The sequence below is a fragment of the Coffea eugenioides genome, chromosome 6 (genome assembly GCF_003713205.1).
Source record: "Coffea eugenioides isolate CCC68of chromosome 6, Ceug_1.0, whole genome shotgun sequence".
In the NCBI taxonomy this organism is placed as follows: domain Eukaryota; kingdom Viridiplantae; phylum Streptophyta; class Magnoliopsida; order Gentianales; family Rubiaceae; genus Coffea; species Coffea eugenioides.
The window spans coordinates 47,951,694-48,095,872 of record NC_040040.1 but is presented as its reverse complement, the minus strand read 5'-3'; the positions used below and the strand labels follow the sequence as shown (position 1 = coordinate 48,095,872).

General features: G+C 35.6%; 8 protein-coding genes and 2 long non-coding RNA genes across 13 annotated transcripts in view; all 10 read right to left on the bottom strand.

The window, feature by feature from the left end:
* Nucleotides 1-5,618: 5,618 nt before the first annotated feature.
* Nucleotides 5,619-8,752, bottom strand: LOC113774290 (protein NLP7-like). The gene is made up of 5 exons (XM_027318842.1): nucleotides 8,737-8,752; nucleotides 8,430-8,689; nucleotides 7,445-7,508; nucleotides 6,179-7,336; nucleotides 5,619-6,081 (listed from the first exon to the last, which is right to left on the bottom strand). Exons 1-5 carry the CDS (start codon nucleotides 8,750-8,752, stop codon nucleotides 5,636-5,638), a joined length of 1,944 nt encoding a protein of 647 aa, XP_027174643.1. The 3' UTR covers nucleotides 5,619-5,635.
* A 1,887-nt stretch (nucleotides 8,753-10,639) lies between these two features.
* On the bottom strand, nucleotides 10,640-11,471 carry LOC113776241. Its single transcript, XR_003468988.1, has 3 exons — nucleotides 11,439-11,471; nucleotides 11,232-11,338; nucleotides 10,640-11,149 (listed from the first exon to the last, which is right to left on the bottom strand). It is a non-coding gene; the product is annotated as an uncharacterized LOC113776241 (long non-coding RNA).
* A 2,184-nt stretch (nucleotides 11,472-13,655) lies between these two features.
* Nucleotides 13,656-14,509, bottom strand: LOC113776240 (protein EARLY-RESPONSIVE TO DEHYDRATION 7, chloroplastic-like). Its single transcript, XM_027321359.1, has one exon. It carries the CDS (start codon nucleotides 14,432-14,434, stop codon nucleotides 13,760-13,762), a length of 675 nt encoding a protein of 224 aa, XP_027177160.1. The 5' UTR covers nucleotides 14,435-14,509; the 3' UTR covers nucleotides 13,656-13,759.
* Nucleotides 14,510-26,237: 11,728 nt separating this feature from the next.
* LOC113776239 (protein NLP7-like) lies at nucleotides 26,238-30,374 on the bottom strand. Its single transcript, XM_027321358.1, has 5 exons — nucleotides 30,059-30,374; nucleotides 28,994-29,496; nucleotides 28,107-28,170; nucleotides 26,980-28,002; nucleotides 26,238-26,826 (listed from the first exon to the last, which is right to left on the bottom strand). The coding sequence occupies exons 1-5, from the start codon at nucleotides 30,228-30,230 to the stop codon at nucleotides 26,381-26,383; spliced, it is 2,208 nt and encodes a 735-aa protein (XP_027177159.1). The 5' UTR covers nucleotides 30,231-30,374; the 3' UTR covers nucleotides 26,238-26,380.
* Nucleotides 30,375-46,075: 15,701 nt separating this feature from the next.
* On the bottom strand, nucleotides 46,076-46,616 carry LOC113774289 (uncharacterized protein At4g04775-like). Its single transcript, XM_027318841.1, has 2 exons — nucleotides 46,455-46,616; nucleotides 46,076-46,405 (listed from the first exon to the last, which is right to left on the bottom strand). The coding sequence occupies exons 1-2, from the start codon at nucleotides 46,614-46,616 to the stop codon at nucleotides 46,076-46,078; spliced, it is 492 nt and encodes a 163-aa protein (XP_027174642.1).
* An 18,247-nt stretch (nucleotides 46,617-64,863) lies between these two features.
* LOC113774288 (protein NLP3-like) lies at nucleotides 64,864-70,579 on the bottom strand. The gene is made up of 5 exons (XM_027318840.1): nucleotides 70,397-70,579; nucleotides 69,440-69,927; nucleotides 66,725-66,788; nucleotides 65,597-66,631; nucleotides 64,864-65,499 (listed from the first exon to the last, which is right to left on the bottom strand). Exons 1-5 carry the CDS (start codon nucleotides 70,572-70,574, stop codon nucleotides 65,054-65,056), a joined length of 2,211 nt encoding a protein of 736 aa, XP_027174641.1. The 5' UTR covers nucleotides 70,575-70,579; the 3' UTR covers nucleotides 64,864-65,053.
* Nucleotides 70,580-83,204: 12,625 nt separating this feature from the next.
* Nucleotides 83,205-89,445, bottom strand: LOC113774287 (protein NLP6-like). The gene is made up of 8 exons (XM_027318839.1): nucleotides 89,397-89,445; nucleotides 89,120-89,295; nucleotides 88,126-88,189; nucleotides 87,313-88,017; nucleotides 86,282-86,778; nucleotides 85,232-85,295; nucleotides 83,930-85,123; nucleotides 83,205-83,827 (listed from the first exon to the last, which is right to left on the bottom strand). Exons 1-8 carry the CDS (start codon nucleotides 89,443-89,445, stop codon nucleotides 83,409-83,411), a joined length of 3,168 nt encoding a protein of 1,055 aa, XP_027174640.1. The 3' UTR covers nucleotides 83,205-83,408.
* A 1,798-nt stretch (nucleotides 89,446-91,243) lies between these two features.
* On the bottom strand, nucleotides 91,244-91,901 carry LOC113776242. Its single transcript, XR_003468989.1, has 2 exons — nucleotides 91,813-91,901; nucleotides 91,244-91,730 (listed from the first exon to the last, which is right to left on the bottom strand). It is a non-coding gene; the product is annotated as an uncharacterized LOC113776242 (long non-coding RNA).
* Nucleotides 91,902-123,198: 31,297 nt separating this feature from the next.
* Nucleotides 123,199-127,020, bottom strand: LOC113774285 (protein NLP6-like). Its single transcript, XM_027318838.1, has 5 exons — nucleotides 126,849-127,020; nucleotides 126,009-126,502; nucleotides 125,285-125,345; nucleotides 123,771-125,180; nucleotides 123,199-123,617 (listed from the first exon to the last, which is right to left on the bottom strand). The coding sequence occupies exons 1-5, from the start codon at nucleotides 127,018-127,020 to the stop codon at nucleotides 123,199-123,201; spliced, it is 2,556 nt and encodes an 851-aa protein (XP_027174639.1).
* A 14,605-nt stretch (nucleotides 127,021-141,625) lies between these two features.
* Nucleotides 141,626-144,179, bottom strand: part of LOC113776238 (protein NLP7-like) — a 4,308-nt gene continuing 1,754 nt past the window's right edge. The window contains exons 3-5 of one of the 4 annotated variants that reach the window (XM_027321356.1): nucleotides 143,708-143,768; nucleotides 142,466-143,602; nucleotides 141,626-142,312 (exon numbers count right to left, since the gene is read on the bottom strand). In XM_027321356.1, coding sequence (XP_027177157.1) covers nucleotides 141,891-142,312; nucleotides 142,466-143,602; nucleotides 143,708-143,768 — 1,620 coding nt within the window. In that variant the 3' untranslated portion in view covers nucleotides 141,626-141,890. Of the gene's footprint in view, nucleotides 142,313-142,465; nucleotides 143,769-144,179 lie in introns of all 4 variants that reach the window. The other 3 variants (XM_027321357.1, XM_027321354.1, XM_027321355.1) reach the window with 3 other exon arrangements.

Here is a 144,179-nt window from a genome sequence, read left to right as displayed (position 1 = left end):
TTTTGTTAACCGAGGCAAAGTTTTGTGTTCAAACTTTTTTTTTTTTTTTTAAAGGCGTGTGTCAAACTTAAAAGTGGGTAAAAGCCTGTAGAAGACTGAAAGAGATGATGGAGTAATAAAAATAAACAAGGAATAAAGAAATAAATATTGAAAACTGATAGTAATTAAAAAAAAAAAGAGAGAGAGCTCTTCCAGGCTGTTATCTTGACCAAAAAAGAGAAAAGGCGAGATAAATAAAACTTTTTCATAATGCAAGTGGGCTCCTGTATTTCCATCAATCCCCATCACTCACCCAAGGATAATTAATTGGGAACCTAATTGGCGAATTTTGCTTTTCGCATTTGGCATGACGATGATTTGACTGGAAACAATTCTTAACATGCGGGTCAATTGAACTAAATGTTGTAATTTTGATACTTATAATATGTTCCTACTATTATTCAATATTAAAATGTGATTAGAAAGCCACAAAGGAATCACTAAAAATGGCCCTGCATTGTAAATCACAGTATTAATAATATTTGCCTTCTTCACAAGATTTTACTTTTATATGTGGAGTCCGTACTTTTACTCGGCCAAAAGCAACCAAAAGCATGCGTCATTATTTCTCCATCTATTTGTAAATAAACAGGGACTCAGTAAGACTAATTTGACTAGATTATAACCTCTTTTTTTTTTTTTTTTGGAGAATTGCTATAATAATGCTTTGCATATATAAGTAAACAGTATTAATTCTATAAAAATGTTTGGTTCTTAAAAGAGACAGACTCATATTTCTATCTTAAAAGATCATACAAAATTTTTGAGGGATTGAAATAACAGAATAATTGAAAATAAGAGTTCAGGGGAGGAATGGATTAGGTGATATGGAAGAGAGTATAAGTAAGAGATCTCAAATTTGAGAGCCTCACTTGCACTTAAAAAAAGAAGAAGAAAAAAAGAATTCAAGTTTTTGAGGAACTGAAATAATAACAGAAAGACTGCAAATGAGAATTGAAATGGATGAGGGTTTTGTAACCGTCATTAGTTGTTCATGATATACATAGGATAGGGGTAAGTGTGATTAGACTTTTAATGCAATTGTCCAGTTGCTGTATTTTTTGCATAATATGGGTCCTCTTATATTATTTTATTGTTCTGACAAAATTTATTCTTATACACTAATTCAATATATAAATGCAATCACATCTTTAAATGTACACTAAGTTGTGAATGAAATATAACAACTGTACCTAATTGTATCTAACTCAACCATACCTGTCCGATTCTGTATAGATCAAACCATGTTATTTTGGTCCAGCATGGGTTAATAAGGTAAAATCCTCAAGCAAAAAACAAAAGGTCTAAATTACATCAATTCGATCCATTTGTGCCATTAACTTTTTTTTTTTTTTTTTTTGTCTATTGTCACCATCTACATCTACTTCTACTCCTAGTCCTAATCGAACATATACTAGGGACATGACCCAATAGAGTCATGGGGAATCGACGGGAATTGAACCATCATCGAATCATACGGGTGCATTAAGCAGTCATATGGATTTTAGAGAAACCACATTAAGTAACAACTTTTTGATGGAAGGTAAGATTTGAATTCTTAACGTTCTACCTCATAAAATTTGGTAGCCAACTTCTCTAGAGGAGGTTGGTTCATTTGTGCCATTAACCGTTTCTAGCGATTTGTGAGTTGAGACTTGAGACGGGTGTGATTCCCCTGGCCTGCCAGGTGAGATACAGGCATGAGGACTAATTTGGCATATATCCATATCATGACCTGGAACAAAATGCGTCCTTCTAAATTTGAGGACTAAATTAATAACTTGAAGAACAAAATTTTTTTGGCAGTTTCAGCTATGTGTTTCTCTTCCTTGTTTTTATCTTTGTTTTCATTTTTTTTCTAAACAATGAAGTATACAAGGTGGGATAACAAACACTCAAGGAACAATTTTACCAATTTTCTTGTATACCTTTTGTCCGGTAAAAAATCTAACGAAAAATTACCAGAAGAGATCGATTTTTTATATTGTTTGTTTTCCTGTAATGCATTTTCTCTAGTATTTTCCTTTATTATTTAGTTATTCTGTCTCATTTAATGGTTGTTTTAGAACTGTTTTTTCAATGGCAAAAGAAAGTATCGCTCTATTTTGAAACCCTACGTATTCCAACAATTCAAAAATAGTACGCTGTGAATTGTATAATTTCCTTTCTGAAAAGCTCCAATTCTAAGCACTTCAATTCTTGTATGATGACAAAAAAGCTTGTTTAAGCCAATTATGAATCTTTAACATTTGGAGTTTACATCCTTTGACAAAAATGCTAGCGAAAATTTTAAATTTTCTGCCACAAAGAGTATCAGCACATCGTACACAAATGTAGTTAGCATAGCTCCTAGAAAATGTACACACACAAGGATGTACTGATAAAGGCGGTGACAATGGCCATGCCAACATATGTAATGGCATGCTTCAGGCTCCCAAAGGGATTATGTAGAGATATTACTAGGAAAATTGCAAAGTTTTGGTGGGGTAAAGGAGAAAGAGAGGCAAGTATTCATTGGGCAAGCTGGAAGAAACTCTCAGAAGTAAAGGGAAGAGGAGGTATTGGATTCAGGGACCTAGAAGCCTTTAACACTGCCTTGCTTGCAAAACAAATTTGGAGATTTCTAACTGCTCCAAATTTGTTAGTAAGCAAGGTGATGAAGGCGAAATACATGAAGGATCCCAATTGGATGAACAAAAGTCCTCCTGGCTCCGCTTCATGGAGCTGGAAAAGTATACATAGTGCAAAAAAATTGTTGTTTGATGGATTATGGAAAAGGATAGGTGATGGAAGAACAGTAAGTATCTGGAATGATAAATGGTTAATAGGGTCCGAAGATGGTAAGGTGGAAACTGCAAAACCTGAGGGGTGCAACCTCACTTGGGTGAGTGAGTTGATTGAAGATGGGAGATGGAAAACAGAAATTTTGCAGACATGGTTTGGAAACAAAGAGGCTGAGCTCATTCCCACCAGCATAGGAAGGAGAAAGGACAAACTGATCTGGAAATTTTCAAAGACTAGAGCATATACGGTGAAAACAGGATATGCAATGGCAAGGCAGGAGGAAAATCAGATCAGTAGAAATCGAACACACAATGCTGAGACAAGTTGGGAAGTTAGAAAACGCACGGTGTGGAAGAATCTGTGGCATCAAAAGGTAAAGGCCAAGCTGAAACATTTCATGTGGAAATGCTTGCATAATTGTTTACCAACAAATGAAGTAATTTTCAAAAGGATTGGACGAGGAGAGGGGAGATGTAGCTGTTGTGGTGAAGGCATGGAAACCATAGAACATTTACTCTTTTTTTGTGTGAATGCGATGGATGTTTGGAAATTGGCACCGGTAAGGTGGGATGGATTAGTGGATAAACAACACAATCTGTGGTTATGGTGGGAGGAAGCCACTAAATCTACTTCAAAGGACTGTGGACCTGAGCGAGTGAGCCTCACCATCAACCTGTTTTGGCAAATCTAGAAAGCTCGCAACAGAAGAGTTTTTGACAATGAATTCCAGAACCCACCGAATATTGTCTCAAAGGCACAAGTGGAATGGTTGGAATATGAGCAAGCAAGGGTGGAAGAAATAGAGCAGAGTGCTACGGACAACATCAGGGAGCATCAAACAAGAAGACAAGCAGCAAGGGACGATGACGTTTGCCTGTTCACGGATGCTGCGATATCAGCAAGGATGATAAGGACGGGACAAGGAATTGTTGCAAGAAAGTGGAACGGAATGCTCATGAAAGCAAAGGCAATAGTCAATCAATATAAGGGGGAACCAATGAAAGAAGAAGCTTTGGCAATTAGAAATGCAATGCTGATGGCTAAGCAGGTAGGATGGACTAAAATTAAAATCCATTCCGCTAGCAAATCAGTTTTAGACCAGATACCTAGAGGCAATGAGTATGTTGTTAACATTGCAACTATTCTGGAAGATGTGCAGGATTTGACAACACATTTTGAAAGGTGTAGTTTTGTGTTTATACCTAGAACAGAGAATGAAATCAGCCATGCTCTAGCTAAATTTGTTGTACAGCTAGTGGATGATATTGAATGGGAACAAGACTTCCCAGTTTGGCTGATGGATTTAGTGAGGAAGCAAATGAGGGTAGTAGCCCCTTTTTGTAATTAATTCTTGTACTATCAAGGGTTTATCATATATATATATATAACAGTTAACGTTTGTGGAAAAAAAAAAAACAAGGATGTATCGTCCTTTTCATTCTTGTAATTGAGCACGTATGTGAAGAAGTGACTAGTGATTGCTAACCAATGATCAATGAATGGGGAAAAAAATCTCCGAATTGAAGGCATCTAAATCTGGATCCATACACAACAACCAGTCATAAGTCATAACCACGAGTTTTGGGGCTTTGGGACCCAAAACAACTAATTTCTTGATTAAATTCCATTTTTTTTAAAAAAAATTTCCCTTGAGACAAGAATGTGCAGCAGATGCTTTAATTTATTACACATTTTTTCCTTTCTTTGCTCCATGCACAATTTTTGGTCTTCCATTAGCAACTGCTGAATATAGAAGAGGACAATAACGTGCATAGACTTCTAGACTAGTAATTCTGCATCTGCTTTGTACCCATCATTGTCAACGGCATATAAGCTGTGGAGATAACTTGCTAGACTGGTGAAAAGAATGAAAATGAATATAATAGATGACCATTAATTAATAGATAACTTGTTTGTAGTCTGCTAGTATTCTGTTATTCTTGTTCCCCCTTTCTGCCAACTACAGGTTATTGTCTCATATAACCTTACCTTGATAGTAGCCATTTAATAAGATAATTAGTACTTACAATAACATTTGTCTTCAGCTTTGCCAAAATCTTCATATTTGGAGGCAATCTTAACTAGCGGAATTGGGCTCCTTTTAGATAAACTAAAAAGAAAAAAAGGGTTCTGAATACTTAAATGTAAAAGTTCACAATTTGAGCGTATGTTTTTTTGGATGCGCCAACCTCCTTCTTCCTTTTTTTTTTTTTTTTTTTTTGGGGGTTGTTGGTGCATAAAGAACTACAATCCGATGACAAGAATTTTGTTTCCTTAATCGTTTGCTAATGGCTTTCCCATTTTTTGTCACATTTCCCCCCCCCCCCCCACATATTAGACACCCAACTACCAACAACCCACTTAAGCTCCTTGCTGGACCCCCACCTTTGACCATAAAGCCCAAAACTTGCCAGTTGCTACTGAGCCTTAAGGCCGATAATAAAATTGGAAGTGGAAATCTTAAACTTGAAGGCTCAAAATCTTAAGCTAGCGAAAGTTTTATTTGTTTGATAATCAACTTGATTTAGCCACCGAATTGAAATATCCCAATTTGACAACGTTGTTATCATTCTAAAATAAAATAAAATAAAATATTGTATTTAAGAAATTGAGCTAACGTTGCAAATCATATTAACTTGGCTATATATCCAAAGTTCAGCATACTCTTTAATATGGCCATGTAGTGCAGCAATATTTAATATGGATACAAAAAAAGTATACTACTGATATCAATAGTGCAGTGCTCCCTTCCGATCTCCTAACTCTCCATTCCTCTCCTATTTGGACTGTTCAGTATATAATTCTTAAAAATCTATTCATCTCTCCTATTTGGACTGTCTTCAACAATATACATTTTGATTGTAGTCCTACCTAATGAGCTTAATGTGCTCATAGACGTTCTCAGATCTTCATCACAGGTTATCCGTATCCGATCATCATCTTCATCCTGATACTCAATTTTAAAACTTCCCACAGGTAGATTCAGTCGCTGTGCTACCTTCCCCTCCAAATCGATTTTACGGGCAGAAAATGGAAGCCTGAACTTTATCATGAACCCTTGATATTCTGCCTTCACCCACATGCCATTATCATCTTCTAGCCTTGCTGGACCTGATTGGTGGGGTTCATGAGCATCTTCAGTAGAAGGTTGAACAATTTTCTGTTCAGCAAATGCTTGATTAACCTTCCTTGCTTTACGAGGGGGCCATCTGTGAATACCGTATTCCCTACATATACGCTTCAATGTAGATCGACTAACTGCAGATTTCAGAAAGGAAAACTTCAGTTAAGGAAAAAGCCTTTACAACATTTGAATTCAATTCTGATCTAGAGAAGTGCTACAGTTAAGAATTACCTCCAATATGTTTTGCAGCATCTACAAGTTTCCTCTTGGAATTTTGTTCAAGAACCTCACGAGTAATTCCAAGTTCGATTTTTAAAGTACTACTAGGCTTTTGCACTTTTAAATTAGTCACTTCATTGTTCCTCTGTTCTATACTAGCATCATCTCTTTCAGGATCTTCCACAATTGGTTCATAATCCGCTATGCTGACCACGTTTTGCACGAGCTCCTGTCCAGTTGAAGATCTAACAATTCCATGTTGCCGTTCATAAACACCATTCATAGAATTGTGCGCAACATCAAATCCTGCAAGATTTAATTCTTGATATGATATGTTGACAAAGCCCTGCTCGTGCTCTGGTCTAGGTGGAGATCCAACAATCCCACTCTGCTGTGCATGGACACCATTTATATAAGCATTTGCAGTATCAACTTGCTGAGATGAGAAATCAACTTGCATCATTCCTTCTCCTCCTTGTGCTTTTGCAAGCCTAGGTGTAGATCCAACACTTCCATTCTGCTGTTCATGGATACCATTCATAGAACCATTTGCAGCATCAACTTGTTGAGATGAGAGATCGAGATGCATCATTCCGTCTCCTCCTTGTACTTCTTCAAGCCTAGGTTGAGATTCGATACCAGTAGTACTGCAGATTTCAAAAGAATCAAATTCATCCTCTGGAGAGACCTTTATAACCTCAACAGTCAATTTCTGCCCCAATTCTTGTCCTGAAGCAATCTTAAAAGAACTTTGGAGGTGTTCTTTCAATGTCCCCATTATCCTGTTCAACAATGTCCTAGGATCCCCATAGTCTGCTTCATCTTCAACTTCTCCATACATAGGTAAAAAGAACTCCAATACGTAAATGCACTTGTTCGGGCAAGAGCTCTGCAAACAAACTGCAAAACAGGCAGAGTGCTCACAGGGTCGTGCCTGGACTACCAAGGGGTAGTCTGTTATGCTTAATTGGCTTATATCCCCACAAAAGCATGCACTTTTGGATGAGAATGCTCTCCCAACTACCCCTTGTCCCTTCCGAATAAAATCTACACCTTCACGAGAACTGAGTATTTCTCTAGAAGTAGTCCAACTTTCAGCATAGCCCAGTCCACTTATTTGCCTCACCTTGCTCAATGCTTGGTCAATTATAGCAATTTCTCCATCTTGACCTGTAGATGAATGGCTTAAAAGTATTAGCATGGAAGGAATAGCCTAAAGCTTCAGCCAAGATTATGTAGTATAAAAGGAGGAAAAAAAAATACTTAAGAGGTACTCACATGAATTTACTTCTGCAGGGAGGCTTACACAAGTAGTCGTCAGATTCACCTCCCGTGGTAGATTCTGCAAACACATTATATATGCACCGTAAATAAATTAAATTGTTATTTACAAGTTTCAAAGTGTTTGTTTCGGCTTTTAAAAGCTGTTTGACAACAATGGATTTGCACCCACAAAAAAAACGAAAAAAAAATCCCAATAAGACAAGCTCTTTGTATGTTTACTCTACTAATTATGGTATAGAAGTTCTGAAAAGCCAAAACCTCCTTGAAACACCATAGACTTTTTAGAAACAACTTTTTTGTCACTTAAAAAATAACTTAAAAAGAGAAGATTAATATTAGGGTGACCGTCACCATAATTATCCCCAACCTAACAATTGGATGCCACGAGTTATCCCCAAATTTGTAAAGGACATGGAGACATACAAAATTCATGCCAAGCATCCCTCCTATTCAAGTTAGATTTAGCACGAAATTCTTATCAAGTGCCATGCTACCACAAATCTTGCACTATATAACACACAAGGAGACAATAATGGTTGGTTATGCTATAAATTAACATAGTTCAAATAATAAATTAATTAGTTATTTTTTATCAGTCATCACAGTAAGCATGCTCTGAAGTGACCGTAAAGCCGAGACATGTAGTTTGTAACTCTCATCAAATTTCTGGTCGGTGGGGGAGTAATTATCCGAAAGAGAAACACAAATGAAATGATGTCAACTAGAATCAGATTGGCTCCTTTTTTTTTTTTTTTTGATAACAGATGCTAATTATTTACGGCCTGGGCTTCGTCCTCTAAGTTCCTCTTTTTTATATAAGGGAGGGAGTCTGCACCTATTTCATATATATCATCTAATTTATTGATAAAAATTATACTAATAATTATTTAACTCATAAATGATAAACAACACCACCCCCAGGTCCTTGTCAGCAATAGGAAAGAAGTAACTAAGCAACTTCACAAGAGAAAAGTCCAACCTGAAGCTTCTCCAGAACCCGATATCGAGGTAATCCGATAAAATCAGATGGTGATACAATTTCGAGTACACCAATGGGGAGGTGTCGAGTAGGATGATGATAGATTGGCAACGCCCAGTATTCCTCGACACGGTTGACCGCATAATCACGTTGAGGATACTCTCTAATACTGTAATCTGCCACATCCTCTGCATATTCAGGCAACCCACTGCGGAACACCCGACCAGGGGGACCAATCTTATCATCATCATCATCTTCATCTACGGGTAATAGATGATAACAGTGCTTCCTATATTCACATAGTTGCTCGACGATTGAACCATTGAAGTAGTAATGGAGAGCAAAAGGCTGGTCACGAGTTGTCAAATACGTTTTGTCCCCATTCCTCACTAAACCCCAAAACTGAACTAGACACGGCCACCACCCCATTGTTTTCGTAACAAGTTGTAGAAGACGTATGATCTGGTCCTTAATCACGGCACCGTCAGCAGCTGCAAATAGGAAAATCAGTAATAAAAAATATTAAAGGGTGCTTGCTACTATATATTAGTACTATTGTATCATTTATTTATTTATTTATTAATTGCAGAGTACTCTACTGATGGACCAAACAAGTCAAAGAAAGGAAGTTATGTGTGTATGTACTCATGATGATCCATCATAAACTATGAGCAAATTGCAGTTTACAAAAATTCCAAATTATACTTTTACAGAGCCGTCCAACCTCAATCTACACATCTGATGACGTATAATTTTCCCAAAGATTAATTTAAGAGCTTTAAGCGCCGCCGCCCTCCAATTGGATGGCCCAAGCCTTTGTATCTTTCTAACATCCATATAATTAGTTACCTCAATAGTCCAACAAATTTATTAATCTCTCATAGGATAATTAGTCCAACAAAATATCCACATACATATTATATAAGAGAGATTATATATGAAAGAACTCCATACATACTTACTGGCTGAGAGATGATGAGGCTTCCCGCAGCGTCCTTCGTCATTGCCGCATGTGCTCCAGAAAACCCACTGGTGATAATAATCGTTAATTGAATGGGAGTATGATAGTTCACGAGGCCCCAAACCTTCCGCAGAAAAAGGAGGGGAGGGAGAAGTTTGAGCTTCCATTATTGCCAGTTGTAGTTTTGTACAGGAGAAAACTGCTATATCTTCTGGATCGATCCCGTTCCCCGATTCTCAGTTTCTTACTACTACATCTATTTTATTTATCTTCTGTTTAGGAAACTAATACTATATATATATATGTATATATATACACGCACACACACACTCGAAGACTCCAAAGTTCAAAGTCAATGGTCGACGTGAGAAAAGGGCCTAACGAGGAAGCAAACAACAGCGACCAAGGAAGGGTTCAATAGGTTCGAAAAGCTCAAATTGTTCAACAGTTCGTGAAGAAGATTAATCTCTTGCACTTTCACCTAATCAGGACCCCGCATCAGATGCTATACAGATCGCGGAACGAAGTTGACGCTCATCAGGGCCCATACGTCACTAGCAAGTTGTGGCATTTTCTTATAATAACCAGGATGGGATAAAGGACGGAGACGCCCAGTTTAGTAAAATAATTTGTACTAATTCAAAATGGATCATTAATGAAATTTGTTTGTTTTGTTTGTTTGGATTGTGTTTTATTTCTCCAATTTTATCTGCTTACATCATCATTACAATTTCCAATACACCTTTTTATCTTCCCAATTACCTTTTTATCTCACACACATCACATCACAAAAAATGCTACAGTAAAAATATTCCAAATAAAACACAATCCAAACATGTAAATATGAACCAAAATAAAATATTGAACCAAAATTAGAGCAAACTTTCATCTAAATATGTAATCATCTAAAAAAAATAGTAAGTGTTATTCTCATTAAAGAACCAGGTTGCAATCCACACTTGCAATTTAGAGGACTTCATCCAGGTTGCAATCTACAATTGCAATTTCAAGGTTAGGTTGCATTATGATTTAATTAAGAGATCCATTAGTTTCCTAATGATGTTGCTACTTAAAACTTATAAGCATCATCAGGGGTTCAATTTTGCTATCTTTTCATGCTCTCAGATCATTTTCAACATTAGAAAACAAAAAAAGAAAAGAAAAGAAAAGAAGAGTGAAGGAGGAGACTTAGCAAGTCTGTAAGCAGGAAAATGCAAAATAGTAAGAGCCAAAGTGAGCAAGAAAAAAAAACATGAAATTGACTTTATATTATTGGTAGAAGCAAGATACTTCATCCCATGTGACCTTAAACAAAGGTATAACAACAGTATAATCAAGGTTTCAATTCACATCAGCCTACAATAAGTTTCCTCACTTAATCAACCTACAAATTGCATACAACAAATCTTAAATCTGCATAACATCTACCATACTCATGGCTAACTAAGTACAATGGCTGATATCAAGGCACGTACATAAATAAGATAATATCACATTTGTGAAACACTATAGCTGGGGACTTGCTGAAAAGAAGTAATAATAATCGGGAATTTGCCGAGAATCGACTTATTGAAACGTTTGACAGCAATCCATGAGCCGTCATCTTCAAGCTGCCAATTGTAGACAACATTGGGAGCTTTCTCTCCATGTTCTGATAAAAAGTTTTCAACTGAGAATCCTGAAGTCGCCACCTTCAACTCATCTAAACTGCATTCTTTAAATGCTGGCAGGTTCATCCTCTCATTTTCTCCACATTTCTCTGCAACCCCAGAAGGAAAAACATCAAAAAAAGGGGAACAAAGATTACATTTTTATACATTTAACAGAGTTTTAAGAATTACCAACATCAGAGGAATAAGGGACGTTGGCAGTTTCATGAGGTTGGAAGGCCACCAGCAAAATCCTAATTTAGAGCAGCGAGCTCCCATTGGGATGAAGACGAACAATACTGAAAAACAAAACCGGCAATCAGGTCAAGAAAACAGACAGAGAGAAAAATCACAAATGAATAGAACAAATCATAGGGAAAAAAATAACATGTAACCAACCAAGTCAATTCAATCGCCATTGCAGGAAAAAACTTGTAAAAAAAAAAAGCGTGGAAAGAGGTTACATACGATCAAAACATAGGGACAAAACACGAGAAGCAAAGCACAAGGGTCAGAGTTAAGCAAAAAAGTGGGAAAGTATTGGACTAACTCCAGATTGGGTTGGGTCTGGAGTACCCTTAGCAAATATCTGCACCAGAATACACAGAGTCTGACTGGAGCAACAGCAGTCTACAAGAAGCTGGATAACCCAGGCACAATCACTTGGAGTCCAGCGGCAAATGGGAATTTCATCACATCATCAGCCTATGATTTGCATGGGAATTAGCAAAACAACAAGGAGAAAGACATGGCCTGGGAAAGAATATGGAACCTTTAAAGGCCCTAGTAGATGGAAGTTGCTGCTGTTGAGAGTGAGGCATGGACGATTGCTCACTAATGCTGAAAAACATTACAGACATCTGCATCCTTCCAGAAAATGTGAAGTATGTGGAAGAAGAAATGAAACAGCACTGCATGCATTGAGAGACTGTGATTGGATCAACAAAATTCGGAGAGGACTTGTCTCAAGGGAAAGATGGAGAGACTTCAAATCAAAGTCCCTGATTCAATGGGTGGATTGGAACGCTAAGCAGAGTGACATAGGAAGGATCAAGAACGAACTCTGGCCCGTGCCCTCCCAAGAGGTATTGCACTGGGCATGGACAGCGAGGAATGAGAAGGTTCATCAGAGGCTGGACAGAGAGCTCAAAGCCCGTCCGGAGCAGCTAATTCAGCAAGCAGTAGAGGCTCAGGAGCTTAACAATACTCGCACGGAGAACAGGAGCCAGCCGAAATACATCAGCTGGGACAAACCACAGGAGGGCTGGATTAAGATGAATGTAGATGGAGCTGCAAAAACATAATCTAGGGAGGGCCATACTCTTGGGACTTAGAATCGCCTACAGAGCAAGCAGGGTACAAGAAAGTCATACTGGAGACAGATTCTCAGTAGCTATGTCGTTACTGGAATCAGCACTAGAGGAGAGCCAATATTGGAATATGATAAAAAAGATGATTAAAAATATAATAAAATGGATTGAGAAATATGTTTATTATGCAAGTAAAATATTATTTGAAATTTTCTTTACTTGTCGGCAAGCAATTTGTAGGCTTTGAGTAGGGCTGTCAACGGGCCGGGTCCGGGCCGGAATTCATTATTCCGGACCCGGACCCGAATTACTATCCCGGATCCGGACCCGACCCGTTTACCCGACGGTCTTTTATTCTATGTTCCGGATCCGGATCCGGCGGGTCCCGGATCCGGATCCGGGTTTACCCGAACAAATTTACCAAATTTTATAATTTCTAATAAAAATGAGAAAAAAATATATTTATAAACTAATTTCTAACTAATGCAAAGAAAAAACCAAATAAGAAAAGAAATCAAATTAATTTTATTAAAATACATCACCCTAATCAAATTATATTGATAAATATATATTTTTTAAATTATTAATTCATTTATATCCGGATCCGGGTCTAATACGGGTCGGAATACTATATTCCATATCCGACCCGTTTTTTTGTTTGACAAAACGGATCCGGATCCGGATCCAGAAAACGGAATTAAATCCCTACCCATACCCGCAATAATTTCACGGATCCGGTCCGGATCCGGGTCTAGACCCGACCCTTTGACAGGCCTAGCTTTGAGAAAAGGGGCCGACAGGAAGAATAATCGAAATATCATTGAAGCAAGCAAAAGCTAGAACCTAAATGGTACAAGTACAAAGCCTTCACATCGCTCTAATGGTTGAAGCTGTCCCCGGACATTATTTCCAAAATAAAAATTAAAAAAAAAAACCCCGCAATAGAACTTAACAAAACCGCAGATTTAGGCCCACTAAAGTCTAGAAAAAGGATTTTTCAAAAATTTTGAATTGCCACCCAATATTGGATTTAGTTATACCGAGTCACCTAAAAGTAATTTTTGATCTCTAAAACACAAATTAAAATCCTTTAACTAGATAATTCCATGTCTTTCAAAATCAGAGAAATAAGTTCGAAAGCTACATTTGTAAGGAGAAACGGTCAAAGTTTTATTCTCAAGCACCCCCTACACCTAACAAAACCGATTGCAAAAAATGAGTTAATCTATTGCTAAACACATAATATTTACTTAATTAACACAAAATACCCAAACAAATAAAAAAAAGAGGAAAAAACCTGGGGAGCCCTTAAACTATTGTCGTTGTCAACTTTTGGCCCCTCATCTAAAATTTGTTTCCGATTGATCCTTAAATAATTAAAAATGCATACTTTGAGGACTTCCGATGACTTTAAGCACAAATTTGACCGGAATTAAAGGGCATTTTTGTCTCTTCAGCCGCCCCTTTCTCCGCCACCTTCTCCGCTCTAAATGCACTGTACTTCTCCAATACCCCATCCAACTCCCTCAATAATCCTTCCTGCCCTTTTGCAGCGATATTCAGCCCATAATTCAAAACATTCTCTTCACTCCACACACCGTCAGTACTTTCGGGTGGGACTCGTAAAGTGAAAAAATAATGGGATTCGTCAAGCTTGACTGCAGCTTCATCTTTAGCCAAGGGCCACTGAATTTTGTCGTCGATCCTAGCGAGCACCGCCACGACGTTATCACCCTGCCGGAGCATAACGATTGAGAGTTGTCCATTTGCCAGCTCAACGCTCTGCTCTTTATCAATCAAATGCAGTATAGCACCTGGGATTTTGATAATTACTTCCTCGGATGACTCAAAAGCTATGTTCCTCTGACTGCCCGGACCCTGCTGAATCTCAACTTGAACATCGTGGTTGTCGTCGTCCGGAAAGAGATTTTGGGCTAGATCTTTCAAATCAATAGAAGGGTAGAGAGATGATGAGGAGGAAGACGAAGTGGGTCTTCTTTGATCTGCGTTCGGTAAGAGTTGTGAAGTAGATTCTGGATTTGATTCGATCATTTCTGGGTAGAGAGACTTGCTTGATTTAGACATGGTTGATTTCTTGAATTTCCGGAGGAATATTTTGCTCCGAATTCAATTTTGGGTATGTATGAGCTAGATGGAATATTATTGCTTTGAGATTTTGCCAAAGGGATAATTTTAGCTGGGGCTGTTACTGTATTTAAATGAGGAATTAACGAGTACAATAAGAAATGAAAAGGAGTGGAAAGGGCGAGGTGCGGGGAGTCTGTGTCGGCCTATTCTCTCTTCAGGGTGAAGTCTTGCGAGAATATGAGTTGACATGAACAGACAAAAATGCCCTTTAATTCCGGTCAGATTTGTGCTTAAAGTCATCGGAAGTCCTCAAAGTATGCATTTTTAATTATTTAAGGATCAATCGGAAACAAATTTTAGATGAGGGGCCAAAAGTTGACAACGACAATAGTTTAAGGGCTCCCCAGATTTTTTCCTCTAAAAAAAATTACATAACACATAAAGAGTGAAATAAAATGAAATGATTAATTTCAAAGCTTCAGCTGTAAAAGCCACGAAACAACGCACGCTCTGCCCACTCGATCATATGCAACAAAATAAAAAGTAATTAAGAAAAAATATAAAAGAAAAAAGAAAAAGAAAATTACAAGATTCAATTGCTCCTGTGTCCCATATGGGTTACATCACTTCTAAAAAGAGGAAATAAATTAATTACAATGTGAATTGACAAATAGATAGACTAATGAAGCAAAAGTTGACAAATCTAGTCTTAGGACTTAATTAAAACTACCCAAAACAAGTTCGGTGGTAAATCTGAAAGATTGTAAATTTTGGGGTGAAATCACAAATGTGTCATCTTTCTCCATTGAAACAATGGAGAAACCTGCGTAACCTGCGTTCTTGTTTCTTCAATGGAACTTTCACCGGCAACTAGAAATCATCATTTCCGGCGCGCATTGGACTTGCCAGATCTTCGCCCCAAAATTTACAATCTTTGAAGAAAATCAAAACAAAAATCTCTAGGTCTTTGATGGCTTTCCGGCGAAGTCACGGGCTCCGATCAGCGTTGGACTGATCGGAGCTCCGCCCCACGCGCACAGATACAAGAGATTTGTCTCTTTACTTCAAGTTCTCGTTTAGGCATTTCTTCAAACAGTAGATGGGCATACGAAAATTCTAAAGATCTCATACAATTCCAACAAGAGAAAGACCCAAAACTTGTAATCAAAATATGATTTCAGTCCAAGAAAGCCAAAGAGTATACTCAGCCATGAAAATTGCAAAATAAGTGCAGATAAAAAAAAGTCAAATTGAGATTAAAGTTGGAAAGGAAGTAAGAGCTCACAGTGCATTTTAAATGACGACTTGATAACCGTGGTGGTATGGACAAACTCCGACGACCCAGCAGTGGCAGCGGCTCCTCCTCTGTTTCCCGTCGGTTCTTTTATTTTTATTTTTATTTTTCACCGACAGTAATAGGATAATGGCAGATGGATTGAAAAAGGGGATTCTTTTGTGAAAGATGGAGCTGATGATTAGGGATTGAGGAAATCTAGCTCATGGCGGATGAATTGGGATTAATGGTGACTGATGAATGCAAGAAATAGTGGTCCAAGTCCTCAGTTTCTAATATCTATCAAGTTTTCAAAATTGGGATCGTATTTAAGATCTTGTTTTTGTGTCTGCAGACGAGATCGTAGGATGGATAGATCCGATAAAAAAAAAACGTAAAAAATACTCATACCAATAATTTTAAATTTGCAATTCACATATAGAGCAATAAATATTGTAACTCATATGTAATCAATATAATAGATAATGTAACTTATGCGTTGTGTGACTTATGCTACCTAAAGTATTTGGGGAGTCTAAAATAAAATAAAAATTTTGAGACTATATGTAACATATTGTAATGCATGTGATCAAACTAAAAGTCTTATTCTTTCTTATTTTTAAATCCATACGTAATTAATGGACAAGATAGTTGGAAAAGTTGATTTTATATGTACATAGACCCTTTAAGTATTTATTAATAAGATAATTAAACACAATATATTTAGTTAATTATAACATTTATTGATGATTACATCATTTTTTATATGTATAAGAAGATAAATAAATATTACATACATAATGAAATGCTTCAAATATATTTTCTTCGACTAAAAAATTAGTATACAATAAACAAATAATTGAAGAAGATTATGAGATAGAAATTTATGACAAAATCATGTATTTTGGGTTCAAAATTTAGCCTACTACTTACTTACCCTGATATAACAAAAATACTTAATTTACCAGAATAAAAACCCCAAATAAGTGTCCTAAGCGATAACTTACAAAAGATCATCTTCTTAATGGATCAATTTTAAATGTTCACCATTTTTTGTGGGTAAGGAATTAGCATGAGACACTTACATGTGCTTATAGCCTTTCAAATCTAAGGCCACAGATGGTATTCAATTCCGAGTTTTCTATAGAAAGTTATGATCAAAAAAAGTTTATAGTAATATCTTGAAATAGTAAGATCGTATTACAATCCTATGACCCAGAATGCGATCCTACCGATTTTGTTTGTTTAAGGTAAAATTCTGATCCTAATAACAATTCTACATCCGGATTGTGATTTTAACAACTATGATGAGTAATTGACCTAGTAAATTTTAATTTTAATTTAGAAATTAGATAAGTAATCTTGGATATAACATGGAGACTTTCAAATCGATGTCGAATTTGTAGATAAGTAATCATAAGTATAATTAACGTGGTACTCCAAGAAACTAGAATTGAGATTGTAGATAAAATAATCATAAACATAAATCATATAATACAAATGTTTCAAAGATTGAACGCTTCAATTATTGAAATAACTAGATGGTTGTCAATTTAAATCCTAACTCTGCAACTAGTTGTATTAGACATGACAGCCTATAAATCACAAATTTGACCAGTAATATAGTGTCAAAATTTGAGACTTTTTAATATATTAATATTATCTAATTATAAGGATAACCAAATTATCGTAAAAGTCAAAGTTTACTCTTAAAAGTAAGTGCTAAATTAAAGGTTTTGTTGTGATATGGATTATCTAATGATAACAAATCCATTGAAACAAGCAAGCAAAGATATCTAGATAAATGTCAATTACAATCTCGTGTTCAAATTAACATACTAGCATTTATAACATTTACAATTCCGTGTTCAAATGCACATCCAATGTGTGTGCAATCAAAAAATATATAATATCTATGATAATATATTTTAAATAAAATTTTTATTATCGAAACAAACTTTAATCTTTTAATAATTTTCATAAAATAATTTTATATTAGTAGTTACAATATTTAGTGGTGGATACGTTGAAAACATATAATTAAATAGTTAAAAGTAAAAATAGTCATAAGTAATTATAGATAGTTAAAGTAAAAGTAGTTTTTATAAGGGCAAAAAATAAATTTCATAAAATGTTAACCCCAAATCCCTTCTTCAAACTTTATATATAGTATAGTCTGTATAGATAACCATACACCTACATTCACTGAGTATTCTATTATAATAAAATGTACCTACATTTACACAGTTTTCACATTTACTATCCCTTCTTCTTTTTTTCCATTTGTTTAAAGTAATTTGCCATTCAATTTTTTAATTCTGCTTATTTGTTCAAAAGCGATTTTTCTTTATTTCATTTACCCTTTTTTTAATTCTTTTTAATATAATTTAACCAACGTTTTCCTTTTTCTTTAAGAAAAATGATAGGGTGTGATTTTATCATTTATTTTATTATTAATTTCCTCTATTACCTAACCCAATGTGAATTAATTATTAGATTCTACTCATTTTTCGTAATTTGCATTTATTTCAGGGAGTAGAATAAAAATATCACAATTAAGGCCAATTTGACAGTCATCGTGAAAGAGTTCAAATAGCAGACAATTAAGGGCATTCTTGGAACAAGGAGATGCAAGACCTTTTTGGTAATTTTGACCGAAGACAGCAACTAGAAAAAGGAAAAAGAAAGCAAACCTCGGGGAGTCTTCTTCCTCTCGTGCGGCGAGCAGTAGGCTACTTAGATAGGAATTGCGCAGAAGAGGAGGAGGACTACTTTTGTTTCTTTTTTCGGCCAGTAGCGGAGGAACTTTTCTTCTTGTTTTTTTCTTGTTTTCTTAGTCACGCATGATAGGAACTGGAGAGCTTTGACTTTTTCCTTCTGTTTGTTTCCTTTTGGTAGTTTTCGTCTGCAGCAGGTGACGAATTGAACCATATTTTCCCTGTAGCTTTCCGTTAGAATTTTTCTTAGGACAATGGCCGCAGTTATTTCTTCAATTGCGTGTGGGTTTTGTTCATCAACCATGAACTAGTTTTTTCACTCTAGTCAAGGAATAACGGATGCTTTGGTTCGTCTAAAAATTGTGAGATCGATTTAATTTAATTTTTTCTTTTTATTTATTGGTATTCGCATATTCCCTGGTTACAGTGCTTATGATTGTTTAGTTAATTGATTGTCTTGGATCCGGATAATTAGTTAATTTGATAATTTATTGTCAATTGGGTGAGATCGATTTAATTTTATCTTTTCTTTTTATTTATTGGTATTCGCATATTCCCTGGTTACAGTGCTTATGATTGTTTAGTTAATTGATTGTCTTGGATCCGAATAATTAGTTAATTTGATAATCTATTGTCAATTGGGACGTTAAATCCGTAATTGTTTAATTGTCTCAAAATAGTGATAACTGGCATGATTGGATTTGTGTCAGGGGAATACGCAGGCTAACCTAAAATAACCCTGGTAGTATGTTATTTGGTTAGAATATGGCTCCTCTAATACGTAAGGCAATTGGGGAATTAAATCTTACGGACGTACCTAAGATTATTTCTCAATTAGAGCAGTGATTAACGGGCGTACCTTAATCACCGACACAGTAAGGAGGGGTTGACTGTCATCGCTTGTTTGGCAGTTATAACCTATTTATTAGTAAATAATTAGAATTGGCTTTGCATCGATGATCAATTAAGTGAACCATTGCTGAAGTTATTTCTTGGCTAGATCCTTAATTATCACTCATTTGATTTTAGTAATTTGTTATTTAATTTTTAGTAGTTTCTTAGATTTTATTTGAATTTATTTGATTGTCACTTTCTGCACAAAAACACCCCCTTGTCACTGTGAACTTGAAAAGAAATAATTACTCCCAATCCCTGTGGATTCGACCCTACTCACCGCTATCTACATAAATTATTTTTAGTTTGAACAGATTTTTATTATTGCACAAGCTGATAACCTGTCAAAAAAACACTATTCTTATAATTTGTAAATGTGATGGCTATCCCAACTATCAATAACTATGCAAAAGAAAAAAAAATAGTTTGTGCATATACACAATTTTCGCATTTGATACATGAAGTTTTGCAATTGAATAATTACATTAATGAATTATTCTACTACATAAATAATCACAAATAACCAAGAGATAATCCAAAATGCATAGGTGAAATTCACAATGTGGAAGCATATAATGTTATAACCTTTTAACCTTTGTATGATTTCTAAACAAAGTAATTGACTTTTGAGATACCATGTGTGCATATCGAAATTAATATCGTATATTTAATAGTAACTTGTATAGAGCTTGTAATTAGAATGTAAAAGGTAACTAAGACTGTTAATTATCCACAATATATATAAAAATATGAAAAAATGTTCAAAACATTATTCACATTTTGTTAAATGAATTTTTTTATCATTCACTTTTAAAAGAGTAACTTTACGTCCCTTACAAAATTAAGTTTGTAAAATTTTGTCCCAACCTATGTTTTTGACTACTTTTTATCTTGAATCAATCATGTGACCTACACAAGGTCATTTTTTATGGCAAAAAAGTTAGATATCATTTATAATTAAACAAATGATGAAATTCATATTTATTTTTTGCCATTTGTCCTAAAAAGTAATCTGACATTTTTGCAATATTCATTTTTGTCCTAAAAAGTAAAATCTGACATTCATATTTATTTTTGCCATTTGCCTTAAAAACATTTATTGTTCAGTATGCAAGAATTGAATCTTTTTCAACTGTAAGTATTCCTTGTAAGAATAATTAACAAGAAACCAATTTCATAACCATAATCCATTTGGTACAACATGGCATGTTAAGGCCGGGATCGTAATTCTGAAAACACGACTAGTATGTTAAGTAGCTTGTTAGTGATAACAAAACTCAGGTTTTGACGCAAAAAATAAAGTCATTAATTCACAGCCGGTTGTCATTAATACACGCAAAAAAATTTTTCGGGTTCCGTCCATCATCAAGGCTCGTTTGATAAGCCAACCCTACAGCCGGTTGCCTTATTTCAGTTGGGCCTCAATTGACATGTGAAAGAGGTCCAAGCTGAGCTGTCTTGTAAATACTAGAGGGAAGTCCCACGCGAAGCGTGGCGATTGATACCTGTGGTGTGGTCAAATAACTTAACAGTGTTTGATTACTTGATATCAAGTGGAACACACTTATATATTCCTTAAGCTTTCTATTGTCATAATTAGCATTACATTTTTCTGGTGCTTGGCTAGATTCTTTTATTGAGCAATAACGGCACGGTTCCCTATTTTCCTTTTCAATGTCTAATACAAATGGAAACTCATGGTGTTATCATATGTATCATTTTCCCCTAATTGTGTTTGGATTGCATTTTCCATGATTTTTCATGAAAAAATTACTGTAGCGATTTGATGTATGTGAGGGAAAAAGATAATAGGGAAATGTGATCACGGAAAATAACGTAATTTTTCGACGGAAAACTGCAATCCAAACAAGGCCACTTTGAAACAAAATTAGGTTGTTCAATCAGGAACACTCACCGTTGTTTTGTTTAGTAGTTTTAACAAAATGAACATGAATTTTTAATGCTTTACGCTTATTTTCTGTTGTTCCAATCGTACTTTATCTTTTTTTTCTACCGATAACAATACATATCTTTTTCTTGCCTTTTGATTCCCAAATTACTTTTTAGCATTAAGTTTTTCAATATTGTTTGTTTGATCCATCCTAAATTTCAACCCACAAGCCCTAAACTTAAACATAGAAAATTTATATATAGCATTTGTTTGTTTGACTACTACAACTAAGAACCATTATTTCGATCAATACATGCATCTACAAATAATTAGAGAGGAAATTAATTTTCCTCATTACAAACACTAACTTGTATCAAACAATTATCAGGTCTACGAAATTCAATACAAAAATAACAAAGCATGTAAATATAGCTATTTATCTATTCAAATGGCAATTTCTATCCACACACAACAACTCAGTCACTTAACTATTGAACCAATAAATTGCATCAACTACAAGATAATTTTCAAAGTGGAACAATCATTCACACACTTGTTCATTTAAGCACATGATTCAAATGGATCAAGTATAATTGTAATCATATTTAATCAATAAATGACATGTATCAAGTGGGAATATAGAGTTACCTTGTACCTTCAGTAGTAAAGTGCAATCTAAGAGCAAAATCTCTCCACACTTTGTCCGCTTGCAATAGCAAGCACAAAGGCTTATTCAGGATTTTGTAGAATGGAAGCTATGCAACTCATAGACCAGAAAGCAAGAGCAAAATTGAGCATACCTCTACAAACCCAACTTTGGTATTGTGCAAACCTTCTTAATCCACAATTTTGTACCTTAACAATAGCCATTATTGTATTTGGGACCTAATTGGCGAATTTTGCTTTTCGCATTTGGCATGACGATGATTTGACTGGAAACAATTCTTGACATGCTGGTCAATTGAACTAAAAGTTGTAATTTTGATACTTATAATGTTCCTAATATTATTAACCACTGGGCCAATGCCTCAGTGACAATCAGGGAGGGATTTAAATCCTTTTTTGGGCTGTACGTGAGGATTCAAATCTCATTTGCAGCAAAAAAAATTTATGAATCGTGTCATAACACTTTTTTAGTCTAGTTGGGTCTGTATCGTTGCTGACAAAAAAAAAGTTCCTAATATTATTCAATATTAATGTGATTAGAAAGCCACATAAATTGAAAGAAACAAATATAAAAGTTCAACCATGATGGGCTCAATTATAATTGACCTAGGCAGTAGAGATGAAGTATGCTAAAATTGACACTTATAACTAAATTCAGATTTAACAAAAACAAAGTCAAAAAAAAGAGAAAAAAGAAGAAACTTTATTGGCAATTTTCCTTTTAAACTAAAAGCCATATTTTCGGGTGAATAGATGGCACTAGATGTACATTTATTTATGATTTCCCTGGAAAAAGAAAGGCCATCATTTTGCTTAATTTTTGAAGGGAAAATAAACCAATACATGATAAAAATTGTTACAGAGGAATCACTAAAAATGGTCCTGCATTGTAAATCACAGTATTAATATTTGCCTTCCTCAAAAGATTTTACTGGAGTCCATACTTTTACTCGGCCAAAAGCAACCAAAAGCATGCATGATTATTTCTCCATCGATTTGTAAATAAACAGGGACTCAGTAAGACTAATTTGACTAGATTATAACCTCTTTTTTTTTTTTTTGGAGAATTGCTATAATAATCCTTTACATATATAAGTAAACAGTATTAATTCGGTCACTCAAATCTATAAAAATGTTGGTTCTTAAAAGATACAGACTCATATTTCCATCTTAAAAGATCATGCACTCACTCATCTTTCTATCTTAAAAGATCACACAAAATTTTCGAGGGATTGAAATAACACAATGATTGAAAATGAGAGTTCAGGGGAGAAATGAATTAGATGATACAAAAGAGAGTATAAGTAAGAGATCTCAAATTTGAGACCCCCACTTGCACTTAAAAAAATGAAGAAGGAAAAAAAGAGTTCAAGTTTTTGAGGAACTGAAATCATAACAGAAAGACCGCAAATGAGAATTGAAATGGATGAGGCTTTTGTAACCATCGTTAGTTGTTCATGATATACATAGGGATCAGGGATAAGTGCGATTAGAATTTTAATGCAATCGTCCAGTTGTTGTATTTTTTTTCATAATATAGATTCTCTTATATAATTTTATTGTTCTCACAAAATTTATTCTTACACACTAATTCAATAAATAAATACAATCGCATCTTTAAGTGTACACTAAGTTGTGAATGAAATATAACAATTGTACCCAATTGTATCTAACTCAACCATACCTGTCCGATTCCGTATAGATCAAACCATGTTATTTTGGTCCAGCATGGGTTATTAAGGTAAAATCCTCAAGCAAAAAACAAAAGGTCTAAATTACATCAATTCGATCCATTTGTGCCATTAACATTTTTCTTTTTTGGTCTATTGTCACCATCTACATTTACTTCTACTCCTAGTTTTAATTGAACATATACTAGGGACATAAGCCAATGGGGTCATGGAGAATCGACGGGAATTGAACCATCATCGAATCATACGGGTGCATTAAGCACTCATATGGATTTTAGAGAAACCACATTAAGTGACAAATTTTTGATGGAAGGTAAGATTTGAATTTTTAACGTTCTATCTCACAAAATATGGTAGCCAACTTCTCTAGAGGAGGTTGGTTCATTTGTGCCATTAACCGTTTCTAGCGATTTGTGAGTTGAGACTTGAGACGGGTGTGATTCCCCTGGCCTTCCTGGTGAGATACAGGCATAAGGACTAATTTGGCATATATCCATATCATGACCTGGAACAAAATGCGTCCTTCTAAATTTGAGGACTAAATTAATAACTTGAAGAACAAAAATTATTTGGCAGTTTCAGCAATGGGTTTCTCTTCCTTCTTTTTATCTTTGTTTTCATTTTTTTTTATAAACAATGAAGTACACAAGGTGGGATAACAACACCCAAGGAACAATTTTACCAATTTTCTTGTATTCCTTTTGTCCGGTAAAAAATCTAAAAAAAAATTACTAGAAGAGAGCGATTTTTTATATTGTTTGTTTTCTGGTAATGCATTTTCTCTAGTAATTTCCTTTATTATTTAGTTATTCTGTCTCATTTAATGGTTGTTTTAGAACTGTTTTCTCAATGACAAAAGAAAGTATTGCTCTATTTTGAAACCCTACGTATTCCAACAATTCAAAAATAGTACGCTGTGAATTGTATAATTTCCTTTCTGAAAAGCTCCAATTCTAAGCACTTCAATTCTTGTATGATGACAAAAAAGCTTGTTTAAGCAAATTATGAATCTTTAACATTTGGAGTTTACATCCTTTGACAAAAATGCTAACGAAATTTTTAAATTTTCTGCCACAAAAAGTATCAGCACATCATACACAAATATAGTTAGCATAGCTCCTAGAACATGTACGCATAAAAGAATGTATTGTCCTTTTCGTTCTTGTAATTGAGCAGGTACGTGAAAAAGTGACTAGTGATTGCTAACCAATGATCAATGAATGGGGAAAAAAATCTCCGAATTGAAGGCATCTAAATCTAGATCCATACACAACAACCAGTCATCAGTCATAACCACGAGTTTTTGGGGCTTTGGGACCCAAAACAACCAATTTCTTGATTAAATTCCATTTGTTTTTTTTTTTAATTTCCCTTGAGACAAGAATGTGCAGCGGATGCTTTAATATATTACACTTTTTCCTTTCTTTGCTCCATGCACAATTTTTGGTCTTCCATTAGCAACTGCTGAATATACAAAAGGACAAAAACGTGCACAAACCTTTCATTCTTCTAGACTAGTAATTCTGCATCTGCTTGGTACCCATCATTGTTAACGGCATATAAGCTGTGGAGATAACTTGCTAGACTGGTGAAAAGAATGAAAATGAATGCAAGGCTGTGGAGATAATTAATAGATGACAATTAATTAATAGATAACTTGTTTGTAGTCTGCTAGTATTCTGTTATTCTTGTTTCCCCCTTTCTGCCAACTACAGGTTATTGTCTCATATAACCTTACCTTGACAGTAGCCATTTAATAAGATAATTAGTACTTACTCAGGTAATGGCATTTTCTGCCAACTCAGGTAATGGTAACTCTAACTTTGGTTAGAAAAGGTCAAGAGGCAAATTCCTGCAAGGGTAGCATACTGGGTTTGGTGGGGGATCTTTATCTCTTAGCAGCGGCCGGCCTACTGGCTTGCCCTTGTGGGGTTGCCATCCCACATCGGTTCTAGGGGGGTTGGGTTGGGTAGATATAAGTCTCCTGGGAGGCCTCCAAAAGTGCCGGCTTTTGGAGGTTCTTCTGGAGTTTAGGTTTGTAAAAGCCGTAACTCTAACTTTGGTTAGAAAAGGTCAAGAGGTAATGGCAAGTCTGATTACCATTATAAATGCTTACATTTGTCTTCAGCTTTGCCAAAAGTCTTCATATTTGGAGGCAATCTTAACTAGCGGAATTGGGCTCCTTTTAGACAAACTAAAAAGTTAAAAAGGGTTCTGAAAACTTAAATGTAAAAGTTCACAATTTGAGCGTATGCTTTTTGGATACGTCAACCTCTTTTTTTTTTTTTGGGGGGGGGGGGGGCGTTGTTGGTGCATAAAGAACTACAATCCGCTGACAAGAATTTTGTTTCCTTAATCGTTTGCTAATGGCTTGCCAATTTTTTGTCCAATTTTTTCCCCCCATATTAGACACCTGACTACCAATAACCCACTTAAGCTCCTTGCTGGACCATAAAGCCCAAAACTTGCCAGTTGCTACTGAGCCTTAAGGCCAACAATAAAATTGGAAGTGGAAGTCTTAAACTTGAAGGCTCAAAATCTTAAGCTGGTGAAAGTTTTATTTGTTTGATAATCAACTTGATTTAACCACCGAATTGAAATATCCCAATTTGAAAACGTTATTATCATTCTAAAATAAAATAATATATTGTATTTAAAAAAATTGAGCTAACGTTGCAAATCATATTAACTTGGTTATATATCCAAAGTTCAGCATACTCTTTAATATGTATACAAAAAAAGTACACTATTGATGTCAATAGTGCTCCCTTGCTCTCCTGCTAAACTTTATAGTATATAATTCTTAAAAATCTATTGATCTCTCTTACTTGGACTGTCCTCAACAATATACATTTTGATTGTAGTCCTATCCAATGAGCTTAATGTGCTCATTGCCGTCCTCAGAACTTCATCACATGTTATCCATATCCGATCACTGTCTTCATCCTGATACTCAATTATAAAACTTCCCAGGGCTACATTCAGTCGCTGTACTACGTTTTCCTCCAAATCGATTTTACGGGCAGAAAATGGAAGTCTGAACTTTATCATGCGCCCTTGATATTCTGCCTTCACCCACATGCCATTATCATCTTCTACCCTCGTTGCATCTGACCGGTGCTGTTCATGAGTATCTTCCGTAGAAGGTTGAACAGTTTTCTGTACAGCAAGTGCTTGACTAACCTTTCTTGCTTTACGAGGTGGCCATCTGTTAATACCGAAATCCCTACATATACGCTTCAATGTAGATCGACTAACTGCAGATTTCAAAAAGGAAAACTTCAGTTAAGGAAAAAGCCTTTACAACATGTAAACTAGATCTTTCGAAACAGATCCAGATCAAATCACGATGCATTAACCAACATTTGAATTCAATTCTGATCTAGAGAAGTGCTACAGTTAAGAATTACCTCTAATATTTTTTGCAGCATCTTCAAGTTTCCTCGCAGAATTTTGTTCAAGAACCTCACGAGTAATTCCAAGGTTGCATTTTAAAATACAACTAGGCTCTTTCATCTTTAAATTAGTCACTTCATCGCCACTCTCTTCTATACTAGCATCATCTCTTTCAGGATCTTCCACAATTGGTTCATCATGTGCTATGCTGACCATGTTTTGCACGACCTCCTGTCCAGTTGAAGATCTATCAATTCCAGCTTGCTGTTCATAAACACCATCCATAGAATTGTGCGCAACATCAACTCCTGCAAGATTTAATTCTAGATATGATATGTCGACAAAGCCCTGTGCACGCTCTGATCTAGGTGGAGATCCAACAATCCCACTCTGCTGTCCATGAACACCATTTATATAAGCATTTGCAGCATCAACTTGCTGAGATGAGAAATCAACTTGCGTCATTCCTTCTCCTCCTCCTCCTCCTTGTACTTCTCCAAGCCTAGGTGTAGATTCCATACCAGTAGTATTGCAGATTTCAAAAGAATCAAATTCATTCCCTGGAGAGACCTTAATAACCTCAACAGTCAATTTCTGCCCCAATTCTTGTCCTGAAGCAATCTTAAAAGAACTTCCGAGGCGTTCTTTCAATAACTCCATTAGGCTGCGCAACAATGTCCTAGGATCCCCATAGTCTTCTTCATCCGTAGGTAAGAAGAACTCCAATACGTAAATGCAATTGTTTGAGCAAGAGCTCTGCAAACAAACTGCAAAACAGGCAGAGTACTCACAGGATCGTGCAGTGTGTACCACCGGGTACTCTGTTATGCTTAATTGTCTTACATCCCTACAAAAGCATGCACTTTTGGATGAGAATGCTCTCCCAACTACCCCTTGTCCCTTCCGAATAAAATCTACGCCATAATGAGAACTTAGTATTTCTCCAGAACTAGTCCAAGTTTCAGTATCATCCAGTTGATGTGTTGCACTCGCCCCTAACAATGCTTTGCCAATTTGGGCAATTTCACCATCTTGACCTGTAGATGTTTGGCTTAAAAGTATTAGCATGGAATGCATAGCCTAAAAGATCAGCCAAGATTATGCAGTATAAAAGCAGAAAAAAAATACTCGAGTCACTCACATGAATTTACTTCTGCAAGGAGGCTTACACAAGTAGTTGTCAGATTCAGATCCCGTGGTAGATTCTGGCAAACACATTATCCATGGGTCATAAATAAATTAAAGTGTTATTTTCATGTTTCAAAGTGTTTGCTTTGGCTTTTTTAAAAAAAAAAAAAAAAAAACCAATAAGACAAGCTCTTTGTATGGTTGCTCAACTAATTTTGGTATAGAAGTTCCAAAAAGCCAAAACCTCCTTCAAACGCCATAGATTTTTTAGCAACAACTTGTTTCGCTTAAAAAATAACTTATAAAGAGAAGATTAATATTAGGGTGACAGTCACCATAGTTTTTGCAGTTATAAGCAGTTAAAAAATTGGATTAATTTATAAAAACACCTCTTCTACTACCGCCTAACAACTGGAAACCACAATTTATCCCAAAATTTGTAAAGGACATGGAGATATCTACAAAATTCATGCCAAGCATCTCCTATTCAAGTTAGATTTATCCCAGAATTCTTATTAAGTGCCAAATTTTGTTTGGTCTTGAGTTCACTAATAACATAAATCATTAATGTTATGCTACCACAAATCTTGCACTATATAGCACACAAGACAATGGTTGGTTATGTTATAAATTACCCCCTACATCCATTACCTAGTTCAAATAATAAATTAATTAGTTATCTTTAAATTAGTCATCACAAATGAATTAGTTACAGCCTGGGCTTCGTCCTCTAAGGTCCTCTTTTTATACAAGGGAGTCTGCACCCACTTCATATATTATCTAATTTATTGATAAAATTATAGTAATAATTATAACTCATAAATCATAAACACCACCACCAGGTCCTTGTCAGCAATAGGAAAGAAGTACTTAAGCAACTTAAAAAGAGAAAAGTCGAACCTGAAGCTTCTCCAGAACCCAATGTTGAGGAATGTAAGAATTATGTGGTGATACAATTTCCAGTACACCAATGGGGACGTGCCCAGGAGCATGATAGATTGGCAACGCCCAGTATTGCTCAACACAGTCGACCGCATAATCACGTTGAAGATACTCTCTACTAGTGTAATCACGCACATCAAGTGCATATTCAGGCAACCCACTGCAGAACACCCGACCAGGGGGACCAATTAGCTGTACATCATCATCATCATCATCATCATCATCCACGGGTATTAAGTACTCCAAACAGTGCTTCCTATATTCACATAGTTTCTTGACCTCTAGATGACTGGAGTATTGGAGAGCAAAAGGCTGGTCACAAGTTGTCAAATATGTTTTGTCGCCAATCTTCACTAAACCCCAAAACTGAACTAGACACCGCCACCACTCCGGCAAAAGTGGGTCTAAAAGAAGTTCTAGAAAACGTTTGATCTGGTTCTTAATCATGGCACCGTCAGCAGCTGCAATAGGAAAATCAGTAAAAAATATTAAAGGATGCTTACTAGTATATACTCTACTTTGGCTATGAATGGTCGAGTTGGGCCTTTCTGTATTTATTAATTGCAGAGTACTCTACTGATTGACCCCTGCTTTTACCGAGACGCAAAAAAGGGTCAAAGAAAGAAAGTTATACATGTACTCGTGATCCATCATAAACTTTGAGCAAATTGCAGTTTAGAAAAATTCCAAATTCACAGACTTGCAACCTAAATCTACAGATCTGATGATGTATCCATGTATAATTTTCCCAAACATTAATAGATGTACCTTCCAATTGGATGGCCCAAGTCTTTGTATCTTTCTAACACCCATATAATCGTTTAATTTGTCATAAAAAACTAATTAGTTACTAGAATATTTTCTGTTCTAAATTGTTCCAATTTATTCCCCAGGAGTTTTATCAGAGTCAGACTTTATAGCTATTACAAATTTAATTGTGATAAATAGTCCAACAAAAATATCCACATACATACATACATACATATTATATATGAGAGATTATTGAAAGAACTCCATACTTACTGGCTGAGAGATGATGAGACTTTCCGCAGCGTCCTTCGTCATCGCCGCATCTGCTCCAGAAAACCCACAGTTGCTTCAGAAGGTCAGGTGAATGGTAAGTTGAACGGGAACATGATAGTTCACAGGGCCCCAAACCTTCCGTAGAAAAAGGAGCATGACCTTCTATTGCCATTTGCCCAAGAGAAAACTACAAATCTTCTGGATCGACCCTGTTCCCCGATTCTCAGTTTCTAACAACTCGATCTATTTTATCTTCTGCATAGGAAACTATGCATATACACACACTCGAAGAGTTCAAAGTCAATAGACGACGAGAGAAAAAGGACCGACAGGAAGAAGTACAAGCGAAATAACGAGGAAGCAAACAACAGGGAGCAAGGCCAAAGGGTTTAAACAGCCAATAAGATAAAGGGATAATTTCAGGAACCTCCCCTGAGGTTTCTGACTATTCCAAGAAGCTCCCTTCTAGTTTAAAAAATTACATCTACCTCCCCTATGATTAGCATTTCAGTAACAATATAGACCCAATATGTTAACTTTCTCCTCAAAAATCCTAAAATGTCCCTTTGTTACTTAGAAGGGGGGAAAACAAATTAATAAATTTTTTTGATATTGCAACTATTGTAATCGGCATAATCACCATCCTAACGAACTCAATAAATCACTTCACCTTAATTCCCATATTCTTGCAATTTTGGCAGCCTACTATTGCCGCCTCAAAGTTTTCCATGCAAATCAACTACGACCATTAAAGTCTGCATTCAACCTAATATTTAGTCTCATTTTTTCCCCTAAATTCAATGTTTGAATTGATCAATGTCACTATTTAACTTTGTTGTTACTAAAATAATGTAACCTACTAAGAATACCAACACGGAGCAAACAAAAGCAACACTAGAGACCACATCCCATGTCTCTAGGCAAATCTAATTATAGTTTTTATATCTCAAAATTCTTTTTTACATAATTGGTATAATATCGTAACCTTCTTTAATCCGCATTCCCTTTGTAGCTATCATTTTTATTTTCCTGTATATATTCTGTATCACTACCGTCTTTTTCACCTTTAGTTAGTTTGATAACAAATATGATCCAGCAACTTGTCATTTTGTAATTTCAATTCAAGTATACTTATAAAAAAAGAAAACAGAAGAGAGAGTGTGTGTCTATTTGCGAAAAAAGAGATGTAAGAGAAAAAAGATAAGAGAAAGAGTTAGAGAGATAGAACAATAGTTTAGTTTGTGTGGTAGCAGTTGTTTTAGAATAAAAGACTAGTTGTAATTGTAGAGTTTTTTTGTTTGTAGGAATTATTTATAAGTGAAGGATATTATAGTCATTTTACTACATGAAGGGAGGTTAGTGTAATTATTCAAACCTGAAGGGAGGTAAGTGAAATTGTCAAAAACCTCTCTTCTTAAGAGAGGTTTCTGAAATTATCCCTAAGATAAATTCGTCCAAAGCCCAAACAGTTCAATGGGTTCAAAGCTCAAATTGTTCTTCACGCGGTTTCAACAGTTCACGAAGAAGTTAGCTGTGCTTTATACTTTATAGGTAAAGATTAATCTCTTGCACTTTCACCTAATCAGACCCCACATCGGATGCTGTACAGAGCCAAGCAGGAGCAACGCCAAATGGTTCAATGAGTTATGGGAAAGCAAAGCCAGGTGGTCCAAAGAGTTAAATTGAGTAGGGTCAAACAGTTCGTGTGTATAGGATTTTTCTAACAATGTACAATAGACTCTCTAAAATTCACACACTAACAATTATTACCTTATTTTACACTTATATTCTATGATTTGGCAAAATTGTGGATAAATATCTAAATAATTATTTCTTTATTAAAAGGATATATTTGATCCATACATATGTATGGTTTATTCAATTAAATTGTGCCACTTTATATGTCCCTATAATCCTGGGAAATCAAAGAAATATTTATTAATATTATCTCTTTATTAATAAATATAAAAAATAGAGAGATAATAATTAAAATGATGCAATTCTTATATGACTGTATGACTAGACAAGTAAGGCGACACATTTTCAACCTCTACCCTATTCTACAACTATAAATAGGGGTCTATTCATCAAAGGTCAATCACTCGTCAGATATTTCATACTCTCGTATTTTCTTGAAACTCCAAGCTTGTGAAGGACAAAGAATTAATATAATTTGTATAAAATCTCGCGGTTCTTTGGCTAATTGGAAGTGTTAGATTTTTAGTTGATTAATCCTACTACTCCAAAGACGTCACGTTTGGATTTGGAAGCAACATTACAATTTCATGGGTGGACTGACGGGGGATTATTAAATTGATGGGTCTGGTGTGTTCTAGTTTGTAAATATTGGGTGCCCCGGATTAATTAGGTAAGGTGAGATTTAGTAAATTCTATGCTTTTTTTTTTTCCCTCCCTTTTAAGAGCAATTCCATGCATAATTGACGTGTCATTATTTCATGATAACGCTGTTGCATATAGTCAAGATTTAGATAATCGTTATTCCATTAGATTTGATCCTTTTTACTTTTCTTAAAGTTAAATTTATTCCTTTTTTTTTGGGGGCTTATCTAGTCTTATACATAAGGACTCCTTCTCTCTCCTATATATTTTTTTTTTTGGGTGAGTTTTGTGAAATTCTTCCACCTAACGCTTATGCCAGACATTGCCGTCTCGAGGTAAGACTGGAATTTTGGTTCTTTCCAATCCTGAAGTTGGTTTTCGGAAACTCTGGATTGACTTTTACGTTTCAAGTACTAAAAAAGCACAAAAAGGGGGAAAAAAAAGAAGGAAGAAGAAGAAGAGGAAGAAAAAGCTACCCGCTCAACACAAATTGTGAGATGTTATAATTTAGCACTAACCACCTTTTTCTAATTTGATCCTGCATTTTCTGTGTTTTCAGACTCGGATCGGATCGGGCAGTCGAACCGGTAGAATCGAAAATCGGTCAGGCATCCGGTCCGAACTAGTTAAAAAACTCGAGTGTTAAAAATTCGGTGAATCGGATAATTTGATCAACCCCGATTTTTTTTTTTTTGCCCTTTTTCTGCCTTTTTTTTTTCAGTCAAAAGTTTGACTGACCAACTAAAATTCAGTCAGAAGTTTGACTGACCAACTAAAAAAGAGACGAAATTAACAAAACTTGGGTCAGCACCTCTGCTTCTCTTTCCGTTGTTTTCTTCCTTTCTTCTTCAGCTCCAATAACCCTAAAATCTAAAAGCCTCCACCGCTGACATTTGAGATTCACCGATCGTCGCTTAATCAAGGTTGCCGTTAGTCACCTGTCCTTCAATCTCTAGCCTCCACCGCCGCAACACCACCAGTTTCTTCAGATTTCAAGGTTCAATCAAGTAATTAACACGCTGGTGAACCGAAGCTAAATCTGGTAATTTTTATAATCTAAAGCAGTCGTGAAGATAGCTAATTCATTATGTTGAAGTTGATCTGTGACTAAAATTTCAGTATTTTTTGATTTATTATGCTGGGCATTTGGGATTTGGATATGCTGGGCATTTGGGATTTGGATATTATGGGTGAGAATATCACGTCCTTATTAGAGAATCTGGAAATTTGAATCTGATTGTCTCTTCTTGTTTTCAAGTTTCTTCCATTGATGATTGGTTACTTTTCTTTGTCTGTTCCATCTGGGTTAACCATTTACTGGTAATAATTCGCACAACCATGCTTATATGTCCCTTCACGTTTCTCTGTTATAGCATCAGTACCAGTGCAAACTGGTTGGATACACTGGATCAAGAATTTTCAAGTTGATAATGATCACACAGTTCAAGCGAATAGTTATCTTTTCGTTTTGAGAATACACTGGATCAAAAGTTAAAAATGTCTGTTACATGAATGAGTCTCTTCTGTAGTTTTGTTGACCAACTTATGTGCTTCCTACCTCAAAGGCCGATGGATACAATTATTAGCCGTACTAGTACCATGGACATAAATGGTAGAATAATATGCTACAACCATTTAATGCAGTTTTTAATGTCCTATGGTCCAATAAAGCAGCAGTCTTTAGTGTAATTTCCTACCTCAATGTCTCTTCAGTCTTCTGTAGTTTTTAATGTGTAGCTTGATGATGAGGATGATCTTGATGACATCGATTTCGAAAGTTATGAAATTGGAGAAAAGGATGATGAAGATGAAGATGAAGAATGGCTTAGATAGTTCTTTGATTTAGAAATTGAACGTGTTGTTTTATTTAGATTGATATTTATCAAGCATTTGAACATGAGCTTGTTACCTTATTTGGATTGCTATTTGTCAGGGATTAAACATGTATGGAATTTCTATTTTATAAATTTTGTGAGTTTGGATGAATTTGGTGTATTGGATATAAATTTAGATGATTGGGTTCTTTGATTATATTTTGTAAATTTGATTTGCAGGAATATATATATATATATATATATATATGACGTATATATGACGTCATCTGGTTTGACCCCCTATTGACCCCGGTCGAACCCATTGACCCCTGACCCCTGAGTTCGGCCGAGTCGATTCCCGAGCCGAGTCTGAAAACATAGGCATTTTACTAATAAAAATAGCAACGGAATCGAAGTTCTTTAAAAATTTTCGATTCATCCAATATTTGCTAATATTTGCTTGAATTCAATCCAAGGGAGCCTAATAGCACTATTAGCAAGAAAGGGCAGCATTGAGCTTAGGCTATGCTTAGCTCGGCAATATCAGCCAATGGATCCTGACTGAACAACTCAAGTGTAGTTACTGGCAAATTAAGCACCCAATTACCCCATGACGAAATTACTTAAAAGTCATTGCTCATAATTACGGTATAACCTCACCATCTTACATCGTTGATAACTTCATCTTTGATAAAAAAGGTGGTTAGAAATATAAAAATATTTCTGGTAACCGTTCCAATTCCTGGTTCATCTTACAATATCCGGAGTTCAGACTTCAGTGCCTGGTCTACGGAGATTGATTGACATCCTTAACGGTAGGAATGACATGGACGTCGATAAAATCTGGTTCCCACTGGCTGCTTGTCTCCTGTGTCAAAGAAAGTCTTGCTCATTTTCTGTAGCACAAGCAACAAAGGTAGTAAAATGATTGAAAAGAATGATAAGGAAAAAAAAGGCCTCTTCACTTCCACGGCAAACTGGCCCTAGCCGGCCATGGCACCATCTAAAGTACAAAATGTCAAGAACCAAAGTTCACAGTGCAAATAGATAATTGTTGGAAACGTCCAAAGTGCAAAGTGAAATTAATCCAAATATAAGGTTTATCCACTCCTTGTCTTCTTAAACCTTAGATTTTATTATATATTCAGCACAATTTTTAAACGCAGGCGGTCATCTAGAGTAGTCGCAATCCTAGTTAATTAGTAAAGCTCATATATAAACTCCTGTTATAGAGTGTATTCTATGCAACGTGGTCGATTACATTGGCAACTAGGTGGAACTTCTCCAACAGCTAATTAGTTTATATACTACATAAAAGTGCCTGGTTCACTTGTCCATGCATGACGAAGCTCGCAAATCTTTTATGTTTTCCAGTTGAAATCCTCCAAAAAAAAAAAAAACTGATGGCTTCCAGAAAAAAGAATTTAACCTGTATAGAATCTTTTGGCCTTTTGGCTTTTGCCCAGTTGGGAGTGTTTGATTTTTGTAATCTTCCAACTCCGACGAAGCATGCATTACAATTTCATGGGTGGACTGACTGTGGCATTATTCAATTGAGCGGTCAGATGTGTTCTCACCTGTGTCTAGAGACGGGGATGACGTTCAATAAATTTCTTTTTTTTTTTTTTGTTCTGTATCGTTCAATAAATTCCATGGCCATGCAATCCTCTCTTCTTCTTTTTTTTTTGGTTGGGTGGGTAAAGCAATTATGTGCGTATTTGATATGTCATTATTGATGATATCCTGTTGCATAGATGTGATCGAACTTTAGATCATAGTAAATCAATTTGATTTATTCTATAATACTTATTTTATAGAGATTCATTCCTGAATTTTCTTTCACTCACTCTCTCTTTTTTTAAACGTTGAATTTTATAAACATTCCTTCACGTAGTAATATTAACGGCAAACTTTGCCATGCCGCAGAGGTGGTGCTGCAAGAATGTTGAAAATGGTGGTGTCCACATCGAACAGAATTGTTACCCAAGAAATGTCTCCAAAAGTCGAGCATCTCATGTATTCATGATACATAACCAAGTGGAAAATCGTTTTGTTGGTTGTTAGTCCTGTTTGATTATTTCCTGGAAGCAGCGTTAGAACTTAGAGGTCAATGCAAGGGCGGAGAGCTGATGGTTCAGTAAATTTGGGGACATTATTGGGCTTTCATACGCATCTCGGATTTTTTTTTTTTTTTTGTCAAAAAAAAGGGCCTGGTCCAACTTCAGCCCCAACCCTTATTCGGGTTGTTGGGTCTTTTCCCATTTTGGTTACAGGGAGTTGAACCCTGGTGGATGCTCTAACTAGAGACTACACCACCAGGTGAGCTACCCTGGTCGGACTTTCATACGCATCTCGGATGAAAAGACAAGTTTGGTCGTTTCTAATAAATGACAGTGACGGACAAAAGATTAAGAATCAATAATTTTCCCAGACTTAATTTGGTTGACTTTCGTTATCAGAGACCCTTCTTTAATTCATTCTACATTAGCTAATCACAAATCTTAGATTACGTGATGAAGATAAAAAAGATTATAAGTAGAAAATATTGAATTCAAAACCTTATTTTAAAAACCAAAATATGAAGGACCAGATGCAGGCTGACGTTTGGGGCCAAAAAGAACAAATAAAAAATAAAAGTATGGGCTGAGGCTTTAAAACGGTGCAGGCTCAGGTTGCAAGGAAGGGTGGCAATGGGGCGGGGGAGGGGCCCCGTTGCCCATTAATTCCCCCTGCCCCCAGCTTTCCTCGCCCTGCCTCCGTGGGGTTAAAAATTTTTTGTTATATAATTTTATTATAATTAAATTTTAGCAAATAATCAAGTACTAAAATATCAATACATCGCCAAGTTATTATTCATTATAACTTCACAATTGAAACTTATAAAAATAATTAAACAAAAGTTATTTGAATACAATCCAATATGACTAAAATAATCAAGTTTTCACTTTTGATACAAATATACAATCACTAAATTATTATTGTATTTTTTGTGAGAAAAAAGTGTTATGTGTTAAGTGTAGTTAGGAATTTAATATAAATGTATTAATAAATTTAGTATAAATAATTAATAATTTTTATTAGTAGACATATATAATTAGTAGCATAATTGATAATATCAATTATATTACATATACTAATATACATTAAATGATACATATAACTAATAATATCATTATTATAAATTTATAACTAATTAAATTAAATATTATATATATAATTATATACATATATATATCTTTATTTTTTTAAACGGGTGGCGGGGCTGCCCCATTCCTAAACGGGGGGACAAAATTCTCCCCACCCCCGCCCCAGTAGCCCTCCGCGGGCACCCGCCCCCATTGCTACTCCGAGTCCACAGTGCTAGTTTTATAGATACGAGCGGATTTAGGCATGCCCTTTTGTACAAAAGTGGGTTCATCATTAAGTCTTAAAAATAGCTTTGCACATCTTTATTGCGATGTTGTCAGAAATTTCGTTTTATACGATCATCTCATACATTATTTAGACAGTATTTGTTTTAAATCTGAGGCTATGGTACCCCAAAATGTTCTTAAAACTGGTGTTGCTTTTGAGCGAAATTCGATTGGACTCACTTTACTTTAGCAATTCAAAAATCAGTTAATCGAAATCTAATTTGCATATTGTTAAAACTACTAAATTTCCAGTTTTCATGGAGCATTCGTTCGTGATTGTGAGATTTATTTACTCTACAGAGTCTGTGCATTGCATAATTTACATTCAAATTCAGCTAAGTTACTAATGAATGCGGACTTCCAATTTAATTGAGATTCGATGTAGGATATGAAAACAAAAGACTCGTTACTTTTATGGATGCGTTACTGGGGTTTCTAGCAATAGGAATTTAAGATGCTTTTTCGGGCTAAATGAAAGTATCTGTGGGGAACCCCAAAAATCCCATTTTAGTCAACAATACTGCCTTGACAAAATATGATGATCATATCATACCTTTGCACTTTCTATTTTTGCCCTTTTCTTCTCTCTCTCTCTCTCTCTCTCTCTCTCTCTCTCTCTTTACACACACACAACTGGATGAGTTACTTTTTCTACCATAAGCAGAGGGCTGACCTGTTATGTATGTACCATACTTTACCTTAAAATGTTTGAGCCAGATAGCACAGAGCGTCATTAATTCCGTCATTGTTAGTGCATGGACTTTCATTGCGTTGTTATTGCCTTAAGATTAGTCTTTTAAAGATCATAAAGATAATAGATTACGCCCAGGAAGTGTTCCTTAGAGAATGCTGTTCAAGGCACAGGTGAATTTATTTATTTTTTGAACGGCACAGTTGAATTTAAAACTTTCCACTTCTGTGTATAACTCTACTCGTTACCTGTTTAAGAGAACCTACCATCGATGGATTGTTAGAACCTACTTGATAAGATGCAGTTGTTAAGTAACAGGACAAAAGAAGAAAAACCCTATAAGCTCCCGGGAGGGTAGGGAAAAAAGAATTTTGAATAGAATCGGGAAAAAAAAATTGAATCGTCATACAAGAAGAAAGGTAGCAAAATGCTGCCATACAAGTTTGATTAAAAATGAATGTGATATCAAAAGACGCTAGAAGCAAATATCAACACACATTCTACTGCATATGTAGTTCTACACGATGAGGTAGATTTCTAGGAAGGGGTTTAGTGGAAGAGGGTTTTATGTGTCCATTGTGAAGTACTTACTCTAAAGGTCCATGTAGACTTGAATCATTTGTTACGGAGTCATTTCCACCACCTCCGTGCATTATTTTTCAGCTAAGCAGTTCCACCACCACCTCCGTGGGTTCACTGATATGATCGCTTCTGTGGTCATTGTTGCTGCTAACATGATCTGTAGATTCTGCACCATCGTGATCTGTAGCTTCTGTGGTCATTTCCACCACCACCTCCGTGCGTTCATCGTGATCTGAAACATGATCTGTAGCTTCTGCACTGATATGATCGTGATCTGAAACATGATCTGTAGCTTCTGTGGTCGTTGTTGCTGCTGCAGTTCGGGGTTGATTAGTGTATAGAGGTCGAGAGATTGCAATCAGAACCCACAGTGAAACTAAGAGCAAGCAAACCGGCACAGGGACAAGGAAGGAGAGTAAAGATGTTACTGAAATGAGCGCAAAAATGAACATGATGCTTTGAACAAAGCAGTAGTAAATCTTCTTTCCTCGGGAAGAGAGAAGTCCAGCAGAAATCCTTAACCTGGCGTAAAATGAGAAACAGGAAATAAAGAAGCTTGAGATAGCCAACTCCATGGTCTTTGGGTGGGTTTCAAATGGGGATTCAGCTCTTCCTTGGTACTTAATTTGAAGAAGACCAAGTAACGCGGGGAAAATGAAGATGAAAATAGCCCGTGGAGCATAGAGGTCTCTTGTAGTGCTGATAGTGGTTTCCTCGGCGTCCATTAAGGGAATGAGATATAGATATGTGCCAGCAGAAGAAAATAAATGAATAAGCTAGAGTTAGAGATCTGCATAGGGTAGGAAAACTTCGAATCCTAACTTATTTATAGCTAGCTTTGATGAGGAAAACCATTCTTGCTCTTTTGTAATTTTGCAATATTTACTACTGTTAATGATTTCGTTGATTATTGTAGAGACTGACTGGTTGGTTAACAAAAGTTGATGTACATGATAGATGAGCAATTTCTCTACGCTTTCATTTAAATAGGGTTAATTCCACTTTGTCCTCCTAAACTTTGGATGATTACCCACTTTTGTCCCTAAACTTCAAAATGGGACACTTAAATCCCTAAAACTTATAAATTAAGACATTTAAATTCCTAAATTCTTATAAAAGAGGACACTTCGATCACCAACGGCATTCAGGATTCTGTTAACAATTTTCCTTAATTTGGAAGTATTTATAAGTTTAGGGATTTAAGTGTACCATTTTGAAGTTTAGGGACTAAAGTGGGTATCGTCCAAAGTTTGGGGGGACAAAATAGAATTAACCCATTTAAATATCATACACAAAGACTAAATGGTTCAAACAGCCAATCAAAAATGGGCCACTAAAAGACTAAATGGTTCAAACAGCCAATAAATAATGGCCATCCATAAGTACACGTGGTTCGGGCCCATATGAGCAATAAAAGTTGATGTACATCATAGATGAGCAATTTCTCTACGCTTTCATTTACATATCATCCACAAAGACTAAATGGTTCAAACAGCCAATTTCTCTACACCGACGAGGGATCAAAGGATCAAATCCTTTAACTTGCATTCTAATATCCAAATTTTCTTGAAAATATTTCGCCAACAGATGCGTAGGTACGCCGTACGCGTCTAAACCGGTGGTACCACCGGATTCTCTTTGACTACTTTAGATCCTCTCTTCTCCCTAATATATAGTAAAAGTAATTATAGCATAGAACCCATCTGCACCAGTGGTGCCACCAAGTATTCCTTGACCTCTTTAGATCCCCGCTTCTCGTAGGAGTAATTATAATATAGAATCTATTGTGTCGACAAAAAAAAAAAATACATATATTTCCCTTAAAATCACCAAATGTACAAATTGCTCTGCGATGACCAAAGGCAAATATATATGAGTAAGAAAAGATAATTATGCTCATACATGGGAAATTTGTCTCATGACCTTTTTTATTCTCTTTTTCTTCTTCTTTCTTTATTATATTTAAATTCTTTTTTCCTCCTCTTTTTGCATTACAATATATAAATCTCGACAAAAGTGTGCTAGCCAATTTCTCTTTATGATTGAACATTTATTGTTATTTTCTTATAAAAATTTAGTTATCCTAAACCATCGTGAGAATTCAAATAGTAATATACATTTATTAAAGATAATTCAAATGCTTGATAATTTTGCTAACAATTTCTCACTAAGCATCCAAATTAGACATTACATGCATGGTATAAATAGATTAAATTTTATCTCTCTTTTCTTCTTTACTCTTGTTAATAATTTCTTTTGAGGTTTATGTATATACATAGAGGAAAAAACCTGGGGAGCCCTTAAACTATTGCCGTTGTCATCTTTTGGCCCCCCATCTAAAATTTGTTTCCGATTGATCCTTAAACAATTAAAAATGCATACTTTGAGGACTTCTGATGACTTTAACCACAAATCTAACCGGAAGTAAAGGGCATTTTTGTCCGTTCATGTTTGCACCCTCGGGACCAGCAACTAAGTAGCGTAAAAAGAAAGATGCAACTCTTCAATTCTGTAGCAAGGCAAAATCGAAGCAACGGAAATCCTTTCCAGAAATCGAGTTTTGCCCATTTGTTGAAATCCCATCTTCTTCTTCTAATTTCATCTAAAGTATAAGAAGAATGGCTAGATAATCTTTCAATTACAGCTATTGAAGGTTGCATGGGAGAAATTCTGCATTGAAAGCTACAGATGGACAGAGAAATGAAATGGATGATCAGAAGGAGGGATGCATATTTTGACCCATATCTCGTATACGGTAATGTGCCTCTTGATTTGTAAGCTTATATCGTCGGGGTTTGTGTGTGTAATTGTTGTGTTATTATTGAACAATTTAAGGGCTGTTAAAGAATTAGATGTTGGTTGATAGGGGCTTAGATATAGTGGAGTTTAATTAAATTAATTGGGTGGAAACAGGGTCTGAGAGTTTTGTCCTGTTGGTAGGTTGCATGGGGTCCTACTATATCTGTGGTCCATTATTAGTTTACTAAAAATAGTAAATTAATGAAATTTCTGGTATAGAGTTTGACAAAAAATAGTTGATGTTGCATGGGCAATTGTTTATTTAGCAATTTTGCTGCTTATTTTTTACTACTCTATGAATATAGTGAATTTTGATTTTAATTTGATACATGATTGTGCAGAACATGGGAGTGAATATTTTACTATTAGATTGCACTATGGGGGCAAGTTTAATGGTTCGGATTACAGATTTTATACTGGTGGTGAAGTTGATCATATAGATTTGTGTGATGGTGATAGAATGTCAGTGCTTGAGATTAATGAAATGTTAAAAAAACTGGGGTATGGGGAAGAGGAAGCTGTGTTGTACTATTACCTTGAGCCGACAAGTGTTCTACCTGATGGACTAAGGCAATTGCAAACTGATCAACATGTTAACCAGTTCTGTAGTTGGGTACAGGAATATAAGGTGATGGAAGTTTACTGTGACCATAAGACCATTGAAGAGGTATTGAAAATGCAATTCAATGAGCCTGTAGAGACATATGCAGCACCACCAAAATCTGGTGTTTTGATAGAAGAAATAGATGATGAGGGCAGAGTTATAGAGGAGCCTTGTACTGATATGGTATTAACCAAAAAGCCTTTGAATGCTGAAACTCAAAATCAAAAAAAAAGTGGTGCAAGTGTAGGTGAAAATTCAACAGAAAAACAGGTGCAGAAAGACATTGTTAATGAAAAGATTCCAACCTCACAGGCTGAAATTGAAAGTGGCAAACAAAAGACAGCAACTAAAACAGTGGGAGGGGTAGGTACTAGTAAGGGTAGAGACAATGATGCTGCTGATGACACGAGCAGCAGCTCAGATAATGAGCAGTTCAGTGCTGATGATAATTTCTGCAGAGATGACTTGATGTTTGAGGATGCAGGCAGTATAGATGAAACAGAAAATGACCAGCAATCTGTGGGAAGGCAGCAGCAGGAGCATGAAGATGTGACTGGAACTTCTAACATTCCTACCCAACAATCACAAAAGAAAGGCAAAAAAAATAAAGCAAGACAGCCTGCAACTTTTGGTTCAAAATCTATAGATGTTGGAGCTGCATTTGATGGGGACAAAATAGATGATCAACTAGATAGTGGGGAAGAGTCATCTGAGGAAAGGGGAGGACATATGCCCAAATTCATTGACTTTATCCCAGAGAGGGACATGAAGAATCCAAAATTCTTTAAAGGGCAAAGATTTGCTGATAGCAGGGAGTTCAAAGAAGCTCTTAAAAACTATGCAATTGTTAATGGTAAACCTGTGAAGCCTTGCAAAAATGAGAGAAAAAGAGTTAGAGCAAAATGTAAGCACCCCTGTAGGTGGTTTGTTTTTGCCTCAACAGTAAATTGTCTAGGCACAAATGACTTAGTGGTGAAGTCAATCTATGATAAGCATGAAAACTGTGGCCATGCTTGGAAGAATAGAGCTATTACCTCAAAGTGGTTGGCAAATAGGTATGAAGAGAGGTACAGATCCAACCTACAACTGCCTGTGAAAGAGTTAATACAAACAGTTGATGAAGAGTACAGGTCCAAAATCACTAGAGCAGTGGCATATAAAGCAAGAGCACTAGCTACTCAAACTGTGAAGGGTTCAGCTGAAGAGCAGTACAAACTTTTGGGTAGGTACTCTGAGGAGCTTAAAAAAACTCATCCAGGTACAACGACTGAAATTGTATTCACTCCATTCAGAAAACCTGGTGGTAATCCAACATTCATGCGATTCTATTGCTGTTTGGGGCCACTTAAGAGGGGATTTTTTAGTGGTTGCAGGCCACTAATAGGTCTTGATGGTTGTCATACTAAAGGAACTCATCGTGGTCAATTACTAACAGCTATGGGTGTTGACCCTAACAATGGATGGTGGCCCATTGCATGGGCAGTTGTTGAAAAAGAAGCTGGAGAGCAATGGAAATGGTTCCTTCAACTCCTGGCTGATGACTTGAATATTGACAATCAACATCATTACACCTTCATTTCTGATCAACAAAAGGTAAGAATATCAATATAGTTTGAGTGTTAACAATTGTTCCAATAGAAATGATATCCTTCATATTTATCAGTTTGAGTGTTGACTCATTTTTTTTTACCTTTGTAAAGGGATTGGACAGAGCTTTGTCTGAGATACTTCCTGGGAGTGAGCATAGATATTGTGTACAACACATGTACAGAAATTTTAAAAAAAAACATCCCGGCAAAGCTTTGAAGTCCAAGATGTGGGGTATAGCCACTAGTACAAGTATGGAAGAGTTCAACAAGGCCATGGAAGACATGAAAGATTTTGACTGTGAGGCCTTTAAATGGGTGGAAAAAGCACCTCATGCCAGGCACTGGTGTAAGGCATTTTTTCCAGTCCATACGAAATGTGATATGCTGGTAAACAATATTTGTGAAACCTTCAATGCGTTCATTCTTGAAGCCAGAGACAAACCAATAATATCAATGCTTGAACAAATAAGAGAGAAGGTGATGCAGAGGATCCAACAAAGAAGAGAAGGGATATCTAAATGGACTGAACCAGTAGGGCCCCTAATCAAAGAATTGATTGAGGATAGAATTAAGCAGGCCTGTCTTTGGGAGCCAATCTGGAATGGTTTGTATGGCTACCAAGTGAAAGGTCCTCGGGCAGCTCAATATGCAGTAGATTTCAGAAAAAACACATGCACGTGCCAACTTTGGGAGATAAGTGGGATTCCGTGTATTCATGCCATTTCTGCAATGCTGGTGTCTGATAGAAATCCAATGCAGTTGACAGCCCCATGCTACTCAAGAGAGTTGTTTGCTAAAATTTATGAGAATGTCTTGGAGCCAATTAGTGGGGTCTCACTTTGGCCTAATTCTGAGCATTTGGAAATGGATCCTCCAGTCGCTTGTGTACAACCTGGAAGGCCAAAAAAGGCTAGAAGAAGGGATATAACAGAGGAAAAGGGAAATAGTACCAAGCTGCGCAAGATAGTTGTGATGCACTGTAGAAAATGTGGAGAGACTGGCCACAATGCTGCAACTTGTTCAAGAGATAGAGGGGCTGAGCAGCAACAGCAAAGCCAAAATTCAGAAAAGCAACAGTCCAAACGAGTATGAAATTTGAATTTTCACTAACATTGTTTGTACATTAATCCACATATTGATCTGGCCACATTTACACTTTCAGGGAAGGAGAGAAAAGCAGAGTGTACCTGAATCTTCTCATGCAAATAAAGAGCAGGGACAGCAATCTAGACAGCCTACCCAACAGCAGAATCAATCACAAAACAACCAACAACAACAGCCATCTCAGGTTAGACAACAACACCAACCACCACCCTTCAATCAGTCAACACAACAGCAAAAGCAACGGCAACCACCCCAGAATCAAGCCTCCAGGACAAAGAAAAACAATACATTGACTGATGCTGAAAAGGGAAGGATAAACTCCAACTATGCTTATCTTGGAAAGCAGCCTCCTTTTTCTGTAGGAAGATGGAAAGGAAGATGGGGCCAAGGTAGATCTACAAGAAGTGGTACTCAAAATCAAAGTGAAAGTGCTGGTGGAAGAGGAAGAGGAAGAGGAAGTGGGAAGCCAAATCAGGATGAAGTTGCTGGTACAGGAGGAAGAAGAAATGTCAATCCAACTCAAAGTGAGGGTGCTGGTGCAAGAGGAAGAGGAAGAGGACGTGTGCCTTCATCTTCAACTAACTATTAGATTTGTTGCCTAGTCAATGGCATTGGATGCCATTTTACTTTTGCTTTCAGAACATGACTTGTCTCGTGCTATGTCGAGCATGAAAATGACTTGTCTTTTTGGTGGTTTATTCGTAGATGTCGTACAGTTGGACCACCTTTTGTTTGTTAATTAAGTGGCTTGACTCTTGGTATTAATGATGTAATTATATGTTGGCAGTTGGTATTTAATCAAAAAGGTTTTTGATTTCCCTATGTTCTATCATAATCCAATTTTACACTATTCTAGCTTTTCCATTGTTAAACATGTTAAAATGAACACGTCAAATATACCATTGTTTCAATTGTACATTGCTCACAAAAACAGAATAAACCAATATGATGCAATCATTAAAGCAAAACATGCTTGTCCAATACGTTCTGTGTCCAATTAAAGCAAAACATGCTTTTCCATTCACCCATGAACTACATTTGTACATATTACATTCCAGTTCCACTTTCTTCATTCCTTTGCTTATAATACATCTTTCTGGGGTAATTGCAATAGATCATTATTTCCTAAATTTCCAAACACCCAGACTGCAAATACTGCTAACACAAAGCCATAGGTGATTGCAAGAGCTGCAGCAAACTTCCTCTCCCTTGATGCATGTTGTTGCATCATAATTTCCAACCTTCGAACCTTTGTCTGCAATTTTGCTGCTTTGCACTCCCACTTTTGTGCAGACTCTTCGGCATTTGTGAGCTGTTTCTCCATTTGATTGATTCGCCGAAGCAACCCAGGTATAATCTCCACTGAACGCGGACACATTTCTTCATCTATCCATTTCCAATACTTGCATCCCTAACTCAAATTCAAATTCATAACAAAATAGCAATTACTAACAACTTACCTCAGCAATTACTAACAACTTCACTAAATTACTGCTATCCATTACCTGAGCAACTGGACATTCCGCATATCTTCGACCTGGATTCCGTGGAGTCCATGACGTTTTCAGAATGGTACTCAATCCGCAGCCACACATTGGAGGTATTGGATTTGATCTTGGCATCTTCCACCTCGTCGTTTCCAATGTTATACGTGCAAGAAAACCCTAATTTTTCTTTCTTTTGCAGAAGAAGAAGATGGGATTTCAACAAATGGGCAAAACTCGATTTCTGGAAAGGATTTCCGTTGCTTCGATTTTGCCTTGCTACAGAATTGAAGAGTTGCATCTTTCTTTTTACGCTACTTAGTTGCTGGTCCCGAGGGTGCAAACATGAACGGACAAAAATGCCCTTTACTTCCGGTTAGATTTGTGGTTAAAGTCATCAGAAGTCCTCAAAGTATGCATTTTTAATTGTTTAAGGATCAATCGGAAACAAATTTTAGATGGGGGGCCAAAAGATGACAACGGCAATAGTTTAAGGGCTCCCCAGGTTTTTTCCTCATATACATATTGCCATTCCCTTTTTTTTTGGGCAAATTGTCCAATTGGCCCTTGAACTCTTTGTCTATGTAAAAATAAGCCCCTCATCTATTTTTTGCTGACTTTAAGCCCTCGAACTTGTAAAATTGGGCACCCGTGACCCTTTTAGCCAGTTTCTCCGATTTTGCAACCGGAAGCCCAATTCACACGAATGCCAGTGTGCTTCTTCAAAGGGCATTTTTGTCTGCATTTTTTAAGCAAAAACCCTTGAAGTAACAAATAGGCATTTTTTCTAAGCAAAAACCCATTGCATCACCATTCTTTTTTCCCATGAATTATACCCATCTCCTTCACATTCCCATTTTTTTATTACTATTGCTCCCTCCTCTGGTCCTCCTCCTCAACTCTTTCCCCTTTTCTTCTTATTCTTCTTCACCAAATGTCATCATCACCCAAATCCTCTCATAAAAATCATCGAAGCCACTTCCCTCTTCAGAAATCCCTTTTCCAGCAAAACGCTTCTTTCCCCCATTCAAGCCCTGTTCATACCACGTCTAATAAAACTGCTAATTCTTCTTACGGCAAGTCAATTTCTGCTAGTATTAATTTTGCTAGTGACTTCAATCATCTTTGTCCGCATTTATTGGAGCTCCGATCTAAACTTGGACCCGACCCTTTTCGGAACCTTCAAGACTGCCTTGAGGTCCGCCCCCTTGGCTGGGTCTCGGTTCGCTGGAAGCCCGGTCAAGAGGTTGTGCAATGCGGCACCTGTAAGGCCTCGTCCCCGAGATTGTTCGCATGCATCTCCTGCGCCGCCGTCTCCTGCCAGCTCCACACAACTTCCCATGCCACGCAGGCGGATGACGATATCGGCTGCTCCTCTCTTTCCTCCTTCCATGCCATCGCGGTGGATGTTGACTGTGTCAAGCTCTTCTGCTGCGTCTGCAAGGACCATGTCTACGACAGCGGCTTATTCAGCTCCTCGTCCTTTGAATAGAAGATGCGGACAAAAATACCCTTTGAAGAAGCATACTAGCATTCGTGTGAATTGGGCTACCGGTTGCAAAACTGAAGAAACTGGCTAAAAGAGTCACGGGTGCCCAATTTTACAAGTTTGAGGGCTTAAAGTCAGCAAAAAATAGATGAGGGGATTATTTTTATCTAGACAAAGAGTTCAAGGATCAATTGGATAATTTGCCCTTTTTTTTTTTTGCATGATTGCTCAATGTCTCAAGAACGCTTGGGAGCAACTGTTCTTGGCCATTATGGGAAAATCATTCTTTATTTGTTTATTCGATGGTATAACACATTCTGTCTTTTGCTTCACATGGCTCGAGGAAAAAATAATTTGATTCGAAATTTTATCTATGTATTCAATTCTAATAAATCATAAAAAGGTGCATAAAACCATCAAATCAATTAGATTGCGGTTTAAGTCTTTTTTTCCCTTCTTTACGAGCATGCTATTTTTTGGACATTTCTAATAATATCGTCTCATTACTACTTTGGCATTTTTAATTTCCAAAATTTTAGCCCCGATTAGCAAAAGGGTGATTCAAGAAACCCTCTAGGTGTGATTCAAGATGCAAAATCTAAAGAAACTTATTTTCTTCCAACATTGAGATGTAATTCATTCATTGAATTTACAAGCAAATGCTTTATTTCAATTTTAAGAAAAAAGAGGTTTTGAGTACTGAAAAAAAGGTCTTAATTTATACAAGTTGCTCACTTGAGCTTGTAATAATTTATAAAATACATATGCTTGTGACACGTAGGATAAATCAGGAGCCAGAGGAAATGCATCTCAAGTACATCAATTACTAGTCCCCAAAACTTCTAATTTTAAATGAATTTAGGACAACTTACGGAAAATTATAATAGCAAATGGTCAAAATCAAATTGTTGTTAGTCCAAAGTTTTGAATTTGCACTTTTAGCACCTAATGTTCGAAGTTTTGATCAATATGGTCCCATACTTTTAATTAATCATAATTAGGGGTTTTAAGATTATGTAAATGTAAATTGAATTAAATACAAGACAAATCCATTCCTAAGTTCCTCCAAAATTTTATAAACATAGTTTATATAAAAATCATTGTTTAAGCAAAACAGCGTCTCTTTATTGAATAAGTTAAAATTGGATGACAATAATATATAAAATAAAATTTCTCGAAGAAAATGAGAATTCTAGTTTTAACATAAAACTTTAATATCATTACTATTACTATTACAGCAACTCTTGCATGACTTGTAGACAGAGGACCCAAACTGTTATAGTTAGGGGTTGTTAAGTATAAAATGTAGTGAAGGTAAGTAACATTGTGAAGAGCATTTGGAACTTTTGAAAAAACATCTTTGTGTTTCTTCTTGTCTTCCTACCTATTAAAATCTAATGTTTCAATACTAAAGTTTTATAGTATTTATTTTAACATTTCTAAAATTATGATTCATTCAAATAATTTTATAAAAAAGCGTCTTCATTTCAAACTCAATTGACCACCTATTGAATAAAAAATAAAAATGGATCAACCTAATTTTACTTATAATAATGCTCATTATATTTTAAAGGAATATTTAATTAAGTTGTTTAATTATCACTAAAAGTGAAAAATTATAGAACCTATTATCAAGTAATTATTTAATAGTGTAAAATAATAATTACACATGTTATACCAAATTTGAGATTAACCATATAAAAGAGAAGAAGTATAAGAGAAATTAGTGGAACAAATAAATACAAAAAATAGGATTAAATACAAAACATCCCTTTGTGATTAATCAAATGTTCACCTTAACTTCTTATGATTTAAAAACCTACATTAAAGCCCCTTGTGCTTTAGACTATAGTGAAATGTTAAATTTTCCGTTGCATATAACAATGTTAAATATTAAATTGGTCATTTAACCTTTAGGACAAATTCATATTACGAAAGTAAGCCTCTTTTCTTCTTTTCTTTATTTTCATACCCTTCCTTTCCAATTCTGTTTTCTTTTTCTTTTTCTTTTGTATTCGTTCTTACTTCTCACATTTGAACCTCCTCTGCCAACCCACACCAATCTTTTTCACAACTATTAGACTTGGACCCAATAGGAAGCGGTAGCTGGATTGTTTAGAGAAACCATGAGAAGGTGGGGCAGCTAAATCAGCAAATTTTTTCCTTTTATTTTTTTCCAATACTTCCCTAGTAGTTTCAGATGGGAAGCACTCTCAAAAAAAAAACTACCTATTCAATTTGTTTTGCTCCAAAGTTCAACATGCTTAAACTCTACATGCACAACTCGCAGAGAAATATCTGTCGTGATTATACTTGCGATTGCATCACGATTCAGGAGCTATTACTCTCTTGGTAAATTGAGTTTTTATTACAAAGCTTGGACTAGGCTTGCTTGGTGCTGCAATGGCGCAAAACATCTTGCGAGAGCTTCTTGTCATTGGTCAAATAGGATATATTATTTCTGGTCATTCACTAGTTTTTTCAGTGGGCTTTTTGAGTCACTGACCAGTTTTATGAAGTTTTCATTTTTCTCCGTAATAATATTATGGTGCTATGAAACTTTTGTGCAATATATTATGACCCTTTTGGAGATTTCAGCCTTTACCTAATTAGCAAAATAGTGGCTTGGCACTTTGGTTTTCCACAAAGTTGCACTATATTTTTCATGTAATTTTGCAACCATCCGTTATGGCTGCCAGCATCAACTATGGTGGCACACCGCAGAGTGCAAGAGACATCAACTATGGTTGAAGAAGAACATCGGAGACGAGGAGGAAGACTTTTTCGTGATATTCTATTGCTACCTAAAGTCAATCTGAAATCATAGTTTGAACCCAGATTCTCTTTAGAATCGCATTTAAACCTTAGTTTAAAGGGCAACTCCATAATTTCATCATTGTTTCATTTAAAAATTATGACTATTTTCATTTGACTGTTAAATTGGATGAAAAAACTAACAGTTTCAATTATCTTAAAACCATGAGGGGGTAAATGGTAGGTTTTTAAACCATAAGGAGTCAAGGTGAACATTCACTCAACTATAGGGGATTTTGTGTATTTCAAAAGAAGAAATGAAGTAATAATGGCAGCAAAACTACTTTTTAAATTATTTTATTGTTCCGAATCCATGTCAAAACCAATCATTCAACCCAATCCATACTCAGGTATGTTCAATGATCCTTAGTCATAGTTCAACCAACCCTATCTTGAATTGAGAAACATGTTCATAATTCTTAATATAATGTCAGAATATCTATTTAAGAAATTAAATTAAAAATTTTATCATAAAAAGAGCCAAAAAATAATCAGTTTTAATAGAAAAAAGTAAACAAGATATGAAACTAAATAAAAAACTTGAAAAAAAAAATAAAAGTAGCACAAAGATCTATGCGATGCCAAGTAAAGCTTCAATAGAGAAACTGGTAAAGTTTTAATGGCAAAGCTTCAATAGAAAAATTCGATTTGATTTGTTCAAGTGGCAATCACCATTAGGGGCACAATGAAATCGAATAGCTTGACTCGAACTCACGAGTAATTTGGCCAACTACTCGACTCGAGTTCGGTCAAAGCCGAACTTGAGTCGAGTTTGAGTTACTCGCTTGAATTAACTAGTCAAGGTCAAATATCTATTAGGCAAGATTGAAAGCTCGATGAATAGCTCGAGTTCAATAGGCATTTATTTAATATATACATACATATATATATATATATATTCGTTTATTTATTAAGTTACTCTTTTGGGTTTGTTAGTTACAATATTTATGACCTTAACGAGTTCGTTATAATATTAATGAAGGGTGAATGAGTAATTTTTGCTGGAGAAATATGATGAAAGGATGAAAATGAAAAAACAAAAGCTCATTCTTTTTTTTGAGAGACGATAGAAGTTTTTATTGATATGTCAAAACTGTACAGTATTTAAGCAACGGCTCAATTATCTTTTAAACTCAAAACACTCAAAAAGTCTTCATTCAAATGCATGCAAGAGAAGCATAATTAACAATTAAAGGAAGAGAACAATTATAATTGAGAAACAAAAAAACTATTACGGATTATATTGCAAAAATTATAAAGTTTTTGGGATCAAAATATAATTTTTCAAAAATTTAGGGGTCAAAATTTAATAAAGATAAAGTTTAGGGTCAAAATGCGATTAAATTAAGGGCCTGAATAAAGAAATCCAAAATTTTAGGGCAACTGTAAAATTACTCAGAAGATTAGGGCCAACTTGCAAAATTCGCTTTCTGATTGAGAAAAATACAAATAAAATGATTTTGGGACATTTTAAGAATTTGGGCCGCACAACTTTGGCCCACAAAAAAGAAATAAATTGTCTTATTGACAAGGAACAGACAAGCCCAAGTAATTACACACTCAAACATATTAATGATATTGGGCTTAAACTCCCAATCCCAGTCACAAGCCCGAGCAAAAAAATAAGACACTAGCTCAAGTAAATTAAAAAAAACAAGCCCATTGTTTTCTTCCTTTTTTCTTTCTTTCTTTTCCTTTTTTTTCCGTTTTTTCTTTCTTCTTCTTCTTCCCAGAATTGAAGAGCTGTAAATGGTATAAGCTTCTCAGCATCAAGCCCAAAGATAACAGTGTTTATGCAGCTTGTATCATCATCCACAGCAATTCCAATTCTGGTCCTAATACGCATTGAGAATAAAACATTATATTCTAATTTTTCATTATAGGAGAGTGAAACTTAATTTGGCAATTACCTTGCTACAACTTTGCTCTTTTCTTTGCAAGATGGGCATCTTATAACCCATCCCACATCAGTATTGATAGCCTTTTGGCAGCTATCACATGTTTCAAACCAGAATTTTTACTGTCCAGGGGTCAACCTGGTTTTCCCTCCTATCCAAGCTGTTTTTACCTAATAGATTTTTTTGAACAGAAAGAAGAACACTGAGTTTTGCATTATTTTGGATAGCTAAAATATATAAATCAGGTCATAAATAAAAAAGGAAGTTACATCTTTGAGTGTGTTAAGTGCATTGGCTCCACTGATCACATCATTAGCACTTGGAGCTGGTAGCAGCCTAGATGAATCTTTGTATGCCATTTGTTGAATCAACTCTACAATTTCTTCTTTATTTGCATTATACCTATCCAAAAAAACAATGCAGTAGACCATAAGAATTCAAAGGGATCTAGAAGAGTTGCACTAAAATGGTCAGAGAATATATGTACCATTCCTTGAGTGCATTTGCTTTAGGAGTGGGAGTATTAATCAGAAGACTACTCCCAGGCTTGGTTGTTAGGGATAAGTTTAACAATAAAAGTAATATTTTGTGTTAAATAATAAAGCAATTTCTAGGACAGCGATTGGCTAAGTTATTCGAAGTGGTTGACTGTCATGGAAATATGAGGTGTTAAAAGGATATTAACTTCACTTACAATTAAAATTTGTGATTTTCAGCTTCATGCCAATGATAATGTTGGCATTCCCGATGCTGTTTGCAAGTTGCGTTCTTGATTTTGTTCAAACTCATTCTAAAGAGTAGGAAGCATCGCCTTTTCCCTTTGCAAAGAAGGGGAAAAATGGGGAAGAAAGTGAATGAAACAGTTTTATGCATTAGATAGAAATATTAAAAGTAAGGTTTATATAACTAACTCTTGATTCACGACAACAAAGTCTCTTGTTGTAGAGCCATTATTCTGTTCCTTTGTTGCAAATGCACTAACAACAACAGCCTATAGATCTTTATACAAACCAAAAGAGGAGATTAGATGTGTTTCAATAATTAAAGGAAATATGAAAATGAATTTATATTCCAATTAGTAAAGCACAAGTATCACTTACTCTGAACATTTTCCTTGGCTGCGAACCTAAAGAGGTCCTCAAATTTGGTGAATTCAAATGTATGGTAGCATTGGTGGATTTGGCTCTACATATTCTTCAACTAATGTCTTGTTATGAATCACCCATGAGAATTCATAGTCGCTAATTTTATACTTTGCATCCTGTTTTTTGACGGTCCCACCAGTGATGTAGTATCACTTAAATGGCTGCAGTAGATTAGCAAAATAACAAATGTCATCCCCACAAATGACCGCTGAAACCTTAGTCCCCTGTTCACACAAAGAACCAAGATGGGCAATATTAACCAAAAGGCTGAAGCAGAACATTCAAGGTAAGAAATATACAACCGTAAGCATGTAGAGGTTTTTTTTTTGGGTGGGGGGGGAGGGGGAAGAAAACTTATAACAGTAATGTTTGAGTTGCAAGAAGTCAATCAATAAGAATAACCAAAGACGTATGAAGAAAAACAGTAGAAAAACCACATAAGAATTAGACAACTAAACAACAATTCTTTGGAAGCCGCCAAGTTTATAATTACAAACTGTATCAAGCTTAATGTTTTCAATATATAGAAAATTAAGCTGAAATAGAAGTTTTATCTACGCTGCGAATTTGATTAGGCTCAATTCAATTGGCTCGTAGCCCCATTCCAAATTATGGACCAAATAAGTGTCCTAACTGATAACTTACAAGCGATCATCTTCTTAATGGATCAATTTTAAATGTTCACCATTTTTGTGGGTAAGGAATTAGCATGATACACTTATATGTGCTTAAAGCTTCAATTCTAGTTTTCAATGCCACAGACGATATTCAATTCCGAGTTTTCTATAGAAAGTTATGATCAAAAATTTTTTATAGTAATATCTTGAAATAATACGATCCTACGATCTAGAATGCAATCCCACCGATTTTGTTTGTTTAGGGTAAAATTTTGATCCTAATTACAATTCTACATCCGGATCGTGATTTTAACGACTATAATGAGTAATTGACCTAGTAAATTTTAATTTTAATTTAGAAATTAGATAAGTAATCTTAGATATAACATGGTGACTTTCAAATCGATATCGAATTTGTAGATAAGTAATCATAAATATAATTAACGTAGTACTCCAAGAAACTAGAATTGAGATTGTAGATAAAATAATCATAAACATATATCACATAATACAAATGTTTCAAAGGTTGAACACTTCAACTATTGAAATAACTAGATGGTTACCAATTTAAATTCTAACTCTGCAACTAGTTGTACTAGACATGGCACCTATAAATCACAAATTTGACTAGTAATATAGTGTCAAAATTTGAGACTTTTTAATATATTAATGTTATCTAATTATAAGGATAACCAAATTATCGTAAAAATCAAAGTTTACTCTTAAAAGTAATTAGTGCTAAATTAAAGGTTTTGTTGTGATATGAATTATCTAATGATAGCAAATGCATTGACACAAGCAAGCAAAGATATCTAGATAAATGCCAATTACAATCTCGTGTTCAAATTAACATACACTAGCATTTATAACATTTACAATTCCGTGTTTAAATGCACATCCAATGTGTGTGCAATCAAAAAATATATAATATCTATGATCATATATTTTAAATAAAATTTTTATTATCGAAACAAACTTTAATCTTTTAATAATGTTCATAAAATAATTTTATATTAGTAGTTACAATATTTAGTGGTGGTTATGTTGAAAACATATAATTAAATAGTTAAAAGTAAAAATAGTGATAAATAGTTATAGATAGTTAAAGTAAAAGTAGTTTTTATAAGGGCAAAAAATAAATTTTATAAAATGTTAACCCCGGATCCATTCTTCAAACTTTATATATAGTATAGATAACCATACACCTACATTCACTGAGTATTCTATTATAACAAAATGTACCTACATTTTCATAGTTTTCACATTTACTATCCCTTCTTCTTTTTTTTTCCATTTGTTTAAGGTAATTTATCCAATTTTTGCCATTCAATTTTTTAATTCTGCTTATTTGTTCAAAAGCGATTTTTCTTTATTTGATTTACCTTTTTTTAATTCTATTTAATATAATTTAACCAACATTTTTCTTTTTCTTTAAGAAAAAACACTATTCTTATAATTTGTAAATGTGATGGCTATCCCAACTATCCATGACTATGCAAAAGAAAAAAAAAGAATAATTGGTGCATATACACAATTATCACATTTGATACATGAAGTTTTTCAATTAACTAATTACATTAATGAATTATTCTACGACATAAATAATCACAAATAACCAAGAGATAATCCAAAATGCATAGATGAAATTCACAGTATGGAAGCATATAATTTTATAACCTTTTAAACTTTGTATGATTTCTAAAGGAAGTAATTGACTTTCGAGATACCATGTATGCATATTGAAATTAATATCGTATATTTAATAGTAACTTGTATAGTGCTTGTAATTAGAATGTAAAAGGTAACTAAGACTGTTAATTATCCACAATATATATATAAATGTGAAAAAAATGTTCAAAACATTATTCATATTTTATTAAATGAATTTTTTTGCCATTCACTTTCAAAATAGTAACTTTACGTCCTTTACAAAATTAAGTTTGTAAAATTTTGTCCCAACCTAGGTTTTTGACTACTTTTTATCTTGAATCAATCATGTGACCTACACAAGGTCATTTTTTTATGGCAAAAAAGTTAGATCTCATTTATAATTAAATAAATGATGAAATTCATATTTATTTTTTGCCATTTGTCCTAAAAAGTAATCTGACATTTTTGCAATATTCATTTTTGTCCTAAAAAGTAAAATCTAACATTCATATTTATCTTTGCCATTTGCCATAAAAACATTTTTATTTAGTATGCAAGAATTGAATCTTTTTCAACTGTAAGTATTCCTTGTAGAGTGAACTATAATCCATTTGGTACCAACATGGCATGTTAAGGTCGAGATCGTAATTCTGAAAACACGACTAGTATGTTAAGTAGCTTGTTAGCGATAACAAAACTCAGGTTTTGATGCAAAAAAAAAAAAAAGTCATTAATTCACAGCCGGTTGTCATTAATACACGCAAAAAAATTTTCCGGGTTCCATCTAGGGGTGCAATCAAGTCAAGCTGCTCGCGAGGAGCTTGCGAGCGGCTTAGTAAAAAGACCGAGCTCGAGCTACTCGTTACATTCAACGAGTCGAGTTTGAGTTCCAAAAATAAATACTCGAGTGCTCGACGAGTTTAATCGAGTTTTTATATTAAATTTATATTGTATATTTTGAAAAAAAAAATTATAGGCTTATTTCAAAACTCGAGCTCGAGCTCGAGTAGATTGGGATTGATATTTACTCGAGTTTACTCGAGTTCAAACGAGTTGAGCTTAATTTTATTTTATCGAGTCGTGCTCGAGTCCAAATTTTTTTACTCGTTCGAACTCGAGCTCGGGCTCGAATAGCACTGATTCTGATCGAGTTCGAGCTCGACTATCGACTTGGGTCGATAGTAAATCTAGTTCCATCCATCATTAAGGCTGGTTTGTTAAGCCAACCCTACAGCCAGTTGCCTTATTTTAGTTGGGCCCCAATTGACATGTGAAAGATGTCCAAGCTGAGTTGTCTTGTTAATACTTCTGCCCACGGTGGAGAGTTCCCTCTACTTTCCAGTTTGCACACTAGAAGCAACCGACAAGAACCAGTCAAAAGTCATAACCACAAGAGTTGGTCAGTCCTGCGTTTTGCAGATAGCTTTGCCTTGGGGTTTTGGGACCCAAAACAACCAATTTCTTGATTAAATTTCATTTTTTTTTTAAAATTTCCCTTGAGACACGAATATGTAGCAGACACAATTTTTGGTCTTCCATTAGCGGCTGATGGGTATACAAAGGGACAACAACGTGCGCATAGACCTTTCATTCTTCTAGACTGGTAATTCTGCATATGCTTTGCACCCATCATTATCAATGGCATACAAGCATGGCCTTCTACGATCTATAACTTGCAAGACTTGTGAAAGGAATGAAAATCAATGCAAGGCTGTGGAGATAATATACATTTTGATCGTTATCTCTATTATGACACACAAATCCTACTTAACTGAAATTACCTCTCTTCCATTCTCACGTTCTCCCTTACTAATGATTTTTTTTTTTACTTCCAATTGTATATATTTCTGTATAATACATTTTTTATTACACATTACAGAAAATAATTATATTCACTTACACTATTTTTGTGATTCTTTCAAATAAAATTTTTTTTTGATAAGTTACACACGTATCGAGTGTGCCTGGATGACTAGTATTAATTAAAGCTCTAACTCCACTTTGCATCCATTAATTTTTTTCAATGGCTTCTCAATTTGCAGCTTCAATGTTATTTTTGAGCACGTTGTGTTCTAAACTTTCAAATTTATCCCACTTGGACCTCTCTGTTAACTCCATTGTGAAATTGACAGATTTTGCGCGTGGGCATAAACTCCACGCAAATGTTAAATCCATTTGGCTTCTCAAACTCCACGCAGATTTTGTACTCCATTTGTGACCTCCATTAGCAAATTTTTCTCTGTTAACTCCATTAAGAAACATTTGTTAACAGGTTCAATTCTCTTTGTGCCCATAACTTATTACTGTTCCCAACAAATTACGACCCCATGTTTGGTTTATATTTAAATGTGCTAAATAGGCGCTTATTGAAAGGACTTTGAGGAGTTGGTTTTTTTTTTTTTAAACTATAATTAATTTAGTAAAGCATCTGAACACGGGAAGTGCAAAAATTGTAATTGTGTATATTCACCTGATAAATTAGATATAATTTAGATATATTTGCACGTGCCCTGGCACATTTCTTTTTTTTAAAAAAAAAAATCCATTCACAAAAAGATAAACTTTAGTGGATGCAAATTAAGATCCGAAATGATCAGAAATAAGGAGGAGACGTTCAAAAAGGAAATTAAATCCAAGGCTAGCCAGCGTGTTGTTGGCAACTAAATCTAATCTATAACAATTTTTGGACGTCACCAAAAACTGCGGACAAAACCACACATGTTATTCATTAGGTTGGCGCAGGTTTTAAAAAAATTCAATGACTCAAGCTGTGCCATTAGGGGTGTGCAAAATCGAAAAATTTCGATTTACCGAAAATTTTGAAATCGGTAAATCGGAAATCGGAATTGAATTCGGGTTTTTCGAATTCATATATTTCGAATTTGGTTCGAATTCGGTAATGAAGTTTTTCAAATTGGAATTTCTGATTTCGAATTCACAATTCGAAATCTGAATTCGAATTTCGATTTTGATTTCAAATTCGTTTTTAATATATAAATATATTTTTTATAATGTAATATAAAATTTATATAATATAATATAATATAAAATTTATATAATATAATAATATAAAATTTATATTATATAATAAATTTTATATTATATAATTATATATAAATTTTTCTGAATTCGGTGAAATCGGAATTTACCGAATTCCGAATTGAATTCGGTACGAATTCGAATTCGAAATTGGTGAATTCGAAATCGAATTCGATCGAATTATTAGATACCAAAATTTCGAAAAATTCCGAATTCAAACTTCCGAATTACCGATTTCGAATTCAATGCACACCCCTATGTGCCATACTATCTCACAATCTGCACTCTTTGGCTTTTGAAGACCGCGGGGTATTTACAAATAGTAAAAACTAGAGATTATGAGCTTGCAGCTTTTTCAATTTTTTGTTTTGAAATTCATTGACTCCCAAGGTAAAAACCTTGTATTTATTTATTTACCGTAATGGTGTAAGGATGACATTTAAAAAATAAGGAATAAACAAGAGGATTAGAATTCAAGACTTCCCTAAATATATATGCCACTTAGTTTGTTTATTTTTTTATTTTCGTTTGTATGGAATGTTTTCTTGATTCGACCACTGGGTCAAACAATCTTCTGTGCTTCAGCCAAAAGCCACCGTAGACCTTAAAAAGAGCTCAATAGCGTGTTGAGCAATTACATGTGGTTATCAATTTTAAGATGCAATAAATTGAACCAGAAACAAAAGATATATATAGAACAGGTATTTTTATCTAGAACAATTGTCTAATAGCGTCCATTACCTGTTCTATTGTCCCCGTACTTGCAATGATATCTAGATTAACAGGACAGATCATTCAAAAAAAAAAAAGAAAAAAGATTAACAGGATAGATGTAAGCACTAAAATAATACATATTACTGTTCAAGATATACACCAACATGCATGTAACTAATAGAAAAATATTATTAAAGTTTTGGGTATATTTGTCGAAATCATTTTCAGATGAATTAGTTTTATATTTTTGACACTAGATAGTAGAAAGTTCATCAAAATAAAGTTTATAAATAGATAGTTAATTAGAAGTAATCCGAAAATATAATTGTTAGTTGCTACTTGGTAGTTAAAGGAGATATTGGGTAGTTATCAAGGATAGTTTAAAAAGAACATAAAGCTACAACAATATGTTTATTTCAAAATCCCCTTCCTCCAATTTTTTTTCTTTTGGTGGGACTCTCCTCCTTTATATATAATACAGATAATAATAAAATATATAAATTAATATAAAAAACGTAAATACCAAAACAACAACGTACAAAACACAACTTTTAATGCAAATATTTGTATGTTAATCTATTAAGGTCTACATTTATCATCGGGTACTCACAAGTCACAAACGATTTTTTATATATAATTTCTTCTCAATTTCCTTGGTTATTGGCATACTTTGCATTTAGCCTTGACAATTCAATTTACAAAAAAAAAAAAAGGAAAATTAATGTTTTAGCTCTATAGAAAAACAACTTTCTAGTTTTTATATACACTTGTACACATGAGGAATAGTTTTCTTTAACATTCCCAAAAATCTTATAGACTGCAACTGAAAAGAGTGAATGGCAATACCCAATGTTGGGATTTACATAGAGGACCTGCATTTCCACCAAGATTTTTCACTAATTCTATCAAAGATCAACGCATTTAGAATACATATCATGTCACATTTTTCTAAGATGGAGTAGATACTGGTACTGGCATAAACTAGCAAATTTTAGATGCAGGAGAGAGAAGTATAAAATTTGAATTTCAAATTTAAATTTTGATTAATTATCATGCATACTCACACACATTTCCTTTGCTTTGGTTGGACATTAAGACAAGAAACACGGTTTTAATAAGGCAAAACAATTCGTTTAGTCCCTCAGATTTCTCGCTTTTTATTTTCTTATTTGAGCTAAGAACCAAACCAAATGATCATTGGATAGGCATTTTTATAGCTAAAAAAAGTATCCAATTTATGAGGTGGAAGATATATATATAATGGCACATTGAAGTTTATATTTGCGTTAATTTTCAAAGAGTGATTCTTTTTGTATAACATCCAAAAAAAGATGATATTGACGATTGGTTATAAGAGGTGAAATCTTAATATTACAAGATAATTACCAGTTTGTATTAAGTTTTCCTGAGGTTCAATAAATCCAATATTTCTAGACATTTCCAACTGATTTGGTAAAAAAAAAAATTCTCTAGTAAATTCCTATCGTCAACCGATGCAAAGTTTTGTGTCCAAACTTTTTTTTTTTAAAAGGCGTGTGTCAAACTTAAAAGTGGGTAAAAGTCTATAGAAGAATTAAAGTGATGATGGAGTAATCAAAATAAACAAGGAATAAAGAAATAAATATTGAAAACTGATAGTAATTTTAAAAAAAGAGAGCTCTTCCAGGCTGTTATCATGACCAAAAAAGAGAAAAGGCGAGATAAATAAAACTTTTTCATAATGCAAGTGGGCTCCTGTATTTCCATCAATCCCCATCAGTCACCCAAGGGGAATTAATTCGGAACCTAATTAGATTTTATATGTGTTTGTGTATGTATTTTTTATTACTCGTCAAATATTACATTTTTCATTCCATAAAGTAAGTATACATCAGTATAAATCAGAATTGTTCAGTCTTTGTCTTTCTCTAGCCACAGATTATAATCTTTTTAATATTTCTATAGACGCTTTTATCTCATAGGTACTGTATGCATGCATCGCATTAGCCATTAGCAAGAATCAAGTGTTTATCTATAACAAACACTTGAACAGACGTGATGGTTGTTGGATATAATGTTCAAAAGACTGATGCCATATATCTCATAACGATCCAAAAGAAAATATCTATGACAGACGTGAAGTCAATAACTTGAACAGCCTTAATTTTCTTAACCAAAAAAGAAATGGTTGTAACGCTCTCTTTTGGAGTTTTGCAGCAGAGCAAAACAAGAGAGACGCATTAGGCAGCAAAAAAAATTAAAAAACGAAAGAGGGGGAGCTTGCTGCAGAGTGCTCCTGAGCTTGAAGTGCTTGAGGTAAATGGGCTTTTCTTCTTTCTTTCGTTTTTAAAATTTTTCTCCTCTCCCTCTCTTTTCTGGGTCAGAAACGGATTTTTTTTTTTTTATTATTTTTACTGTTTTCCGGTTTTAATTACAATTACCGTTCGATTACCTCACTAAACTTTACTTCCCCACTCGGATTGGAAGGGTCCGGGATACTTCATGTAATGCTTCGAATATGCCCTCTGCCCCCACGATTAGATCTACTAACACGGATACTGTTCGTTAAATGAATATATGTGGTTTTTGTGAATAATTCATATAAATTCATTTAATTTAATGGTTTTACTTTGGTCAATCATTTAAAACCAATACTATAAATGGATAATCCAAATCCATTTAATTATGGATTATATGGATGGATAAATGGATCTTAATCCAAATTGCCATCTCTAGTTGTTCATGCTATACATAGGATCAGGGGTAAGTGTGATTAGAATTTTAATGCAATTGTCCAGTTGCTGTATTTTTTTTTTGCATAATATGGGTTCTCTTATATAATTTTATTGTTCTCACAAAATTTATTCTTATGCACTAATTCAATGTATAAATACAATCTCTTTAAGTGTACACTAATTTGTGAATGAAATATAACAACTGTACCTAATTGTATCTAACTCAACCATACATGTCCGATTCCGTATAGATCAAACCATGTTATTCTGGTCCAGCATGAATTAATAAGTTAAAATCCTCAAGCAAAAAACAAAAGGTCTAAATTACATCAATTGGGTCCATTTGTGCCATTAATCTTTTTTTTTTTTAAGTCTGTTATCACTATCTACACCTACTTCTACTCCTAGTCCTATTCAAATATAGGGATGTGATCCAACAGGGTCATCGGGAATCAACGGGAACTCAATCATCATGGGAGAAATCACACTAAGTGACAACTTTTTGATGGGAGGCAAGATTTGAATCCTTAACCTCCCATTCCACAAAATATGGTGGCGAACTTCTTTAGAGGAGGTTGGTTCATTTGTGCCATTAACCGTTTCTAGCGATTTGTGAGTTGAAACTTGAGACGGGTGTGATTCCCCGGGCCTGCCTGGCGAGATATAGGCACAAGGACTAATTTGGCATATATCCTTATCACGACATGGAACAAAATGCGTCCTTCTATGAGGACTAAATTAAGAACTTGAAGAAGAAAATTTTTTTGGCAGTTTCAGCAATGTGTTTCTCTTCCTTCTTTTTATCTTTGTTTTCATTTTTTTTTTCTAAACAATGAAGTACACAAGGTGGGATAACAACACACAAGGAACAATTTTACCAATTTTCTTGTATACCTTTTGTCCGGTAAAAAATCTAACAAAAAATTACCAGAAGAGATCGATTTTTTATATTGTTTGTTTTCTGGTAATGCATTTTCTCTAGTATTTTCCTTTATCATTTAGTTATTATGTCTCCTTTTAATGGCTGTTTTAGAACTGTTTTCTCAATGGCAAAAGAAAGTATCGCTCCGTCTTGAAATCCTACGTGTTCCAATAATTAAAAAACAGTACGCTATGAATTGTATAATTTCTTTTCTGAAAAGCTCCAATTCTAAGCACATCAATTATTGTTTAAGCCAATTATGAATCTTTAACATTTGGAGTTTACATCCTTTGACAAAAATGCTAACGAAAATTTGAAAATTTCTGCCACATAAAGTATCAGCACATCATACACATATAGTTAGCATAGCTCCTAGAACATGTACGCATAAAAGAATGTATAGTCCTTTTCGTTCTTGTAATCGAGCAGGTACGTGAAAAAGTGACTAGTGATTGCTAACCAATGATCAATGAATGGGGAAAAAAAATCTCCGAATTGAAGGCATCTAAATCTAGATCCATACACAACAACCAGTCATAAGTTATAACCACGAGTTTTTGGGGCTTTGGGACCCAAAACAACCAATTTCTTGATTAAATTCCATTTGTTTTTTTTTTTTTTTAATTTCCCTTGAGACAAGAATGTGCAGCAGATGCTTTAATTTATTACACTTTTTCCTTTCTTTGCTCCATGCACAAGTTTTGGTCTTCCATTAGCGACTGCTGAATATACAAAAGGACACAAACGTGCATAGACCTTTCATTCTTCTGGACTAGCTAGTAATTCTGCATCTGCTTTGTACCCATCATTGTCAACGGCATATAAGCTGTGGAGATAACTTGCTAGACTGGTGAAAAGAATGAAAATGAATACGAGGCTGTGGAGATAATTAATAGATGACCATTAATTAATAGATAACTTGTTTGTAGCCTGCTAGTATTCTGTTATTCTTGTTCCCCCTTTCTGCCAACTACAGGTTATTCTTCTTCCTTCTTTTTTTTTTGGGGGGGAGGGGGGGGGGGGGGGGGTTGTTGGTGCATAAAGAACTACAATCCGATGACAAGAATTTTGTTTCCTTAATCGTTTGCTAATGGCTTTCCAATTTTTTGTCCAATTTTTTCCCCCCATATTAGACACCTGACTACCAACAACCCACTTAAGCTCCTTGCTGGACCCCCACCTTTGACCATAAAGCCCAAAACTTGCCGGTTGCAACTGAGCCTTAAGGCCAATAATAAAATTGGAAGTGGAAGTCTTAAACTTGAAGGCTCAAAAGCTTAAGCTGATGAAAGTTTTGTTTGTTTGATAATCAACTTGATTTAGCCACCCAATTGAAATATCCCAATTTGAAAACGCTATTGTCATTCTAAAATAAAATAAAATATTAACTTGGTTATATATCCAAAGTTCAGCGTACTCTATGTTAAAATCAATTGACTTTAGCCATGCAGTGCAGTAATATTTAATATGGATACAAAAAAAGTATAATATTGATATCAATATTGCTCCCTTCCGAGCTCCTAACTCTCCTTTCCCCTCCTGCTCGACTTTTCAGTATATAATTCTTAAAAATCTATTGATCTCTCTTACTTGGACTGTCCTCAACAATATACATTTTGATTGTAGTCCTACCTAATGAGCTCAATGTGCTCATAGACGTTCTCAGATCTCCATCACAGGTTATCCATATCCGATCATCATCTTCATCCTGATACTCAATTATAAAACTCCCCATGGCTACATTCAGTCGCTGTACTACGTTTTCCTCCAAATCGATTTTACGGGCAGAAAATGGAAGTCTGAACTTTATCATGCGCCCTTGATATTCTGCCTTCACCCACATGCCATTATCATCTTCTACCCTCGTTGCATCTGACCGGTGGTGTTCATGAGTATCTTCCGTAGAAGGTTGAACAGTTTTCTGTACAGCAAATGCTTGACTAACCTTTCTTGCTTTACGAGGTGGCCATCTCTTAATACCGTACTCCCTACATATACGCTTCAATGTAGATCGACTAACTGCAGATTTCAAAAAGGAAAACTTCAGTTAAGGAAAAAGCCTTTACAACATTTGAATACAATTCTGATCTAGAGAAGTGCTACAGTTAAGAATTACCTCCAATATGTTTTGCAGCATCTTCAAGTTTCCTCGTGGAATTTTGTTCAAGAACCTCACGAGTAATTCCAAGGTCGCTTTTTAAAGTACAACTAGGCTTTGGCACTTTTAAATTAGTCACTTCATTGTCCCTCTGTTCTATACTAGCACCATCTCTTTGAGGATCTTCCACAATTGGTTCATCATGTTCTATGCTGACCATGTTTTGCACGAGCTCCTGTCCAGTTGTACTTGGAGATCTAACAATTCCATTTTGCTGTTCATAAATACCATTCGTAGAATTGTGCGCAACATCAACTGCTGCAAGATTTAATTCTTGATATGATATGTTGACAAGGCCCTGCTCGTGCTCTGGTCTAGGTGGAGATCCAAAAATCCCAGTCTGCTGTACATTTATATAAGCATTTGCAGTATCAACTTGTTGAGATGAGAAATCGAGTTGCATCATTCCGTCTCCTCCTTGTGCTTCTTCAAGCCTAGGTTGAGATTCGGTGCCAGTAGTACTGCAGATTTCAAAAGAATATTCATCCTCTGGAGAGACCTTTATAACCTCAACAGTCAATTTCTGCCCCAATTCTTGTCCTGAAGCAATCTTAAAAGAACTTCCGAGGTGTTCTTTCAATGTCTCCATTATGCTGTTCAACAATGTCCTAGGATCCCTAGTGTCTGCTTCATCTTCATCTTCATCTTCTTCATTTGTAGGTAAAAAGAACTCCAGTACGTAAATGCAATTGTTTGGGCAAGAGCTCTGCAAACAAACTGCAAAACAGGCAGAGTCCCCATTGTGTCGTGCATTGGGTACCAACGGGTACTCTGTTATGCTTAATTGTCCTACATCCCTACAAAAGCATGCACTTTTGGATGAGAATGCTCTCCCAACTACCCCTTGTCCCTTCCGAATAAAATCTACGCCACGATGATGACTTAGGATTTCTCCAGAAATAGTCCAAGTTTCAGTAGCATCATAACTCAGTCCACGTATTTGCCTCACCTTGCTCAATGCTTCGTCAATTATAGCAATTTCTCCATCTTGACCTGTAGATGAATGGCTTAAAAGTATTACCCTAAAGCTTCAGCCAAGATTATGTAGTATAAAAGGAGGAAAAAAAATACTTAAGAGGTACTCACATGAATTTACTTCTGCAGGGGGGCTTACACAAGTAGTCGTCAGATTCACCTCCGGTGGTGGACACTGCAAACACATTATCCATGGGCCATGAATAAATTAAAGTGTTATTTACAGGTTTCAAAGTGTTTGCTTTGGCTTTTAAAAGCTGTTTGACAACAACATATTTGCACTCCGAAAAAAAAAGGATAACCTCTTTGAATGCTTAGTCAACTAATTTTGGTATAGAAGTTCCGAAAAGCCAAAACCTCCTTCAAACGCCATAGATTTTTTAGAATCAACATCTTTCGGTTAAAAAATAACTGAAAAAGAGAAGATTAATATGAAGGTGATAGTCACCGTAGTTTTTGCAGTTATAAGCAGTAAAAAAATTGGTTATTGATACATTGAAAAGAGATCTCTCATTTGATTAATTTATAAAAGCATCTCTCCTACCACCTAACAATTAGAAACCCATGACCTCTGGAAACCACTATTTATCCCCAAATTTGTAAAGGACATGGAGACATACAAAATTCATGCCAAGCATCCCTCCTATTCAAGTTAGTTAGATTTATCACGAAATTCTTATTAAGTGCCATGCTACCACAAATCTTGCACTATATAACACACAAGGTGACAATGGTTGGTTATGTTATAAATTACCCCCTGTGTCCATCACCTAGTTCAAATAATAAATTAATTAGTTATCTTTACATTAGTCATCACAAACGAATTATTTACGACCTGGGATCCGTCCTCTAAGCTCATCTTTATATATATATATATATACTAGGGGAAAAAGCCCGCGCCATGCACGGGAGTTTAATACCTATAATTAAGATAGTTAATAATTATTATTTAGTATTTTGTAGTATAAGAATTGAAGTATGACAATTTTATTATGTGATATTAAACAGAAAAATCATAAATTACATATTGAGTAAAAATATATAATATGCAATGAAATATAATTATAAAACACGATTAACCACTTTGCGTCTAATCTAATAGAATAAAAGATTTACTTATATCTGCTCATGCACTTTAGGGATATTAAAATTTGTTGTTTAGTTTGAATTTGATTTTGATACGAGGGCAATCCACCTCATTATCTTGTCATATAAGTGAGATTTGAACAATTAGCATACTTGAAGAAATCATTGCTAGTGGAATTTCAGTTCTTGCAAGCCAAATTCTTTGATTTATATTGATTCCAAGGACATATCATCATGAAACATTCACATTGACCGATCAATCAATTATGATTTATTGTATGATTTAGGACATATAGCAAAGCATCTCCTTCTCGGTAGGGGTTACAATCATAAAACATCAGTTTTTGACCTAGTTGCAAATATATAAAATAACTAACATGCTAATCTAGATGAATAATTACCTCAAAAAAGTACTAAAACATCTTAATCCACTCAATTCAAGAAAACAATTAAAAGTAATGAAGTACATACTTTAGATTTGCAGCCAAATAGTTTTAAGTAGATAGTTAAACATATTGACAAATCAAATGAAGTAAAAAATTGCCTAAATGGAATCATCAATAAAGTAGCAAACAATTTGAAAATTACCGTAACTAATAGTTAAAACAACAAAAGAAGTAGATGCAATCTATAAATGAAAAAATTTATGATGATAAACTTATTCTAAACCACAAATAACAATTAACAAATGTGATTTCCTCCCTATCAAGCCTATCTAACATGGGCAATTGAATTAAAAATTTAAAAAAATTATTGCACATACAACTTGCAAGATTACAGATTTTTTACAACAAAAAAAGTAGATTAGCTAAAGAAAACATACCTATTGAAAAAGATGTTGCAAAATGGGAAAGAGGAGTAACTAATATAGCAACATCTGAATTCAATAGACTACATAATTGTAGTGAAACAAAGTTATAAGTAAATGAAATGGATTTGAATAGATGGGGGTTAACGGCCAAGAAACCAAACTTCTCTACTAATCAGTATTAATTGTGTCTTAGCATCTATATATCATAAGTTTGCAAATAACTGATAAGAATGGCTTTAAGAAATTAATAGACTTGGATGTTAATCCAATTAAATGATTAAAAGGATTTTTATGTAATTCCACTAAAACACAAGTAATTATAAAAAAAACCAAATTAGTTATAATGATTCATATTCAATACTCCAATTGCACTTCAAATACTCTCATATTCCCAAAATAGCCCCACCCTTGCGGTTGAAATCTTTGCCCTTAACTCATTCCTTATAGTAACGGCCGAGAAATCAAACTTATCTATTAATCAGTATTAATTGTGTCTTAACATCTATATATATCATAAGTTTGCAAATAACTGATAAGGATGACTTTAAGAAATTAATAGACTTGGTTGTTAATCCAATTAAATGATTAAAAGGATTTTTATGTAATTCCACTAAAACACAAGTAATTATAAAAAAAAAACCAAATTAGTTATAATGATTCATATTCAATACTCCAATTGTACTTCAAATACTCACATATTCCCAAAATAGCCCCACTCTTGCGGTTGAAATCTTTGCCCTTAACTCATTCTTATATAGTATAAGGATATGGGAGGGAGTCTGCACCCATTTCATATATATTATCTAATTTATTGATAAAAATTATACTAATAATTATATAACTCATAAATGATAAACAACACCACCCCCAGGTCCTTGTCAGCAATAGGAAAGAAGTAATTAAGCAACTTAAAAAGAGAAAGGTCAAACCTCAAGCTTCTCCAGAACCCGACGTCGAGGTAATCTGGTAAGAGTACATGGCGAAACAATTTCCAGTATACCAATGGGGAGGTGCTGAGTAGGATGATGATAGATTGGCAACACCCAGTATTCCTCGACACGGCTGACCGCATAATCACGTTGAGGATACTCTCTAATAGTGTAATCACGCACATTCCATACACGCTCAGGCAACCCACTGCGGAACACCCGACCAAGGGGACCAATTATAATCTCACCATCGACGGGTATTAAGTACGCCAAGCAGTGCTTCCTATATTCACATGGTTTCAAAAGGCTGGTCACATTGCAGTGGTAGTATTGGAGAGCAAAAGGCTGGTCACGAGTTGTCAAACACGTTTTGTCCCCAATCTTCACCAAACCCCAAAACTGAACTAGACACCGCCACCACGATATTGCTTCCATAACAAGTTGTAGAACCCATTTGATCTGGTCCTTAATCACGGCACCGTCAGCAGCTGAAATAGGAAAATCATATATAAAAAATATATGAACTGTTTGTTTCATTTATTTAGTTATTAATTGCAGAGTACTCTGCAGATTGACCAGTGCTTTCGCCGAGACCAAACAAGTGAAAGAAAGGAAGTTATGTGTGTATGTACTCATGATGATCCATCATAAACTTTTGAGCAAATTGCAGTTTAGAAAAATTCCAAATTATACTTTGAGAGAGCCTTCCAAACTCAATCAGCACATCTGATGATATATCCAACCTAAACCTATATGAAGAGCTCTAAGCGCCGCCCCCTTTGTACCTTCCAATTGGATGGCCCAAGCCTTTGTATCTTTCTAACATCCATATAATTAGTTACCTCAATAGTCCAACAAATTTAATAATCTCTCATAGGATAATTACTCCAACAAAAATATCCACATACATATTACACTATGAGAGATTATATATGAAAGAACTCCATACATACTTACTGGCTGAGAGATGATGAGGCTTCCCGCAGCCTCCTTCGTCATTGCCGCATGTGCTCCAGAAAACCCAGTTGTGCTCATTATAAGCGTTAAATGAATGGGAGTATGATAGTTCACAAGGCCCCAAACCTTCCGTAGAAAAAGGAGGGGAGGGAGAAGTTTGAGCTTCCATTATTGCCATTTGTAGTTCCCCGATTCTCAGTTCCTTAGGAAACTAACACTACTGTGTGTGTTAGGAAACTAATACTGTGTCTGTTATATATACACACACTCGAAGACTTCAAGGTCAATGGTCGACAAGAGAAAAGGGACTAACAGGAAGAAGTACAAACAAGCGAAATGACGAGGAACCAAACAACAGCGACCAAGGGTTCAATAGGTTCGAAAAGCGACCAAGGGAACCAAAAGATGAGCTTAGAGGACGGAGCCCAGGTTCAACAGTTAATGAAGAAGTTAGCTGTCGTTTATGGGTAAAGATTAATCTATTGCACTTTCACCTAATCAGGACCCCACATCAGATGCTGTACAGATCGAGGAACGAAGGTGATGCTCATCAGGGCCCATACGTCACTAGCAAGTTGTGGCATTTTCTTATAATAACTAGGACGGAGGTGCCCAGTTTAGTAAAATAATTTGTACTAATTCAAAATGGATCATCAATGAAATTTGTTTGTTTTTGATGGAATTTAGTTACAGATAAACCCAAAATAAAATATTGAACCAATAGCTATGTCATACTGGAGACAGATTCTCAGTAGCTATGTCGTTACTAGAATCAGCACTAGAGGAGAGCCAATATTGGAATATGATCACTGAGATCAGAGGTATGCTGAGCTGCGATTGGGAATGTAGAATAGAACAAACATGGCGAGAGAGGAATGTTTGTGCTGATCGCCTTGCAAAGTTAGGAAGAAGTTTGCATTTTGGTCTGACTATGTACAGGAACCCACCAGAGACTCTTAAAGAGCTTTGGTGTCTGTTGCGGGGCAATTCCTGGACTTGTGAATGGTAATGTACATTTATGAAAGATAATTCAAACGCTTGATAGTTTTACTAACAATTTCTCATTAAGCATCAAAATTAGATATTACACATAGAGCATAAGTAATTTTATAATTATCTTTCCATTTTTCTTATTCATTTCTTCTTTATTCTTATTAAAATTTCTTTTGAATTTCAAATATACACACTGTTATTTTGTTATTTAATATATCTAATTATTATCAAATTTTATAAACTAAAAAGTTTATGTTTAGTAAAATTATTTTCATAATTTCTATTTTTTAATAAAAATTGATGCACAAGAAGAAATTAATATCAATAGAAAATACTTGAAATTGTTAACGAATGCTATTTATTATCTTGTGCTAACTAATGATGACCAAACATTTTTGGTAAGAAAGTTATTTGACCATACAAGGAATTTTTTAAACAGATTACTCTTGAAGTTGATACATAGTATTAGGATTAGAAGACGAGGAAAAGAAGATGTAAAGATAATAAAGAAAAGGCGAAAAAGAAGAAAGAAAAGAATGAAAAAAGATTATTAGACAGAACCCCTACATTGAGGGAATTATTATCTTTTTGCTTTGCACATACAATTGTCTTTACTTGCAGTAAGCAATTTGTAGGCTTTGAGAAAAGGGGCCGATAGGAAGAATAATCGAAATATCATTGAAGCAAGCAAAAGCTAGAACCCAAATGGTACAAGTACAAAGCCTTCACATGGCTCTAATGGTTGAAGCTGTCCCCGACATTATTTCCAAAACAAAAAAAAAAAAAAAAAAAACCCGCAATAGAACTTAACAAAACCACAGATTTAGGCCCACTAAAGTCTAGAAAAAGGATTTTTCAAAAATTTTGAATTGTCACTCGATATTGGATTTAGTTATACCGAATCACCTAAAAGTAATTTTTGATCTTTAAAACACAAATTAAAATCCTTTAATTAGACAATTCCATGTCTTTCGAAATCAGAGAAATAAGGGTCTGTTTGGAACTTGAGTTTTTTGGGAGTTTGTCTAAAACTTTACTATAGTACACTGTAAAAGTTTTTGAAAAAATTTGTGTAGAAATTTTGTAAGGTGAAAAATTTTTTTGTAGAAGTTTTTTGTAATGTGAAAGGGGAAAAACTTTTTTTTTTCTTTTTCTTTCTTTTCTTTTTCTTTTCTTTCCTCTCTTTTTCTTCTTCTTCCTTCCCTCTCCCCTTTCCCCGTTACCAGCCCCCCTTCCCGCAGCAACGCAACACCCCCTACCCCTCCCCCTCCCTCTGCCGTCACCCTCCCTCTCCCCTTCCCCTTCCTTCCCCTACCACTCCTCTTCTCCCTCCACCGCCACCCTCTCTGCTCGCCACCCCTTTTCCTCCACTCTCCCCGCCACCCGCCACCCATATTCCCCCCCTCTTCCCCGCCACCCCTTTTCCTCTCCCGTCTCCTCTGCCTGTCACCCCTTCTCCTCCCCTCTCCCCCGCCGCCCCTCTTCTCCCTCTGCCCCGCCAACCCCCTCTGCCCGCCACCCCCTTTTCTCCTCCCCTCACCCATCCCCGTCACCCTTAGCAGCCCCATCACCCTCCCTTAGCTGCGATCTGGTCGCGCGACCAGATCGCAGCCCCCCTCCCCTTCACTTTTGCGATTTGGTCACGGGACCAGATCTGGTCGCGGGAGGGGGAGGGTTGCGGGGGACACGCAAAAAAAAAAGAGGAAGGCAGTCAAATTGGGTAAAGGAGGAGGATGGCAGGGAGAGGGAGAAAGGCAAAAAAAAAGAAAAAGAAAATGGCGCCGGAGGTGGTGATGGTCGGCGACGGAAGTGGTGGACTGGGTTGGGATGGTAGAAGAAGAAGAAAGCCAAAGGGAAGGGAATTTTTTTTATGTGTGTTTTGTGTATTGGGTTGGGATGGTGGAGGAATTTGTGTGTGTTTTGTGTATTTTGAAGTGTGTAGGTAAAAAATTTTGAGAAGTTTTTTAGATTCCTGTAGTAAAAATTGTTAAAAAACTTGTAGGTAAAAAACTTGACCAAAAAACTAGCTTCCAAACAGGCCCTAAGTTCGAAAGCTAAATTTGTAAGGAGAAAAGGTCGAAGTTTTATTCTCAAGAACCCCTACACCTAACAAAACCGATTGCAAGTTTAATTTTGTTCTTTCAATTTTAAGGCAAAACAATGAGTCAATCTATTGCTAAACACATAATATGTACTTAATTAACACAAAATACCCAAACAAATAAAAAAATTGCATAACACAAAAGACTGAAATAAAATGAAAGCCGGAAAAGCCACGAAACAACGCGCGCTCTGCCCACTCGAACGCACGCAACGAAATAAAAAGTAATTAAGGAAAAATATAAAAGAATAAAAGAAAAAGAAAATTGCAAGATTCAATTGCTCCTATGTCCCATATGTGTTACATCGATTCTAAAAAGAGAAAATAAATTAATTACAATAAGAATTGACAAATAGATAGACTAATGAAGCAAAAGTTGACTAATCTAGTCTTAGGACTTACTTAAAACTACCTAAAACAAGTTCGGTGGTAAATCTGAAAGATTGTAAAATTTGGGGTGAAATCACAAATGTGTCATCTTCTCCATTGAGACAATATGTCCCTACTGCTGCGTAACCTGCGTTCTTGTTTCTTCAACGGAACTTTCACCGGAAACTAGAAATCATCATCTCCGGCGAGCATTGGACTTGCCGGAGCTTCGCACTCTCTCTCTCTCACGCCCGAACGCACAATGCACACACCAATTTCCATTGGCCAGCCAAAAATAGAACAAAAGGAAAATGTAGAAGAAAATCCAAACAAAAAATCTCCGGGTCTTTGATCGCTTTCTGGCGAAGTCACGGGCTCCGATCAGCGTTGGATTGATCGGAGCTCCGCCCAATGCGCACAGATACAAGAGATTTGTCTCTTTACTTCAAGTTCTCGTTTAGGCATTTCTTCAAACAGTAGATGGGCATACGAAAATTCTAAAGATCTCATACAATTCCAACGAGAGAGACCCAAAACTTGTAATCAAAATACGATTTCAGTCCAAGAAAGCCAAAGAGTATACTCAGCCATGAAAATTGCAAATAAGTGCAGATAGAAAAAAGAGTCAAATTGAGATTAAAGTTGGAAAGGAAAGAAGAGCTCACAGTGCATTTTAAACGACGACTTGGATAACCTCCGACGACCCAGCAGTGGCAGCGGCTCCTCCTCTGTTTCCCGTCCGTTCTTTTTTTTTCCTATTATTATTATTATTATTATTATTATTTTGGCTAACAGTAATGGGTAATGGCTGATGGATTGAAAAAGGGGAATGTTTTGTGAAAGATGGAGCTGATGATTATGGATTGATGAATGAAAAAGGAAATCTAGTTCATGGCGGATTAATTGGGATTAATGGTGATGAATATAGGTAGTAGTGGTACAAGTCCTAGTGGTACAAGTCCTCAGTTTCTAGCATGCATCAAGGTTTTCAAAAATGGGATCTTATTTAAGATCCTCATTTTATCGTAGGAACACTAGGAACGATAGATCCTGTAATACTCAATAATTTGGGTAAAATATGAAAAGGTCCCATGTGGTTAAACTAAGGTATGAAAAAGCTCCTTATAGTTTTAAATCATACATTTCGGGTTCTTACGATTTGAACTAATTTCAAACAGTAATGAAAATCGTTAAAACTAACGGAAAATGATAAAATGACACAATTACCCTAATATATAAGTAATAAAAAATCTTCTTACAACCATCCTATTAAGCAAAACTAGGGAAAAATCCCCAATGGTTAAGCCAACCTACGGAAAAGTCCCCTATGGTTACATGTTGCTTTTATTTGTTTATTTTGTGCATAGGGATAAGGAAAGTTATATTTGGAAGTTCTTATTTATTTATTTTGTGTATAGAAATAAGGTGAGTTTTATTTGAAAATTTTTATTTATTTATTTTATGTATAGAAATAAGAGGAGTTGTATTTGGGAGTTTTGGATTTTTATTTGAAATTTATGAGTTCTAAGGGTTTTAATAGGTATATCAGCTAAAAATTTGATTTAATGAATCATTTTCCATGTCAATCAACCTCAAACTTGTTAATTTAAATGATTTTTGTCAATTTTTCACATTAGTTCAAACCACAAGATATTGGATTGTATGATTTGAAATCATAAAGAACTTTTTCTATAGGTTTGTTTAACCATAGGAGGCTATTCTGTATTTTAACTCTAAAAATACAATAGATATATTAATTGAAAATTTATTTGTTTCCAATACAAACACTCGCAAAAGAAACACGTGTACTTCAAACATGTTAATTTGATGATTTCCGTCATTCTTTTAAATTAGTTCAAAACATAAGGCATTGGAGTGTATGTTTTGAAATTATAGGGGATTTATCTGTATGTTCGCTTAACCTTAAGAAGCTTTTTTATATTTTACGCTAATATTTTTTAAAATTGCAATTCACATATAGAGTAATAAACAATGTAACTCATATGTAATTAATATAATAGATAATGTAACTCATGCGTAATCAATATAATTGTATTGTCAATTAAGGTTAAAATTGTGCTATCTAAAGTATATGGGGAGTCTAAAATTAAAATAAAAATCTTGGGACCATATGCAACATATTGTAATTTTTTTTTTTAAAAAAGTCCTGGTCTAGCCAAGGCAATTCAATTGGTGTTCAGTGGCCGTCTTTTTGGACAGCTTGAGCCATTGCTTGTGTTTTTCCTGTGATGTAGAGCGAGCACTCGTAGCAGGTTATCTACCTTTGGTTACGCTCTGCTGTAATTTGTTTGGCATTTCCAATGAAATCAAAAAGTAAAAGAAATTCAGCTGAATTAGCTGATTTGAACTTCCGGTAACCATCTTTTAAGGACAAATTTTGCAGTGTTTATGGTGAATTTGATGCATGGTGGCTATTGACGTTCGTTATCTAGTCTAGAAATCATTTGCACAGCAGTTTTTCTCAATCATTAACAAAAGAAATTCATTGCACTTAGTCATACAACACAAAAATTGAAATTCAAGTCATTCGAGAACACGTAAAAACTACCATCTAAAATTGAAGGTTTCATTGACTAATAACCAAGGCATAAATATCTTTTAACTCAATTGAGGCGAGTGCAATAACAATAATAGTAATTCAGCTGCTACACCTTGGAAAAGGTTTCCTTAATAAGTCACTTTAGTTTATTTTTTCATTTGAAGCCTTTTTAGTCAAAATTATGTCGTTTTATCCCAAGTAACAGAAGTCCGAGATAGTGGAAACAATGCACTGAGATCATTGAAGTGTGGGAGATAAAATCATCTTCATATCTACCATATTTTTCCAGTCAATGAAACTAAAACGTGCTGCTATGTAGGGACTAGGCCTGTATTTTGGCATGCTTTGCAGCAGAGCATACTTTTTTTTTGTCGAAACTATAGGAGAATTTCATTATAGTAAAGAAAATACATGTGCTAGCGGCTTAAGAGAACTATACAAAAAGTGTTCAAAGACACTGAGGAAAATTCCTTTCCTCGTCCACAATAATGCCTAAGGCATCAGCACTAAGTTTTCTGCTATCTATCATATTTTCTTCCCTACCCAAGCAAAAGGAGCACATGCAAAACAAACTCTGCATATTAGAGATATCATGTAACCATTCTGCTATCCAAGGGTCTATCCTGCAGCAGAGCATACTTCTTCATGGAAAAAGTATTGAATGAAAATGTGATGCTCAGAAACAAATTTATTATGCAAAGTTTCATAAATGTGCGATCAATTGACCAACATTTGGATAGTAGTCCTACCTAGTGAGCTTAGTGTGCTCATAGACGTTCTCAGATCTTCATCACAGGTTATCCATATCCGATCGTTATCTTCATCTTGATACTCAATTATAAAACTTCCCATAGCTAGATTCAGTCGCTGTGCTACCTTCTCCTCCAAATCGATTTTATGGGCAGAAAATGGAAGTTTGAACTTTACCATGCGCCCTTGATATTTTACCTTCACCCACATGCCATTATCATCTTCTAGCCTTGTTGCATCTGACTGGTGGTGTTCAAGAGTGTCTTTAGTAGAAGGTTGAACAATTTTCTGTACAACAAATGCTTGATTAACCTTCCTTGTTTTACGAGGGGCCATCTGTAAATACCATATTCCCTACAAATTAAGCACTGTTATGCATAATTGTTTTATATCCCTACAAAAGCATGCACTTTTGGATGAGAATGCTCTCCCGACTACCCCTTGTCCCTTGTGAATAAAATCTACGCCACCATGAGAACTTAGCATTTCTCCAGAAGTAATCCAAGTTTCAGTATCATCCAGTCCACATATTGCAGTCACCTCGCTCAATGCTTCATCAATTTTAGCAATTTCTCCATCTTGACCTGTAGATGAATGGCTTAAAAGTATTGGCATGGAATGAATAGCCTAAAGCTTAAGCCAAGATTATGCGGTGTAAAAGGAGAAAAGAAAATACTTAAGATGTACTCACATGAATTTACTTGTGCGAGGTTTATACAAGTAGTTGTCAGATTCATCTCCCGTAATAGATTCTGGCAAACACATTATCCATGAGTCATAAATAAATTAAAGTGTTATTTACAAGTTTCAAAGTGTTTGTTTTGAATTTTAAAAGCTGTTTAACAACAAAGGATTTTGACCCAAAAAAAAGAAAAAGAAATAATAAGATGAGCTCTTTGTATGCTTAGTCAACTAATTTTGGTATAGAAGTTTCAAAAAGTCAAAACCTCTTTCAAACGCCATAGATTTTTTTAGAATCAACTTATTTTGCTTAAAAAATAACTTAAAAAGAGAATATTAATATTGGCGTGATCGTTTTCACAGTTATAAGCAATTGGGAAATTAGTTGTTGATAGATTGCAAAAGAGACCTTCCATTATATTAATTTATAAAAAGCACCCCTCCTATTGCCACCTAACAACTGGAAACCGCGATCTATCTCCAAATTTGTAAAGGACATGAAGATGTACAAAATTCATGCCAAGCATCTCCCCTATTCTAAGTTAGATTAGATTTATCACGAAATCTTATTAAGTGCCAATTTGTGTTTGGTCTTGAGTTCACTAGAAACTTAAATCACGAATGTTATGCTACCACAAAATCTTGCACCATATAACACACAAGACAATGGTTGGTTATGCTATAAATTGCCCCCTGTATCCATTACCTAGTTCAATTAATAAATTAATTAGTTATCTTTAAATTAGTCATCACAAACGAACTTAGGGATTCGTCCTCTAAGTTCCTATTTTTTATATAAGGGAGTCTGCACCCATTTCATATATAATCTAATTTAAATCTAATGTAAAAAAAACAAAAAACAAAAAATTAGACTTTCATCCACAGGAGAGGATGAAAGTCAGACTGAGAAATCTGTGTAAAAAAAAAAAGGTTAAATACTTACCGGCTATGGGAGGCTGGACGCAGTGTACTTCATCATTACATGTGCTCCAGAAAACCCAGAGCTGACCCTTTCCGTCAGATAAATGGCAGCACGATAGTTCACAAGGCCCCAAACCTGCCGTAGGAAAAGGGGGAGAGAGGGAGGTTTGAGGATCCTTTTGCCATTTGCGCAAGAGAAAATTGCTAATCCTCTGGATCAATCCTGTTTCCCAAATCTCAGCCTTTTACAACTCGCTTTATGTATGTATGAAACTATGAATACTAGTCAAATTCGATAAGTAAAGTAACAAATATTTGTTATAAAAATGATTAGGCTAGAAAATACTACTAATCTAGTAGATTGAATATGAAACAGGATACTAATCAAGCAGGTTGAACATAAGTACAAGATTTAAAACCTTTTTGTATTATGTTGAATTAAGGTGGAATAGTTGAATATAGTAATAAGATTTTATATTTTTCTGTTTTTATGATTCAAATTATTAAGTATTAATCTTCAAAATATTTAAGTTGACAAAGGGCTTAAATTAAAACTTTTGAAATAGTACACTTGGCAGACTTTAAAGTTATAAGTCTATGGTTGGCAACAGGAAAGGACTGACTCAAAGAATAAGCAAAATTTCAAGGAAGCAACCAAAATCAACAGCCAATACAAAATGGCCCAATCCCCTGAACAGACCATTTCTTATACACACCAGTCCAGAACTTTTTTTTTTTTTTTTTCACACTTTTCCTCCTCCTTCGTTTTTTCCCTTCTTTCTCTTGTACGCACCTTGACCAGACCGAATACTAATTTAACTACTGTTCCGGACCGTGCAGCCCAAAACTTACCCAATCCTCCATTTTCTATGGACAACTCATGTCCCGAATACCCTTTAACAAATATATGGTTGGCTTCCTTAGAAAATGAATATTAAGCGTCAAGGCCCACAATAAAATTATAAAATAGAAGTCTTAAACTTTGACGCTGAAATTTTTGAGTTGATGAACTGATGAAAGTTTTGTTTGTTTGATAATTAAATTGATTTTTTTTTTGTGTAAGTGAGAGGGTTCCATCCGGGGTCTCTCATTGACACTCATTTCTTTCAAATCATCCAATCCATCTTTTCCGTTCCCTCTCCAAATTAACTTGATTTAGCCATGAGTCGAGCCTATCAAAACAAATTCAAAGCTTCATTTAACCACTGAATTGAAATATCTCAATTTGAAAATGTTATTATTATTATTCTAAAACAACTAATATTGTTGTATTTTAAATATTGAGCTAACCTTGTAAGCCATATTACCTTGGATAAATATGTAGAGTACAGTATTTTGTGTGTACAAATCAGCTAACTTTGGTCATATAGTATAGTAATATGTGACATTAATATGAAAAAATTATCATTATTTGTCCCTCATCTTATATCTACCTATTATATAAGAAAGAAGTGAAATTATTGTAGCAGTTTCTATGGTTGCCAAGTGGCTCCCATTTACTTTGATATGTGGCTCATTAATCCTTTGAGGAATCTATCTTTATTTTTTTTCCTTTTTCTTTTGGCTTTTTTCCCCCTCATTTCCTCTTTCTGTTCTAGCAAAAGGCAACCACAAGAACCCTCATCCTCATCCACACTATTACTTGCATGCTCAATTTTCACTATGTACTCTTTTCATTTTTTTTTCTCTTTTTTTTCCTTCACCCTAATTGTTTACTCTACTTGTTTTTCTATCGAATTAGTTGATGCATTTTTTTTTTCAATTTTTCCATAATCAACTAAATGAATGGTTTTTGTTGTTGTAGTGGATAAGGAAAGATAGCAATTTTTATTGAGGGAAGATAACAATTTTTCCTCAACTTATATTCATTCCAATTTTAGTTCTTATTTATTAAAATTGTTATTTGATAATAGGCTGATAGTATTGGGATGGAGGAGTGAGAATTTGACAAGTGAAGATCTAAAGTGAATGATGACTAGGAAGTAAATAGAGAGGTCTATTGAATTTAAAATTAATCAAAGTCTCCTAATTTATAGATAGATAATTATATTTTCCATACTTTGATTTATTTAAAGTTTCTTAGTAGTTAAAAATGGTTATTTATTAGATGAGAAGGATGATATGTAAAGGAATAGTTGGGGCAGCAATTTAGCATATGAATAAAATATTTATGTAATCTCTTCATTTTGGGTTACTGACTTGTATCCATGATAGGTGGTTTATTTTCATGGTATGAAGTTTGAGAAGAAAAGAAGTGTAAAATTAGATTTTAAAATCATTTGCTTAAGTTGGTTCTATAAATTTGTATTTTTATTGTTTTCATTGTCCCTGATGATAATATAAGCTAGATGTAGAATTGGATATATCATGACTATTTGACTAAAGGAATTGATAAATTTTTATAAACTCAAGTAGCTGAATTGATTACTGCTGTTAAGGAATTGCAATTGGTGATGGAAATTGATTACTGTTGTTAAGAATTGCAATTGGTGGTGGAAGTCAGAACTGAGACTTTTAGCCTAGAGTGTGATTTGACAAAAAAATTGTTAAAAAATTCAATCTTGATTAAGAAGATATTTTTGCGATCAAACAAATGGTTGGTTTCGAATTTGTACATGTACATTTGCAAACATGGCAGCTGATATTTTTATCTAATATTGCTATTTGTATTCTCAAGCTTTTTGGCAGATAATGTTATCACCTATTTGTAATGCTATAAAAAAAGGATTTAAATGGATGGCTTAACAACTTGCTTTTTCTCTAAAAAAGACAAAAAAAAAAAAAAATGTGTAAAAAAAAAAAAAAAAAACAATGTGTACATTTGTATGTTTTGAAAAGGATAGAAAAATGTGCAAGTTTGTATGTTTTATTGATGTTAAAAATTGTGACAGATCTTGGCGACTTTCTAAACTTTTTCTAATTATTAAACTGCTAAAGTATTATGACTAGTTTTGGTTTAGTCACAATTAAAGTTATGCTGCTATTAAATTGACAATGTAGTGTACTTATTATCTCTCCTTTTTTGGGTATTATTATGCACACATAGTATCGGTTTGAAAATCTTTGTCTTAATCACGATAAATAGGGGACTAACTTCATAAATGAAATTTCTCTTTGTAGCAAATTTTAATTGTTTTGATGCTCAAATTTTCTCCTATATTACCAAAAAGATGTATTGCTCTATGTTTAACTAAACTTCTAAGGGCAAAGCACAGCCAAAATACCTCTAGTTTAACTACTATATTATAAGAACGAGTTGCTTCTTACTATAATTATTCCCCATACTACCACTTGGCGGCTGCAAAGGAGAAGTTTGCGTTCGTTTTGATGCCTTAAACGTTGTTCTTTTATTATGGGATGGGAATTGATGGGAAGTGGGCTACAATGTAAGGATGTAGTGTGTCTTGGGCTCCAAATTTTCAGCGAGGAAGCCCAGGCCCTCGGTATGAAAAAAAAGAAGAGAAAATGGGTCCAACAATTTTAGCATTCGTTTTTTTTTGCACATACATGCATTTTTAAAAGTAGACTTATTTAAAAATAAACAATATTGAAATTTATATTTGAGTTTTGTTATGAATGTTGGCATATTTATTATTTGTGTTTTGTCTCTGAAATTGTTACATCCATTAGTATATGTCAATTTTTTTTTAACTGTTGCCTGCAACAATTCCCCTGGATAAGGTTTATACATATATATATGTATCCTTTAGAGTTTAGACAGCTCCCAACTCTCTATTCCTTTTTTGCTAGTTTTTTGAGCTATTTTAATTCTTCAATATCTATTGCTATCTCCTGTTTAGATTCTCCTCAACAATATACTTTTGTTAATTTTAAGTAAATTCCCTCAAATCACAAAATTTCCGGACATCAACACACTACAAATATGACTAACACAAAGAAAAAATCCAGGTTGATCCCAAAAGGTTAAAAAAAAAACCAATTTTTCTGCACTTCCAGTAGCCATCTTAAATATAATTTAGCCAAGGATTCGATTTAGGGTGATGAAACAAAACAAAAAAAAATTTTGCTGGAAGTTTTTTTTTTCCCACCGAAACATAAGTACTGTAAAATTTTTAATTTCAAATGTTTATTTTAATGAAAAAGAAACATTTTATTCTACCGATACTCTTTATCTAGCCTAGAAATCATTCACTTAGTTTTTCTCAATCTTATCAATATAATAAAAGAAATTAATGGTACTTAATCATACAAAACAAATTGAAATTTAAGTAATTCGAGAACATGTAGCAACTACAATCCCAGAATAATGGTTAATTGGCTGATGAGTAAAAAATAAATAAATGTTAACTCAAACGAGGCAAGTGTGATAATGATAATAATCTAGTTGCCACACCTTGGAAAGGGTTTCCTCATCTAACTTCAGTTCATTTTTTCATTTGAAGCACTTTTAGTCAAAATTGTCCACTTTTTTTTTTTTTAAACCAAAGTAAAAGAAGTTCTATAGAGTGGACCGGACACAACGCACTAGGATCATTGAAGTGTGGGAGGCATCTTCTTCATCTGCCATATTTATCTAGTCAATGAACCTAAAATGTAGGTATTTGGAAGCTACAGCAGACTAGAGCACCATAGGCTTAAAAAATAGATTAATTATACAAAGGCTCATAAATATGCTATCACCTGACCAACATTCTAATTGTTGTCCTACCTAGTGAGCTTAACGTGCTCGTACAGGTACTCAAATCTTCATCACAGGCTATCCAAATCCATTCATTCTCCTCATCCTGATACTGAATTTTAAAACTTCCAATCGGTAGATTCAATCGTTGTGCAACTTTCTCCTCCAAGTTGAATTTATGGGCTGACAATGGAAGTCTAAACTTCATGGTGTCTCCTTGATATTCTGCTTTCACCCAGATGCTACTATCATCTCCTAGCCTTGTGGTGTCTGGCCGGTGTCGTTCTTCAGTATTTTCAGTAGAAGGCTGAACAACTCTCTGTTCAGCAGAGGCTTGATTAACCTTTCTTGCTTTACGAGGTGGCCATCTGTTAATACCGAAGTCCCTACATATACGCTTCAATGTAGATCGACTAACTGCAAGTATCAAAAAGAAAGAAGAAAATCAACAGATTCAACACACGTTAACCAAATTTGAATTCAATTCTGATCTAGAGAGGAGCTACAGTTAAGAATTACCTTGAAGAACTTTTGCAGCATCCTTAAGATTCCTCCAAGAATTTTGTTCAAGAACCTCACGAGTAATTCCAAGTTCGCTTTTTAAAGTATAACTTGACTTTTGCTTTTTTATGTTAATCACTTCCCTGTCACTCGGTTCTATACTAGCACCACCTCTTTCAGGATTTGCCACATCGATTTCCATATTTCCTTCATCATGCGCTATGTTTTCTATGTTCTGCGGGAGCTCCTGTCTATGTGGGCTTTCAACAATTCCATTGTTCTGTTCATAAATGCCATTCAGAGAATTGTGTACAACATCAACTCCTACCGTTAATTCTTGCGTGTGCTCTGTTCTAGGTGGAGATCCAGAAATTCCACTCTGCTGCCCATGGACACCATTCATATAAGCACTTGTAGTATCAACTTGCTGAGGTGAGAAATCAACTTGCGTCATTCCTTCTCCTCCTTGTGCTTTTGCAAGCCTAGGTGTAGATCCAACACTTCCATTCTGCTGTTCATGGATACCATTTGCAGCATCAACTTGCTGAGATGAGAAATCAAGTTGCATCATTCCTTCTCCTCGTACTTCGCCAAGCCTAGGTGTAGATTCGATACCGGTAGTATTGCAGATTTCAAAAGAATCATATTCATCCTTTGAAGAGATCTTTATAACCTCAACGGTCAATTTCTGCCCCAATTCTTGTCCTGAAGCAATCATAAAAGAACTTCCCAGGCATTCTTTCAATGTCTCCATTAGGCTGTGCAACAATGTCCTAGGATCCCCATAGTCTACTTTATCTTCATCTTCATCTTCCCCATAGTCTGCTTCATCTTCATCTTCATCTTCCCCATAGTCTGCTTCATCTTCAACTTCTTCATACATAGGTAAAAAGAACTCCAATACGTAAATGCACTTGTTCGGGCAAGGGCTCTGCAAACAAACTGCAAAACAGGCAGATCTCTTCAAGTGTCGTGCCCTGGGTACCATCGGGTACTCTGTTATGCTTAACTGTCTTACATCCCTACAAAAGCATGCACTTTTGGATGAGAATGCTCTCCCAACTACCCCTTGTCCCTTCCGAATAAAATCTACACCTTCACGAGAACTTAGTATTTCTCCAGAAATAGTCCAACTTTCAGCATCATACAGTCCACACATTTCACTCACCTTGTTCAGTGCTTGTTCAATTCTAGCAATTTCTCCATCTTGACCTGTAGATGAATGGCTTAAAAGTATTAGCATGGAAGGAATAGCCTAAAGCTTCAGCCAAGATTATGTAGTATAAAAGGAGGAAAAAAAAATACTTAAGAGGTACTCACATGAATTTACTTCTGCAGGGAGGCTTACACAAGTAGTTGTCAGATTCAACTCCCATGGTAGATTCTGCAAACACATTATCCATGAGCCATAAATAAATTAAATTGTTATTTACAAGTTTCAAAGTGTTTGTTTCGGCATTTAAAAGCTGTTTGACAACAACGGATTTGCAACCCCAAAAAAAAAAAAGAATAAGCTCTTTGAATGCGTAGTCAACTAATTTTGGTATAGAAGTTCTGAAAAGCCAAAACCTCCTTCAAACGCCATAGATTTTTTAGCATCAACATCTTTCGCTTTAAAAATAACTTAAAAAGAGAAGATTTAATATTAAGGTGACAGTCACCATAGTTTTGCAGTTATAAGCAGTTAAAAAATTGGTTATTGACACATTGAAAAGGGACCCCTCTCATTAAATTAATTTATAAAAGCATCTCTCCTACCACAGCCTAACAATTGGAAACCCGTGACCTATCCCAGATTTGTATAGGACGTGGAGATATACAAAATTCATGCCAAGCATCCCGCCTATTCTAAGTTAGATTTATCACGAAATTCCTATTAAGTGCCAAATTTTTGTTTGGTCTTGAGTTCACTACAAACTTAAAATCATTAATGTTATGCTACCACAGGTCTTGCACTATATAACACACAAGACAATGGTTGGTTACGTCATAAATTACCCTCTGCATCCATTACCTAGTTCAAATAATAAATGAATTATTTACCTTTAAATTAGTCATCACAGTAAGTATGCTCTGAAGTGACCGCAAAGCCGAGACATGTACGTTTGTAACTCTCATGAAAATGAAAATTATGGTCGGTGGTGAAAGAGCAATTATCCGAAAGAGAAACACAAACGAAATGATGAATTAGAGTCAGATTGGTTGTTTTATCACAACTGTCTGTACCCATTTCATATACTATATTAGCTAATTTTTTTATAAAAATTATACTAATAATTATATAACTCATAAATGATAAACAACACCCCCAGGTCCTTGTCAGCAATAGGAAAGAAGTAATTAAACAACTTAAAAAGATAAAAGTCGAACCTGAAGCTTCTCCAGAACCCAACGTCGAGGTAATTCGTTAAAATCACTTGGTGATACAATTTCCAGTACCCCAATGGGGAGGTGCTGAGTAGGATGATGATAGATTGGCAACGCCCAGTATTCCTTGACACGGCCGACCGCATAATCACGTTGAGGATACTCTCTAATAGTGTAATCTGCCACATGCCATGCAAATTCAGGCAACCCACTGCGGAACACCCGACCAGGGGGACCAATCTCATGATCATCATCATCTTCATCGACCGGGAATAAGTACTCCAAACAGTGCTTCCTATATTCACATAGTTTCTTGGCGTCTCCACCATTGAAGTGGCCGTAATGGAGAGCAAAAGGCTGGTCACGAGTTGTCAAATACGTTTTGTCCCGAGTCTTCACTAAACCCCAAAACTGAACTAGACAATGACACGGTATTAATGTTTCCATAACAAGCTGTAGACAGCATTTGATGTCGTCCGTGAACACGGCACCGTCCGCAGCTGCAATCGGAATATCAGTATAAAAAATATTAAAGGGTGCTTGCTAGTATATATGAACTGTTTGTATCATTTTTTTTTTAATTAATTGCAGAGAACTCTACTGATTGACCAGTGCTTTGACCGAGACCCCCAAAAAAAAAAAAAGTCAATCATTTATTGTATGTACTCATGATGATCCATCATAAGCTTTTGAGCAAATTGCAGTTTAGAAAAATTCCAAATTATACTTTGACAGAGCCTTCCAACCTAAACCTATATGAAGAGCTCTAAGCGCCGCCGCCCCCTTTGTACCTTCCAATTGGATGGCCCAAGCCTTTGTATCTTTCTAACATCCATATAACCGTTTAATTTCTCATCAAACTAATTTTTTTTTCTGTTCTAAATTGTTCATGCAAATTTATTCCACAGGAGTTTTATCAGAGTCAGACTATATATAGCTATGACAAATTTAATTGCGATAAATAGTCCAACAAAATATCCACATACATATTATATAAGAGAGATTATATATGAAAGAACTCCATACATACTTACTGGCTGAGAGATGATGAGGCTTCCCGCAGCCTCCTTCGTCATTGCCGCATGTGCTCCAGAAAACCCACTGGTGATAATAATTGTTAAATGAATGGGAGGATATTAGTTCACAAGGCCCCAAACCTTCCACAGAAAAAGGAGCCATTTGTAGCTTTGTCATTCCTTCTCCTCCGATAACAGTAGTACTGCAGATTACAAAAGAACCAAATTCATCCTCTCGAGAGACCTTTATAACCTCAACAGTCAATTTCTGCCCCAATTCTTGTCCTGAAGCAATCTTAAAAGAAATTCCGAGGCATTCTTTCAATGTCTCCATTAGGCTGTTCAACAATGTCCGAGGATCTTCTTCATCTTCATCTTTTTCATTCATATGTAGAAAGAACTCCAGTACGTAAATGCAATTTTTTGGGCAAGGGCTCTGCAAACAAACTGCAAAACAGGCAGAGTACTTGTAGGATCGTGCAATGGGTACCAACGGGTAGTCTGTTATGCTTAATTGTCTTATATCCCTACAAAAGCATGCACTTTTGGATGAGAATGCTCTCCCAACTACCCCTTGTCCCTTCCGAATAAAATCTACACCTTCACGAGAACTTAGTATTTCTCCAGAAATAGTCCAAGTTTCAGTATCAGCATAACCCAGTCCACGTATTTGCCTCACCTTGCTCAATGCTTGGTCAATTATAGCAATTTCTCCATCTTGACCTGTAGATGAATGGCTTAAAAGTATTAGCATGGAAGGAATAGCCTAAAGCTTCAGCCAAGATTATGCAGTATAAAAGGAGGAAAAAAAAATACTTAAGAGGTACTCACATGAATTTACTTCTGCAGGGAGGCTTACACAAGTAGTCGTCAGATTCACCTCCCGTGGTAGATTCTGCAAACACATTATATATGCACCGTAAATAAATTAAGGTATTATTTACAAGTTTCAAAGTATTTGATTTGGCTTTTAAAGACTGTTTGACAATAACCGATTTGCACCCACAACAAAAACGAAAAAAAAATCCCAATAAGACAAGCTCTTTGTATGTTTACTCTACTAATTATGGTATAGAAGTTCTGAAAAGCCAAAACCTCCTTGAAACACCATAGACTTTTTAGAAACAACTTTTTTGTCACTTAAAAAATAACTAAAAAAGAGAAGATTAATATTAGGGTGACCGTCACCATAATTATCCCCAACCTAACAATTGGATGCCACGAGTTATCCCCAAATTTGTAAAGGACATGGAGACATACAAAATTCATGCCAAGCATCCCCTATTCAAGTTAGATTTATCACGAAATTCTTATCAAGTGCCATGCTACCACAAATCTTGCACTATATAACACACAAGGAGACAATAATGGTTGGTTATGCTATAAATTAACATAGTTCAACTAATAAATTAATTAGTTATTTTTTATCAGTCATCACAGTAAGCATGCTCTGAAGTGACCGTAAAGCCGAGACATGTAGTTTGTAACTCTCATCAAAATTCTGGTCGGTGGGGGAGTAATTATCCGAAAGAGAAACACAAATGAAATGATGTCAACTAGAATTAGATTGGCTCTTTTTTTTTTTTTTTGATAACAGATGATATAATTATTTACGGCCTGGGATTCGTCCTCTAACCTCCTCTTTTTTTAATATATATATATAAGGGAGGGAGTCTGCACCCATTTCATATATATTATCTAATTTATTGATAAAAATTATACTAATAATTATATAACTCATAAATGATAATTAAGCACCACCCCCAGGTCCTTGTCAGCAATAGGAAAGAAGTAATTAAGCAACTTAAAAAGAGAAAAGTCCAACCTGAAGCTTCTCCAAAACCCGACGTCGATGTAAGACAGCAACACCATATGGTGATACAATTTCGAGTACACCAATGGGGAGGTGTCGAGTAGGATGATGATAGATTGGCAACGCCCAGTATCCCCGGAAACAGCCGACTGCATAATCACGTTGAGGATACTCTCTAATAGTGTAATCTGCCACATCCTCCGCATGTTCAGGCGACCCACTGCGGAGCACCCGACCAGGGGGACCAATCTTATCATCATCATCTTCTTCGTCGACGGGTAATAAGTACCCCAAACAGTGCTTCCTATATTCACATAGTTTCTTGACGTCTGGACCATTGTAGCAGTAGTATTGGAGAGCAAAAGGCTGGTCACAAGTTGTCAAATACGTTTTGTCCCCATTCTTCACTAAACCCCAAAACTGAACTAGACACTTCCAATAACTACACGTTTCCGAAACAAGTTCTAGAAGACGTATGATCTGGTCCTTAATCACGGCACCGTCAGCAGCTGCAATAGGAAAATCAATTAAAAAATATTAAAGGGTGCTTATCATCATCATCATCTTCATCGACGGGTATATATGAACTGTTTGTATCAATTATTTATTTATTTATTGCAGAGTACTCTACTGATTGACCCGTGCTTTCGCCGAGACCAAACACGTCAAAGAAAGGAAGTTATGTGTGTATGTACTCATGATGATCCATCATAAACTTTGAGCAAATTGCAGTTTACAAAAATTCCAAATTATACTTTGAGAGAGCCTTCCGATCGACCTCAATCTACACAGCTGATGACGTATAATTTTCCCAAAGATTAATTTAAGAGCTTTAAGCGCCGCCGCCCTCCAATTGGATGGCCCAAGCCTTTGTATCTTTCTAACATCCATATAATTAGTTACCTCAATAGTCCAACAAATTTAATAATCTCTCATAGGATAATTACTCCAACAAAAATATCCACATACATATTACACTATGAGAGATTATATATGAAAGAACTCCATACATACATACTTACTGGCTGAGAGATGATGAGGCTTCCCGCAGTGTCCTTCGTCATTGCCGCATGTGCTCCAGAAAACCCACTGGTGATAATGATAATTGTTAAATGAATGGGAGTATGATAGTTGACAAGGCCCCAAACCTTCCGTAGAAAAAGGAGGGGAGGGAGAAGTTTGAGCTTCCATTTTTGCCAGTTGTAGTTTTGTACAGGAGAAAACTGCTATATCTTCTGGATCGATCCCGTTCCCCGATTCTCAGTTTCTTACTACTACATCTATTTTATTTATCTTCTGTTTAGGAAACTAATACTATATATATATATATACACACGCACACACACACTGGAAGACTCCAAAGTTCAAAGTCAATGGTCGACGTGAGAAAAGGGCCTAACGAGGAAGCAAACAACAGCAAGGGTTCAATAGGTTCGAAAAGCTCAAATTGTTCAACAGTTCGTGAAGAAGATTAATCAGATTAATTTAATCTCTTGCACATTCACCTACCTAATCAGGACCCCACATCAGATGCTATACAGATCGCGGAACGAAGTTGACGCTCATCAGGGCCCACACGTCACTAGCAAGTTGTGGCATTTTCTTATAATAACCAGGATGGGATAAAGGACGGAGACGCCCAGTTTAGTAAAATAATTTGTACTATTCGAAATGGATCATTAATGAAATTTGTTTGTTTTTGATGGAATTTAGTTACAGATAAACCAAAATAAAATATTGAACCAAAATTAGAGCAAACTTTCATCTAAATATGTAATCACGTGAAAAAAAATAGTAGGTGTTATTCTCATTAAAGAACCAGGTTGCAATCTACACTTGCAATTTAGAGGACTTCATCCAGGTTGCAATCTACAATTGCAATTTCAAGGTTAGGTTGCATTATGGTTTAATTAAGAGATCCATTAATTTCCCAATGATGTTGCTACTTAAAACTTATAAGCATCATCAGGGGTTCAATTTTGCTATCTTTTCATGCTCTCAGATCATTTTCAACAATAGAAAACAAAAAAAGAAAAGAAAAGAAAAGAAAAGAAAAGAAGAGTGAAGGAGGAGAGTTGACAAGGCTGTAAGCAAGAAAATGCAAAATAGTAAGAGCCAAAGTGAGCAAGAAAAAAAAACATGAAATTGACTTTATATTATTGGTAGAAGCAAGATACTTCATCCCATGTGACCTTAAACAAAGGTATAACAACAGTATAATCAAGGTTTCAATTCACATCAGCCTACAATAAGTTTCCTCACTTAATCAACCTACAAATTGCATACAACAAATCTTAAATCTGCATAACATCTACCATACTCATGGCTAACTAAGATAATATCACATTTGTGAAACACTATAGCTGGGGACTTGCTGAAAAGAAGTAATAATAATAATCAGGAATTTGCCGAGAATCCGGCCAAGCAGATTTATTGAAACGTTTGACAGCAATCCAAGAGCCATCATCTTCAAGCTGCCAATTGTAGACAACATTGGGAGCTTTCTCTCCATGTTCTGATAAAAAGTTTTCAACTGACAATCCTGAAGTCGCCACCTTCAACTCATCTAAACTGCATTCTTTAAATGCTGGCAGTTTCATCCTCTCATTTTCTCCACATTTCTCTGAAACCCCGGAAGGAAAAACATCAGAAAAAGGGGAACAAAGATTACATTTTTATACATTTAACAGAGTTTTAAGAATTACCAACATCAGAGGAATAAGGGACGTTGGCAGTTTCATGAGGTTGGAAGGCCACCAGCAAAATCCTAATTTAGAGCAGCAAGCTCCCATTGGGATGAAGACGAACAATACTGAAAAACAAAACCGGCAATCAGGTCAAGAAAACAGACAGAGAGAAAAATCACAAATGAATAGCACAAATCATAGGGAAAAAAATAACATGTAACCAACCAAGTCAATTCAATCGCCATTGCAGGAAAAAACTTGTAAAAAAAAAAAGCGTGGAAAGAGGTTACATACGATCAAAACATAGGGACAAAACACGAGAAGCAAAGCACAAGGGTCAGAGTTAAGCAAAAAAGTGGGAAAGTATTGGACTAACTCCAGATTGGGTTGGGTCTGGAGTACCCTTAGCAAATATCTGCACCAGAATACACAGAGTCTGACTGGAGCAACAGCAGTCTACAAGAAGCTGGATAACCCAGGCACAATCACTTGGAGTCCAGCGGCAAATGGGAATTTCATCACATCATCAGCCTATGATTTGCATGGGAATTAGCAAAACAACAAGGAGAAAGACATGGCCTGGGAAAGAATATGGAACCTTTAAAGGCCCTAGTAGATGGAAGTTGCTGCTGTTGAGAGTGAGGCATGGACGATTGCTCACTAATGCTGAAAAACATTACAGACATCTGCATCCTTCCAGAAAATGTGAAGTATGTGGAAGAAGAAATGAAACAGCACTGCATGCATTGAGAGACTGTGATTGGATCAACAAAATTCGGAGAGGACTTGTCTCAAGGGAAAGATGGAGAGACTTCAAATCAAAGTCCCTGATTCAATGGGTGGATTGGAACGCTAAGCAGAGTGACATAGGAAGGATCAAGAACGAACTCTGGCCCGTGCCCTCCCAAGAGGTATTGCACTGGGCATGGACAGCGAGGAATGAGAAGGTTCATCAGAGGCTGGACAGAAAGCTCAAAGCCCGTCCGGAGCAGCTAATTCAGCAAGCAGTAGAGGCTCAGGAGCTTAACAATACTCGCACGGAGAACAGGAGCCAGCCGAAATACATCAGCTGGGACAAACCACAGGAGGGCTGGATTAAGATGAATGTAGATGGAGCTGCAAAAACATAATCTAGGGAGGGCCATACTCTTGGGACTTAGAATCGCCTACAGAGCAAGCAGGGTACAAGAAAGTCATACTGGAGACAGATTCTCAGTAGCTATGTCGTTACTAGAATCAGCACTAGAGGAGAGCCAATATTGGAATATGATAAAAAAGATGATTAAAAATATAATAAAATGAATTGAAAAATATGTTTATTATGCAAGCAAAATATTATTTGAAATTTTCTTTACTTGTCGGCAAGCAATTTGTAGGCTTTGAGAAAAGGGGCCGATAGGAAGAATAATCGAAATATCATTGAAGCAAGCAAAAGCTAGAACCTAAATGGTACAAGTACAAAGCCTTCACATCGCTCTAATGGTTGAAGCTGTCCCCGGCCATTATTTCCAAAAAAAAAATTAAAAAAAAAACCCCCCAATAGAACTTAACAAAACCACAGATTTAGGCCCACTAAAATCTAGAAAAAGGATTTTTCAAAAATTTTGAATTGCCACTCGATATTGGATTTAGTTATACCGAGTCACCTAAAAGTAATTTTTGATCTCTAAAACACAAATTAAAATCCTTTAACTAGATAATTCCATGTCTTTCAAAATCAGAGAAATAAATTCGAAAGCTACATTTGTAAGGAGAAACGGTCAAAGTTTTATTCTCAAGCACCCCCTACACCTAACAAAACCGATTGCAAGTTTAATTTTGTTCTTTCAATTTTAAGGAAAAAATGAGTTAATCTATTGCTAAACACATAATATTTACTTAATTAACACAAAATACCCAAACAAATAAAAAAAATTACATAACACATACAAGAGTGAAATAAAATGAAATGATTAATTTCAAAGCTTTCAGCTGTAAAAGCCCACGAAACAACGCACGGCTCTGCCCACTCGATCATATGCACAAAATAAAAAGTAATTAAGAAAAAATATAAAAGAAAAAAGAAAAAAAAATTACAAGATTCTCAAATTGCTCCTGCATCCCATTATGGGTTACATCACTTCTAAAAAGAGGAATAAATTAATTACAATGTGAATTGACAAATAGATAGACTAATGAAGCAAAAGTTGACTAATCTAGTCTTAGGACTTAATTAAAACTACCCAAAACAAGTTCGGTGGTAAATCTGAAAGATTGTAAATTTTGGGGTGAAATCACAAATGTGTCATCTTTCTCCATTGAAACAATGGAGAAACCTGCGTAACCTGCGTTCTTGTTTCTTCAATGGAACTTTCACCGGAAACTAGAAATCATCATCTCCGGCGCGCATTGGACTTGCCAGATCTTCGGCCTCTCTCTCTCACGCACGAACGCACAATACACACACCAAATTCCATTGGACAACCAAAAATAGAACGAAGGGAAAATATAGAAGAAAATCAAAACAAAAATCTCTGGGTCTTTGATGGCTTTCCGGCGAAGTCACGGGGTCCGATCAGCGTTGGACTGATCGGAGCTCCGCCCCACGCGCTCAGATACAAGAGATTTGTCTCTTTACTTCAAGTTCTCATTTAGGCATTTCTTCAAACAGTAGATGGGCATACGAAAATTCTAAAGATCTCATACAATTCCAACGAGAGAAAGACCCAAAACTTGTAATCAAAATATGATTTCAGTCCAAGAAAGCCAAAGAGTATACTCGGCCATGAAAATTGCAAAATAAGTGCAGATAAAAAAAAAAGTCAAATTGAGATTAAAGTTGGAAAGGAAGTAAGAGCTCACAGTGCATTTTAAATGACGACTTGATAACCGTGGTGGTATGGACAAACTCCGACGACCCAGCAGTGGCAGCGGCTCCTCCTCTGTTTCCCGTCGGTTCTTTTATTTTTATTTTTATTTTTCACCGACAGTAATAGGATAATGGCAGATGGATTGAAAAAGGGGATTCTTTTGTGAAAGATGGAGCTGATGATTAGGGATTGAGGAAATCTAGCTCATGGCGGATGAATTGGGATTAATGGTGATGAATGCAAGAAATAGTGGTCCAAGTCCTCAGTTTCTAATATCTGTCAAGTTTTCAAAATTGGGATCGTATTTAAGATCTTGTTTTTGTGTCCGCAGACGAGATCGTAGGATGGATAGATCCAATAAAAAAAAAACGTAAAAAATACTCATACCCATAATTTTTAAATTTGCAATTCACATATAGAGCAATAAATATTATTGTAACTCATATGTAATCAATATAATAGATAATGTAACTTATGCGTTGTGTGACTTATGCTATCTAAAGTATTTGGGGAGTCTAAAATTAAAATAAAAATTTTGAGAGTATATGTAACATATTGTAATACATGTGATCAAACTAAAAGTCTTATTCTTTCTTATTTTTAAATCCTTACGTAATTAATGGACAAGATAGTTGGAAAAGTTGATTTTATATGTATATAGACCCTTTAAGTATTTATTAATAAGATAATTAAACACAATATATTTAATTAATTATAACATTTATTGATGATTACATCATTTTTTATATGTATAAGAAGATAAATAAATATTACATACATAATGAAATGTTTGAAATATATTTTCTTTGACTAAAAAATTAGTATACAATAAACAAATAATTGAAGAAGATTATGAGATAGAAATTTATGACAAAATCATGTACTTTGGGTTCAGAGTTGTAGCCTACTACTTACTTACCTATATATAACAAAAATACTTAATTTACCCGAATAAAAACCCCAAATAAGTGTCCTGAGTGATAACTTACAAGCGATCATCTTCTTAATGGATCAATTTTAAATGTTCACCATTTTTGGGGGTAAGGAATTAGCATGATACACTTATATGTGCTTAAAGCCTTTCAATTCTAGTTTCCAATACCACAGACGATATTCAATTCCGAGTTTTCTATAGAAAGTTATGATCAACAAATTTTTATAGTAATATCTTGAAATAGTAGGATCGTATTACGATCCTACGATCTAGAATGCAATCCCACCGATTTTGTTTGTTTAGGGTAAAATTTTGATCCTAATTACAATTCTACATTCGGATCGTGATTTTAACAACTATAATGAGTAATTGACCTAGTAAATTTTAATTTTAATTTAGAAATTAGATAAGTAATCTTAGATATAACATGGTGACTTTCAAATCGATATCAAATTTGTAGATAAGTAATCATAAATATAATTAACGTAGTACTCCAAGAAACTAGAATTGAGATTGTAGATAAAATAATCATAAACATATATCACATAATACAAATGTTTCAAAGGTTGAACACTTCAACTATTGAAATAACTAGATGGTTACCAATTTAAATTCTAACTCTGCAACTAGTTGTACTAGACATGGCACCTATAAATCACAAATTTGACTAGTAATATAGTGTCAAAATTTGAGACTTTTTAATATATTAATGTTATCTAATTATAAGGATAACCAAATTTTCGTAAAAATCAAAGTTTACTCTTAAAAGTAATTAGTGCTAAATTAAAGGTTTTGTTGTGATATGAATTATCTAATGATAGCAAATGCATTGAAACAAGCAAGCAAAGATATCTAGATAAATGCCAATTACAATCTCGTGTTCAAATTAACATACACTAGCATTTATAACATTTACAATTCCGTGTTTAAATGCACATCCAATGTGTGTGCAATCAAAAAATATATAATATCTATGATCATATATTTTAAATAAAATTTTTATTATCGAAACAAACTTTAATCTTTTAATAATGTTCATAAAATAATTTTATATTAGTAGTTACAATATTTAGTGGTGGTTATGTTGAAAACATATAATTAAATAGTTAAAAGTAAAAATAGTGATAAATAGTTATAGATAGTTAAAGTAAAAGTAGTTTTTATAAGGGCAAAAAATAAATTTTATAAAATGTTAACCCCGGATCCATTCTTCAAACTTTATATATAGTATAGATAACCATACACCTACATTCACTGAGTATTCTATTATAACAAAATGTACCTACATTTTCATAGTTTTCACATTTACTATCCCTTCTTCTTCTTTTTTTTTTTCCATTTGTTTAAAGTAATTTATCCAATTTTTGCCATTCAATTTTTTAATTCTGCTTATTTGTTCAAAAGCGATTTTTCTTTATTTGATTTACCTTTTTTTAATTCTATTTAATATAATTTAACCAACATTTTTCTTTTTCTTTAAGAAAAAACACTATTCTTATAATTTGTAAATGTGATGGCTATCCCAACTATCCATGACTATGCAAAAGAAAAAAAAAGAATAGTTGGTGCATATACACAATTATCACATTTGATACATGAAGTTTTTCAATTAACTAATTACATTAATGAATTATTCTACTACATAAATAATCACAAATAACCAAGAGATAATCCAAAATGCATAGATGAAATTCATAGTATGGAAGCATATAATTTTATAACCTTTTAAACTTTGTATGATTTCTAAAGGAAGTAATTGACTTTTGAGATACCATGTATGCATATTGAAATTAATATCGTATATTTAATAGTAACTTGTATAGTGCTTGTAATTAGAATGTAAAAGGTAACTAAGACTGTTAATTATCCACAAAATATATATAAATGTGAAAAAAATGTTCAAAACATTATTCACATTTTATTAAATGAATTTTTTTGCCATTCACTTTCAAAATAGTAACTTTACGTCCCTTACAAAATTAAGTTTGTAAAATTTTGTCCCAACCTAGGTTTTTGACTACTTTTTATCTTGAATCAATCATGTGACCTACACAAGGTCATTTTTTTATGGCAAAAAAGTTAGATCTCATTTATAATTAAATAAATGATGAAATTCATATTTATTTTTTGCCATTTGTCCTAAAAAGTAATCTGACATTTTTGCAATATTCATTTTTGTCCTAAAAAGTAAAATCTAACATTCATATTTATCTTTGCCATTTGCCATAAAAACATTTTTATTTAGTATGCAAGAATTGAATCTTTTTCAACTGTAAGTATTCCTTGTAGAGTGAACTATAATCCATTGGGCAAAGAACCTGAGCGGCCATTAAACTATTATCAAGATCATGTTTTGGCCATCGAACTATTTTTCGTCAATAATTGACCACTAAACAACTTAATCAGTAAATTCGTGCCCATTTCGTCAGTAATGACTTTTAATTTCTGAAATTAGCATTACACGTGGCAAATCATAGGGGCAATTTTGTCCAACAATTTTCTGATCGTTCACTTACATTAAACCCATCAACTGAAAAGAAAAAAAGCAGAACGTGGGGCCACCTTCACCCTTGATAGCCCTGTAATCAATCGATACATCTACTTCTTGTTGGCTGCCTCCAATATTAGCTCTGGTGCTGTAATGTAATCTTTTCTTGTTGTCATAAACGTTCTCTCTTCTCAAAACCATTACCTGGTTTCTGATCTCGGCAGCCGCCGTCTCCTTAGGAGTTGGCCTAGCACTGGCAGCGCCTCCTCCGCTTCCAGCGATGCTCCTTAGGAGTTGGCATAGCGGTAGCAGCTCCTCCCCAACAAGGAGCGGTATTTCTCCCCCGATGAAAATTACGACTTAATAACCGGATGCGGGGTCGGGTCTCGATCCGAATTTGGCCCGGGAAAGACCCAGAACACCCGAGCAATAGTAGAGCTAGTATTTGGAAGACCAACAAGTGTTTTGGATCCTCATTTCTTCCAGAAAGTAAAGCGCGGATTGAATTGAAGGTGGAAGGAAGGGGGCGGTGGAAAAGAAAGGTGGTGGTTGTCGAGGAGGAGGTAGATGTGGAGGGAACAAGTGCCGAATGGGCTTTTGGACCAGGTGAGGCCAAAGAGGCCTTGTTGAGTTTGATAGAGGGAGGTGGTGAGATTAGGATTGGCAAAAAGGACCGCCTTGGCGGCGGCGGCGGTGCGGAAGCATGAAGGGAAGGAAAAAGAGTGGTGGCCGGGATGGGGCATTTTGAGAATTCCAACTATAATGACTCTGGGTCAGGAGTGAGGTTTGGGAGATTGGTTGGATTTGCTTTTGTGAAATGTGATGATGTAAATTGCGGGTTTATGTATACTTAGTGATCCGTGCACCCTTGACGTGTACAGCTTTTTTTTCTTTTCAGTTGATGGGTTTAATGCAAGTAAACGGTCAATAAATTATTGGACAAAATTACCCCTGTGATTTGCCACGTGTAATGCTAATTTCAGAAATTAAGAGTCATTACCGACGAAATGGGCACGAATTTACTGATTAAGTTGTTTAGTGGTCAATTATTGATGAAAAATAATTCGATGGCCAAAACATGATCCTGACAATAGTTTAATGGCCGCTCAAGTTTTTTGCCCTAATCCATTTGGTACCAACATGGCATGTTAAGGTCGAGATCGTAATTCTGAAAACACGACTAGTATGTTAAGTAGCTTGTTAGCGATAACAAAACTCAGGTTTTGATGCAAAAAAAAAAAAGTCATTAATTCACAGCCGGTTGTCATTAATACACGCAAAAAAATTTTCCGGGTGCCATCTAGGGGTGCAATCAAGTCAAGCTGCTCGCGAGGAGCTTGCGAGCGGCTTAGTAAAAAGACCGAGCTCGAGCTACTCGTTACATTCAACGAGTCGAGTTTGAGTTCCAAAAATAAATACTCGAGTGCTCGACGAGTTTAATCGAGTTTTTATATTAAATTTATATTGTATATTTTGAAAAAAAAATTATAGGCTTATTTCAAAACTCGAGCTCGAGCTCGAGTAGATTGGGCTTGATATTTACTCGAGTTTACTCGAGTTCAAACGAGTTGAGCTTAATTTTATTTTATCGAGTCGTGCTCGAGTCCAAATTTTTTTACTCGTTCGAACTCGAGCTCGGGCTCGAATAGCACTGATTCTGATCGAGTTCGAGCTCGACTATCGACTTGGGTCGATAGTAAATCTAGTTCCATCCATCATTAAGGCTGGTTTGTTAAGCCAACCCTACAGCCAGTTGCCTTATTTTAGTTGGGCCCCAATTGACATGTGAAAGATGTCCAAGCTGAGTTGTCTTGTTAATACTTCTGCCCACGGTGGAGAGTTCCCTCTACTTTCCAGTTTGCACACTAGAAGCAACCGACAAGAACCAGTCAAAAGTCATAACCACAAGAGTTGGTCAGTCCTGCGTTTTGCAGATAGCTTTGCCTTGGGGTTTTGGGACCCAAAACAACCAATTTCTTGATTAAATTCCATTTTTTTTAAAATTTCCCTTGAGACACGAATATGTAGCAGACACAATTTTTGGTCTTCCATTAGCGGCTGATGGGTATACAAAGGGACAAAAACGTGCGCATAGACCTTTCATTCTTCTAGACTGGTAATTCTGCATATGCTTTGCACCCATCATTATCAATGGCATACAAGCATGGCCTTCTACGATCTATAACTTGCAAGACTTGTGAAAGGAATGAAAATCAATGCAAGGCTGTGGAGATAATATACATTTTGATCGTTATCTCTATTATGACACACAAATCCTACTTAACTGAAATTACCTCTCTTCCATTCTCACGTTCTCCCTTACTAATGATTTTTTTTTTTACTTCCAATTGTATATATTTCTGTATAATACATTTTTTATTACACATTACAGAAAATAATTATATTCACTTACACTATTTTTGTGATTCTTTCAAATAAAATTTTTTTTTGATAAGTTACACACGTATCGAGTGTGCCTCGATGACTAGTATTAATTAAAGCTCTAACTCCACTTTGCATCCATTAATTTTTTTCATTGGCTTCTCAATTTGCAGCTTCAATCTTATTTTTGAGCACGTTGTGTTCTAAACTTTCAAATTTATCCCACTTGGACCTCTCTGTTAACTCCATTGTGAAATTGACAGATTTTGCGCGTGGGCATAAACTCCACGCAAATGTTAAATCCATTTGGCTTCTCAAACTCCACGCAGATTTTGTACTCCATTTGTGACCTCCATTAAGAAACATTTGTTGACAGGTTCAATTCTCTTTGTGCCCATAACTTATTACTGTTCCCAACAAATTACGACCCCATGTTTGGTTTATATTTAAATGTGCTAAATAGGCGCTTATTGAAAGGACTTTGAGGAGTTGGTTTTTTTTTTTTTGTTTAAACTATAATTAATTTAGTAAAGCATCTGAACACGGGAAGTGCAAAAATTGTGATTGTGTATATTCACCTGATAAATTAGATATATTTGCACGTGCCCTGGCACATTTCTTTTTTTAAAAAAAAAAATCCATTCACAAAAAGATAAACTTTAGTGAATGCAAATTAAGACCCGAAATGATCAGAAATAAGGAGGAGACGTTCAAAAAGGAAATTAAATCCAAGGCTAGCCAGCGTGTTGTTGGCAACTAAATCTAATCTATAACAATTTTTGGACGGCACCAAAAACTGCGGACAAAACCACACATGTTATTCATTAGGTTGACGCAGGTTTTAAAAAAATTCAATGACTCAAGCTGTGCCATACTATCTCACAATCTGCACTCTTTGGCTTTTGAAGACCGCGGGGTATTTACAAATAGTAAAAACTAGAGATTATGACTCCAAAGGTAAAAACCTTGTATTTATTTATTTATTTATTTATTGTAATGGTGTAAGGATGACATTTGAAAAATAAGGAATAAACAAGAGGATTAGAATTCAAGACTTCCCTAAATATATATGCCACTTAGCTTGTTTATTTATTTATTTTCGTTTGTATGGAATGTTTTCTTGATTCGACCACTGGGTCAAACAATCTTCTGTGCTTCAGCCAAAAGCCACCGTCGACCTTAAAAAGAGCTCAATAGCGTGTTGAGCAATTACATGTGATTATCAATTTTAAGATGCAATAAATTGAACCAGAAACAAAAGATATATATAGAACAGGTATTTTTATCTAGAACAATTGTCTAATAGCGTCCATTACCTGTTCTATTGTCCCCGTACTTGCAATGATATCTAGATTAACAGGATAGATCATTAAAAAAAAAAAAAAAGATTAGTAAGCACTAAAATAACACATATTAGTGTTCAAGATATACACCAATATGCATGTAACTAATAGAAAAATATTATTAAAAATTTGGGTATATTTGTCAAAATCATTTTCGGATGAATTAGTTTTATATTTTTGACACTAGATAGTAGAAAGTTCATCAAAATAAAGTTTATAAATAGATAGTTAATTAGAAGTAATCCGAAAATATAATTGTCAGTTGCTACTTGGTAGTTAAAGGAGATATTGGGTAGTTATCAAGGATAGTTTAAAAAGAACATAAAGCGACAACAATATGTTTATTTCAAAATCCCCTTCCTCCCATTTTTTTCTTTTGGTGGGACTCTCCTCCTTTATAAATAATACAGATAATAATAAAAAATGTAAATATCAAAACAACAACGTACAAAACACAACTTTTAATGCAAATATTTGTATGTTAATCTATTAAGGTCAACATTTATCATCGGGTACTCACAAGTCACAAACGATTTTTTATATATAATTTCTTCTCAATTTCCTTGGTTATTGGCATACTTTGCATTTAGTCTTGACAATTCAATTTACAAAAAAAAAAAAAGGAAAATTAATGTTTTAGCTCTATAGAAAAACAACTTTCTAGTTTTTATATATACTTGTACACATGAGGAATATTTTTCTTTAAATTACTCCCTAACATTCCCAAAAATCTTTAACTTGCCATAACCTTATAGACTGCAACTGAAAAGAGTGAATGGCAATACCCAATGTTGGGATTTACATAGAAGACCTGCATTTCCACCAAGATTTTTAGTGAGATCTAATTAGTTTTCACGTGTTCCTTTATTTATTAATATTTGCACGTTGTCTGCTTGAATTTTCATGGGATTATTTTATTAACTGGATGTCAAGGGCCCGATGTTCAATGTGATTTATTAATCTCGTGCCAATTTAGTCAATTAAATCCGTAATTGTTTGATTGATTAATATTAGTGGCAACTGGTGTGTTTACACATTAGGGGAACGTGCAATCTAATTTAAATAACCCTCGTAGCGTGTTATTGATTAGGGCTAGGTTTTTCTGGTTATTAATGCAATTGGAAAATTAATTCCTACGGTCGTACCTAGGAGTACTTTTCTGGTTAGGGGTGATTAATGGTCGTACCTTGGTCACCTATAAATTAAGGAAAAATTGGTCATTAGAGTTCATCGATGGCTATAACTAGCCTATTAATAAATTAAGTGAACCTCTCTTGCATCAATGATCGGATAAATGGACTGTGCCTGAGTAGTTGCATCCTTGGCTAGAATTTATTTATTCCTGATTAAATTCCTGCTATATTTGTGCTAGTTATTTATTCATTTTTAGTTAAATTGTTTAATTGTTTTTAGTTTCATTCTGGTGAAATCCCCCCTTATCAATTGGACTTTAAAAGAGACAGATATCTCCAGTCCCTGAGGAGACGACCCTACTTGCCACTGTCTACTATTTAGTAATTTTTGTCAACTAATTAATTCTGGTATATCGGGTTAAGCAAACTCTTCGGGAACAGGGTGAATCAAGTAACCCATTGCACACCTAGAGTCCCTGCTCCAGTACCTAGGATTAATTATTGACTGCTTTTAGTGGTAGCTAGGTTCTATATTTATTATTATTATTGCACAGGTTTGACGCCCTGTCAATTTTTGGCGCCGTTGCCGGGGACTGGCGTTATTATTTGTTTCTTTATTAAGTTCATTTTTGCTCTAATTTTCTGGTATTTTTCTAGTGTATGCCTAGGTCTTCTCGTACAGGTGAATTGATTTTTGACCCTGAAGTAGAGAAGACCGCGCGTAGAACGAGAAAGGAAACCAGACAGCTCAGAGAGGAGCACTCCAGTGCTGCATCTCAGAGATCTGAGCCCGAAGTTGAACCATCAGATTCGTTTGGTGACACTTCAAGTGATTCGTACCAAGAGAACGTCGCCATGGCAAACACACAAACATTAAGGGAGTTGGCTGCTCCAAACTTGACCCAACAACCTCTTTGCATAACTTTTCCTCGCCTTAGTGAGAATGCAGCTTTTGAATTAAAACCTGGTTTAATACATTTGTTGCCCGTTTTTCATGGTCTGTCAGGAGAGGAACCCCACAAACACATGCAGGAATTTGATGTGGTGTGTTCGAGTATGAAGCCTTCGGGAGTAACTGATGAACAAATTAAATTAAGGGCCTTCCCTTTCTCTCTAAAGGACTCGGCAAAGGACTGGTTATACTGTCTACCTGCAGGCATTATCACCACGTGGCCAGAGATGCAGAAAAATTTTTTGAAAAATATTTCCCTGCATCCAGAGCTGCTAGTTTGCGAAAGGAAATATGTGGCATCAAGCAATTTCACGGGGAATCCTTGTATGAATATTGGGAGAGGTTCACCAGGCTGCGTACCCGATGCCCGCATCACCAAATAAGTGATCAACTGCTGATTCAGTATTTCTACGAGGGACTACTGATGAATGATAGAAATATCATTGATGCAGCAAGTGGTGGTGCACTGGTGAATAAGACTACCCAAGAGGCATGGGACCTAATCGAGCGAATGGCAGAGAATTGCCAACAGTTTGGTACGAGAGCAGATGTTCCTACGAGAAAGGTCAACGAGGTAAGTTCATCTTCCATTCAACAGCAGTTATCTGAATTAACCTCATTTGTTCGACAGATAGCTGTAGGAAATGCACAGCAGGCCAAAGTGTGTGGGATTTGTACGAATATTGGTCATACCGCTGACTCATGCCCACAGTTGCAAGAGGAGGGAACTGAGCAAGCACACATGGCTGGTAACATGCCCATGCCACGTAGACAGTATGACCCCTATTCCAACTCATACAATCCGGGTTGGAGGGATCATCCAAATCTGAGCTATGGGGGAAATAAGCAACAAAATTTCATCCCCAATAGACAGCAGGGCTTCCAGCAACAATATCAAACAAGGAATCAACCCTCCTCTGCCTCAGGTATGTCCCTAGAAGACATGGTTAAAACCATAGCCTCTAATACTATGAAATTTCAACAGGACACTGAGGCCAGCAATCAAGAGATGAAAGCACGTATGCAAAACTTGGAAAATCAGATGAGTCAATTAGCCTCAATTGTCAACCGACTGGACTCCCAGGGAAAGGGAAAACTTCCATCCCAACCTGAGGTGAATCCCAAAAATGTAAGTGCAATGACCCTCAGGAGTGGGAAAGAGGTTGATGGACCAGCGCCAGTGGCTCCGAAGGACAAGAATGAGGACCGCATTGAGAAAGAGCTCGAGCAAGAAGGAACGCCCGGCACAAATAAAGAGGTAATACGTGACCCAGTGGTTCCAGTTAAACCTAACCCACCACCTTTTCCTAGCAGGTTGGAAAGGCCTAAGAAGCAAGATAAGGAAAAGGAAATTTTGGAGGTGTTTAGGAAGGTGGAGATAAATATCCCCTTACTTGACGCAATTAAGCAAGTACCCCGGTATGCCAAATTTTTGAAGGACCTATGCATCAATAGAAGGAAACTGAGAGGAGATGAAAGGATAATTGTGGGAGAGAACGTATCTGCAGTGCTTCAAAGAAAACTTCCACCCAAGTGCGGAGACCCAGGTATGTTCACTATTCCTTGTAAAATAGGGAACACTAGCATTAGGAATGCCATGTTAGATTTAGGAGCATCCATAAATGTGATGCCCAAGGCTATTTATGCTTCTCTAAATTTGGGCCCCTTAAAGGAAACTGGCATTATAATTCAGTTGGCTGATAGAACTAATGCTTATCCTGATGGGGTGATAGAAGATGTGCTAGTGCAAGTGAATAATTTAGTGTTCCCTGCTGATTTTTATATTCTTGATATGGGTGATGAACGTTCTCCAAATCCATCACCAATTTTGTTGGGGAGGCCCTTCTTGAGCACAGCTCGTACAAAAATTGATGTTAGTGAGGGCACCCTAACGATGGAATTTGACGGAAAAATAGTTCATTTCAGTATATTTGAAGCCATGAAATATCCATGTCATTCTAATGCTGTTTTTGCTGTGAGTGTAATTGACCCTTTGGTGCAAGAAGTATTTGAGATTAATGGCAGGGATGAATTGGAGGTAGCAATCACCAAACATTTGGATCTGGAGGCAGCCTGCGAGATGGAGTTAGACATCAGTTTGCAAAGAATGGTTGGAGCCTTGCATTCACTAGGCCAAAGTCCTCTAAGGTATGATGTTGCTCCTATATTTGTGCCTGAACCGCACCTAAAGTTATTACCTTCTATCGTGCAGGCACCTGAAGTGGAGTTGAAACCCCTACCCAAGCATTTAAAGTATGCCTATTTGGGTGAAAAAGAGACGTTACCAGTGATAATCTCATCCAAATTATCACCCACGGAGGAGGATAAGCTGCTACGGGTTTTAAGGGAGCACAAGGAAGCTATAGGGTGGACAATTGCAGACATCAAGGGTATAAGCCCGTCCGTATGTATGCATCGAATTCGCCTAGAAGAGGATGCTAGACCGATAAGACAACCACAAAGAAGACTGAACCCCAACATGATGGAAGTGGTCAAAAAAGAGGTAATCAAACTTCTAGACGTAGGAATTATTTTTTCTATCTCAGACAGCCCATGGGTGAGCCCGATACAAGTGGTGCCGAAGAAAGCAGGAGTAACTGTGGAAGAAAATCATGAAGGGGACCTTGTTCCAATTCGAAAGCCTACGGGTTGGCGCCAGTGCATCGATTACCGTAAATTGAACGCAGTGACCAAGAAGGATCATTTTCCCCTTCCATTCATTGATCAAATGGTTGAAAGATTAGCTTGTCGTGCCTACTACTGTTTTTTAGATGGTTTCTCTGGTTATTTTCAGATAGCAATTGCGCCAGAGGATCAAGAGAAAACAACTTTCACTTGCCCCTTTGGCACTTTTGCCTATCGAAGGATGCCCTTTGGATTGTGCAATGCCCCCGCAACATTCCAGAGGTGCATGATTAGCATTTTTTCTGAGTATGTGGAGAGAATAATTGAGGTATTCATGGATGACTTTAGTGTCTATGGTGATAGTTTTGACGATTGCTTAGATAACCTGACATTAATTTTGAAAAGATGCATTGAGACTAACCTAGTGCTCAATTGGGAAAAATGTCACTTCATGGTTGAACACGGGATAGTTCTAGGACATGTAGTGTCATCTAGAGGAATTGAAGTTGATAAAGCTAAAATAGATGTAATATCTGCTTTACCTTACCCCGTAACTGTACGGGAAGTTCGTTCGTTTCTAGGACATGTAGGTTTCTATCGCAGATTTATCAAAGACTTCTCAAAGATTGGGGCACCACTTTTCAGACTTTTGCAAAAGGATGTTATTTTTGAATTCAACGAGGAGTGCAAGGAAGCGTTCAAGAAGTTGAAGAAATTACTCACTTCTCCACCTGTCATCCAACCCCCTGACTGGAATCTTCCGTTTGAAATTATGTGTGATGCCAGCGATCACTCCGTGGGAGCAGTTTTGGGGCAAAGGGTGGAGAAAGCGGCGCACGCAATATATTATGCCTCTAGAGCTTTAAATGGCGCCCAACTCAATTACTCTACTACGGAGAAAGAACTCTTAGCTGTTATTTTTGCTTTAGAAAAGTTTAGACCTTATTTGTTAGGTGCTAAAGTAATTGTGTATTCTGACCATGCAGCTTTTAGGTACCTACTGACCAAGAAGGACGCTAAACCCCGCTTGATAAGATGGATATTGCTCCTGCAGGAATTTGACTTGGAAATCAGAGATAAAAAAGGAGCAGAGAATCTGGTAGCTGACCACCTCAGTCGAATACTGGTAGCGGAGGAAGAATTACCATTAAGGGAGTCTTTTCCTGAAGAACATTTACTTTCTATTAATTCATCCCCTCCTTGGTTTGCAGATATTGTGAATTATTTGGTTACTGACAAATTGCCCGCAGGTTGGCCTAAGGCAAAAAGGGACAAACTGAAAAGTGATGCGAAGTACTATATCTGGGATGATCCCTATCTGTGGAAACAAGGTGCTGACCAAATACTGAGGCGATGTGTAAGTGAAGGTGAATTCCAATCTATATTGACTTTCTGTCACTCTTATGCATGTGGGGGTCATTTTGGATCTAAACGTACTGCTAGAAAAGTGTTGGAAAGTGGATTTTATTGGCCTACCTTATTTAAGGATGCTTACTTGTTTTGTAAGACATGTGATAAATGTCAGAGGGTAGGCAATTTATCCCGCAGGGATCAACTGCCACAGGTGCCCATGCTTTTTATTGAAATTTTTGATACTTGGGGTATAGATTTCATGGGTCCCTTTCCAAATTCTTGTGGATTTTTATACATTTTACTAGCAGTGGATTATGTCTCGAAGTGGGTGGAAGCAAAAGCCACCCGCACTAATGATTCTAAGGTTGTTGCAGACTTCATAAAGTCTAACATTTTCGTGCGATTTGGAATGCCACGGGCAGTTGTGAGTGATAGGGGGATGCATTTTTGCAATAAGACAATTGCTGCTTTGTTCAGGAGATATGGTGTACTTCATAAGGTTTCCACTTCCTACCATCCACAGACCAATGGCCAGGCTGAAGTCTCGAATAGGGAAGTAAAGTCTATTTTGGAAAAGATGGTCCGCCCTGATAGGAAGGACTGGAGCTCAAGGTTGGAGGATGCTTTGTGGGCATACAGGACCGCTTACAAGACGCCTATAGGGATGTCTCCCTATAGGTTGGTATTTGGTAAGCCTTGCCATCTTCCAGTGGAGTTCGAGCATAGAGCATTTTGGGCGGTAAAACAATGCAATATGGATATTGAGGAGGGCGGAATCCAAAGAAAGTTACAGTTACAGGAGTTGGAGGAGATTCGCAATGAAGCCTATGAGAATGCGGTAATCTATAAGGAGAGGAATAAGATCTTTCATGACCAACAGATCTCAAGGAAGACATTCGAGTGTGGGCAAAAAGTTCTACTGTACCACTCCAAATTGAAGTTTTTTCCAGGTAAATTACGTTCTCGTTGGATTGGTCCTTTTGTTGTGACTAATGCCTTTCATTATGGTGCAGTAGAGGTCCAAAGCTTGAAGACTGAGAGGAAATTTGTGGTGAATGGTCATCGTCTCAAGCCGTATTATGAAGGGGCTCCAACTGAACGGGTGGAGATGATGCACTTGGAGGACCCTATTTGCTTAGTTTAAGCAAAGTTGTGGACATCGTCTGGCCAAAGACGTTAAAGAAAGGCGCTTTTGGGAGGCAACCCAATAGTTAATTCTGTTGTTTTAGTGCTTAATTATTCAATTATGTCGTTTCTCACGTGGGTACTAGTCACTCTTGATTTTTTTCTAACTTTGATCAGGATAGAGAGTCTTGGCGCGCCCACGCGAGGAGGGCACGCGTTAAGCGTCTAAGTTCAAGTCCCATGGGCAGAGGATGTTCATAAAACATGGCGTGCCCACGCTGTGTTGGTAAATTCTCAACACCTAGCGACGCCGGCAGAAAATAGAATCTTGGCGTGCCCACGCGAGGGGGGCACGCGTTAAAGTGCGTAAGGTAACTCTCGAAGGCAGTGGATGCTCTCTAATCTTGGCGTGCCCACGCCATGTTTGACGACTCAAAAAAAAAAAAAAAAAAAGGAAATAAAGTATTTTAGCAATTACAATTGCCGTAGTTTGAATTCAAAAAAGAAAAAAAAAATTTCTTTCTTTCTTTTCTTCTTTCTTTCCTTTCTTTTTCTTCTTTCTTCTTCTTTTCTTCCCCGCTGCTTTCCTTTTTTCCCCTTTTCTTTTCTTCTTCATCCGCCGCCGCCAGAAGCTCCGCTAACCCACGACAGCCGCGGCAATTGGCTCGCGCGCCGCTCCTCCCTGCCGCTCGTCGACGCTGCCCACGCCGGACGCAGCCGCCGTTGCTGTCTTTTCCGTCGCGTCCAACTCCACCAGCCGCGCGCCTCTCTCCACCGCCGCACACCAGCTCTCCTCCAACTTCCTCGCACGCCGCCAGAGCGCCTCCTCCTCGCTCAGCACGCCGCAGCCCCTGTTCAAACTCGCGCGCTACCAGGGCTGCCGCGAGCCGCCGCCCGCTGCTGACCCCTGCGCGCCGCCGAGCTTCACGCTGCGTCGCCCTCGCGCGCGGCCCTCTCGCGCTCTGCTCCACCACACGCGCAACCCCAGCAACCGCCGCCCGCGACCGCCACTGACCAAGTCCCTCCACCATGGACCTCCACTGACCACCAGCCGCGAGCTACCCAGCGCCGCGCGCCACAGCCAAGGCCAAATCTTCACTCGCGCGCCGCCTGCCTCTACCACCAGCGTGCCGCAGCCTGCACCAGCTCGCTCCCACCTCAGTCACCACCTGTCAGAAATCGACAGGTGGAGGTATTGTAATTCCTTCTCCAATTAGCTTAAAGTTCTGAAATTTGTGTCTGGATTTCTTGACGGATAAAAGAAGGGGTTGATTTGGGCATTTTCTGGGTAAATTGGTTTGATTTGGGCTAAATTGGGTTGAATTGCTGCCATACGTGGGGATAGTTTCTGATAGTTATTGAGTTGCTGCTGTTTGATTTAAATCCTCCTTGTGTGTATACCACTACCAGTGGTACTGGTTGCATTGTTGCTTACAGTTTCTTGGTCCTCGGTGCTTGACTGCCTATTTGGCTCCTGGGTTTTAGTGCTTCAATTGTTCTTCGAATTCTGAACTGTGGTTGTTGGAACTGCCAATTTCTGTGGTCGATTGCTAATTTTAGCAGGTTGATTTAGGTGATTAACTGTCCAATTGGAGACAGTTGTTACGGTTTTGGGTCCATTTGTGTCTAAATTGTATAATTGGTGTCCAATTGTGGGTGAATTGCTGCGATTGCTGGTTCAATTTGTGGGCGCCCGTGACGCTTATATTTGCTTATTGGGGGCGCCCGTGACGCTTATCATTGCTACTAATTGGGTATACTGGACTTGCTTGGGGTCATTTTCTAGCTCTTGGGTTCCTGTTTGTGCTTTCTATTGTTTTGGGTTGCCTGTTGGTCACCATGGTGAGGCCTCGATCTTCTTCTAAGTCTAGGACACCTAGGCAATCACAGCCTCCAACACCCACACCCACTATTCCCGCCTCTGACCCCTCGCACGAAACTTCCTCCTCTGGGAGGAGAGCTCGCCTTGGGAGACAGAAGGGCGTCCATATTTCTGACCCTGCACATTTTGGGGGAAATCTGCACTTCACTAGGGCCACCGACAAGCAGCGATATGCTGTTTGTTGTGAGCGGCAAATCACTCCTTGCCGATATCTGGACGCCGCTATTTTGGGCCTTCTAAATATTAGCGAACCCTTCCACCATTTGATCAATGGCATTGGGTGGCGCCCATATTCCCGTATTGTTGATCTCCCTGCCTTTGTTGAGTTGATTAGGGAATTCTATGCCACTTTTGAGTTCACCATTACTACTGGTTATTCTGTGTCTACCCCCGATGTCATTCACTTTCGATTGATGGGTCAGGAGTTCTACCAGTCGATTACTGATTTTAATTTAGCATTTGGCTTTATTGATCCGGCCTATGCCGCCTCTCGGGAGTATGCCGAGAGTGCGTGCGACTACATAGAGCTTTTCTTCTCTCGTTATCGAAGTATGTGGGAGGCGCTGTCCGTCGACCCTGCCTCTTATGATCCTCGCCAGTCCAAGAGCTCGTACATCAAGGACCCGGCTTCTCGCTACATCCAGCGCTTCCTAGCGTATAGTTTCTCGGGTAGGCGGGATAGTTCGGGTATATTGTCCAAGCCAGAGTTCTTTTTCATATGGTGCATGCATAATAATATTAAGGTTAATTTGGGGTGCTGGCTCGCTTCTCAATTTAAGTCTGTTTTGACAAAGAAGAAGCGCCCCTTGATTCTTGGGTCGTATATCACCCATTTGGCTGTTAACTTGCAGTTGCTTGATCTCTCTAACCATGATTTACATGTTGCTTGTCAAATGGAGCCCTTGGACATCCCGTGCTTGGAGCGAATGGGTTTGGTCCGGGAGGGTGACAACGGGTGGGAGATTGTTCCCCCGGGGCCGATTAGACCTCCTCCTCGTTCATCCTTTGCCAATGTTTCAGCGGCGGGTGGTGACCCCGGTCCTTCTTCTTCCGCTTCCCCCTCCGGCCCTACGACCGAGGAATGGCACCAGCTCCGAAACACGGTCGAGCGGCTTGAGACGCGGCAGAAACACATGGACGTTAACATTCACAATATGGTGCAGAATCTCGCGGCATTTATGCAGCAAGCCGGGTTCCCTCCTCAGTTCCCGCCTAACCCTCCCATGTTCTGACGACTCTGGGGAAGTACAGTTTGTGACAGCCCCACCTTCCCCTAAGGCGAACCAAAGGGGTTAGCGGACTGCCTGCCCAACTCTCGCCAGGACTACGGGCAGTTACACGCGATCTATAACGTTTCGGGAAAGTAAAAGCGCGCTCGAACAAGCCACAAGAACCAAAAGAACAAAATAGTAAAAAAAAAAAAAATGAAAACGATGAATAGTGCCTGGAATAGTAGAATCCGGAATCCCACCAAACATTAATACACATCGATTCAACATTTACAACCAAATCGGCATGTCAAAAACTATTCATCATAGGATACACATATTCGGTTTGCCAATCAAAAGATGAACCCAATACACGTTAGGGTTTCATGCAAAGAGCTATTCAAAATAGACATATACATGGCTCAATATGGCAACCAACAAGTATGATCTTCCAAAAATGATCATTTTCCTGTAAGGAAAACAAATGGAACGGAGTGAGCTAAAGCTCAGTGAGCAACTATCACAAATCAATCAAGATCACTTAAGCATAACCGTTCATTTCAAGTATACCAATAAGAAGCAAAACAAATCAATAAAAGGATACGGACGGCTCTCAAGAGCCCATTTCCACGCTTACATTCTTGATCCAACTTCATTGACCCTCCGTCAATGTTAAAAGTACCAAACCGTAGACTTCACTTCACTTCCATTCCTTCCACCCAACATACCCCAACCGGGCCCGCACTCCAAGCAGTAGGTTTAGGTGATACTCGAGTACACCGGAACCAAGGGTCTCATTACCACAAGATTCCCATTTCAGTCCCCGTGGCTAGTCAATTTTTACGATCAATCCCTCGCTGGCTCGATTCAATTGACTCCCAACGGGGTCGAGCTCAGTAGTACAGTAGGGCCGTTGGATACTCATCCAACCGACACCCAAACAATATCCCATGAATGGAATTCAAGAATTCATATAGCAGTACAGTAATACAGTGAAACGGTAAACAGTCATTCACAAGAATAAAAGGAATGAGAGCGGTCAAGTACACCCTCACCCTAATCATTTCCAATAGCCAAACAAGCCTTCAAGGCATCACAATCACATATAGCAAAGCCACATTATAAACATCCAAGTGAGTAGTATACTCACCACTCAACTACGTGATGTTTCATGCACCGATGTTAAAAAGGTCGCCGTGAACCCTCGTCACGTCCTAAAACACGTAAACAAATGTAATGAGACTCGATAACGAGTCCTAAAGCCAAGCCAATCACAACCCCAATGGGTTTCATATGCATATAGAGGCATTATAGCAAACCAGAAAATTCAGCAAATGTAACTCATTTGATCCAACAACAAAAACAGTTTTGGCCTCCTAATGCGGTAATGGCACAAAATGCGCTACGCTTATCGGATGAGGGTGTAAGACCCACCATCTCGAAGCTACAAAATAGGGCTACAACAATGTAGAAGGCCACTCAGTCCAAATCCTAACACAACTAGGTCAAAAAGGCAGAATACCAAACCAGAATCGTAATTGCAGGTTCCCAAATCACACAATGCTGTAATTCGTCCAACTCAGTCTACACAGGTCCAAATACATTGATTCCAAAGGCATATGATAGCTAAGACATCAAGCTACATTTCATCAGAAGACACTAACATCCAAATCCAAAGCAATTCCAGTCAAAACAGACGATTACAATCACAGTTCGTACATTCTGATCACCCAGAACAGCAACAGTAAAAATGACATATCTCACTCTACACTACTCTAAATGACCTGAAATTTTACAGGCATCTCAAACACATCAATACCTACAACTTTCATGTTTTAAGCAAAGGCCAATTCGGCCTCTAACCATATGATCCAAAACCGGACAGAAAAGGGGGTTATGAAACCCTAACTTTTCACATTTCAATCCAATCCCAAAATTGGTTGCAATTTCCTATCATATACATCCACTAGAGGCATAACCCCTTATTACCAACCATCATAAACAACCACAACATCATGATCACATTAAACCAGAAAATTTCTCAAAAAAATAAAAACTTCACCAATTCATCCAAACCAAGAAATAAACCACAATTTCAACACTATAGCCACCATTAGGCACAAATTAAACATCATTAGGTGTAAGAGGAAGTGTAAGCACCACTTACCAAGTAAACAAGAGAGAGGAAGTTGTAGAACACCTTAGCTTCTCAAAAAACTTCACCAAAACACTCACTAGCACCAAATGGAGGAATTTTATGGAGTAGAAACTAGTTTAAGCACTTGAGTTGGATGATTGGCACTAAATGGTAGCTAAACTTGGAAGAGTTTTTCTTTCTTCTTTGATAGAGAGGGCCGGCCACCAAGGAGCAAGAAATGGTGATTTTTGGTGGTAATTTTAAGATATTTAACCAATGGGTCAAAAGTCAAAAACATGAATAGTGTTCCATAAAGTCCTCCCAATGATATTGTGACACTTGGCACCTCTTTAAATGCATTTCTATCCTTTGGTCACCTCTCACATCAATCACTTCACACTCCTCTAATTATCTCTTAACACCCGATAAATTTTACACAGTATCCGAAACTTAACCTTATTGGCCGAATTTTTCCGAACTTTTCGCACTAGTGGGGCCCACGTCCATAATCTATCCGTAATTTTTCAAAAACTACCCAATGCTAGAAAAATCATCTAAAAACCTATAATTATCCATAAAATCCACCAAGAAAATTTTCCTAAGCCAGAAAATGCAGAAAACATGCAATTAAAGGGGAAAAAAAACCCTAGGAAAAATATTAGGGCAATACGGGTTCTCACACCGTTGCCCTTCTCTTTACTTTTAATGCTGGTTTATCACATTGAGGGCAATGTGTCATTTAGGTGTGGGGGGGTCTTTGTTTGAGTGATAGATATTTCCCATTTCCGTTTCTGGGGTGGTTTTCCTATGTTTTTAGTTTAAGTATTTTCTGTTTAGGTGTTGTTCCTTTATCCCTTTTGGGTGTTTTTTCTTGCTTTTATCTTGGTGAATATGTTGGCAACTCACTTTCTTCTTGTTAGTTGTGGTTTATACTATGACTTGAGTTTCGGTGGCAAGTAAGAGCATGCTGTCTTGGTGAATATTTTGAGTTTAAGACTTGGTGCAATTTATGGCTGACTTGTTTTGGCGATGTGAATATTTTGCTGGCATTGTTGGGTAGATTGGTCTCCTGTTTACCTTAGTTCTCCATATTTAGGACATGACGCAGGCTATGATCTGTAATTACTTGGTATTTTAGTGCTTATTGGTGAATCACATATGGCTATACTCCGCTAATGTCGCCACCTAGTAACCGGGAGCTTTCACCACAAGTGTCGGCTCTCGCGTAAAAAAATGGCGATATCTATGAGTAAGCAGTCCTGGCGCTGTGAAAAGTTGAGTAACTGGGCTCTGTCATCTAAAAATGTCAGAGTTCACGTCAAAAGACTTGAATAGCTTGGGACTCAGCATTATTCGTGCAATTTAAAAAAAAAAACAACAAAAAAGGAAAAAAAATCAAATAAAAAATAAAAAAAAACAATCAAGAAAAAAAAAAAGAAGAAGAAAAATCAGAGGTGAAAAATGTGTGTTTATGATCATATTGGCCTGCCGATCCTGGGTTCGTAATGTTGATATTTTGGGTGCCAGTTGACTTAATTACTGACTGTTGCTAGTTAATATTTGGATTTCCTAAGCGAATTAGCCATGAATTGGACAGGTCTATGAACTTAGACGCTAACCGAGGGAGATATGACTTGACACTTAGCCATTAAATTTTGATTTTTGGTATAAGCACGGCTGGCAATGATACTGTGAAAGCTAGCCATTGTTGAGTTGAGTTGTCCCCATGCTTGAGGGCAAGCATGATTCAGGTGTGGGGGGAATTGATAGGGTATCATTTGTTAGTAATTTTATTATTAATTTCCCCTTTTATCCCTGCCAAATATTGTGTTAATTGCTGATATTTACTTATATTTGGTACCATGACTTAATTTCAAGAATGAAACAGAAAACTACCAAAAAGGAGGGATTTCATGGAGAATAGGGAGACTTCTAAGGGCTTCAATCCTTGGGCCCTTGGATTGGTGGGGACCACAAAGCTATAAGTCATTTGGGCTCTTCAAAGAAAGCTACGTAAAGAGACTTGGAACAAGAAGTATTTTTGGAGGCTTTGTCCACATGTGTGGGGACCACCTAGATAGTTTCTAGTCATCTTTCTTTTGGCTCTTTAAAAGGGGGACAACGTACAGAAGCAAAGGACATCTCTAGTTATAGTCTTTTAGTTTAGTTTTAGTTTTGCCTTCATCTGACTGGCCTCTGACACACGCCAGGTGTTCGACAATATTCCCCAACGGGAAAAACATCGTTTATTCCTTACGTTCTAGTACAAACGGGATGCTTTTGCATTTTATTAATTCGTGTGGTGATTTAATTATGCGGCGTGGCTAAGTCTTCCATCTAGTCAAGGGTCAACTCGACGGCGCAGTCCCGAACATCTGTGAGATCTAATTAGTTTTCACGTATTCCTTTATTTATTAATATTTGCACGTTGTCTGCTTGAATTTTCATGGGATTATTTTATTAACTGGATGTCAAGGGCCCGATGTTCAATGTGATTTATTAATCTCGTGCCAATTTAGACAATTAAATCCGTAATTGTTTGATTGATTAATATTAGTGGCAACTGGTGTGTTTACACATTAGGAGAACGTGCAATCTAATTTAAATAACCCTCGTAGCGTGTTATTGATTAGGGCTAGGTTTTTCTGGTTATTAATGCAATTGAAAAATTAATTCCTACGGTCGTACCTAGGAGTACTTTTCTGGTTAGGGGTAATTAATGGTCGTACCTTGGTCACCTATAAATTAAGGAAAAATTGGTCATTAGAATTCATCGATGGCTATAACTAGCCTGTTAATAAATTGAGTGAACCTCTCTTGCATCAATGATCGGATAAATGGACTGTGCCTGAGTAGTTGCATCCTTGGCTAGAATTTATTTATTCCTGATTAAATTCCTGCTATATTTGTGCTAGTTATTTATTCATTTTTAGTTAAATTGCTTAATTGTTTTTAGTTTCATTCTGGTGAAATCCCCCCTTATCAATTGGACTTTAAAAGAGACAGATATCTCCAGTCCCTGAGGAGACGACCCTACTTGCCACTGTCTACTATTTAGTAATTTTTGTCAATAATTAATCCTAGGTACTAGAGCAGGGACTCTAGGTGTGCAATGGGTTTACTTGATTCACCCTGTTCCCGAAGAGTTTGCTTAACCCGATATACCAGAATTAATTAGTTGATTAAAATTAATTAGTTGCTTACCACTGTCTACTATTTAGTAATTTTTGTCAACTAATTAATTCTGGTATATCGGGTTAAGCAAACTCTTCGGGAACAGGGTGAATCAAGTAACCCATTGCACACCTAGAGTCCCTGCTCTAGTACCTAGGATTAATTATTGACAAAAATTATTAAATAGTAGACAGTGGCAAGTAGGGTCGTCTCCTCAGGGACTGGAGATATCTGTCTCTTTTAAAGTCCAATTGATAAGGGGGGATTTCACCAGAATGAAACTAAAAACAATTAAGCAATTTAACTAAAAATGAATAAATAACTAGCACAAATATAGCAGGAATTTAATCAGGAATAAATAAATTCTAGCCAAGGATGCAACTACTCAGGCACAGTCCATTTATCCGATCATTGATGCAAGAGAGGTTCACTCAATTTATTAACAGGCTAGTTATAGCCATCGATGAATTCTAATGACCAATTTTTCCTTAATTTATAGGTGACCAAGGTACGACCATTAATTACCCCTAACCAGAAAAGTACTCCTAGGTACGACCGTAGGAATTAATTTTTCAATTGCATTAATAACCAGAAAAACCTAGCCCTAATCAATAACACGCTACGAGGGTTATTTAAATTAGATTGCACGTTCTCCTAATGTGTAAACACACCAGTTGCCACTAATATTAATCAATCAAACAATTACGGATTTAATTGTCTAAATTGGCACGAGATTAATAAATCACATTGAACATCGGGCCCTTGACATCCAGTTAATAAAATAATCCCATGAAAATTCAAGCAGACAACGTGCAAATATTAATAAATAAAGGAATACGTGAAAACTAATTAGATCTCACAGATGTTCGGGACTGCGCCGTCGAGTTGACCCTTGACTAGATGGAAGACTTAGCCACGCCGCATAATTAAATCACCACACGAATTAATAAAATGCAAAAGCATCCCGTTTGTACTAGAACGTAAGGAATAAACGATGTTTTTCCCGTTGGGGAATATTGTCGAACACCTGGCGTGTGTCAGAGGCCAGTCAGATGAAGGCAAAACTAAAACTAAACTAAAAGACTATAACTAGAGATGTCCTTTGCTTCTGTACGTTGTCCCCCTTTTAAAGAGCCAAAAGAAAGATGACTAGAAACTATCTAGGTGGTCCCCACACATGTGGACAAAGCCTCCAAAAATACTTCTTGTTCCAAGTCTCTTTACGTAGCTTTCTTTGAAGAGCCCAAATGACTTATAGCTTTGTGGTCCCCACCAATCCAAGGGCCCAAGGATTGAAGCCCTTAGAAGTCTCCCTATTCTCCATGAAATCCCTCCTTTTTGGTAGTTTTCTGTTTCATTCCTGAAATTAAGTCATGGTACCAAATATAAGTAAATATCAGCAATTAACACAATATTTGGTAGGGATAAAAGGGGAAATTAATAATAAAATTACTAACAAATGATACCCTATCACATAACCTTATAGACTGCAACTGAAAAGAGTGAATGGCAATACCCAATGTTGGGATTTACATAGAAGACCTGCATTTCCACCAAGATTTTTCACTAATTCTATCAAAGATCAACGCATTTACAATACATATCATGTCACATTTTTCTAAGATGGAGTAGACACTGGTACTGGCATAAACTAGCAAATTTAGATGCAGGAGAGAAGTATAAAATTTGAATTTCAAATTTAAATTTTAATTAATTATCATGCATACTCACACACATTTCCTTTGCTTTGGTTGGACATTAAGACAAGAAACACGGTTTTAATAAGGCAAAACAATTCGTTTAGTCCCTCAGATTTCTCGCTTTTTATTTTCTTATTTGAGCTAAGAACCAAACCAAATGATCATTGGATAGGCATTTTTATAGCTAAAAAAAGTATCCAATTTATGAGGTGGAAGATATATATATAATGGCACATTGAAGTTTATATTTGCATTAATTTTCAAAGAGTGATTCTTTTTGTATAACATCCAAAAAAGATGATATTGCCGATCGGATATAAGGAGAACATTTTTAAGAGGTGAAATCTTAATATTACAAGATAATTACCAATTTGTATTAAGTTTTCCTGAGGTTCAATAAATCCAATATTTCTAGACATTTCCAACTGAATCGGTAAAAAAAAAAATAAAAATTCTCTAGTAAATTCCTAACGTTAGCCGATGCAAAGTTTTGTGTTTGAACTTTTTTTTTTAGGCGTGTGTCAAACTTAAAAGTGGGTAAAAGCCTGTAGAAGAATTAAAGAGATGATGGAGTAATAAAAATAAACAAGGAATAGAGAAATAAATATTGAAAACTGATAGTAATTAAAAAAAAAAGAGAGAGCTCTTCCAGGCTGTTATCTTGACCAGAAAAGAGAAAAGGCGAGATAAATAAAACTTTTTCATAATGCAAGTGGGCTCCTGTATTTCCATCAATCTCCATCAGTCACCCAATTAATTCGGAACCTAATTGGCGAATTTTGCTTTTTGCATTTGGCAAGACGATGATTTGACTAGAAACAATTCTTAACTCGCTGGTCAATTGAACTAAATGTTGCAATTTTGATACTTATAATAATGTTCCTAATATTATTAACCACTGGGCCAATGGCTTAGTGGTAACCAGGGAGGGACTTAAGTCCCTTTTTGCAATGTTTTCAGAACCGGACCGGACCGGCCGGTTGGACCGCGAACCGGCCATGTCACCGGTCCGGTCTAATGCTAAAGCCGGAAGTTCATGGAGAACCGTTGAAACCCGGACGAACCGTGCGAACCGTTAAGAACCGTGAACCGGCGGTTTTTTAAATTCTTCAACAAAATATCAAGAATGGTGTAGCTAAGATTCGAACCTAGGTCTCCAAGTTTGGATATGACAATCTCACCGCTAGACTGTAGTTAAGTTTGTTGAGAATTCTACTTGACTAAAAAATATATTAAAACATCAAGTTCTTCTCTTTATTTTTTTTTTCAATTTTTTCTTCTTAACCATTTTTAACCCAAATATCCACAACAAGATTTTCTCAAGTCTTCACCATTATTATCAGGTTATTATCTTTAGCAAATTGTAAACAAGTTGAAAATTTCAACTTTTCTTGTTTTCCAACATCTTAGTAAGTTTAATTTTTTTCTTTTCAAGGTTTTTTTTCTATATTATTATCTTTAGTTGATTTTTTGCATTTTCTTCTTTTTCCCCTCAATTTTCATATGTTTCCCTCATTTTTGTTTTATTTTTATTCGATTAATTAAGGATGAAATTTTTGCAAAAGTAGTGCACATCCGTGTAGGAATTGGGTAGGAATTACAAATAATAACATTGGGCTGGTCAAAAATATGGTAGTTGGCACATAATCGAAGCTATTGATAATTGAATTTAAAATAATTAATGGTATAGGATCATTGAATTTAATATAACATGTTAATTAGTAATGTTTAGTAGCAATTAATTTTTTATGTGTTTAACTGTATATTTGTTTTTCAAAAATTTTTAGTTTTTTTTAGTTTGAGCAATTAGATTTATATTTTTATAATAAAATTTTAACTTTTTCAGCTTAAGTTGATGAAATTGTGAAGGTGGTGTGGTTGCTTATCATGCCACTGATAAAAGTTTGCTATTCAAATAGTTTGTCTTAACTTGAACTCTTTTATGGATTTTTTTAAGGGTTGTAAAAGAATTTCAATATTTAATTTATTTATTTTTTGTGTTTTTATTTGTGATAATTGGTGAACATTTGGATTGTATCTATTTATGTTTATAATGAATTTATGAAAACTTGTGGTGAATTATGATATTTTAATTATATTTATCATTCCATGTTTTATGTATAACTTTTAGAAAATTTATTATTATCATAACTTAAATTAAGTTATGTTGGTAAAGTTCAAGTGTAGAATGAAACCTTGCTTAGTACTTAAAAAAAAAAAAAAAAAAAAAAAACAGTGAACCTTTGAACCGGCCGGTTAGACCGGTCGGACCGGTCGAACCGCGAACCGGCCACCTCTCCGGTTCACTGACCGGTCCGAGTTTAAAAACATTGCCTTTTTGGACTGTAGGTGAGGGTTTAAATATCATCTGTAAGAAAAAAAAAATCTAAGAATTGTGTCATAACACTTTCTTAGTTTAGTTGGGTCTGTATCGTTGCTGACAAAAAAAAAATGTTCCTAATATTATTCAATATTAATGTGAGTAGAAAGCCACATAAATTGAAAGAAACAAATATGAAAGTTCAACCATGATGGGCTCAATTATAATTGACGTAGGGAGTAGAGATGAAGTATACTAAAATTGACACTTATAACTAAATTCAGATTTAACTAAATTGCCACTTATAACTAAATTCGTTTGTTGAAAAAAAAAACTAACTTCAGATTTAACAAAAACAACTTCAAAAAAAAAAAAAAAAAAGAAGAAATTTTATTGGCAATTTTCCTTTCGGGTGACTAAATGGCACTACATGTACATTTATTTATGGTTTCCCTGGAAAAAGAAAGGCCATCATTTTGCTTCATTTTTTAAGGGAAAAAAAACCAATACATGATAAAAATAGTTACAAAGGAATCACTAAAAATGGCCCTGCATTTTAAATTACAGTATTAATAATATTTGCCTTCTTCACAAGATTTTACTTTTATATGTGGAGTCCGTACTTTTACTCGGCCAAAAGCAACCAAAAGCATGCTGATTATTTCTTCATCGATTTGTAAACAAACAAGGACTGAGTAAGACTACTAGATTATAACTTTTATTTTTTGGAAAATTGCTAAAATAGTCCTTTACATACATAAGTAAACAGTATTAATTCAGTCACTCAAATCTATCAAAATGTTTGGTTCTTAAAACATACTGACTCATATTTCTATCATAGAAGATCATGTCCAACGTACAAAATTTTTAAGGGATTGAAATAACTTTAATGATTGAAAATGAGAGTTCGGAGGAGGAATGGATTAGATAATACGGAGGAAAGAGTATAAATGAGAGATCTCGAATTTCAAACCCCCACTTACACTTAAAAAAAGAAGAAGAAAAAAAAAAGAATTTAAGTTTTTGAGGAATTGAAATAACAGAAAGACCGCAAATGAGAATTGAAATGGATGAGAGTCTTGTAACCGTCGGTAATTGTTCATGATACACATAGGATCAGGGGTAAGTGCAATTAGAATTTAATGCAACTGTCTAGTTGTTGTATTTTTTGCATAATATGGGTTCTCTTATATAATTTTATTGCTCTCACAAAATTTATTCTTATACACTAATTCAATCTATAAATACAATCACATCGTAAGTGTACACTAAGTTGTTGAATGAAATATAACAACTGTACCTAATTGTATCTAACTCAACCATACCTGTCCGATTCCGTATGGATCAAACCATGCTATTTTGGTATGGATCAACTTAAGCTACTTGCTGGACCCCAACCTTTGACCATGAAGCCCAAGACTTAAGGCCGATAATAAAATTGGAAGTGGAAATCTAAAACTTGAAGGCTCAAAATCTTAAGCTAGCGAAAGTTTTATTTGTTTGATAATCAACTTGATTTAGCCACCGAATTGAAATATCCCAATTTGAAAACGTTGTTATCATTCTAAAATAAAATAAAATAAAATATTGTATTTAAGAAATTGAGCTAACGTTGTAAATCATATTAACTTGGCTATATATCCAAAGTTCAGCATACTCTTTAATATGGCCATGTAGTGCAGCAATATTTAATATGGATACAAAAAAAGTATACTACTGATATCAATAGTGCTCCCTTCCGAGCTCCTAACTCTCCATTCCTCTCCTGCTAGACTTTTTAGTATATAATTCTTAAAAATCTATTGATCTCTCCTATTTGGACTGTCCTTAACAATATACATTTTGATTGTAGTCCTACCTAATGAGCTTAATGTGCTCATAGACGTTCTCAGATCTCCATCACAGGTTATCCATATCCGATCATCATCTTCATCCTGATACTCAATTATAAAACTTCCCATGGCTAGATTCAGTCGTTGTGCTACGTTCTCCTCCAAATTGATTTTACTCGCAGAAAATGGAAGTCTGAACTTTATCATGCGCCCTTGATATTTTGCCTTCGCCCTTGCATTTGACTGGTGGTGTTCATGAGTATCTTCAGTAGAAGGTTGAACAGTTTTCTGTACAGCAAATGCTTGACTAACCTTTCTTGCTTTACGAGGTGGCCATCTGTTAATACCGTACTCCCTACATATACGCTTCAATGTAGATCGACTAACTACAGATTTCAAAAAGGAAAACTTCAGTTAAGGAAAAAGCCTTTACAACATGTAAACTAGATCTTTCCAAACAGATCCAGATCAAATCATGATGCATTAACCAACATTTCAATTCAATTCTGATCTAGAGAAGTGCTACAGTTAAGAATTACCTCCAAGAACTTTTGCAGCATCTTCAAGTCTCCTTGTAGAATTTTGTTCAAGAACCTCACGAGTAATTCCAAGGTCGCTTTTTAAAGTCCAACTAGGCTTTTGCACTTCTAAATTAGTCACTTCATTGTCCCTCTGTTCTATACTAGCACCATCTCTTCGAGGATCTTCCACAATTGGTTCATCATGTGCTATGCTGACCATGTTTTGCACGACCTCCTGTCCAGTTGAAGATCTATCAATTCCATTTTTCTGTTCATAAACACCATCCGTAGAATTGTGCACAACATCAACTCCTGCAAGATTTAATTCTTGATCTGATATGTTGACAATGCCCTGCACGTGCTCTGGTCTGGGTGGAGATCCAACAATCCCACTCTGCTGTGCATGGACACCATTTATATGACCATTTGCATTATCAACTTGCACCATTCCTTCTCCTTGTGCTTTTGCATTCCTAGGTGTAGATCCAACACTTCCATGCTGCTGGTTATGGATACCATCCATAGAACCATTTGCAGCATCAACTTGTTGAGATGAGAAATCAAGTTGCATCATTCCGTCTCCTCCTTGTACTTCTTCAAGCCTAGGTTGAGATTCGATACCAGCAGGACTGGAGATGTCAAAAGAATCAAATTCATCCTCCGGAGATCCAACACTTCCATTCCGTCTCCTCCTTGTAGATCCAACACTTCTATTCTGCTGGTTATGGATACCATCCATAGAACCATTTGCGGCATCAACTTGTTGAGATGAGCAATCAAGTTGCGCCATTCCTGCTCCCTCTTGTACTTCTACAAGCCCGGGTGTAGACTCACTACGAGTAGTATTGCAGATTTCAAAAGAATCAAATTTATCCTCTGGAGAGACCTTTATAACCTCAACAGTCAATTTCTGCCCCAATTCTTGTCCCGAAGCAATCTTAAAAGAACTTCCGAGGCGTTCTTTCAATGTCTCCATTAGGCTGTTCAACAATGTCCTAGGATCCCCATAGTCTGCTTCATCTTCCTCATAGCCTGCTTCATCTTCATCTTCCCCATAGTCTGCTTCATCTTCATCTTCATCTTCATCTTCTTCATACGTAGGTAGAAAGAACTCCAGTACGTAAATGCAATTGTTCGAGCAATAGCTCTGCAAACAAACTGCAAAACAGGCAGAGTACTTCAAGCGTCGTGCAATGGGTACCAACGGGTACTCTGTTATGCTCAATTGTCTTATATCCCTACAAAAGCATGCACTTTTGGATGAAAATGCCTTTCCAACTACCCCTTGTCCCTTCTGAATAAAATCACCATCACAAGAACTTAGCATTTCTCCAGAAGCACTCCAAATTTCACGATGAGGCAATTTATGTATTGTGCTCACAACGATTGATACTATGTAAAGTATAGCAATTTCTTCTTCTTGATGACCTGTACATGTTTGGCTTAAAAGTATTAGTATGGAATGAACAACCTAAAGCTCCAGCCAAGATTATGCAGTATGGAAGGGGAAATAAAATACTCGAGGTACTCACCTGAATTTACTTCCGCGACACTTACACGAGTAGTTGTCAGATTCACCTCCCGTAGTAGATTCTGGCACACACATTATCCATGTGCCGTAAATAAATTAAAGTGTTATTTACAAGTTTCAAAGCGTTTGCTTTGGCTTTTAAAAGCTGTTTGACAACAACGGATTTGCACCCAAAAATAATAATAATACTAATAAGGCAGACTCTTTGTATGCATACTCAACTAATTTTGGTATAGAAGTTCTGAAAAGCCAAAACTTCCTTCAAATCCCATAGATTTTTCAGAATCAATTTCTTTCGCTTAAAAAAAAAACTTAAAAAGAGAACATTAATTTTTGGGGTGACAGTCACCATAGTTTTTGCAGTTATAAGCAGTTGAAAAATTGGTTATTGACACATTGCAAAAGGGAATTTTCATTAGATTAATTTATAAAAACACCTCTCCTACTGCCATCTAACAGCTGGAAACCCATGACTTACCACAATCTATCCCCAGATTTGTAGAGGACATGGAGATATACAAAATTCATGCCAATCATCTCCTATTCAAGTTAGATTTATCACGAAATTTTTGTTAGTTGGTTATGCTAACACAAATTCTGCACTATGTAACACACAAGACAATGGTTGGTTATGTTATAAATTACCCCCTGTATCCATTACCTAGTTCAAATAATAGGAAAGAAGTACTTAATTAAGCAACCTAAGAAAAAGAGAAAAGTCGAACCTGAAGCTTCTCCAGAACCCAATGTCCAGAAACGCTAAAAACATATGATGATGCAACAATTTCGAGTACACCACTGGGGAGGTCCTGAGTAGGATGATGATAGACTGGCAACGCCCAGTAATCCCTGAAACGCTCGGCCGCAAAATCACGTTGAGGATACTCTCTACTAGTGTAATCACCCACATTCCGTGCATATTCAGGGAATCCACTGCGGAACACCCGACCAGGGGGACCAATTATAAGCTCACCATCATCATCATCATCCACGGGTATTAAGTAATCCAAACAGTGCTTCCTATGTTCGCATACTTTCTTGACGTCTAGAGGACTGGAGCACTGAAAAGCAAAAGGCTGGTCACAAGTTGTCAAATACATTTTGTCGTCAATCTTCACTAAGCCCCAAAACTGAACTAGACGACACCGACACCAAATTATCTGCTTAACAAGTTCTAGAAAACGTTTGATCTGGTCCTTAATCACGGCACCGCCAGCAGCTGCAATAGGAAAATCAGTATAAAAAATATTAAAGGGTGCTTGCTAGTATATACTAGTACTATTGTATCATTTATTTATTTATTGCAGAGTACAACTGATTGACCCGTGTTTCGACCGAGACAAAAACCAAAAAAAAAAAAAAAAGTCAAAGAAAGATTAATTGAATAGCTTCAAGACAAGAGCCGCCCCCACCCCAGGTACCCTTCCAATTGGATGGCCCAATTCTTTGTGTCTTTTTAACAGTAGTTTAATACTTTCTAGAAAATTTTCTGTTCTAAGTTGTTCGAATTTACTCCACAGGAGTTTATACTATTGAAAGAACTAACAAAGTTGGTTGGTACTTACCGGCGGCAACACGAGGCTTGACGCAGTGTACTTTGTCATTGCAAAATGTGCTCCAGAAAACCCACTGGTGAGAATGATAATGTGGATCCTTAGTTGAATGGGAGTATGATAGTTCACAAGGCCCCAAACCTGCCGTAGGAAAAGCGGGAGAGGAAGAAGTTTGAGCTTCCATTATTGCCCGTTGTGCAAGGCAAAACCGCTAATCTTCTGGATCCATCCTGTTCCCCCGATTCTCAGTTTCTCGCAACTCTACTGTTTTATCTTCTGTTTAGGAAACTATGCATTGCAAACAAGAAAGAAAAGGACCGACCGGAAAAAGTACAAGCGAGAAACGACAAGGAAGCAACCTTTTTTTTTTTTTTATTTCTTTTGGAGCAATCTCTTTCACCTAATCAGGACCCTGCCTGGGTGCTTATATGGTGGGAACGAGATCAAGGAACAAAGTTGCTGCTTATCAGGGCACATATGTCACTAGGAAGTTGTGGCATTTTCTTATAAAAAAAATACTCCCTCCGTCCCACTTTCATAGTTCTGTTTTCCTTTTTTGTCTATCCCAAATTATAGTCCACTTTCCAATTGAAGAATGTAGTTGTATTTTAATTTTTCTAAAATGCCCTTATTCAATGTAAGTTGTTGTTACTATAAACCTATCCCATTTAATGAGAATTGATTCTTTTTTTACCATCGATTCAAGTTCCCATAAAGTTGTACTCTATTTAATGTGAGGGTATTTTAGGAAAATAGCAATCAAAATTTATTTTTCCAACAAGGTGAACTACTTTTTCTTAAACTGTGTGAAAAAAGAAACATGACTATCAAAGTGGGATGGAGGGAGTATTTAGTTATCCTAAAACATCGTGGGAATTCAAATAGTAATTTCTATATTTTTTTCAATAAAAATTGAAGCATAAGAAGTGATCAATATCAATAGAAAATACTTGAAATTGTTACTATATGCTATGTATTATCTTGTGATAACTAATGATGACCAAATATTTTTAGTAAGAAAGTTATTTGACCATAAAAGGAAAATTTTTAACGCATTATTATTGTTCAAGTTGACACACATAATTAGGATTAGAAGATGAGGGAAAAAGATGTAAAAATAATAAAGAAAAGGAGAAGAAAAGAAAGGAAAAAAATGGAAAAAGATTAATCTTAGACGCCATCCTTATAATGAGGGCATTATTATCACCATATATATCTAGGATTGTTAATGGGTTAGGTAAGTTCGAACTCGACTCATTTGATCCGAGAAAAAGTCTGATGAACCTAAACTATCATTGAGTTGGACCGAGCATGGATGTAAATATTAGATTCGAATTAAATGTGAGTTAGCCGAGTTTGAAACATATTAGACTCAAACCCAATCTAGTCTTGGTCCTTTAATCTGCATCTATATATATATATATATATATATATATATATATAATTATATATGCAATTATACATCTACATATACAATACTAATACTTATGAGTTATGTGTCAACATATATTAATATATGTAAGAAATATTAAATATACAAAATTATGTCAAAAGGACAAATCTTAGTTAGAATAGATTGAGGACCTTTGAAGATGTATTAATTGTTGATCATATTTTATTATTTTTTTCATGTACTTTGAACTAATTGAATATGTTATTGTTGAAAATTCTTAGTTTATATACTTTTTAATAAACTGTTTACTGGTTCGTGTATAGTTTTAATGTTGTGGTCTTGTGGATGTTAAATTAGCTTTAGAACTTAATAGTTATAGTAATTATATTAAGAAAATTATGGAGCAATAAGTGAGTTTGGACTAAATCCGAATTAGATTCATAAGTCGAATATTTTGTAGTCAAATGTGTTTATAATGCAAGTAAAATATTATCTGAGATAATAATATTATCCAAATCTATGGATTAATAGCTATGGATTAATGCTATCCAAAGCTATGGATTAATAGCGAAATATATGTTTCTTAAGGTGAAAAATAAAAAATGCAGCTCAATTTCCCAAGTCTGTACTTTCAACTTAGCATCAAGACGAAGTAGGCGGATTTTAAGTCTACACACAAAGTGGACGGCTTGAAATAAAGTGTTAATTAGAATCAGAACTTTTGAAGTATGATGCAGGTCCATATTCACTTTATTGGTACGACTCAAGCAATTTGAGTGATCTTTTTCGGCTGTGGTACTCTGCATTTTTCGAGTTGCGATTTTCACATTTCGGCTCAGGCGGTCATTTCCTCCCCCTTCCCTATATCCATATCTCCCTTTCCTTAACAAGTGGTGACCCACCTCCAATCTTCTCCCAACATGCCCAACCTAGCGTCCTAGCCCACCCCGTTTAATGCTACTCTTCTGCCGCTCCAATTTCTGACCAAATGTCTTTTCTTCCTCCATTCCTTAGCCCAGAGATCCACTAGTTCATTCTTTGAGTCATTTCCACCTCCATTACCTATTTAGCCAACTTGATACCCTATTTAATGACTCTGTTCTCATCTCTCTCCTCTGCTCTTTTCATTTCTTTAGTTCCAATCTCCTTCACCACTTCAACACTGCCAATTTGCTCCCACTATTACTAGCTTGACCGACACATGCTCACATTGCTCCAAGCATTGCCACAAATCGGATTTATTATATATTTATTGGTTGTTTGAAAAAAATATTTCAATTGCAACATTGCTACAAAAATTGGATCTTTTTCGTTACGTTCTTTTCCTTTTGGTTTTTCAATGAGGTGTGACTACTTCTGTTGTATTGGGTAAATATGGGTATCAAGGAAATGTAGAGAATCGACTGGAAAGAAAAGTTGTAGTTGTAAAACACAGAGAAATTAGAAGACTAAAGAAAGATGGATACAAAAGGAAATGCTCTGGTTAAAACCCGAAGGAGAGAGCGAGAAAAAAAAGAGCAAAAAGAAGGCATTTAACATGGAAGGTCTAACGTAGAAGTTTGGTGGCCCCAGTTACAATTTTTACGGTTCCGTTTGACAAGTGAGTTTTTTGAATATTTGTCTAAAACTTTACTGTAGAAGTTGTAGAAATTTTTTTTTGAAGTGTATAAATTTTTTGATATTTTAAAATCTATAATTTAAAATTTTTGAGAAGTTTTTTGAGATTAATGTAGTTAAAATTATTTTTTTAACTTGTAGCAGACAAACTTAACCAAAAACCTGCTTGGCATAGTTTTTGACTTTAAGGGTATTCCCTTCAGTCAACCAAAGTTGCTTCCGTTGCGTCTTATTCATTTGCTTTGGCAAGATAGTTGGCTTTTATTAATTTCTACATTGTATATAAAAAGTAAGAGACGTACTGTAGCAGTCCTTTTTTTTTTGCCATATGTATAAAGTGGCCGTTTTCATTTTCAGTTGAATTTTTGTTCAACTATTTTCTTTGATTAGCCAAAAATCATAAACATCTCTTCTTATTCTTTTTGCCTTGACAGGGTATATTTGTAGATATTTTTTTCTTGATTTTAATTAAATATTATTTTAATTGATATATTTTTAGTGGTGTAAGAATGACATTTAAGAAACGAGAAATAGACAAAAGGATTAGAATTTAGGACTTGCCTAAATATATATACCACTTAGCTTGTTTATTCATTTATTTTTTTCGTTTGTATGGAATGTTATCTTGATTCGACCATTGGATCAAACCATCTTCTGTGCTTCAGGCAAGAAGCAAAATCGAAAGAGAATTGGACCGTAGACTTTAAGAAAAAACTCAATAGCGTGTTGGGCAATTACATGGTTAACAATCACTGTGTTTGGATTGTAAGTTATTTGAGATATTTTTACTGTAGCACTTTTTGTGATGTGATGTATGTGAGATAAAAAGGTAATTAGGAAGATAAAAAAGTGTATTGAAAATTGTAATAGTGATGTAAGCAAATATATTTGGGCAAATAACTTACAATCCAAACAAACTCAAATTGAGTAATAAATTGAACCTATGTTCGCATAGTTTCTTGACGTCTGATGACTGGAGCACTGAAAAGCAAAAGGCTGGTCACAAGTTGTCAAATACATTTTGTCGTCAATCTTCACAAAGCCCCAAAACTGAACTAGACGACACCGACACCAAATTGTTTGCTTCACAAGTTCTAGAAAACGTTTGATCTGGTCCTTAATCACGGCACCGTCAGTAGCTGCAATAGGAAAATCAGTATAAAAAAATATTAAAGGGTGCTTGCTAGTATATACTAGTACTATTGTATCATTTATTTATTTATTAATTTTGACTGAGACAAAAAAAAAGTCAAAGAAAGATTAATTGAATTGCTTCAAGACAAGAGCCGCCCCCATCCCAAGTACCCTTCCAATTGGATGGCCCAGTTCTTTGTATCATTTTAACAGTAGTTTAATTTGTCATCAAACTAATAGTTTCTAGAAATTTTTCTGTTCTAAGTTGTTCGAATTTACTCCACAGTTTATACTATGAGAGATTATTGACAGAACTAACAAAGTTGGTTGGTACTTACCGGCGGCGACACGAGGCTTGACGCAGTGTACTTTGTCATTGCAGAATGTGCTCCAGAAAACCCACTGGTGAGAATGATATTCTGGATCCTTAGTTGAATGGGAGTATGATAGTTCACAAGGCCCCAAACTTGCCGTTGGAAAAGGGGGAGAGGAAGAAGTTTGAGCTTCCATTATTGCCATTTGTGCAAGACAAAACCGCTAATCTTCTGGATCCATCCTGTTCCCCCGATTCTCAGTTTCTCGCAACTCTACCTGTTTTATCCTCTGTTTAGGAAACTATGCATTGCAAACAAGAAAGAGAAGGACCGACCGGAAAAAGTACAAGCGAGAAATGGCAAGGAAGCAACCCTTTTTTTTATTATTATTTCTTTTGGAGCAATCGCTTTCACCTAATCAGGACCCCACATGAGATGTTATATGGTGGGAACGAGATCAAGGAACAAAGTTGCTGCTTATCAGGGCACATATGTCACTAGGAAGTTGTGGCCTTTTCTTATATATATAAAAAAAAATTAGTTAGAAACATCGTGAGAATTCAAATAGTAATTTCTATATTTTTTTTCAATAAAAATTGAAGCATAAGAAGTGATCAATATCAATAGAAAATACTTGAAATTGTTACTATATGCTATTTATTATCTTGTGATAACTAATGATGACCAAATATTTTTAGTAAGAAAGTTATTTGACCATAAAAGGAAAATTTTTAACACATTATTGTTGAAGTTGATACACATAATTAGGATTAGAAGATGAGGAAAAAAGATGTAAAAATAATAAAGAAAAGGAGAAGAAGAAGAAAGAAAAAAAAACGAAAAAAGATTAATATTAGACGCTATCCTTATAATGAGGGCATTATTATCACCATATACATTTAGGACTGTTAATGGGTTAGCTCAGTTCGAACTCAACTCATTCGACCCGACAAAAAGTCTGATGAACCTAAACTATCATTGAGTTGGACTGAGGATGGACGTAAATATTAGATCCGAATTAAATATGAGTTAGCCGAGTTTGAAACTTATTAGACTCAAATCTAATATAGGCTCGATTCTTTAATCTGCACATATATATATAAATATATATATATAATTAGATATGCAATTATACATCTAAATATATAATACTAATACTTGTGAGTTACGTGTCAAAATATATTAACATATATAAGAAATATTAAATATACAAAATTATGTCAAAAAGTTCAGAAGGACAAATTTTAGTATGAAGAGAGTGAGGACCTTTGAAGATGTATTGATTGTTGATCATATTTTATTACTTTTTTCATGTACTTTGAACTAATTGAATATGTTATTGTTGAAAAATTCTTAGTACTTTTTAATGAATCGTTTACTGGTTCGTGTATAGTTTTAATGTTATGGTCTTGTGGATATTAAATTAGTTTTAGAACTTAATAGTTATAGTAATTATATTTAAAAAATTAAGGAGCAATAAGTGAGTTTGAACAAAACGCGAATTAGACTCACAACTCCAATATTTTGTAACCAAATGTTAGTTTCACATTTATCAACCTGAAATTGATAGGTCGAAATTAGAAAATTATATGAGCCAAGTTTGGACTCGTTAAAGCCTAACTTAGATAATTCGATTGACAGGTCTAACTTTTCGCTCTTGCTTTTGATTGAAAATAAAATTGTCATGAAATTGTACACTAATGATGTACTACATCAACTTTGCAAGCCACACGGATTAAGATTAAGTGAAAGAGATTATTCTACCTATGCTGGGTTCTTCATATCAATCTCCAACGATTTCATCAGCACCCATGTTTGCTCAATTTCCCCAGTCTGTACTTTCAACTTTACATCAAGACGAAGTAGGAGGGTTTCAAGTCTACTCACGTAGTGGACGGCTTGAAATAAAGTGTGAATTAGAATCACTCATCACCCACTATCTGTGAACTATTGAAGTATGATGCAGGTCCATATTCACTTTATTGGTACGACTCAAGCAATTTGAGTGATCTTTTTCGGCTGTGGTATTCTGCATTTTTCGAGTTGCAATTTTCACATTTTGGCTCAGGCAATCATTTCTTCCCATTTCCCTATATCCATGCCTCCCTTTCCTTAACAAGTGGTGACCCACCTCCAATCTTCTCCCAACAATGCCCAACCTAGCCCACCCCGTTTAATGCTACTCTTTTCCCGCTCCAATTTCTGACCAAATGTCTTTTCTTCCTCAGTTCCTCCGTTCCTTGGTCCAGGGATCCTATTGTCATTTCCTCCTCCATTACCTATTTAGCCTATTTGATACCCTATTTTATGACTCTGTTCTCATCCCTCTACTCTGCTCTTCTCATCTCTTTAGTTCCAATCTCCTCCACCATTTCAACACTTCCAATTTGCTCCCACTATTACTAACTTGACCGACACATGCTCACACTTTGCTCCATACATTGCCACAAATCGGGTTTATTATATATTTGTTGGTTGTTTGAAAAAATTATTCAATTGCAGCATTGCTACAAAATTTGGTTATATTCTTTTTCTTTTGGTTTTTCAAAGAGGTGTGACTACTTCTCTTGTATTGGGTAAATATGGGTATCAAGGAAATGTAGAGAATCGACCAAAAAGAAAAGTTATGGTTGTAAAACACAGAGAAATTAGAAGCCTAAAGAAAGATGGATTAAAAAGGAAATGCTCTGGTTAAAACCCAAAGGGGAGAGCGAGAAAAAAAGAGCAAAAAGAAGACATTTAACATGGAAGCTCTAAGTAGAAGTTTGGTGGCCCCAGTTACAATTTTTACGACTCGTTTGGCAAGTGAGTTTTTTGGGTGTTTGTTTAAAACTTTATTGTACTATAGAAGTTGTAGAAAATTTTTTTGAATATTTTAAAAGCTATAGTTTAAAATTTTTTTGAGATTACAGTTAAAGTTGTTAAAGAACTTGTAACAGACAAACTTAACCGAAAACATGCTTGCTAAACAATGCCATAGTTTTTGACTTTAAGGGTATTCCCTTCACTCAACCAAAGTTGCTTCCGTTGTGTCTTATTCATTTGCTTTGGTAAAGACGGTGGCTTTTATTAATTTCTACATAGTTTATAAAAAGTAAGAGAGGGTACTGTAGCAGTCTTTTTCTTTTTGGCCATGTGTATAAAGTGGCAGTTTTCATTTTTAGTTGAATTTTTGTTCAACTATTTTCTTTTTGACAAGAAAGTTTGATAAACAGTACCTAAATTAACCCCACAAGATACAACCAAAAGGCAATTGCTGACTTCTGGTTGCACCCACAAGTTCAACTATTTTCTTTGATTAGCCAAAAGTCATAAACATCTCTTTTTTCAATTCTTCTCTTCTTATTCTTTCTGCCTTGATAGGGTGTATTTTGTTGGTATATTTGTGGATGTTTTTTCCTTGATTTTAGTTAAATATTATTTTAATTGGTATATTTTTAGTGGTATAAGAATGACATTTAAGAAACGGGAAATAGACAAGAGGATTAGAATTTAGGACTCCCCTAAATATATATACCACTTAGCTTGTTTATTCATTTATTTTTTCGTTTGTATGGAATGTTATCTTGATTCGACCATTGGATCAAACCATCATCTGTGCATCAGGCAAAATGCCAAATCGAAAGAGAATTGGACCGTAGACTTTAATAAAGAACTCATTAGCGTGTTGGGCAATTACATGGTTAACAATTTTAAGAGGTAAGAAATTGAATCAGAAACAAAAGCTGTGTATAGAATAGGTATTTTATCTAGAACAATTGTCTAATAGCGTCCAGCGCCCTTTCAAATGTCGCCTGTACTTGCAATGATATCTAGATTAACAGAATAGACGTAAACATCAATATAATACAGATCAGTGTTCAAGATATACACCAATGTGTATGTAACTAATAGAAAAACATTGTTAAAATTTTGAGTATATTTGTTGAAATCATTTTCAGAAGAATTAGTTTTATTTGCTTGACACCAGATAGTGGAAAGTTCATCAAAATAAAGTGTATAAATAGATAGTTATTTAGAAGTAATTCGTCAATATAATTGTTAGTTGCTATTTGGTAAGAGGAGATATTGGATAGTTATTAAGGATAGTTTTGAAAGAGCATAAAATGACAACAATATGTTTATACCAAAAACCCTTTCCTCCATTTTTTTTTCTTTTGGTGAGACCCTCCTTCTTTATATATAGTATAGATAATAATACGATATATAATTAATATAAAAATATAAATACTAAAACAACAACGCACAAAACACAACTTTTAAAGCAAATATTTGCATGTTAATCTATTAAGGTCTATATTTATCATCGGGTGCTTACAAGTCACTACGTTTTTTATAAATTTTTCTCAATTTCCTTGGTTCCTGGCGTACTTTGCATTTAGCCTCAACAGTTCAATTTGAAAAAAAAAAAGCAAAATAATTTTTTAACTCTTTCTAGTTTTTATATATACTTATACACATGAGAAGTATTTTGCTTTAAGTTACTCCCTAACGTTCCCAAAAATCTTTCACTTGCCATAACCTTACAGACGCAACTGAAAAGAGTGGATGGCAATGCCAGACGTTGGAATTTACATAGAAGAATAGCATTTCCACCAAGATTTTCCACTAATTCCATCAAAGTTCAGCGTATTTATAATACATACCATGTCACATTTTTCTAAGATGGAGCAGACACTAGTACTGGCAAACGTGAGTGTGTTTGGATAGTAGATTATTTGGGATAATTTTTTAAAAAAATACTATTGTACTTTTTTGATATGATGTATGTGAAATAAAAAATTAGTTTAAAAATGTATTGATAATTCAACCAAATAAATTTTTGGAAAAAAGTTGTTGGACATGGAAATATGCACTATAGTACTATGAATTAGTCTTCTACTAATAGTGCATAAACTAACAAATTTAGATGGAGGAGAGAAGTATAAAATTTGAATTTTAAATTTAAATTTAGATTAATTATTTGCACTTATACATGCATGCATGCATGCATACATACATACATACATACATATATATATATATATACATATATATAAAGTTATTGATAATTTTTTTTGGTGAATTAAACAGTGGAAAGCGACAAACACTATAGCTAACTTCCTGTTGGTGCGACTGTGATTAGTGTCACCCGTTATGAATATGAAATTTTTGCAATTGCTACGTGACTGGCAATGCAGTTGAATAAAAGTCCTTTCTTGCAATTGTTTCCTTTACACTTGAAAAACAGATATATACCACCCCAAGCTGGCCCTTATAGGGGTGAGCAAATTCAGTACATGCTGAATTCATACCCGATTTCAAATTCAATTTAGTAATTTGAAATTGGATATTCAGTAATTTGGAACAAAAGTGGTATTTACCAAATTCACTGAATTCTAATGTGATATGAAATAGGTAATGAGATTTCCAATTTAGTAATAACCGATTTCGAATTCAAATTCGGTAAAACAAAATAGGGTACCATATTTATCGCATTTGAATAACAAATTAGTTTATAAAATGATATAATATATAGGTCAATGCTATATAGTATTAATATATTATATAGGTAAAGGTTATTAATAATAGATAACATTTTTTTTTTGTGTAAGCGAGAACACTTGAACCCGAAACCTCTTGTTTACACTCTCTCCCCCCGTACCACCCAACCCAACCCTTCCCCCCCCCCAATAATAGATAGCATATAGCATTATCATGTACCTATAATAATGAAAATATATAATGATGTACAATATACTATTTTAGTATTTGTTATATGATTATAATAATACAAATGCAATAATACATAACTATAATACTTATCTTTTTATACATAACTAGAATCAGATAATAAGTATAAGTATAGTACTAAATATTACACATAATTAATAATTAGAATTTAGACATTAGTTCATCATTCATGTTTAGATAATTAAATATTTGAATGGATAACCTTTAACTTGCAAGTATTAGTATACTCTAAAATTGTATTACAAATATAATATGTGAATTAATATTCTCTAATCACTAATCTTATTTAAACATAGACAACTAAGCACTATGATTAAATAGTCTAAGTGAATATACATGAATTACATATCAACACATTAGTATATTAGCATTCACAATTGAGAGCAATCATGTTATTTGCAAATTAAGCATTTAAACTATATAAAAAATAAGAATGAATGTAAATGTAATGCAACACATAATTAGTAAATTATAAGTGACTAAGTGTATATAACTGCACAAGTGAGTCCCATTTTAATTATTTGGAAATTACTATCCAATTATAACCGATTTCATGACCGTTTCCGAATTCAATTTGATAACCGAATGAATCGGTTATTCCCAATTCGAAATTGAAAGCGGTTTAAAGTTTAACAAGTGAAATAACCGAAAAAATCAAATTCAAATAACCAAATAATCGAATTTGTATCAAATGCACACCCCTAGTCACTTCGACCATTCAGCAATGCTTGTTAATTTACACATTTAGTAACCACTACCACAACATGTTTCCACAAGCAACTATAAGGAAGAAATGGTCTATTGGTGTGTTTCTTAAGCAACTTGTTTCTGTATGTAGAATTTGTACAAGATTATTGACATATCTTTTGGATCAAGAAATGCATAAATATTCAAAAAATTCAAAGTGCATAGTGGTTCTCCCATTTCATTTGTTTTAATTCTTTTTTTCTTGGCAACCCCATTTTATTTGGTTGGACATTACTAGAAGAAGCAGGGTTTTAATAACTCAAAACATTTCGTTTAGTCCCTCACATGTAAAATATAGCCCCAGCCCGTTTTAGTATATCTGTTTTTAACTCAAAAAATTACATTAGGAGGAAATTTTCGAGGAAAATTGAAGCGGCATATTTCTTGTGTTTCATTTTTTATTTGAGCTAAGAAACAAATGATCATTGGATAGGCATTTTATATAGCTAAAAAAATTTATCCAATTTGAGTTAATTTTCAAAGAGTGATTCTTTTCGTATAACAACCAAAAAAGATGATATTGACGGTCAGATATAAGGACTACATTTTTAAGAGTTGAAATCTTAATATTACAAGATAATTATCAATTTGTATTAAGTTTTCCTGAGGTCCAACAAGTCCAATATTTCTAGACATTTCCAACTGATTTGGTAAAAAAAATTCTCTAGTAAATTACTATTGTTAACCGAGGCAAAGTTTTGTGTTCAAACTTTTTCTTTTCTTTTTTTTAGGCGTGTGTCAAACTTAAAAGTGGGTAAAAGTCTGTAGAAGAATTAAAGAGATAATAGAGCAATAAAAATAAACAAGAAATAAAGAGATAAATATTGAAAATTGATACTAGTAATTTAAAAAAAAAAGAGCTCTTCTAGGCTGTTATCTTGACCAAAAAAGAGAAAAGGCGAGATAAATAAAACTTTTTCATAATGCAAGTGGGCTCCTTTATTTCCATCAAACCCCATCCGTCACCGAAGGATAATTAATTCAGAACCTAATTGGCACATTTTGCTTTTTGTATTTGGGATGGCGATGATTTGACCGGAAACAATTCTTAACATGCGGGTCAATTGAACTAAAAGTTGTTATTTTGATACTTATAATGTTCCTAATATTATTCAATATTAATATGATTAGGAAATCCACATAAATTGAAAGAAACAAATATGAAAGTTTGAGCATTCGTTTTTCGTCACTTTATCTATATTATCATACTCTATCCTAACCTAAGTTAGAAGGCCTAATTGAGCTTATGAGAGATCGATGGAGACTAAACCACTATCGAATCAGACATGTGCGATTTTTAGAGAAGTCAAATATTGTGACAACTGATGAGAGGTAAGGGTTGAACCTTTAACCTCTTACTCCACCAAGCCGTAAGGACTTGGTGGTGGCCTTTGAGTTCAAGCATGATGGGCTTAATTATAATTGACCTAGGAAGTAGAGATGAAGCATGCTAAAATTGCCCCTTATAACTAAAATCAGTTTAACAAAATCAATGTAAAAAGAAGGTGAAAAAGAAGAAACTTGGCAATTTTCCTTTAAAACGAAGAACCGTATTTTCGGGTGAATAAATGGCACGAGATGTACATTTATTTGTGGTTTCCTCGGGAAAAAGGGGCCATCATTTTGCTTCTTTTTTGAAGAGAAAATAAACCAATACATGACAAAAATAGTTACAAAGGAACCCCCTAATAACGGTCCTGAATTGTAAATAACAATATTAATATTTGCCTTCTAGAAAGGAGTTTACTTGTATATGTATATGTGAAGTTCATACTTTTAGTCGGCCAAAAGCAACTAAAAGCATGCATTGTTTAGGCTTGAACCAAGCGCCTCCTTAATTATCCTTGATGCATTAGAATAAAAGAAATTAATTGTACTTGATTCTACAAAACAAATTTTGAAATTTAAGAAATTTGAGAACGAGGCAACTGCCATCCAAAAGTAATGATTAATTGACTAATGAGGCAATTGAGGCGCCAATGAAGTTTTGGTTTAGTGGTTAAAGTTGAGGGCTTGTGCCTTAGAAATCTTGGATTTCAATTCTCCTTCTCTTTTTTCACTTCTTAAATCTCACACTTCTCCTATTGGAAAAAAAAAAAAAAAACAGGGGGCAAGTGTAGCTGCTACAGCTTGGGTTAATTTTTTTATATGTACCATTTGGATCAAAATTGTCTTGTTTTACCCAAAGTAACTGAAGTCCGAGATAGCGGGCGCAAGGCACTGAGATCATCAAGTGTGGGAGACGAAAACTGCTTGAAATTATCTATCCTGTTCTTATTTAATTACACTTAAAATTGTCTATTTCAAATTTTGTTTCGATTCCGTTTGTCTTGTCTATGTTTAATTATCATGTGTATTGATTAATAACTCTTAAGATTCTCTTGTAGATAAGTCCAACAATTAATAGCTCTTAGAATTCTATTGGAGGATAAGTCTAATAATACAATACACATGGTAGTTAAATAAAAAAGGGACAGATAGGATATAGAAAAAAATTTGGGACATATGATCTGAAGCGGACAAAAGCATCTTCGAAGCAAAGTAGGACTAAGTATTGGCATGCTTTGCCGCAGAGCACACTACCTCATGGACAGAGTACTGGCTGAAAATATCATAATGCTAGAGCGGCAATTTTTACTATTGTCATTGAGCAACTCGTGAATTTTCCTATAACCTCAACGGTCAATTAAATCTTGTAATTAAATTCAAGGTAAATTATGTATAAATCTTCTTTAGTTTCATCTATTATCACATGACCTCTTTAACGTTTTAAAATATCCACCTCACCCTTCTATGATTTTATGTAAAGTGATATTGGACGAAAAATACAATATGTAACGCCGCTAATTGAAATACCAATAATGCATTTACTTAAATACTAAATCAATTGAGGACTTAACTATCTTATATGAAAGTATAAGAGAATTATTTGGATAAATGCAAAAATCATAAAGGGGTAAAGTAAATATTTATATAAATCATAAAGGGATTATATAGAGATTAAAATTTTATCACACATACTTTTAGAGTACATTTGGTATAAATACCGTAACTAATTGTGCATTCTGTCAACTTTTTATTTTATATAAAATCATAAGGGTAACGTGGCTATTTTGAATCCTTAGGAGGGTCATTTGGTATTATATAAAATCACAGGAGTGTTATACGTAATTTATCTTGAAATTCGAGAGTTTAGTTGGCAAAATAATGTCAAGTTGGAGTTTCATTTTTTGTACCAACTTATATCTCTCGCATTCCTTCCCCCTACTCTTATCTCACACTTCTCTCCTTCCCAAGCTGTACAACAAATATCACCAAATCGAGTATCACTATCGCAAAAACATCCCCCAGCGCCATTCGCTCCCTCAGCACCATTACTTTCATGTGCCTGATTGCTTATTGCATAGCTCCATGCTTCACTTCAATAATCATCTTTGGCCCACATGCCTGGTTTCCCTCCTACCTATCCCCCCATCCCAAAACCACCCTTAGACCCTCCTTTTTTTCTCATCAACCCCTAACCACTTTGAATTTTTAGGTTTTCAGCTCCAAACTGTCTGGCTTTAGATGCTAACGAGTCTTTCTTCCTTTATCCATTTGTAGGTTCCATGAATAATTGGGTTCCAATATTAATGCTCTCTCTCTCCCCATACACCCCATCAGTCAAGCCTAGTTCTATATCTTTTTGGGTTTGTGAAAGTGATGAGTTGAAAATTTTTCAGCAGAGTAAAAGTCTCTTTTTTTTTTTTGTATAACATGAAATTGCAAGCTCAGTGGAGCTGAGTTACTTTAGGTTAGATTATGTTTATTAATACCATTTGCAGAAGGTGATAAAACAAGAGACACCATAGTTGTGCCGTCATGGAAAGCGAGAAGTGGGAATTGAAAATGAGAGAGAGGAATGAGGGATACAAATATGGGCTACAACAAATAAAATTCAGACTTAGTATCATTCTACCAACTAGACTTTTGGTCATCTCGTTGACAAGATTTAATTGTATATTGAGCAACTTATGGGACAACCTATAAGCTGCTTAATGACCACAGTAAAGCTTGTCGTACTAGAGCACCAATATTAACAAACAAATTAATTGTACAAAGGTTCACAGATGCTGATCAACTGACCAACACTTCAATTGTTGTCCTACCTAGTTTGTGTAGTGTTTTCATACAAAAACTCAGATCTGTATCACAGGTTATCAAAATCCAGTCATTAAGTTCATCCTGATACATAATTTTAAAACTTCCACCGGATAGATTGAATCGTTGTGCAATGTTATTCTCCAGATCGATTTTACGGGCAGAAGATGAAAGTTCAAATTTTATCTTGTCCTCTTGATATTTTGCCTTGATCATCCACATACTGCTATCATCTTCTAGCCTTGTTGCATCTAACCAGTGGTGTTCTTCAACATTTTCAATAGCGGGTTGAACAACTTTTTGTTTAGCAAAGACTTGGTTGACCTTTCTTTCTTTACGAGGGGGCCATCTATGAATACCATACTCCCTACATATACGCTTCAATGTAGATCGACTGACTGCAAATTTTAGAATGGAAAACTTCAGTGAAAGAAAAAGCCTTTACAATGTGTAAACTAGATATTTCCAAATAGATCCAGGTTAAATCAACATGCATTAACCAACATTTGAATTCAATTCTGATCTAGAGAAATGCGACAGTTAAAAATTACCTCCAATATTTTTTGCAGCATCTTCAAGTTTCCTCATAGAATTTTGTTCAAGAACCTCGTGAGTAATTCCAAGGTCGCTTTTTAAAGTACAACTAGGCTCTTGCATCTTTAAATTAGTCACTTCATTGCCGCTCTGTTCTATACTAGCATCATCTCTTTCAGGATCTTCCACAATTGGTTCATAATCCGCTATGCTGACCATGTTCTGCATGAGCACCTGTCCAATTGAAGATCTAACAATTCCATCTTGCTGTTCATAAATACCATTCATAGAATTGTGCGCAACATCAACTCCTGCAAGATTTAATTCTTGATATGATATGTTGACAAAGTCCTGCGCGTGCTCTGGTCTAGGTGGAGATCTAACAATCCCACTCTGCTGTCCATGGACACCCTTTATATAACCATTTGCAGCATCAACTTGCTGAGATGAGAAATCAACTTGCATCATTCCTTCTCCTCCATGTGCTTTTGCAAGCCTAGGTGTAGATTCAACACCTCCATTCATAGAACCATTTGCAGCATCAACTTGTTGAGATGAGAAATCAAGTTGCATCATTCCTTCTCCTCCTTGTACTTTTCCAAGCCTAGGTGTAGATTCAATACCAGCAGTACTGCAGATTTCAAAAGAATCAAATTCATCCTCTGGAGTGACCTTTATAACCTCAACAGTCAATTTTTGCCCCAATTCTTGTCCTAAAGCAATCTTAAAAGAACTTCTGAGGTATTTTTTCAATTTCTCCATTATGCTGTTCAGCATTATCCTACAATCCCCATAGTCTTTTTCATTTGTAGGTAAAAAGAACTCCAATACGTAAATGCAATTGTTCGAGCAAGAGCTCTGCAAACAAACTGCAAAACAGGAAGAGTACCCAAGAAATCGTGCCTTGAGTAGCAACGGGTAGTCTGTTATGCTTAATTGTCTTATATCCCTACAAAAGCATGCACTTTTGGATGAGAATGCTCTCCCAACTACCCCTTGTCCCTTCCGAATAAAATCTACGCCTTCACGAGAACTTAGTATTTCTCCAGAAGTAGTCCAAGTTTCGGGATAATACAGTCCATGTTTTGGACGCTTGAATATTGACTTGGTATTTCTCAATGCTTTGTCAATTTTTGCAATTTCTCCATCTTGACCTATAGATGAATGGCTTAAAAGTATTAGCAGGAATGGATAGCCTAAAGCTTCAGCCAAGGTTATGCAGTATAAAAAGAGGCAAAAAAAATACTTGAGGTACTCACATGAACTTGCTTCCGCGAGTCTTACACAAGTAGTTGTCAGATTCACCTTCTGTAGTAGATTCTAGCAAACACATTATTCATGCGCCGCAAATAAATTAAAGTGTTATTTACAAGTTTCAAAGTGTTTGCTTTGGCTTTTAAAAGCTGTTTAACAGGAACGGATTTGCACTCAAAAAAGAAAAAAAAAACCAATAAGATAAGATCTTTGTATGCTTACTCAACTAATTTTGGTATAGAAGTTCCGAAAAGCCAAAACCTCCTTCGAACGACACAAATATTTTAGAAACAACTTCTTTCACTTAAACAAAGAAGATTAATATTAGGGTGATAGTCACCATATTTTTCGCAGTTATAAGCAATTGAAAAATTGGTCATTGACACATGACAAAAGAGACCTTCCATTAGCTTAATTTATAAAAAGCACCTGTCCTATTGCCACCTAACAACTGGAAACCCATGACTGCTGGAAACC

What these genes read in the sequence shown, in the direction of transcription:
- LOC113774290 (XM_027318842.1), bottom strand. An exon ending in GGGTTCTGGAGAAGCTTCAG is followed by an intron (nt 7,509 to 8,429) that starts GTTGGACTTTTC and finishes ATGTGTTTGCAG; the next exon opens with AATCTACCACGGGAGGTGAA. An exon ending in TGCTGCAAAACATATTGGAG is followed by an intron (nt 6,082 to 6,178) that starts GTAATTCTTAAC and finishes TGAAATCTGCAG; the next exon opens with TTAGTCGATCTACATTGAAG.
- LOC113776240 (XM_027321359.1), bottom strand. Translation starts at nt 14,434, where the DNA reads ATGTCTAAATCAAGCAAGTCTCTCTACCCAGAAATGATCGAATCAAAT.
- LOC113776239 (XM_027321358.1), bottom strand. Translation starts at nt 30,230, where the DNA reads ATGGCAATAGAAGGTCATGCTCCTTTTTCTACGGAAGGTTTGGGGCCC. An exon ending in GTCTCATCATCTCTCAGCCA is followed by an intron (nt 29,497 to 30,058) that starts GTAAGTATGGAG and finishes TTCCTATTGCAG; the next exon opens with CTGCTGACGGTGCCATGATT. An exon ending in TGCTGCAAAAAATATTAGAG is followed by an intron (nt 26,827 to 26,979) that starts GTAATTCTTAAC and finishes TGAAATCTGCAG; the next exon opens with TTAGTCGATCTACATTGAAG.
- LOC113774289 (XM_027318841.1), bottom strand. Translation starts at nt 46,616, where the DNA reads ATGCCAAGATCAAATCCAATACCTCCAATGTGTGGCTGCGGATTGAGT. An exon ending in AGTTGTTAGTAATTGCTGAG is followed by an intron (nt 46,406 to 46,454) that starts GTAAGTTGTTAG and finishes AATTTGAGTTAG; the next exon opens with GGATGCAAGTATTGGAAATG.
- LOC113774288 (XM_027318840.1), bottom strand. Translation starts at nt 70,574, where the DNA reads ATGGCAATAATGGAAGCTCAAACTTCTCCCTCCCCTCCTTTTTCTACG. An exon ending in CCCTGCAGAAGTAAATTCAT is followed by an intron (nt 66,632 to 66,724) that starts GTGAGTACCTCT and finishes ATTCATCTACAG; the next exon opens with GTCAAGATGGAGAAATTGCT. An exon ending in TGCTGCAAAACATATTGGAG is followed by an intron (nt 65,500 to 65,596) that starts GTAATTCTTAAC and finishes TGAAATCTGCAG; the next exon opens with TTAGTCGATCTACATTGAAG.
- LOC113774287 (XM_027318839.1), bottom strand. Translation starts at nt 89,445, where the DNA reads ATGGTCCAGACGTCAAGAAACTATGTGAATATAGGAAGCACTGTTTGG. An exon ending in GGGTTTTGGAGAAGCTTCAG is followed by an intron (nt 88,190 to 89,119) that starts GTTGGACTTTTC and finishes ATGTGTTTGCAG; the next exon opens with AATCTACCACGGGAGGTGAA. An exon ending in CCCTGCAGAAGTAAATTCAT is followed by an intron (nt 88,018 to 88,125) that starts GTGAGTACCTCT and finishes ATTCATCTACAG; the next exon opens with GTCAAGATGGAGAAATTGCT.
- LOC113774285 (XM_027318838.1), bottom strand. Translation starts at nt 127,020, where the DNA reads ATGGAAGCTCAAACTTCTTCCTCTCCCGCTTTTCCTACGGCAGGTTTG. An exon ending in TGTCGCGGAAGTAAATTCAG is followed by an intron (nt 125,181 to 125,284) that starts GTGAGTACCTCG and finishes AAACATGTACAG; the next exon opens with GTCATCAAGAAGAAGAAATT. An exon ending in TGCTGCAAAAGTTCTTGGAG is followed by an intron (nt 123,618 to 123,770) that starts GTAATTCTTAAC and finishes TGAAATCTGTAG; the next exon opens with TTAGTCGATCTACATTGAAG.